At 44.9% G+C, this 144179-nt stretch overlaps 4 protein-coding genes, 1 long non-coding RNA gene and 2 pseudogenes across 11 annotated transcripts; 2 read left to right on the top strand and 5 right to left on the bottom strand.

Moving 5' to 3' along the window:
• On the bottom strand, nucleotides 8616-9521 carry FELCATV1R-PS66 (vomeronasal 1 receptor felCatV1R-ps66 pseudogene; annotated as a pseudogene).
• FELCATV1R-PS75 (vomeronasal 1 receptor felCatV1R-ps75 pseudogene) lies at nucleotides 29710-30902 on the bottom strand (annotated as a pseudogene).
• LOC105261215 lies at nucleotides 41309-85722 on the bottom strand. Of its 3 annotated transcripts, none has more exons than XR_006590795.1 (3): nucleotides 73476-74339; nucleotides 46435-46537; nucleotides 41309-41910 (listed from the first exon to the last, which is right to left on the bottom strand). XR_006590795.1 is itself a non-coding variant. In XM_045047142.1 (3 exons), the coding sequence occupies exons 1-3, from the start codon at nucleotides 85720-85722 to the stop codon at nucleotides 83229-83231; spliced, it is 423 nt and encodes a 140-aa protein (XP_044903077.1). In that variant the 3' UTR covers nucleotides 83055-83228. The 3 variants fall into 3 exon arrangements, 1 of the variants encoding a protein (XP_044903077.1); XM_045047142.1 differs by lacking the exons at nucleotides 41309-41910; nucleotides 46435-46537; nucleotides 73476-74339 and adding exons at nucleotides 83055-83247; nucleotides 84953-85072; nucleotides 85439-85722; XR_006590794.1 differs by lacking the exons at nucleotides 41309-41910; nucleotides 46435-46537; nucleotides 73476-74339 and adding exons at nucleotides 83062-83247; nucleotides 84953-85072; nucleotides 85381-85471.
• Nucleotides 48916-49860, bottom strand: FELCATV1R17 (vomeronasal 1 receptor felCatV1R17). The gene is given in 1 exon segment (NM_001167489.1): nucleotides 48916-49860. A coding segment is annotated over 1 exon segment (945 nt).
• On the top strand, nucleotides 85671-99743 carry ZNF331 (zinc finger protein 331). Of its 4 annotated transcripts, none has more exons than XM_011289605.4 (7): nucleotides 85671-85809; nucleotides 86788-86853; nucleotides 87719-87832; nucleotides 88487-88586; nucleotides 93639-93686; nucleotides 94883-95009; nucleotides 97891-99743. In XM_011289605.4, exons 5-7 carry the CDS (start codon nucleotides 93678-93680, stop codon nucleotides 99225-99227), a joined length of 1473 nt encoding a protein of 490 aa, XP_011287907.1. In that variant the 5' UTR covers nucleotides 85671-85809; nucleotides 86788-86853; nucleotides 87719-87832; nucleotides 88487-88586; nucleotides 93639-93677; the 3' UTR covers nucleotides 99228-99743. The 4 variants fall into 4 exon arrangements, with proteins under 4 accessions (XP_011287907.1, XP_011287906.1, XP_006940961.1 ...); XM_011289604.4 differs by having other exon boundaries at nucleotides 87719-87838; XM_006940899.5 differs by lacking the exon at nucleotides 87719-87832.
• On the bottom strand, nucleotides 91929-137239 carry LOC123382433. Of its 2 annotated transcripts, none has more exons than XR_006590798.1 (5): nucleotides 137054-137239; nucleotides 111613-111677; nucleotides 110668-111020; nucleotides 95293-95378; nucleotides 91929-93273 (listed from the first exon to the last, which is right to left on the bottom strand). It is a non-coding gene; the product is annotated as an uncharacterized LOC123382433 (long non-coding RNA). The 2 variants fall into 2 exon arrangements; XR_006590799.1 differs by having other exon boundaries at nucleotides 110668-111017.
• On the top strand, nucleotides 123830-126221 carry DPRX (divergent-paired related homeobox). Its single transcript, XM_023245884.2, has 2 exons — nucleotides 123830-124280; nucleotides 125374-126221. Exons 1-2 carry the CDS (start codon nucleotides 124161-124163, stop codon nucleotides 125761-125763), a joined length of 510 nt encoding a protein of 169 aa, XP_023101652.2. The 5' UTR covers nucleotides 123830-124160; the 3' UTR covers nucleotides 125764-126221.
• Nucleotides 137240-144179: the final 6940 nt, after the last annotated feature.

Raw genomic sequence — 144179 nt, 5'->3', positions numbered from 1 at the left:
GGGGCAGAGGGGGAGGGAGAGAGCATCCTAAGCAGCCTCCAAGCTGTCAGTGCTTGGAGCCAACAGGACACGGGGCTCGAACTCACAAACTGTAAGATCATGACCTGAGCTGAAACCAAGAGTCAGATGCTTAACCAACTGAACCACCCAGGTGCCCTGTTGAATTCGTTTTTGTGAAGGGTGTCAGGTCAGTTTCTAGATTCATTGTCCTTCACGCAGATATCCAGTTCTTTCAATACCATTTGCTCAAAAGACCATCTTTCCTCCACTGGTATTTTCTTTGCTTCATTGTGAAAGATGAGTTGACTGCATTTACGAGGGGTCTCTTTCTGGGTTCTCTATTCTGTTCCATTGATCTATCGGTCTATTCTTTTTTAAGTTTTTATTTTAGTTCCAGTTAGTTAACATACAGTGTTATGTTAGCTTCAGGTGTACAATATTCAACACTTCCATATATCCCTGGGTACTCATCACAATAAGTGCATTCCTCTACCAGGTTGTTCTTCCACTAACATAGCCTTGTGTTGATTACTCCAGCTTTATAAGTCTTGAAGCCACATAGTGTCAGGACTCCAACTTTGTTCTTCTCCTTCCATACTGCGTTGGCTATTCTGGGTCTCTTGTCTCCGCACCTGGGTGGCTCAGTCAGTTCAGCGGCCAACTTTAGCCCAGGTCATGATCTCACTGTTTGTGAGTTCAAGCCCCACGTTGGGCTCTGTGCTGACAGCTCAGAGCCTAGAGCCTGCTTCGGATTCTGTGTCTCCCTTCCTCTCTGCCCCTCCCCTGCTTGCACTCTCTGTTTCTCTCTCTCTCTCTCAAAAATAAAAATAAACATTAAAAAAATTTTTTTTAAAAATGTGAGTATACTTAATGCCACCTAATTGCAAATTTGACAGGCTTTAGAATGGGGATTTGTGGTTTCCAGTTCCACATATAAGGATCTTGAAAGTTGCCATTTCAGGGGCACCTGGGTGGCGCAGTCGGTTAAGCGTCCGACTTCAGCCAGGTCACGATCTCGCGGTCCGTGAGTTTGAGCCCCGCGTCAGGCTCTGGGCTGACGGCTCAGAGCCTGGAGCCTGTTCCCGATTCTGTGTCTCCCTCTCTCTCTCTGCCCCTCCCCCGTTCATGCTCTGTCTCTCTCTGTCCCAAAAATAAATAAACGTTGAAAAAAAAATTTTTTAAAAGAAAGTTGCCATTTCATTCTAACAAAAGGTAAAAAACTGAACAGATTAAAAATAACTCTTCTTGGACCCATAAAAGAAGGGAGGACATGGGGCAAACTGCTTTCCCCAAGACTGGATTGACAATTCCATATTTACATCATTTCTCTCTTCTCCCGTTGTACTAGAAGCAGCCAGGAGGAAACAGACTATTGTTTTGACACTTTGCTTACACCTTTCCTTGGCCAAAGATCCAATTCCATCGCTCACAAGGTCTACCCTGTACAAAACACCAGGACAGGAACACAATTCAGCCAAGTGCTTTCCATATTGTAACAGCAACACCTCTCCTCCAGCTTCCAATAAAGCGTTCCTCATGTCTGTCTGGGACCCCGCCAGAACTGCCTCTGCTGTCTGTATTTCCACTGAGGTGTTCTCAAGAAGACTAAGGTCCCCTCTACAGTCTCCCCTTCTCTTCTGAGCTGTCACCAGAATCGCCCTTCCTGGTCCTTTCGTGCTGATGCAGGCTTTTTCTACCCTGCTCTCCCACAGTCTTCCAGCCCCCATCCATCGTGCTGTTCCCATGCCACAGGTTTAGGGATGTTTCACAGGTGTACCCCAATTCTCATTACCAATTTTTGTCTTAGTCTATTTCAGCTGCTAAAACGGAATACCAGAGACTGGGTAGTTTATCAACAACATACTTTTTTTTTTTTTTTTTTTGTCATAGGGGTAGAGGCCGGGAAGTCCGAGATCAAGGCACCGGCAGATTCGGTGTCTGGTGAGAACCCATTTTCTGGTTTATAGACAGAATTTTCTGGCTAGGTACTCAAATGATGGAGGGGCAAGGGAGCTTCCCTAGGCTATTTTTATAAGGGTACTAACCCCACTCATGAGGTCTCTGCCCTCATGACCTACTCACCTCCTAAAGGCTTCACCTCTTCATGTCATCAAGGTGGGAGTTAGGTTTTACCATATAAAATCAGGTGGGACACAAATATTCAGACCAGAGCCGGGTACCAAAGAGAAAATAGATTTTTCCTTTACTACAGGAAGGTTCAAACACTGTAGATTTTTACTTAGTCCCAATAACCTTTAATTGGTAACCAAGACTTTCAATTTTGCCATGTTTTTTTTTTTAATTTTTTTTAACATTTATTTATTTTTGAGACAGAGAGAGAGAGAGCATGAACAGGGGAGGGTCAGAGGAAGAGGGAGACATAGAATCTGAAACAGGCTCCAGGCTCTGAGCTGTCAGCACAGAGCCTGACGCAGGGCTCGAACTCACAGACCGTGAGATCGTGACCTGAGCTGAAGTCGGACGCTTAACCGACTGAGCCACCCAGGCGCCCCAAGAGTTTATTTTTTTTTTAATGTCTACTTATTGTTGAGACAGAGAAAGAGCATGAACGAGGGAGGGTCAGAGAAAGGGAGACACAGAATCTGAAGCAGGCTCCAGGCTCTGAGCTGTCAGTACAGAGCCCGACGTGGGGCTCCAACTCACGGAGTGTGAGATCATGACCTGAGCCGAAGCCGGACGCTTAACCGACTGAGCCACCCAGGCGCCCCTGGAAGTCTTTTATTTTGTACAGCTCCTCAGCGCTCCTTTCTATTTGCTGGATGATGATGCCCAATTCACGTATCATAAAATAATATCTTTTAAATTGTGTTTGAATTGTTGAATTGTGTTTTTTTTTAATTAATTTTGAGAGAGAGAGAGCGCGTGTGCACGCGCACGAGCAAGGGAGGGACAGAAAGAGAGGGGCAGGGGAGAGAGCAAATCCCAAGCAGGCCCCATGCTGCCAGCACAGAGCCCGATGCAGGGCTTGAACTCATGAACCGTGAGATCATGACTTGAGCAGAAATCAAGAGACAGACACGGGACGCCTGGGTGGCTCAGTCAGTTAAGCGTCTGACTTCAGCTCAGGTCATGATCTCATGGTTTATGGGTTCCAGCCTCACATTGGGCTCTGTGCTGACAGCTCGGAACCTGGAGCCTGCTTCGGATTGTGTCTCCCTCTCTCTGCTCCTCCCCCACTCGTGTGCCATCTCAAAAACAAATAAACATGAAAAAAAGAGAGAGAGAAGCTTAAACCAACTGAGTCACCCAGGTGCCCCTGAATTTTGTTTTTTAACAGTACAGATGGCAGTAATAGGACCATAGGAAAGTTCTGACAGCTTTGGGGACAATGAGAAACACAGGCATGGGTCCCTGCAAACCCTCTGACCTCTCTCTCTTCCTGACCATTTTCGAGGGCTGTAGATAAATTCTCTTGGTTCTGAGCTCCTCCCTCTGCATCAAGCTCTCATTCTAATTGGCTTCCTAGTTCAGGAAAGGCGAACTTGAGTTAGCAAATTGTTTCACCCAGAACCCAAGCCCCCAAGGCTTGGTTCAGTCCACAGTGTCCCATTTGATTGGAATCCTGGTCCACAAATATTTGGCAGTGTCTAAGAGAAATGGAAGGATGAAAATCTATGACCCAAAGATTCCACTACTATTCCTACTACTATATACTGAATATAGATTCATACGTGTATCAATGTCTCACCAAAACACAAGTTCTAGGATTTACATACCAGCACTATTTCTAACAGCCACAAGCTGAAAACAACTCACTTGCCCATAAACGGTAGAATAATTACTTTTTTAATATTTATTTTTGGGAGAGCACAAGTCAGGGAGGGGCAGGGTGAGAGGGACAGAGGATCCAAAGCAGGCTCTGAACCGTCAGCCCAGAGGCTGATGTGGGGCTCAAACTCACAAACTGCAAGATCATGACCTGAGCCAAAGTCGGATGCTCAACCGACTGAGCCACCCAGGTGCCCCACAGAATAATTAAATCAATAGTTTAATGTTCACACAATGGAATACTACACAATAATGGCAATGCAAGGTCCATGCAATGGTATAGATAAATTCACAAACACCCATATTGAATAAAAAAAGATAAATAGAAAAGAGTTCATGCTGTACCATACCATTTATATAAAATGAAACACAGGAGAAACCGATCTGTGTTTTTAGAGGCTAGAATAGTGTTCACCCTTGGGGTGGTGACTGAGAAGGGTAACCAGGGACTTCTGAGTGTTAACAATTTTCTGTGTCTTTATCTGGGAGTTACATACAGAAGTATATGCAGATTCTGGAATTTCTTAAATTTGCTGCGTACTTAGGACCTGTGCGCAGGTCTTTGTTTTTTAATAGGTATCACAAATTCTAAAAAACGGGTCTGGGAGAAGTACCTGCGTGACTCAGTAGGTGGAGCATGTGACTCTTGATCTCAGAGTTGTGAGTTCAAGTCCCAGGTTGGATGTAGAAATTACTTAAAAATAAAATCTTAAAAAAAGAAAGAAAGAAAGAAATGTAGAAGAGTTAAGATAGAAAAACAAGACGGGGCGCCTAGGCAGCTGAGTCTGTTAAGTGTCCAATGTTGGCTCAGGTCACGATCTCACAACTCGTGAGTTCAAGCCCCGTGTTGAAGCCTAGAGCCTGCTTCGGATTCTGTGTCTCCCTCTCTCTCTGCCCCTCCCCCACTCACTCTCTGTCTCTCTCTGTCTCTCTCTTTCTCTCTCTCTCTCTCTCTCAAAAATAAATAAATTTTTTAAAAAAGATAGAAAAACAAGACAATAGACTAGATTCAATGTAGAGCACACAATAAGAAGGTAATTCTAAACCTATATATGTATATCCATTACCATAGGAAACACAGGAATTGCTCCTGTTAAAGTCAAACTTTTTAAAAATTATATGCAATTAGATTTTTTCATGGATATAAATTACAAGAATTAAACTAGAGAAATGGAAAATAGGTTCTACATAATTTTAAACAGTGAAACAATTAGCATAGATTTTAAGATTAAAGCATTTTGCCATTATTGAGATCAGTATTATTTTTAAATTCCTTACTGAATAATACTGCAATACTATTGAGTGATAGGAAACAATTATATGCATACGTATATGTGTGTATGTATATACGTGTGTATATACACATGATTACATTTATATGAATACCATGTATATATATTTATATATACATATACACAAAAACATATATATATACTAACAGAGTATATATGTATATATTTTCTCCCTTGTGATCTAATATATGGTAGGCATTTTGGTGCTCATGTGAGCTGAAAATATCTTTATTTTGTAGCACAAAGTTCAATATCTATAAGGTCAAATTAACCCTACTGCTTTTAAAAGTGTAGAATCCTAGATACTTTGCATCAGTTTCATAATGTAAAGAGAATTATATGAAAACATTTCCAAAATTAGAAATATCCATTTTTGAAATCTGCAAGCCACACACTCCCCATTTAATAAACAAAAAACAAAAAAACAGAGGGGTGCCTGGGTGGCTCAGTTGGTTAGGTGTCCGAATTCGGCTCAGGTCATGATCTCATGGTTCATGGTTTCGAGCCCCGCATTGGGCTCTGTGCTGACAGCTCGGAGCCTGGAGCCTGCTTCATATTCTGTGTTACCCTCTCTCTCTCCCCCTCCCCTGCTCCCACTCTGTCTCTCTCTCTCTCTCTCTCTAAAAAATAAATAAACATTAAAATTAATTTTTAAAAATTAAAAAATTCTAAAAAGAAAACAATAGATTCATGGGGTGCCTGTCAGTTAAGCATCTGATTCTTGACTTCAGCTCAGGTCATGATCTCACCATTTGTGAGGGCTCCATGAGTTCAAGCCCTGAGTTAGGCTCTACATTGATAGTGCACAGTCTGCTTAGGATTCTCTCTCTCCTGGGGCACCTGGGTGGCTCAGTCGGTTAAGTGTCCAACCTCGGCTCAGGTCACGATCTCACATTTCATGGGTTGGAACCTTGCATTGGGCTCTGTGCTGACAGCTCAGAGCCTGGAGCCTGCTTCAAATTCTGTGCCTCCCTCTTTCTCTGCCTCTCTCCTGCTCATAATCTGTCTCTCAAAAATAAATAAATGTTAAAAAATGTTTAAAAAAAGAAAAAGGATTTTCTCTCTCTCCTTCTCTCTCTGCCTCTCCCCTGCTCACGCGCACATGCCCTCCCTCTCCCTCTCAAAGAAACAAATAAACTATATATTAAAAAATAGTGCCTTGCCAGTATTTCTCACACCTGTCAAGGTCCTGAAAACCAAGGAAAGACTCAGAGAGTGTCATAGAGAAGACTGGGGAGACACAATGACAAAGTCTACTGTGATATTCCACACTGGACCTTGGAAGAGAAAAAAGACCAAATGCACCACGGTAACAACCAATGGTAACATTACAGGAGACTGGATAGAAGGCATTTGAGACATCTCTGTATTATCTTCACAACTTTTCTGCAAATCTAAAAGTAAATAAATAAATAAATTAGGGGGGCCCTGGGTGGCTCAGTCAGTTAAGTGTCTGACTTCGTCTTGGGTCATGATCTCATTGTTCATGAATTCGAGCCCCGCATCGGGTTCTGTGCTGACAGCTCAGAGCCTGGAGCCTGCTTTGGATTCTGTCTCCCTCTCTCTGCCCCTCCCCCACTCAGGCACTGTTCTCTCCCTCTCTCTCTCTCTCTCTCTCTCTTTCAAAAATAAATGAACCTAAAAAACTTTTTTAGTAAAAATAAATAAATAAATAAATACTTTTTTTTTTTTTTTTTTTAGAGTAAGCTCTGTGCCCAACGTGGGGCTTGAGCTCACGGCCCCAAGATCAAGAGGCACATGCTCTACCAACTAAGCCAGCCGAGCCCCTACAAATGTGAAATTATTAAAAAAAATTTTTTTAACGTTTATTTATTTTTGAGACAGAGAGAGACAGAGCATGAACAGGGGAGGATCAGAGAGAGAAGGAGACACAGAATCTGAAGCAGGCTCCAGGTTCCAAGCTGTCAGCACAGAGCCTGACGCAGGGCTCGAACTCACGGACCTCTAACTCACAGACCGTGAGATCATGACCTGAGCCAAAGCTGGACGCTTTACTGACTGAGCCACCCAGGCACCCCTAAAATTATTTTTTTTTATTTTTTTTATTTTTGGGACAGAGAGAGACAGAGCATGAACGGGGGAGGGGCAGAGAGAGAGGGAGACACAGAATCGGAAACAGGCTCCAGGCTCCGAGCCATCAGCCCAGAGCCTGACGCAGGGCTCGAACTCACGGACCGCGAGATCGTGACCTGGCTGAAGTCGGACGCTTAACCGACTGCGCCACCCAGGCGCCCCACCCCTAAAATTATTTTAAAATAGAACATTTACTTTAAAACTTTGCAGCTTATAATTACAGATAGCTACATTACAATATTTCCCATGTTTGAGACCATAGCCATTTTTTCCTTGAAGGTATTTTAATGCCCTTTGTGATTTCAAAAACAAAATTCATCCTTAACCAGACTCGTATCTTTTGCGTCCTCTGTTTCTTCAAGCTTAATAGAAAATTCCTCCACAAATGTGTTTCCTCGGGTTGAAAATTCAGGAGTCGATCTTGAAACCTTTTTCTTGTCAACACAGCCAATTGGCATCAAGGTTTTACAGGGCAATCTTCCTTCTACAGACCCTAGAAATGCCTTTATTTTCCCCATGTACCAAATCTCTATTTAATTGTTGCTTCCCACCTGCTGTTCTTTTAAACTTCAGCCATTAACATCTTTCTGTCTCTTCTTAGTGACCCTATTGCTCATTCTTCCATTGTTTACCTGAAAACATTTTCATATGCTAATCTACACCATAACCACGACTGTGTTTCTTTTTTTTTAAATTTTTTTTTAACGTTTATTTATTTTTGAGACAGAGAGAGACAGAGCATGAACGGGGGAGGGTCAGAGAGAGGGAGACACAGAATCGGAAACAGGCTCCAGGCTCTGAGCTGTCAGCACAGAGCCCGACGCGGGGCTCGAACTCATGGACCGCGAGATCATGACCTGAGCCGAAGTCGGCCGCTTAACCGACTGAGCCACCCAGGCGCCCCGCCACGACTGTGTTTCAAACCACCATTTACCTTAGGAGGTGAGGGACAAAATTTAAAACAAGGCTTTTAATTTCTGCAAGAGCTGAAATGTAACGTTTCTCCTGCGTCACACCCGGCCATTGGCATTAACATCCAGGCCTCTCTTCCTTCTGGATGGATCACCCCACGTGCAATTACTTTTTTAGGGAACTGTCCTTACAATTCCATGCCCAGTTAAGTTTTAGGAAAATTTAATACATCAGATTGAAACTGACACTCAAAAACATTTTCAGTATCTCACATACCTTCACGACTATTTTATCATTGCACGGACTCTGAATTTCTCCACAGCAGTTTTTGATAAACTGCACTTAGGTAAGTAAGTACATAACACTTTATTTACTACCACTACTAACATTTACTTCTTATTATTACGACAGAATCACAGTCTGTCTTATTTACTAGTCTATCTACGATGACACTGGTTTATAATTGTGCTTGAGGGTTTGGGTGAGAGGATTTCATCAATGACTAAACACAGCCCCAAACAAACCATTTTATATTTTTCTGATGAGATCAGGGAATTCTGTCTTTCTTCCACAGCAGAAAGAGCAGAGCCTGTACACAGTGGGATTACGGCTCATCAGAACAAAGGGACTGACAGTCGGGAATCCTGTGGTGATTGATATAGAGGTGGTCACCACCCACCAATTGGGATTATCACAAAGAGCCAGATAAACATAAAACACGAAGGAGAGGGTGTACAAAGATACAAAGGCGCTTACCAGAACAAGGATGGTGTGGATGGCTCTGGTCTCCGGGGAGGATCTTGGGGAGGCCTTGGTCCTATGAATGTGTTGGACCCGCTGCCTGTGCCTGTTCAGGATGAACACCATTGAGCCGCTGGCCCAGGACATGAGCCCCAAACATAAAACATCATGAAAGGCTAGCAATGCTGTATACATGGAGTCTGAGACTTTGTCGTGAAGCGGAGTAGGACAGAACATCATTGTGATGGTTTTGTTACTCCATCTGCCAGTCGCAAACACTGGAAAAATAAAATTTACCAGCATGTGGAGGACCCAGCAGAGGGTATTGAAGGACCCGATGTACTTCAGGGCTTTGGCTTTAAGCTCCGCCCACCTGGAGTTTCTGGGGCTGATGGTGATGGCCTGGAAGACACTCAGGAGACAAATGGTGCCAGTGGTCACACCCCTGGCCACTCTGTGAATGTATAAAACAAGTTTGCATCCAAAATAATTGAGGAAATGTCTTAACCCAAAAGCTGCCATTGTCCTTGGGATTCCTCTGGAGAGAAGGACCAAGGAGTTGGCTACAGTCAGGTGCCTGAGAATTAAATCGGTTGACCTTGGTTTGCGTCCACTGAAGGCAAGGGTCACAGAATGATATAAGAGCGAGAAATTTCCCCAAACTCCAACGACTATCTGGAACAGGAAGATCATTGCAAATTTCAAATCCGCGAAGGCCATTCTGTCGTTTTCCAAGAATTTGACATCAAAATGCACACGCAGAGCTTTTCTGTAAAAACATGAGTTGTGGGCTACATTTTTCACGGAAACAGAAATCCCCAAATCTCCATGACCAGTTATTCCTCCAAAAAATCCACGTCTGTAATGTATTGTCTTGTGGAGAGTTTTACCAAGTTTGATTTGTATCTTACCAGAGCACCTGCATGAGCCACTGTTATTAATGCTTCGCATAGCCTAATATTTAATACTCACAAATTTGTGAGCTAGAAACTAAAATTATTCTCCTTTTACAGACAAGGGGAATTTAGGTATGGGGAAGTTGTAGTGAGGGATCAAACCAAGGAAGCCCCATTACAGTGACACTGGTACTTAATATCATACCACACTCTCACAGCTACCTCATTTTGTTTTTTAATATTATGCCATCTATAATATTTCCACATTATTTTGTAGTTGTAGTTAAATACAGTCACATTTTAAATTTACTTTGTTTTAAGAGTGCCTGGGTGGCTCAGTCAGTTAAGCATCCAACATTTGATTTTGGCTCAGATCATAATCTTGTGGTTCATGAGACTGAGCTCTATGTTGGGCTCTGCACTGACGGTACGGACCCTGCTTGGAATTCTCTCTCTCCCTCTCTGCACCCCCCTTTTCAAAATAAATATATAAACATTAAAAAAATTGTTTTGTATAAACTTTGTTGTAATAATTTGCCATTTGGTTATGTATTTATTTTATATTCTAACACTTTTGAATGAAAATTCAGTACTCTTAATGAGAGTAGATGCATTGAATGATTTTCCACATTTTGATTAGATTTATTTATTTATTTTTAATGTTTATTTATTTATTTTTGAGAGAGAGAGAGACAATGCAAGAGCGAGGGAGGGGCAGAGAGACAGGGAGACAGAGGATCTGAAGCAGGCTCAGTGCTGAGAGTGCAGAGCCTGATGCAGGGCTCAAACTGATGAACAGTGAGATCATGACCTGAGCCAAAGTCGGATGCTAAACCAACTGAGCCACCCAGGCATCCCCTTTTTAAAAAAATATTGATTGATTGATTGGATTTATTGAACATGGAAAAATATAAAGACATTAAAAGGAAAAACTTCATTTTTTGTCAGGGACTAAGTGCAATGACAGTAATCACAGAAATTATTGCACAAAATTATAGTGTGCCCTAAATCATAGAACATGATATTACTGTAAGTAACAAAACATGTTAGGGTAGAAATTAATTTAATACTCATTAGAGTATAGGCAACTATAACTTTGTTACATTAGAAAAACTAATTGAAACTTTAACATTTGATTTGGGAAAGATATTAAAATGCAAAAAAAATTATGTGAAATGTGATTTGGGGTCATGAAATCTTTTGCATTCAATAAATTGAAATGGATGAGAGATGAGCAGAGAGAGCCTGGTAATAATATGGAATGGTTTTAAGCCAGAAAAAAATAACACAAGAAATATTTATGCTTTAAAATTGCTGAAGCCCCAATTGTTTTCCTGCTGTCTGAAACCTTCAACTCTGGCATTAAAGGACCTTTCTTAATTTCAGGTGACAAAATCATCTCATCTTGATCAAAAGACCACAGATAGTTTCAGTGGACACACATTTTGCCATCTCCATTAAGGACATCACACACAAATTACAGAGAAAATAATTCTGTTTTAGCCATTGCAATTCAGCCACGCTGCTTCTGCTGGGAATTGAGCAAATAAATTAGCTCCATCATACTTATTATGAAGGTATTCTGGGGGTGCCTGGGTGGCGCAGTCGGTTAAGCGTCCGAATTCAGCCAGGTCACGATCTCGCGGTCCGTGAGTTCGAGCCCCGCGTCGGGCTCTGGGCTGATGGCTCAGAGCCTGGAGCCTGTTTCCGATTCTGTGTCTCCCTCTCTCTCTGTCCCTCCCCCGTTCATGCTCTGTCTCTCTGTCCCAAAAATAAATAAACGTTGAAAAAAAAAAAAAAAAGAAGGTATTCTGAACAAGCCTCCCCAAAATGTGCTACTTTGGCATATGGATTAGTTGGAGCCAGAGTCTATAAAACCCAAAGACACAGAAGAGCTTTTACCTTCTCCTTAATGACCTGAAAGAATTTAGATAGGGAGCCTGGCCCAGTAAGGGAACTTTTGTCCGAGAGATCTTTTTTTCTGGAAAACCTATCTGTATGGCAGGGTGAACATCTGCTTACCGAACATCTGCTCTTGTCACTGTCCTGTCTATTACTCTCCTCCCTTTGGAGGCCCCAGGCTCCTATCTCATTCCTTGGCTCAGAGTGGTAAATAAACCTCCATTGCCTGACTTGTTCCCGGAGTCTCATATTCTTAGGGGGCCCGTGTCTGTAACTAAATTTGTTTTCCTTCCGGTGCCTGGGTGGCTCAGCCAGTTAAGCATCCGACTTTGGCTCAGGTCATGATTTCACAGTTTGTGAGTTCAAGCCCCACATCAGGCTCTCTGCTGTCAGCACAAGCCTGCTTTGGATCCTCTGACCTCCTCTCCCTCTGCCCCTCCCTCATTTTCTTGCTCTCTCTCTCTCTCTCTCTCGCTCCCCCACTCTGTCTCTCAAAATAAATAGACATTAAAAAAAAATTTCTCCTGTTAATCTGTCATGTTGATGTGATTATTAGATCAGCCAAAGAACCTAGAAGGGTAGAAGAAATTTTTTCCTCTCCTCCCGAACAATCATATGCACAGATTTTCCTGATGTAAGTATGGTCTTTTTGAAGTATTCTCTGTGAACTTTGCACATCATATTAATTATTAGATTAATTTCCAAATTACAGTCTTTGACTACATTAAAATAAAGATTTTTTTTTTGTAAGTAGGCTCCATGCCCACTGTGGAGCCCAATGTGGGGCTTGAACTCATGACCCTGAGATCAACACCTGAGCTGAGATCAAGAGTCAGATGCTTAACATACTGAGCCACCCAGGCACCCCCCAAAATGAGGATTTTAATGCCACTTGGTCAAATCCCAAGAACCACTTTCAGTGAGGATTTCATTAACTTACATCAGCAGCTGTCTGGGGTTGCTGTTATAGGACTTGCAGCCTCCAGTCTCCCCACAAATTCAGCCCATGCCTCAGGACTTACCTTCCTTCTAGTGGCTTTGGCACTGGCTCAGTTTTTAGCCCCAAAGAACTGCTTTTTGAGACATGAGCTCCTACGCAGATTTGTGATTCATCATCTTTCCTAGCAGATTCTGCCTCTCAGCCGGAAATTGGAAGTCCTCAACTGACTCCCTCCTGCTACAAGAAAGTGGGCTCCATGTGAAGGTCCTGGCAGCCAGTACATGCAGGAGTGGGGCAGCCAAACCCTGAGATATGTGTAGTGATCCTGAGACCTCCCCTCCCCGCAGCACTGCAATTACCACTTCACCTATAGTGGCAGCGATGGTTCCCACTTGGGGAGCTGAGAATAATTCTGAAAAACATTGTCCTGGTTTTCAGTTCCTGGAAACGATTACAAGTTTCTAGTAAGCATTTCTAATGAGACCATTGGAGAGTTTGAGAGAGGCTCCCCCTGTGTCATGATCCTTGGGGGCAGACAAAGGCTCACTTGAAGCGGACAGGATATGTTGAAGTCTGAAGCATGAGGAACTGGCAGAGAAATATATATATATATATATATATATATATATATATATATATATATATATATATATGTGTGTGTGTGTGTCTCATTGGAGTGCATACTTCCCTAGGGAAATAGTCTATCCAAAATATAATTCTTTATTAATCTGCAGACCCCTGAGTACCACCATTATCTAATTTTAGGCAGAGAAATAGAATCTCACAAAGCACCTGAGAAGGGTTTTCCATTTGGCATGTGCAAAAGGAAGAACATTATACCAATAACTGACTTGAAAAACAAAAACAAGGGGTGCCTGGGTGGCTCAGTCGGTTAAGCGTCCATGTCCGACTCCTGATTTTGACTCAGGTCATGATCTCATGGTTTGTGAGAGTGAGCCTCATGTCAGGCTCTGAGCTGACAGTGTGGAGCCTGCTTGGGATTCTCTCTCTCCTTCTCTCTCTCTGCCCCTCACCCCCTCTCAGAAATAATATAAATAAACATTAAAACAAAACCAAAAACATTTGCTTCATTTGGCCAATTCAATAAAAATTAACTAAATGAAATAAAAATTTTCTGGGAAAATATGCTTTGCCATTTTTAAGTAGAGATAGAACTTTTTTTTAATGTTTATTTATTTGTTTTTGAGAGAGAGGGAGAGAGCACAAGTAGGGGAGAGGCAGAGAAAGAGAGAGAGGGGGGAAACACAGAACACTAAGCAGGCTCCAGGCTCTGAGCTATCAGCACAGAGGCTCGAAACCACCGATCACGAGATCATGACCTGAGCCGAAGTAGGATTCGTAACCAACTGAGCCACCAAGGCTCCCTAGAGATAGAACTTCTAAATAATAAAATATCCATAGAGGAATGAGAGTTTATAAAGCAGTTTCTCACAAACAAACAAACAACAACAACAACAAAAAAGATAGGTTGTTTAACAGAAAGTTCTGCAACACATTTAAATATCAAGATGTTGCTATTTATTTAAGAGCATTGCAGAGGAATTAAATTTTCCAAACGAATTTTATAAATCAAATAGAATACCGATACTAATACGTCACAAAGTTTGTAGCAATACAGTACCACAAAAAGATTCTACATAGGACTACATAGAAACAAGTAAAATATAGCAAACATACTACTACTAATATAATATAAAGATAATATATGGTTTCCTAGGACTTCTATAACAAATTTCCACAAAATTTGGTGGCATAAAACAACAGAAATTTGATCTGGAGTCCAGAGGTTCAAAGCTTAAGTGGCCAGTGGACCACGCCTTTGTTTTGTTTTGTTTTGTTTTGTTTTGTTTTGTTTTGTTTTGTTTTGCCCATGCTTTATCTGAAGGCTCTAAGGGGGAATACTTTCTTGCCTCTTTCTAGCTTCTGTTGGCTGCCAGAAAACCTTGGAGTTCCTTGGCCGACAGCTCCACAACTCTAATCTTTGTATATGTTATCACATGACCTTCTTCCTTCTGTGGCTTTACTTAGCCTTCTTACGAGACACCAGTCATTGGACCTCTGTCTATCTGAATTCAGTATGACCTCATCTTACCTTGATTTCATCTGCAAAGACCCTATTTCTAAATAAGGTCACATTCACAGGTTGATGGGGATTGAACTTGAAATATTCCTGGGGACACAATTCAAACCACAACTGTGATTAAGTGCATTTTATGTACTGAATTCAGGAACGATTAAATATGAGACAATCTACTAATAAAATTCCTTGTATTTATAGATAGGACACATCTATAAATCTATACACATAAATCTATACACATCTATACACATTTTGTGTATTTATAGACACAAAAGCATCCCTTGGCAGAATTCAACAAGTGCTAAATTAAAACACTCAAAATTAGGAATTGATGGATCTTGGCTAACTTGACAAAACTAAACATTCATTGTTCTCATGAGAATGAATTAGGAAGATTCCCACTAAGGTCAGGAATAAGACTAAAACATACACAATTACTTTATAGTCAGTTGATATTGCATTGAAGGGTGAGCCAAGGACATGTTAAAGTGGCATAAGAACTGAAACAAAGAGGGGCGCCTAGGTGGCTCAGTCGGTTAAGCGACCCACTTCTGCTCAGGTCATTATCTCACTGTTTGTGAGTTCAAACCCCACCTCAGGATCTGCACTGACAATTCAGAACCTAGAGTTTGCTTTGACTTCTTTGTCTCCCTCTCTCTCTGCCCCTCCCCTGCTGGTGCTCTGTCTCCCTCTCTCAAAAATAAATAAACATTAAAAAAAATTTTTTTTAAAGAACTGAAATGAATATATAAAAGTCTGTTAGCAAAAGATATAATTGTATATTTGGAAACAAAAGGAATTGATAGCAAAAAAATAATTTGGTAAACTAATATATTATTGACATACAAAAAAACAGGTATCTACAAATGTACAAAAAATAATAATTTACAAGTTACAATTGAGATGGGAATTACAGTTATTTAAAGAATAAAATAACAAAATAAAATAAACTAGGAATAGAGGCACATGGCTGGTTCAGTCAGTAGAGTGTGAGACTCTTGATCTCACCCTGGGTGTAGAGCTTACTTAAAAATAAATAAATAGGGGTGCTTGGGTGGCTCAGTTGGTTAAGTGTCTGACTTTGGCTCAGGTCATGATCTTGTGGTTCATGAATTCGAGCCCCACATCAGGCTCTGTGCTGACAGTGTGGAGCCTGCTTGGGATTCTCTCTCTCCCTCTCTCTCTCTGCCCCTACCCCATTCATGTGTACTCTCTCTCTCTCCCTCTCTCTCTAAAAAAAAAAAAAAAAATATATATATATATACATTTATATATTATTATATATATTATACTATTATATATATTATATATATAGTGTTTACTCAATATGTTTTTAAAAATAATAATAAATAAATACAAATTAAACTAGGAGTAAATCTAACAAAATACTTTTAGTATATGTGACAAAAACCATAGAAAATTCCTGAAATAGATGCATGTAGACGTAAGCAAATAGGAAAATTACATCATGCTCTTGGGTAGAAAAACTCAATGTTATAAAAATCATCAGTTGTCCTTAAGCTGATTAAAAATGTAATTTTAGGGGCGCCTGGGTGGCGCAGTCAGTTAAGTGTCCGACTTCAGCCAGGTCACAATCTCGCGGTCCGTGAGTTCGAGCCCCGTGTCAGGCTCTGGGCTGATGGCTCAGAGCCTGGAGCCTGTTTCCGATTCTGTGTCTCCCTCTCTCTCTGCCCCTCCCCCATTCATGCTCTGTCTCTCTCTGTCCCAAAAATAAATAAATGTTGAAAAAAAAATTTTTTTAAAAATGTAATTTTACCTCAGTACAGATACCATCAGTTAGTTCTTAGAACTAGGCATGTTACTGCAAAACTCTTATGGATGAAAATACAAATAAGGATAGCCAAGAGAACTCTAAAAAAAAAAAAAAAAGAGGGGCACCTGGGTGACTCAGTTGGTTGAGTGTCCGACTCTTGATTTTGGCTTGAGTCATGATCTCAGGGTTATGGGTTTGAGCCCTGAGTTGGGCTCTGCACGGAGCATGGAGCCTGCTTAAGAGTCTCCCTCTGCCCCTCCTCCACTCGCACTCTCTAAAATTAAGCAAACAAACAAACAAACAAACAAACAAATAAAAAGAGGGTAGCTAGCCCTATAAGATTCTATGTTGATCATGAATAGACTAACAAATATTCAGAAATATAACAACATGCATAAGAGCCAAGAAACAACAAAACTACATTGTAGTTGGCATCATTAATATTTTTTTTTGCCTCAGAACTTGATGTTTCTTATCACAAAGAAAAATAAAATTCGATTTATTCTTCACATCCTGTAGCAAGACAAAGGCCCAATGACAGATAAACCTAACACAGCAAAAGAAAAAAGAAGTTTTTTATAAGGTAAATTATGACAAGTTTTGCCAGGATTTTAGTGTTTCTAGGAGTGGGCATGCCCCCAGACCTCTCTACTCCTGTACTGTCACTGTGTCATTCCCCTCGATTCTTGCTTTGGAAGTGGATAAAAAATGTTTTCTCTGATTCCTTCTTTTTTTTTTTTTTAAGTGTTCTTTTTTTTTTAAGTTTTTTAAGTTTATTTATTTTGAGAGGGGGAGGGGCAGAGAGAGGGAGAGAAAGAGAATCCCAAGTGACGCAGGGCTTGATCCCACAAACCCTGAGATCATGACCTGAGCTGAAATCAAGAGTCAGACGCTCAACCAACTGACTGAGTCACCCAGGCACCCTGCTTACTTCTTTGATAGACTCAAAGAAACCTACATGCACATGATCCTCAAATGATCAGTCAATGGTCTTCTGCTGAGGAAAGGCACACAATCTCATACTCCCGGAAGCACAATGTCTCTTGAGATAGGACACTTCTTCCTCAGGCCACAGGTTCTATCTCACGTGTGATCAGAGGCTTTCACAGGCTCTACATGACTCTTCAGACCAGCCCTACCACAGAGGCTGAGACTTGAAAATCTGACATCAGAAGGTGACTGATGAACACCAGTCATGGGTACACTCATCTCCTACAGGGATTCTGTTCTCCCTTAAGAATCCCTCCAGATCCACTCAAATACAATGAATTTTCCTGGAGATATGTACCTCTTGGAGATAGATTGGTAGGTTTGGACAGAAGCTTTCATCCTCCCTGGGACCCCTGCTCTTTCCACCCATCCTATCTAAAAGTATGATGTTCTAATCTTTCCCAAGAGCCCTCATCTCAAAGAATCTCTTTGTGTTGGTTTGAAACCTCAAGAGCTTCCTGGGTGGCATCTGAAACCAGACCCTGTGCACAGAGGGCAAGGATGGATGGAAGAGAAAGGCAGGCCACTCCAGTTTGGTAGGTGGCAGATATAATAAGCAAGTCAGAATTTGCATACAAGGTTTGTCTTGTGCACCATAAAGTGAGTAGGCCTCTGCCCCTACCCACCAGAATCATTCAAGCTTGGACAGAGCTTAATAGGATTCAGTCACATACACCATCCAGATGGTCTCAACAACACATTGCCTCCTCAAGGCTGCATCCTTGAAAATGGTTCCTAGTACAGCGGGTTGAACATACATTCCAAGGACAAGGGAAGGGGTGAGAAGCCTCTGGTCACTGAGGGCCAGCCAGCTCTCATGTCAACCAGTGGTCACATCTTTTCCATGACCTCCCCCAACACTCTGTGACCATGTAATTGATTTAGTAAAGTGGGAAGAGCAAAGTGCAAGAGGCACCTTATGCTGGGTCATGGGTCTGGGGTTCCCTTGCCTGACTTAGGTCTCTGATTTACCCAAATATTGATAAATATAGCTTCCTCTCTAGGTGGTGGTAAGACAGTAGGAGGCTCAGTTTACACAAGAAGTAGAAAATGGAATCAGTGATGCATGAAAGCATGGAATCCAGCTTAAACTCATCCATGAGGTACTAGGTCTCTTTGGAAAGGAAACAAAGAGTCCTCCATCATCTGAAGCACACTGTGGCCTTGGACAACTGGACACCGCTGATCTAATTCCATGCCTGCATCACAGAGCAACAGAGCAGACCCAAAGGATTCTTATGGGTGAGGTAGGGGACCAAAAGAGAAAATGATCCCACAGCCCCTGCCCTTCCGTCTGCTCATACAGATACTGCCACCATCCTGGCCCAGCACAATTGCCCCACCCTTCTCCAGGACTCCCTACGTCCCATCCCCTTCCTCCTGCCATGTCTTACCTACACTTTAGAATAACTTTCTAGTTATTGCACTGATGTTAATCCTCACATAACCCAAACATCACCTGCATAACCCTTAAGCCTTTAGAAACCTCAGGTCTGACCACACCAGATCCGAGGTCATGAAAGTCTGAAGTTTTTCCAGGAATTTTTGCCAGTTCCCATGGATTGGCAGGATCTCCACCATCCTTCATTTAGTTTTCCCTGAAAAACCTGTGAACCCAGGTACAGAATTCAGTCTCCCCTCTAATTATCTCACAAAAATAAAAGGCTTTTTTAAAAAGCCTCAGTGAGCCCTTGAACTTTATGCACTGTAAGATGGCACAAAGGGAAACATCAGCATACCCCGTAGAAAATGATTTCATACACTCTTACGGTGATTTTTTCTTCCTTCCAAAGTTGCTTCTGCACTGCCAAGCCAATGAGAACTCTCAGCTCTCCCCTTTCCACCTATGCAATGTCCCCCATGCTGACCACTCTGCTCTCCCAGACCCAATGTTTTAATTCATTGCCATTTTTACAGTGATCAATTTGCTTCTCCCAAATCATACCCGACCTACACACCCAAACTCATCCTGATTTGGAGACTGAGGGAAGCTTCTCTTAGCATAACATAATCTGTTGCGGGGGGCGGGGGGGGGGGGATATGTGTGAATACAAACACCATACGATCACTTTCGGAAACTAGAAAGAGTCCAAAATTTTAGCCAAATGGCAGGTGAACAAGTTAGTCTTCAAAGATTTCATGGATGTGGGTAGAAGACACAAGACTCCTAGATCAGAGACAAGGGCTTTATTATTCACAGTACCACAGGTAACATAAGCTTGATATGTGCATTGGTTCCCTTTGGCCCCCAAGCTTCAAACCGATCCAGCTTTTGCCTGGAAACATTACCTTCATTTTCCTGCATGACAAATAAATCTGTTCTATGACCCAAAAGGAGAAATCATCTATTTTCTAAGGCTGTTTTCTATATAGACACCTTTGGGAAAATAGGAATAAAATCTATCAACAACTCTGCCCACAAGACACACAGAAACTTGAAAATCCCATGAGTATCAGCTCCTTCTTTCAAAGCATCATTATTTTTTTAAGATTTATTTTTATTTTTAAGTAATCTTTACACCCAACATGGGACTCAAACCCACAACCCCAAGGTCAAGAGTCATATACTCTATCGACTGAGGCAACCTGGTACCCCACAGCTCCTTATTTCTGTATAGTTGACTTCTGGTAAATTTTCCCATGAGTATACCCCGCCATTGGACAGTGGCAAATCACAGAGAATAGGCTGATACCAAATTCATTAATCATTTGATTAAAGTTACTATCATCAGGGCCCCATGCAGTCAGATCAGGGAAGCCTGACCTCAGCAATGCACTCAAAGTCCCAGATTCAACCACCTGAAAAATTTCATAAGCCATCAGGACATGCTTTGGGGAGCCAGGTGGCTTTCTCCTTAAGTGTTTGCATTGACCTTTATATTGAAGCTGTATCAGGGATTTGTTCTAATCAAGTATGGTAAGGTGACAGAAATGGAAATGAATGCCTTTGAAAAAAGAGTTTAGGGGTGCCTGGGTGGCGCAGTCAGTTAAGCGTCCGACTTCAGCCAGGTCACGATCTCGCAGTCTGTGAGTTCGAGCCCCGCGTCAGGCTCTGGGCTGATGGCTCGGAGCCTGGAGCCTGTTTCCGATTCTGTCTCTCTCTCTCTCTCTCTCTCTGCCCCTCCCCCGTTCATGCTCTGTCTCTCTCTGTCCCAAAAATAAATAAAAAACGTTGAAAAAAAAATTAAAAAAAAAAAAAGAGTTTACTACTTACAGCTCCTGGGGAAAAGGAACATTTCACACCACAGAAGACCCACAGGGAAGTACCAGGCTGAAGGAGCAAAGGGAAAGCACCGCTCAGAGCATTTAGTGCGCTTTCTGTGGGAAGAAAGAAGAGAGGGAAATCAAACCACTTAAGATTGGCTAGTTTGAATAATTTCAGTGGACTCTGGACAGTAGGTGTGGTCCCCAGTCATTCAGTACCCGGCCCAGGGGTGATTTAGGGCAACGGTAAATATTGGTTTGGTATGTGAGAGTTGGTTAGGGCTATGGGCTCTGGAATGGCCGGTGGGTTTACACAGACGATTGTCACAATGTGAGGCAGTGGTTAGCTGTCTCTAGGCGTTAACTAGCACAGAGCGGGACAGTCTCTAGAATTAGGAAAGCCTCCAAGATGCCAAAGCATCATAAAGCACAGAAAATAATAATAATTTTTAAAACCTTGATTAATACATTTCACTTGGCCAGGGTTATTAATCCAAGTACACACTACTCTGGCCTGCAAGGAAGAAGTCTAGAACTATTTCTTCACTCATAATAACCATGATCGGTGAGTTGAGGCTGATTTGAATACCTTCCAGGGCCAGTATGTTGTTTCCTTAAATACTGGCAAAGTCTCTTATGACCACCCCTAAGGTTCATGTCAGCCTATGCTCAGGGGTGAGGGATGTCAATGAATGGTTTCCACATAAGAAGAAGAATCCCACGGATGTACACAGCATATGTACTTAACAAGTGGTTTTTTTTTTTTACTTTTTTTAATGTTTGTTTATTTTTGAGAGAGAGAGAGCAAGCAGGTGAGGGGCAAAGAGAGAGAGAAAGAGAGAGAGAAACAGAACCCAAAGCAGGCTCCAGGATCTGAGCTGTCAGCACAGAGCCTGACATGGGGCTTGAACTCACGAACTGTGAGATCATGACCTGAGTGAAGTCGGATGCTCAACCAACTGAGCCACCCAGGTGCCCCAACAAGTGTTGTTTTTAAGGCTGGGCCCTACCAGTGGATCCCATGTCAATCAGAATGCATGGGCTGAGAGCACCTAAAACATGCCATCCCTCTAGGCTGGCAAACCTTAGAACTCTGTGTTGTCCTGTAACTTTTACCCCTTCCATCCCTATCCTGGAAACAGTCAAGAAGAGAACATCTGCTCTTGAAGACGGCTACATTCAATCACCAAATGGCCAAGCCACGTTGTGTGGGCCAGGAGGAGGACATAATAGAGGTAGAATTAGACAGTTGACCCATTTTTAGATTTGGTGATAAAACGCATAACATGGTGGGAGTGCAAATGATCCAGAAAGGGTAAACAGTGACACGGCTTGCAGGGTCACAATGATGTGGCTGGAGTTGGCTAACTGACATGCTGGAGGCATTAGCAGTGTGAGGCATGATGGCCTGGAGTCATTCTGCCTGGAAGGGTTGGGAGCCTCCCCAGCCCTGAGACAAACAAGTCAACTTTCTCCCAGAACCACAGGTCTGGCACGCAGTGATGGCCTCTGCATCAGCACAGAGCTGAGCTCCATCATCGATCACATGATCAATCAGTGCTCAGTGATCAGTCCCTTATGACAACAAGCCCTTAACACGGGTTTCCAAGGGAGCAGCAGCTGAGATGTGTTCCCAGGTCCCAGCCCCACCACCGTAATCAGAAGATCTACAGTTTTCAACATGGAAGGTCAAGAGCTAGAACATAGGCAACAACCCCAAACCCTGACTTCTGACGACCGATCTTTGGGTGGAGCCACCATGCCCGCGTTGGGTTCTGCGTGGCTGGCACTGAGGCTGGGCAGCCACAGCACCCTAGGGAACACCATTAGGTGTCACTTTTCCCAAGCTGACACTAAACCCTTGGCCATGCAGTCAGGAATGCTCAGTGAACCAAAGGCCTCACAGAAGAAGGAAATTTGCTTCAGACACTTGAGAAGGTATTGCAGACAGGGAGTCTGGAGTTCTCTCTTGTCCAGCAAGGCAGAGGATGCAGGATTAAATATGAGAGAGGCTAGTGTCCAGGAAGAGACAAGAGCCAGGAATAGTGGTTTTGTCTCCATATTTATTGAGCTCACAAGATATTACCCACGTGATGAACGTGAAGAAAACAAGATCCTACACACATGAACATGGAGAAAACAATCAGAAAGTAATCTTTAACTTGTGTGTGTAAGAAGCAAGGCAAGTGGAGTTTGCAATCAAGGTACATTAGTGTATTGGCACCAGATGGACAGTAATTTCCTGCAGGGGATACAAGTTACTCATGATCCCATTACACTATCTCGAGAACTAGCTAACCTCAGGCATTTTTGCCCCATGGTGGTGGCTTCCACTGTAAGCTTTTTTCTAACCCATTTATGAAAGTAGACACTATTTCCTCACAAGAAGGCATAAAATTTCCACCAAAAATAGCTCCCAGTTTTTCCTTTAGACCTGAGATGTGCATGCGCCAGTGTATTTTCCCCTCTTGTATATACAATTTCTACATGACAAGCAAGGCTTCTGGGGCCTTTCAAAGAGCTTGCATTGACCCAACTCAAAGCTGGAGGGGTCTGGGGGTCTCAAGCCCTGGATGGGAAAGGATTCAGTCTGACAAGAGCCCCACAGGAAGAAAAGAACTGACCTTCAGGATCAGTACAACCAGTAATTATGTCCAAGTAGCTATGAATCTAAAACCCCAAGGCACTTCCAGGTGGCGCCTTCGCCAACTGGCCCCAGACGACAAAATCACCAAATTCTCTTCACCAGTGGAAGAACTGAGCATTGTAACTATGACCACACATTTCCAGGAAACCTCAACTGGAGAAAGGACTATGAATTTCAACCACCCTTACTGATAGAGCCCAACCCAGGCAGGGCTATGGAGACCACCCTTCTGACTTGTCAATGAACAAACACAGTACTATCCACACAGTGGAAAGTTTGGACATAGAAGGGTAGAGACACTCATGATATGACCTATCGTGCCTCCCTAATACTTTTCTACCTGCACTTCATCCAGATTGGCGTGATTCACTCTGGCACTAATGGGACCTGGAAGCCCAAACATACAACAGGTGGATTCCAGCTACTGACTGATGGAGAAACAGCAGGATGCTGAATTAGCCACAACTCACAAACTTCCATCGTTCAGTTCTCTTCCTTCCCTCACCGTGGACCCTGTCCAAACCCTATCAGCTGAGTTTGAGTGCTTTATAATTATTTTTTCTATGTAAATAGAGGCTAATGAGTTTAACACTTACTTGAGTCAGGGGCCAAGCAAGGTTACGCTATCCCCTGGGCATGTGAATGCAACAGGTCAGGAGAAGCTAATATGGGAGGAGACAGGGAAAAGGGGGAGGTTGTATTTATATTTTTAGTTTTTCCCCAGTTTTATTGAGACATAATTGACCTATGATATTATATAAGCTTCAGACACTTAATGATTTCTATCACAATGACTTCAGACAATGTAATGATTTCTATGTGCATAGGTAAATGATTACCTCAATAAGCTTAAGTAACATCCAGGTACTATTCTCTTTTCCCTTTTCACACTAAGGTCTGTGCTGCCTTCTCACTGTGGTACATTCCAGGGCTTGGGAACACAGCAGTTCCCCTCCCCCCCCCCCATTCCACGGGGGATACATTCCAAGACTTTAGATATATATCTTTAGAATGGTTAGTTGGAAACACCAATGATTGGTTGATATGCATATTTTATACTTCTTCACTAATCACTAAAGTAATGAATACTTCTTACAGAAAATGAGCAAACATAAGTGTAGAAGACTCTGGCAATTCTTCAAAGCTCTTGAACTAAAAAAGGATAATTTAATTATCTCTTCTTTTAAAAATGGTAGAATCCACCCATCAAACCATGCGATGAAGGTGCTTTTATCTGTTTATTTACAAAGATATCTCTTTCTTTTGTGTATACATCTTCTACTTAGCCTTCCTATCATTACTGGAGTCAATATTCCTCAATTACTCTTTACTACAAAATTCCATGTCATCTAACTTTCAACTTAATCGGCAGTGAGCAGGTCAAATATGTCCAATAATTCCTAATGCACATTAGTGGCTTCATGTTCTTTCTTTTACTTGTATTCCACTGAATATCCTTATCAGGTATTTTGTCAGATTCCATATTTCTTTTTTTTTATGTTTATTTATTTTTGAGAGATAGAGAGAGAGAGACATATCGTGAGTGGGGGAGTGGCTGAGACAGAAGGAGACACAGAATCCAAAGCAGGCTATAGGCTCCACACTGTCAGCACAGAGCCTGACTCAGGGCTCAAACTCATGAAAGGTGAAATCATGACCTGAGCCAAAGTCAGATGCTTAACCAACTGAGCCACCCGAGTGCCCCTAAGGTTCCATATTTCTGCTCATAACTTGAAGGCGGTGCACCCCAGTGGTCTGAAAATTAATAAGAAACCTGTTTTTAGGCAGAAAATCTTCTCCGGGAAGCAGAAGATCCAGAAAGACACAGGTGCTTCACCTCCAATTCCTCATCTGTCAGACCACAGCATTTCCTGCTTCTTCCCTGTCTGCCTCCAGGGATCCCAGAAAAGAAAGTACTGTTCACAAAGGCAACCAACTGAATGGGAGAGGATATTTGCAAATGACATATCAGATAAAGGGTTAGTACCCAAAATCTATAAAGAATTTATCAAACTCAAAAAACAAATAATCCAGTGAAGAAATGGGCAAAAGACATGAATAGACACTTCTCCAAAGAAGACATCCAGATGGCCAACCGACACATGAAAAAATGCTCAACATCACTCATCATCAGGGAAATACAAGTCAAAACCACATTGAGATACCACCTCATACCTGTCAGAATGGCTAATGTTAACAACTCAGCACACAAGAGATATTGGCAAGGATACCAAGAAAAAAAGATCTCTTTTGCACTGTTGGTGGGAATGGAAGCTGGTGCAGCCACTCTGGAAAACAGTATGGAGGTTCCTCAAAAAATTGAAAATAGCACTGCCCTATGACTCAGCAATTGCACTACTAGGTATTTATCCAAGGGATACAGTAATGCTGTTTTGAAGGGGCACATGCACCCCTACGTTTATAGCAGCACAATCAACAATAGCCAAAGTATGGAAAGAGCCGAAATGTCCATCGATGAATGAATGGATAAAGAAGATGTGGTATGTATATGCAATGGAGTGTTACTCGGCAATCACAAAGAATGAAATCTTGCATTTGCAACTATGTGGGTGGAACTAGATAGTATTATGCTAAGCAAAATTAGTCAGAGAAAGGCAAATATCATATGACTTCAGTCATATGAGGACTTTAGGACGCAGAACAGATGAACGCAAGGGAAGGGAGGCAAAAATAATATAAAAACAGGGAGGGAGACAAAACATAAGAGACTCTTAAGTATGGAGAACAGAGGGTTACTGAAGGGGTTGTGGGAGGGGGGATGGGCTAAATGGGTAAGGGGCATTAAGGAATCTACTCCTGAAATCACTGTTGCACAATATGCTAACTAACTTGGATGTAAATTAAAACAATAAAAAATTAAATTAAATTAAATTAAATTAAATTAAATTAAATTAAATTAAAAAGAAAGTACTGTTCACACACGCTCCAAAGGACTCTTCAGAGATATGAACCAGAAGGTTGTAATTGTTTTTGGTAATTGGCAACTAGGAAAAACTTTTTTTCAGAAATGTTCCCAGGTCTCCAAGTCTGCACTGTCACTGCCAGTACATGTGAAATGGTAATTGTGCGTCTAAGGGGAGGTGAGGACACAGGACCACAAACCCATAGCTTACAGTATGGCTGCCCCCCTAACCCCCTGCCCCCCCTCCACACAAACACACAAGCAAAGGCTGTTGCAACCTTCACACTCAGTCCACCAGCCTGGCAGCAGAAAGTATTCAAGTAAGGGTTTTCTCTTTCAGGCTGAAGAGCAGAGTCCCTAACGAAAGGAGGTATTTCAGAAGCCTGTGTAAGTGATCATGTCAGAAAAGGAATACTTCTGGGGTGGAGCCTGCTCCAGTACCAAAGCTATATGGGGATGAGGGAAATTCCTAAGGCATGGGTTGAGCTGGTAAAGAAAACTGGGAGCACTAGACCTACACCAATCCCTGATGATTCTTTTTCTTTTCTTTTTTTTTTAAGTAGGCTCTGCACCCAATGTGGGGCTTGAACTCACAACCCTGAGATCAAGAGTCACATGTTTTACCGACTGAGCCAGCCAGGTGCCCCAATCCTTGATGATTCTTAACATAACCTAATACAATCCTTACGGTGTTTTCTCGTGTTTAAGCCAAGTGATTATGGAATTTGATATTTTTTAAATTTTTTTTAACATTTATTTATTTTTGAGACAGAGAGAGAGCATGAACAGGGGACGGTCAGAGAAAGAGGGAGACACAGAATCTGAAACAGGCTCCAGGCTCTGAGCTGCCAGCACAGAGCCCGACGCGGGGCTCGAACCCACAGACTGTGAGATCATGACCTGAGCCGAAGTCGGTCACTCAACCGACTGAGCCACCCAGGCGCCCCTGGAGTTTGATTTTTAAGGTGTTTAAGGATTATAGTTCTTAAACCATCTTCTGTTCCATATACCTTATAGAAATCCAAGACTAAAATTTTAGGTTTATTAGAGGTGCATCTATAATGCACAAGGTACCATGCTTTTAACAAAAAGTAAGATGGGTCCATAGGAATCACCCAATCCTTGGCAGAAAAAGTATGTCTGAACAGCCGCTGCTGGAACAGAAATATATTTCTCTAACTTGGGTTATGACACAACTCAAGAGAATTAATCCTGCCCCACTGAAAACATCCATTTCCGATGATAATGGTGAGGACAGTTTTCCCTCTTGAGGTTAGGAAAACAGCATTTATTTATTTTTATTTTTTTAATATATATATTTTTTGTTTTTATTTATTTTTGAGACAGGGAGAGACAGAGCATGAATAGGGGAGGGTCAGAGAGAGGGAGACCCAGAATCTGAAACAGGCTCCAGGCTCTGAGCTGTCAGCACAGAGCCCGACGTGGGGCTCGAACTTGTGGACCGCGAGATCATGCCCTGAGCCGAAGTCAGCCCTTTAACCGACTGAGCCACCCAGGCGCCCCGGAAAACAGCATTTAAAGAAAGGTAATTTAGGATTTGTGTTTCAGACAGTGGTGGTTAGGCTCAAATGTGTCCTGTGATATTTTCTCTGGTTGAAAAATATTGTGACATCCCAAACTCAATGCACATTCCTCTTTGACTTTAATACCATGCACAAGTTTCACAAATCTCATTTCTAATATTTTCACTTAACTGAGGTTAGAAAAGTATGTGATCAGAAAATAGGTACGATTTTATTTCTATACATTTTATTATTTATTAAGCTTTCGTGACCCATAGTTGATGGCATGGCATAAATTGTTTAATTCGGTGATATTAGTGTTCAATTACTATAATACAGACACAGCACTCTCGTCCTGGTGTAAAAGCAAATGAGTCTTTCTGCAAACATCCTAACATTGAGCCAATTTTGCATTTATTAAACCCAAACTTGGTAATGGGGCAGATTCCTTTCGTATGATATTGCTATCTGTACTGCATATAAATTTTATTAGAATCTCTAAAGCCTTATTCTTTAAGATTTTATTTTTTTAAGAAATCTCTACCCCCAATTCATAACCCCAAGATTAAGCGTCACAGATGCTGCGCCAACCAGATACCCCTCTAAAGTTTCATTCTTAGCTGGTGTTGACTTATAGGATGAATCTTTATACATAAAGAAAAGGTTTTAGGGATGCCTGGGTGGCTCAGTCGGTTAAGCATCTGACTTCGGCTCAAGTCATGATCTCACGGTTTGGGAGTTTGAGCCCCACATCTGGCTCTATGCTGACAGCTCAGAGCCTGGAGCCTGCTTCAGATTCTGTGTCTCCCTCTCTCTCTGCCCCTCCCCCACTCACGCTCTGTCTCCCTCTCTCAAAAATAAACACACATTATGTCCATCAACTGATGAATGGATAAAGAAATTGTGGTTTATATACACAATGGAGTACTACGTGGCAATGAGAAAGAATGAAATATGGCCCTTTGTAGCAACGTGGATGGAACTGGAGAGTGTGATGCTAAGTGAAATAAGCCATACAGAGAAAGACAGATACCATATGTTTTCACTCTTATGTGGGTCCTGAGAAACTTAACAGAAACCCATGGCAGGGGAAGGAAAAAAAAAAAAAAGTTAGATGGGAGAGAGCCAAAGCATAAGAAACTCTTAAAAACTGAGAACAAACTGAGGGTTGATGGGGGGTGGGAGGGAGGGGAGGGGGGGTGATGGGTATTGAGGAGGGCACCTTTTGGGATGAGCACTGGGTGTTGTATGGAAACCAATTTGACAATAAATTTCATATATTGAAAAAAAATAAACACACATTAAAAAAAATTTTTTTTTTATGAAATACTACCAATCTAAGGTAAAATGTTGGGGCACCTGGCTGGCTCAGTGAGTTCGAGCCCCATGTTGGGGGCAGAGATTACTAAAAATAAATAAATAAAGCTAAAATGAATGAGTGAATGAATAAATAAATAAAGTAGGGATGCCCGGATGACTCCATTGGTTAGGCATGTGACTTTTTTTTTTTAATGTTTATTTTTGAGAGAGAGACACAGAATCTGAAGCAGGCTCCAGGCTCCAAGTTCTGAGCTGTCAGCACAGAGCCCGACCTGGGGCTCAAACCCATGAAACATGAGATCATGACCTGAGCTGAAGCTGGAAGCTTAACCAACTGAGCTGCCCAGGCGCCTCTAGGCAGCTGACTCTTGATATCAGCTCAGGTCATGATTGCACAGTTTGTGGGACTGAGCCCCATCTGGCTCTGCACTGATGGCACAAAGGCAGAGGGAAAAACAACAACAACAAGAAAAATACATGTTTCCGATAAGATGAGGGAATTTTTTTATTCTTATCCAGGCAAAGCTGGGCCTGGACACACTGGGGTCACAGTTCATCAGCATAAAGGGGCTGAGAGTAGGAAAACATACAGCAAAGAGAGCTGACATGGTCACCAGCAGCTGGCTGGGTTATTTATTTTAAACTTTTTTTTTTTTAACACTTATTTATTTTTGAGACAGAGAGAGACAGAGCACGAACAGGGAAGGGTCAGAGAGAGGGAGACACAGAATCCGAAACGGCTCCAGGCTCTGAGCTGTCAGCACAGAGCCCAACGCGGGGCTTGGACCCACGGACCGCGACATCATGACCTGAGCTGAATTCGGCCGCTTAACCAACTGAGCCACCCAGGCGCCCCTGGCTGGGTTATTGAAACAAGCCACACAAACTTGACAAATGGAGGAGAGTCTATGACAAAACACAAAGGTGTTCACCAGAACGAGGATGCTCTGGGTGGCTCTGGAACCAGCAGAGAATCTGGGAGAGACACTGGTTGCATGAATGTATCAGACTCTGCTTGTGCCTGTGCAGGATGGAGACCATGTAGCCCTTGGCCCAGAGCATGAGCCCCAGAGAGAAAACATCAGTGAGCGATAGCCACACCACAAACAGAGAGACTCTGATATTATCGTGAAAGACCCCACAACAGTATCCATAATTCCTTTTTCACGTTATGTTTGTGCTGATCCACTGGGCAGTCTCATAAAGCGGGAAAATGGTGTTTATCAGCACATCCGGCATCCAGCAGAGGGCGGTGGAGGGGCCGATGTACTTTGGAACTTTCCCTTTAAGCGCTGCCCACCTGGAGTTCTGGGGACTGATGGTGATGGCCGGAAAGACACTCAACAGGCAGGTGATCTCAATGGACACACCCCTGGCCACTCTCTGAACATAGAAGAGAAGGACACATCTAAAATCGTCAGCACACGGGGCACCTGGGTGGCTCAGTCGGTTAAGCGTCGGACTTCGGCTCAGGTCATGGTCCGTGAGTTCCAGCCCCGCGTCGGGCTCTGTGCTGACCGCTCAGTGCCTGAAGCCTGTTCCAGACTCTGTGTCTCCCTCTCTCTCTGACCCTCCCCCATTCATGCTCTGTCTCAAAAATAAATAAACGTTAAAAAAATTTTTTTTAAATCATTGGCGCACTGCATCCCCCCAAAATCTGCCATCATGTGGGGGACTCCTTTAGAGAGAATGACCAAGGCGTTGGCTACAGTCAGGCGCCTGGGAATCAAATCTGCACACTTCGCCACCAGTGAAAGAAAGGAGGAGGTAAGGGTGAAGAAGAGACGAGTTCCCCAGGATTCCGACCACAGTCTGTGATAAGATCACTCGGACTGCCAGATCCCTGGTGGCCTTCCTGCCAGTCCTCAGTGACTGATGCTTGCCTTCAAAGCCATTGGATCCTGTGTAGGAACTGGGGGCGGGAAGCACATCCAGAGTGTCAACTGAATCCCAACATTCTCCGTTTACTCTGTGGGTTCTAAGATATTTCTAACTTCATTTTTTCGGTCTTTTCTTAAGAGATTTTTCAAGAGTTAGGGGCACCTGGGTGGCTCAGAGGGTTTAGTGCGAGACTCCAGCTCAGGTCATGATTTCACAGTTCATGGGTTCAAGCCTCGCATCAGGTTCTGTGCTGACAGCTCAGAGCCTGGAGCCTGCCTCTGATTCTGTGTCTCCCTCTCTCCCTCTTTCTCTCTGCCCCTCCCCCACTTGCTCTCTGTGTGTCTCTCTCTCAAAAAATGAATAAACATTTTAGGGGTGCCTGGTGGCTCGGTCGGTAAAGCGTCCGACTTCGGCTCAGGTCATGATCTCACGGTCCGTGAGTTCAAGCCCCACGTCGGGCTCTGTGCTGACAGCTCGGAGCCTGGAGCCTGTTTCAGATTCTGTGTCTCCCTCTCTCTCTGCCCCTCCCCTGTTCGTGCTCTGTCTCTCTCTGTCTCAAAAATAAATAAACGTTAAAAAAAATTTTTTTTTAATGAATAAACATTTTAAAAATATAAAAATATATATTTCTTTCAGGGGGCACTTGGGTGGCTCAGTCAGTTAAGTGTCCAGCTTTGGCTCATATCATGATCTCATGGTTTGTGGGTTTGAGCCTTGTGTTGGGCTCTACACTGACAGCTCAGAGCCCGGAGTCTGCTTCAGATTCTGTGTCTCCCTCCCTCTCTCTCTCTCTCTCTCTCTGTCTCTCTCTCTGCTACTCCCCCACTTGTGTGCATGCACACGCTCTTTCTCTCTCAAAAATAAACATTTTGGGGGCGCCTGGGTGGCTCAGTCAGTTGAACATTCGACTTCAGCTCAGGTCATGATCTCACAGTTTGTGAGTTTGAGCCCCACGTCAGGCTCTGTGCTGACAGCTCGGAGCCTGGAGCCTGCTTCGAACTCTGTTTCTCTCTCTCTCTCTCTGTCTCTCTGTCTCTCTGCCCCTCACCTGCTTGATCTCTCTCTCTCTCAAAAATAAACTTAAAAGGGGGTGCCTGGGTGGCTTGGTCGGTTAAGCGTCTGACTTCGGCTCAGGTCATGATCTCACAGTCTGTGAGTTCAAGCCCCGCGTCAGGCTCTGTGCTGACAGCTCAGAGCCTGGAGCCTGTTTCAGATTCTGTGTCTCCCTCTCTCTCTGCCCCTCCCCTGTTCATGCTCTGTCTCTCTCTGTCTCAAAAATAAATAAATGTTAAAAAAAATTTTTTTTAATAAACTTAAAAAAACATTTTTTAAATGAAAAATAAATATATTTTCACTGGTATAAAAGTATACATCTATTTGTGGATGATGCTTTTTGTGTCTTTTGAACACACCACAGAGACATGCACACAGACTAAAATAAAAGCTATTGTTTATGAGTTGTGTGTTAAACTGAAAATTTGTTGTTGGGGCACCTGGGTGGCTAAGTTGGTTAAGTGTCCAACTTCAGCTCAGGTCATAAGCTCACGGCTCGTGAGTTCAAGCCCTGCATCGGGCTCTGTGCTGACAGTTCAGAGCCTCGAGCCTGTTTTCAGATTTGGTGTCATCTTCCCTCTCTGTCCCTCCTCAGCTCTCACTCCGTTTCTCTCGCTCTCTCTCTCAAAAATGAATAAATGTCAAAAAAAATTATTTTAAAAAGAAACAAAATTTCTTTTGCTGATCATTTAGGAGTTGTATTTTAGAATTTTGAGACACTCAAACATATATCGATATGAGTGTTACAAAGCAATAAGAGTATGTCTGTGACATGATTGTGGAATGAATGGAAATTTGCAGGACCGATGCCTGAACAATTTAGAACCTTCACCCGCAAAAAATGAGTATCTCCAAGTAAGTAAAGGCGAGAGCCTTCATTTCCCAAAGCAAACTGTAAGCAAAGACAGAAGAGAGGGGTCTTTGCAGATGAAATATGATGCTTTATGCAGAACTCTCAGTAAATCACTCCAGATCCATATTAACGACAAAGAAAAAACTTTACTAACCTTAAAACTGTATTGGCTTCAGAGTGGAGGGCTCTGCCAGAGAACTGAACCAAGAAGGTAAAGTTGGTGGTAATGGAACAAGCTGATGTCAGGTCCCTGACGCACCCTGGTCATGTCACTGCTGTGGTATTGTTGGAGGGGGAAAAAAACCAGTCAATTATACACCATGCCTCCAGCCCATATCAGTGTCTGCCTTTGTCGCCGGCTTTGGACCTCTATCGTCCCCTTGGTTCCAAACGGACCCCAAGTTCTCATGCTCCACCGGTGGCTCCTGCACCAGCCCCTGCGAATGCAAGGTATGAATGCGCCCCCTGCAGGAAGAGCCAGGTGTGCGAGGAGGCATCAGACAAGCGAACCTGATACGGAGGAGAGAGCCTGCTTCGGATGTAGAGAGTAACGTGTGCAAAGCAGGAGCTTTAAAACATTTTTTGCATATTACTCTGAGCTGTTTGCTACATTCTTGTTTCTATGAAATATGTGAATTATAATAAAAGTTGTTGACTTTTAAAAAAATTTTTTAATGCTTATTTTATTTTTGAGAGAGTGAGACAGGCAGAGTGTGAGTGGGGGAGGGCAGAGAAAGGGAGACAAAGAATCCCAAGCAGGCTCCAGGCTCTGAGCTGTCAGCACAGAGCCCGATGCAGAGCTTGAGCCCACGAGCCAAGAGATCATGACCTGAGCCAAAGTCAAGAGGCTCAACCGACTGAGCCACCCAGGTGCCCCTATAATTTACTGTTGTTTTTTTTTTTTTAATTTTTTTTTAACGTTTATTTTTATTTTTGAGACAGAGAGAGGCAGAGCATGAACAGGGGAGGGGCAGAGAGAGAGGGAGACACAGAATCGGAAACAGGCTCCAGGCTCTGAGCCATCAGCCCAGAGCCCGACGCGGTGCTCGAACTCACAGACCGCAAGATCGTGACCTGAGCTGAAGTCGGACGCTTAACCGACTGAGCCACCCAGGCGCCCCTATAATTTACTGTTTTTAATCAACAACGTTTAGGGGCACCTGGGTGGCTCAGTCGTTGAAAATCCGACTCTTGATTTCGGCTCACGTCGTGATCCCAGGGTCTCGGGATGGAGCCCCATGTCGGCTTACATGCTAACCATGGAGCCTGCTTGGGATTCTCTCTCTGCCCTTCCCCTGCTCACACTCTTTCTCTCTCTCAAAAATAAATAAAAAAAAAAAACTTAAAATATAAATTTAAAAAACCAAATTATCATCAGAATCCAGTCAGGAGAAAGCATCAGTTTTATGCAAATTTCGAGCCATCTATAGCTTCCAAGTCCCATAATCTCCAGTGTATTTAAACTGTTTCCTTAGCAATCTAGACAACAAGGTTCTCTCTTTCAGAAAATCCTGAATGATTTTAGACCACGAATTCCATCCTATTTATTTGTGCATTTCCTCATCCTGGTCCATACAGAGCCGATGGAACCTCTGGATGAAACCTATACATTAAATGTTCTTCCACATGGATATATCAGGACCCGAGCTCATCCCTAATCCTGGGTATCAACAGGTCGCTCTGTCACCAAGGGAACATTTCCAACAGCTAAAGGCCATTCCTTCACGGTGGGAATTGCTCAAGGCATAAAAGCAGCCAGGCTGCAGAGGGTTGAGAGAAAGCTCTGGGACACAGGGAGAAGGGTCTAAAGACCAAACCCTGACCCTCACGAGAAAAACAGGAAAAATAGAAGCTGAAAATAAGCCTGTCAGACAGGACCATCAGAGGCAGAGACATAAACGTTTCCATGTTCTAAAGCCACAATACTTCAGGGGCACCTGGGCGGCTCAGTTGGTTAAGCGGCTAACTCTTGGCTTCAGCTCACGTCATGATCTCGTGGTTCATGAGATTGAGTCCTGCATCGGGCTCTGTGCTAAGGGTTCAGATCCTGCTTGGGATTCTTTCCCTCTCTCTCTCTCTCTGCCCCTCCCCCATTCTCTCTCTTTCTCTCTCTCTCAAATATAAATGTAAAAAAAAAAAAAAAAATCCATGGTATTTCAGAAGAAGACAAGGACACCACCTGACCCGGGACTCAACATTTACCTGAGCACTTGCCTGTTGCCTTCTCTTCCTTCTCTGGGTTTCTTCTTTAAGTGAGATTATATGAAGGAGCGATGTGTGCATCTTGAGACTATGCCTTAAATGTGCCAGCCCAGCCCCTTCACCTGCTGCCACTACATCGCAGGCAGAGGGACCTTGAACTGCAAAAAAGTGCCTGGCTGGCTCAGTCGGTGGGGCATACGAGTCTGCATCTCAGGGGTCATGAGTTCGAGCTCATGCTGGAGGTGAAATTTATGTAAACAACAGCAACAACAACGACAAAAAACAAAAGGTGACCTTCTCCCAACCTTTGTTGCAGGTAAGAACCAGGGTTAATAAGCTCCCACATGGAGATCAGCACGTGACTCTCTCCTTTCCTGTGTTCACGTGGCCTCCCCTCCCACAACTCTGGCAACAGCATGGGGATGGTAGCTGCTCCAACCTGCTCCTTCCAAATTCACCTAGAGCAGACCCTTGTTACCTCCCCTTAAACCAAAGCCCGCACTCAACTCTCATAAGTGCACCTGGGAGCCCTCGTGATCAATCCCAGCCTCACCTTAGAATCACCTGGAGCACGTTATTAAAGTGACATGGAGGGGCGCCCGGGTGGCTCAGGTGGTTAAGCGTCCGACTTCGGCTCAGGTCGTGATCTCACGGCTCGTGGATCCGTGGTTCTCATCTTGTACAGACATGAGCAGCCAGTCCACCACGTTCACAGAACCAGCGTCTTCCCCAGATCCTCTGCTGAGGCCAGAGCCATCTGTAGACTCCTCGTGTCTGTTTTCATCCTCTCTTTTCTCTTTTCAGTTTATGTGATGCCTTTAGTCCATCCTTACTGGTGGCTGATGAAACGGCACTGCCCTCCTTGATCTCTGCTTCCCGACAGTTAGCACCTTTGTTCTCACGAACGAGGACAGCCAGGTATCCAGGCTCTGCTCTGCCTGCTGCACACAGAAGAGCCAGTGCCCCAATCTGGTGATCCAGCTCTAAATGTTAGATTTGTCTTTGCAAATGCAAAGTCCAGTCACTTATTCATTTGATTCTTTTTATAATGGTTTCGATGAGATATAATTCATGTGTAAAATCTTCCTTTGGGAAGTGTGCAATTCCATTGATATGTGTGTGTGTGACAAAAGAGTGCAATCATCACAATCTAGATTTTTTATTTTATGTTTATTTATTTTTGAGACAGAGCATGAGCAGGGGAGGGGCAGAGAGAGAGGGACACAGGATCCAAAGCAGACTCCATCCATGCTGTCCGTGCAAAGACCATCACAAGGCTTGAACCCACAACCTGTGAGATTTTGACCTGAGTTGAAGTCGGGTGCTCACCTGAATGAGCCACCCAGGTGCCCCCACAATCTTCCCCACAACCCCTGTTCCCTGCTACATCTCCCTAACCCAAATACTAGTACATTCTCTGCTTCTATTTTTGACATTCCATATACATGATAGTATACAATCTGTGCTCCTTGGGAACTGGCTTATTTACTTAGCATTATGTCTAAAAGATTCGTCTATGTTGTAGCGTATAATGGTGCCTCATTCTTTTTAAATTTCTGACGATGAGTCTATGAATACACTACATTTTATTTTCCCACGAATCTGTTCACAGATATTGGGTTGTTTCTACTTTTCAACAGTTAGGAATGTCATGAACTTGTTGCACAAATTTTTTTGTGTGTACCTATGTCGATTCATTCATCCGAGCTTTGAATCATATCAAATGTGTGCATACCATGGTAATGCTAGTTTGGGTAAAAACATATTGACTCTGCTGTGCTGATGGGGGGTCTCTGCAGGGTTATGGAGGAGCCAGCGCTACCCTCTGGCGGTGAGGCTAATGGGTGTTCATGGCGATGGCATCACTGACCTGGGGGTGGAAGTGTGATGGACATACCTCCACGTTATGACACTGCAGATATCACTGTCCTGCTGAACTCCTGTGGTCTCTCTTGGCCAGAAGATGCTCCGCTCATGCAGAGAATGGAGTTTCAGAAAACTGCCAAATCTGCTGAAATGTTTGCTAGTATTTTTATCATTTTGGAGGGAGAGTTGATTAAGTGTGGTCTCTCCCTGCAGTTCCCGTCCATATCTCCTCGCTGGATCCTGGAGTGGTTCAAGCACAGCCTTGCGCGGCCACAGGACGGTTTTGAGACTGAGTCTGCATTTACAGAGCTCAGAATTCAATAGGCATGGCAGGCACCGAACAGACCATTATAAAATACGCATGCATGGTTCCTTTCTCTTTATTTCAATGGGGAAGTTCTGGGTCTATGTTAAGGAACTTTTCAGGGAATTTGGAGGAGACCTGGGAAATACAACTTGGAAAAAAATGGACTGAATTTTGATATATTCAGAATGTTTCTTTTTTTCTTAAGATTTTGGTGGGGGGCATCTGCATGGCTCAGTGTGACTGTTGATTTTGACTCACATCATGGTCTCATGATTGTGGAATGGGGCCCCACCTCAGGCTCTGTGCTGAGCATGGAACCTGCTTGGGATTCCTCTCTCTCTCTCTCTCTCTCTCTCTCTCTCTCTCTCTCTCCCTCTGCCCCTCTCCCTGACTTGCACACTCTCTCTGTCACTAGAATAATTAAAAAAAAAAAACAGATATTTTAAATTTTTAAGTAATCTCCACACCCAACATGGGGCTTAAACTCACAACCATGAGATTAAGAGTTGCACACTCTTCCAACTGAGCCAGCCAGGTGCCCTTATTTTTTTTAAAGATTATTTTAGGGGCACCTAGGTGGCTCAGTCAGTTGAGCATCTGACTTTGACTCAGGTCATGATCACACATTTGTGGGTTTGAGCCCCGTGTCAGGTTCTGTGCTGACAGTTCAAAGACTGGAACCTGCTTTGGATTCTGTGTCTTCCTCCCTCTCTCTGCCCCTCCCCCACTCACACTATGTCTCTCTCTTTCTCTCAAAAATAAACATTAAAAAACATGTTTTTAAAAATAATATAAAATTTTTAAAAGATTTTACTTTTTTAGACTTTTTTCCAAGTTCATTTATTTTTTTTTTAATTTTTTTTTCAACGTTTATTTATTTTTGGGACAGAGAGAGACAGAGCATGAACGGGGGAGGGGCAGAGAGAGAGGGAGACACAGAATCGGAAACAGGCTCCAGGCTCTGAGCCATCAGCCCAGAGCCTGACGCGGGGCTCGAACTCATGGACCGTGAGATCATGACCTGGCTGAAGTCGGACGCTTAACCGACTGCGCCACCCAGGTGCCCCTGATTTTATTTCATTTTTTAAGTAATCTCTACAACCAACATGGGGCTTGAACTCACAACCTGAAATCAAGAGTCACATGCTCAACCAACTGAGCCAGGCAGGTGCTCCCATGTTTTCTATGTTTTCATATTAGTGTTTTCTATATTTTCAAGGGATAGTTCAGTTTCCTTCACTAAACACTATTTTTCAAAACAGGAAAAGAGGCACTGAATATATCTTATTTAATTAATATACCTTGATATTAAAGTTTTTGGGTTTTTTTTGTTTTTGGGGGGTTTTTTTTGTTTGGATCATTTTTTGGTTTTTGTGAGTTTTTCTTTTTTTTCTTTTGATATTAAAACTTTTAAAAGAACCAACAACTGATGAATTTGTGTTTAAAATGGATAACACAACTGCATGGATTTTTTTTGAAGAATAGAGGACTTGTGACTATACATTTTGCAGAGCATTTGTGACTGATGCACCATATTACAAATAGATGTTTGAATAGTCTCAGCAAACTACTTGATAATTGTTAACAGTTGTTCATATTTTATAATGCAGATGTATCCAGGCTCTTAGGTTCAGCATGATCCCAGTCAACAAGTACTAGTAAATTTCATGTCGATGCTCAGACATTAGAGCAGTCCCATAAGTCACAAACGAATCTCAAGAATTAATCTCTAGTATCACCACTTGTACTCAGGAATATACTGGGATTTGTAGCCATAAAATAAGATGATAAAATACAAAAGACGAATCTTAATAAAAACAGGGATGGGGGCGTACCTGGCTGGCTCAGTCGGTAGAGCATGTGACTCTTGATCTCAGGGTCGTGAGTTTGAGCCCCACGTTGGGCGTAGAGATTACTTAAAATCTGTTTTTTAATGTTTATTTATTTATTTTGAGAGAGAACAAGATAGAGAGCAACTGGGGGAGGGGCAGAGAGAGAGTGAGACAGAGAATCCCAAGCAGGCTCCATGCTGTCAGCACAGAGCCTAACGCAGGGCTCGATCCCATGAACCAAAAGATCATGACCTGAGCCAAAATCAGGAGTCGGTTACTTAACTGACGGAGCCACCCAGGCATCCCCCAAACTAAAATCTTTAAAAAATAATAATAATAATAAAGTTTCATGCAATACTGGATGTGTGTGCATGTATGTGTGACTGGGTACAATGACAATATAAATGACAATATAAGAGATCAATGGACGGTTTTATTTTTTTTAATGTTTATTTTTCAGAGAGAGAGAGAGAGAGAGAGTGCAAGCAGGGGAGGGGCAGAGAGAGAGGGAGACACAGAATGTGAAGCAGGCTCCAGGCTCTGAGCTGTCAGCACAGAGCCCGACGCAGGGCTCCAACCCACACTGTGAGATCATGACCTGAGCCGAAGTCAGACTCTTACCCAACTGAGCCATCAAGGCACTGCAGACAGTTTTAATAGCAAGAGTGTCACTAAGATGAGGGAACTGAAAAAGATGGACACAAAAAGGTTGAGGGACCGACCATATACAGCCACGCATTAAAAATGAAAGATAATCCTGATGGATTTGTCTCTGAAATGAAAAATAGGCCAGAAGGAAAAATAGGCTAGACACATATATGTGGAGACATGGTTTTTGAATATGTGACAGGTGTGGTATACAAAAGAAAGAAGGAAAAAGTAAATTGGGCTTTACCAAAATTAAATTAATTTATGCAGGGGTGCCTGGATGGCTCAGTCAGTTAAGCATCTGACTCTTGATTTTGGCTCATATCACGATCTCATGGTTCATGAGAGTGAGCCCCGTGCTGGGTGTGGAGCCTGTTTGCAATTCTCTCTCCCTCTGTTCCTCCCCCATTCATGTGTATGCACACATGTGCATGCATTCTCTCTCACAAAAAGAAAATATATATATATATATATATATATATATATATGCATTGAGGGATACTATCAAGGAAGTGTAAAGACAACCCATCTGGGAGAAAACATTGGTGAGTTATATAACTGATAAGGTTCTGGGGCGCCTGGGTGGCGCAGTTGGTTAAGCGTCCGACTTCAGCCAGGTCACGATCTCACGGTCCATGAGTTCGAGCCCCGCGTCGGGCTCTGGGCTGATGGCTCAGAGCCTGGAGCCTGTTTCCGATTCAGTGTCTCCCTCTCTCTCTGCCCCTCCCCCGTTCATGCTCTGTCTCTCTCTGTCCCAAAAATAAATAAACGTTGAAAAAAAAATAACTGATAAGGTTCTGATGTCCAAAATATATAAAGAACTCTTACAACTCAAAACAAGCAAACAACAACAACAACAAAACTTTAAGATAAGCAAAATAATTGAATAAATATTTGCGAAAATAGAAAAACCCATCCTAAAACTAATAAGGAATGTCAAGAGTCCCCAAATAACCAAAACAATCCTAAAAAAAAGAGCAAAGTTGGAGGATTTACACTTTCTGATTTCAAAACTTACCGCAAAGTTAGAGTAATCAAAACAGTGTATTGTGGACCACCTAATACACAGGCCATATGCTAGTGGAATAAAACAGAGAACCCAGAAATAACCCTTGTATATATGTCAGAATATTTTTGACAAGGGTGCTAGGACAGACTTTTTAACAAGTGGTGCCAGGAAAACCTGATATCCACACTCAGAAGAATGAAGTTGGATCCTTACTTTACACTAAACACAAAAAACTAATCCAAGAAGGATCAAATACCTAAACATAAAAGCTAAAACAATAAAGCTCTTACAAGGAAACATAATGAAAAAGTTACATGACCTTGGACATAGCAATTATCCCTTGGATTTGACAACAAAAGCACAGGCAGGGGCGCCTGGGTGGCTCAGTCGGTTAAGTGGCTGACTTCGGCTCAGGTCATGATCTCACGGTCCGTGAGTTCGAGCCCCGCGTTGGGCTCTGTGCTGACAGCTCAGAGCCTGGAGCCTGTTTCGGATTCTGTGTCTCCCTCTCTCTGACCCTCTGCCATTCATGCTCTGTCTCTCTCTGTCTCAAAAATAAATAAATGCTAAAAAAAAAATTAAAAAAAAAAGCACAGGCAGCAAAAGAAAAAAGAGAAACAGATAAAATACACTTTATCAAAAGTAAAAGCTTTTGTGCATCCTAGTACATTATTAAACGAGTACAAAGGCAACCCAAAGAATGGAAGAAAATATTTGCAGATCAGGTATCTGATGAAGAGTTAATAGCCAGAATACATAAATAACTCTTACAATTCAACAACAAGCCCAATTAAAAAAGAGTCGTAGGACTTGAACATACATTTCTCCGAAAAAGAGACACAAATGATGTTCAACATCATTAAACAACACATTAAAAAATATTCAACATCACTAATCATTACAGAAATGAAAATCAAAACCTCAATGGTACACCACTTCACACCCATTAGGATGATGATTACATAGAGAAAAAAAACAAACAAACAAACAAAAACAAGAAATACCAAGCATTGGTGAGGATATGAAGAAGTTGTAACTCTTGGGTATTCCCAGAACAAAGGCAAAATGGTGCAGTTGCTACGCTTTTCCTCAAAAAGTTAAACACATGGGGGCGCCTGGCTGGCTCAGTCAGAAGAGCCTGTGACTGTTGATCTCAGAGTTGTGAGTTCGAGCCCCACGTTGGGTGAAGAGATTGCTTAAAAAAATAAAATCTTGGGAAAAAAAAATATTAAACACATGATTACCATATGATCCAGAAATTCCACCCGTAGGTATATGCTCATGAGGACTGAAGTGAGGGACTCAAACAGATTTCAATACTCTTGTGTGATAATCACCTGGAAGTGTTATGTCGTTTTTTCATTACAGAGTTAATTTTTTTTTATTTTTTTAAATATTTATTTTTGAGAGAGAGAGAGAGAGAGGCAGAGAGAGAGAGAGAGAGACAGAGTGTGAGTAGGGGAGGGATAGAGAGAGAGGGAGACACAGAATCCGAAGCAGGCTCCAGGCTCTGAGCTGTCAGCACAGAGCCCAAGGCGGGGCTCGACTCCACGGACCATGAGATCATGACCTGAGCCAAAGTCTGATGTCCAGCCAACTGAGCCACCCAGGCACCCCTAATTTTGTAAATGTTTTAAATTCCTGCTTTGAGGGGTGCCTGGGTGGCGCAGTCAGTTAAGCGTCCGACTTCAGCCAGGTCACGATCTCGTGGTCCGTGAGTTCGAGCCCCACGTCGGGCTCTGGGCTGATGGCTCAGAGCCTGGAGCCTGTTTCCGATTCTGTGTCTCCCTCTCTCTCTGCCCCTCCCCCGTTCATGCTTTGTCTCTCTCTGTCCCAAAAATAAATAAACGTTGAAAAAAAATTTGAATAATATGGAAAGGAAATAAAGCATCGATGCATCACTATGAAATATGTTTACAAGAAATTGTTTTAGTTCATTGCTGACTTCATTTTGATTAAAAAGGTAATATTTGCCACCTATATTCACAGGTAAAAGGAGCTTGTAAACTGTCCTACAGTAAAATCCAGCTATTTCAGATCCAGGACAGAGTTTTCTCCGTATGTTATTAAGGAAGGGAGCATGTGAGTGAAAGATAGACCTTGGTCAATGATTCTCACCTCTGGAATGACTGAAATCTACATTTAAAAAAAATTTTTTTAATGGTTATTTATTTTTGAGAGAGAGAGACAGACAGAGGATGATCAGGGGAGGGACAGAGAGAGAAGGAGACACAGAATCCAAAGCAGGCTCCAGGCTTCGAGCTGTCAGCACAGAGCCCGACGCGGGGCTCGAACTCACAAACTGTGAGATCACAACCTGAGCTGAAGTCGGATGCTTAACCGACTGAGCCACCCAGGCACCCCTGAAATCTACATTTTGAAAAAATGTTTATTTATTTAATTTAGAGAGAGAAAGAGAGCATGAGCAGGGAGAGGTGCGGAGAGAGGGTGAGGGAGAGTGAGAGAGCGAGAAAGGGAGAGAATCCAAGCAGACTCCATGTTAACAGTACATGGAGCTGGATCTCACGACCCATGAGGTCATGACCTGAGCTGACATCAAGAGTCAGCTCTTCAACCGACGGAGACACCCAGGCACCCCTGGAACCTAAAAATTTAAGCTGAAGAGTTAATGACTGTAAAATCTACATTTTTCAGAATACCTCAAATATTTACACATAAAAGATTTTAAAATTACATCACCAAAAAATACATCTATGGAGTATTTATACATTATAGTGTAATTGGCAAAGTTGAAACAACCCAAACGTTTAACAACTAATTGTTGGATTAACAAACTGGGGCATATCAGGACGCGTGAGTGGCCCAGTCAGTTAGGCATCTGACTTCAGCTCAGGTCATGATCTCGCAGTTCGTGAGTTCGAGCCCCACATCGGGCTCTGTGCTGACAGCTCAGAGCCTGGAGCCTGCTTTGGATTCTGTGTCTCCCTCTCTCTCTCTGCCCCTCCCCCAGTCACTCTCTGTCTCTCAAATATGAATAAACATTAAAAAAAATTTTTAAATAAAAATTTTTTAAAAAACTGTGGGGGCGCCTGGGTGGCGCAGTCGGTTAAGCGTCCGACTTCAGCCAGGTCACGATCTCGCGGTCGGTGAGTTCAAGCCCCGCGTCGGACTCTGGGCTGATGGCTCAGAGCCTGGAGCCTGTTTCCGATTCTGTGTCTCCCTCTCTCTCTGCCCCTCCCCCGTTCATGCTCTGTCTCACTCTGTCCCAAAAATAAATAAATGTTGAAAAAAAATTTTTTAATAAAAAAAAATAAAAAAACTGTGGCATATCCATACAATGAAATGTCACTCAGGAATAAAAAGGAATGAACTATTAATCTACAGCACAGCATGGGTTAATATCAAAGGCATTATGCTGAGTGAAAGAAACCAGTTTCAAAAGGTTATATAATGCATGGTTCCAATTATATGATATTATGAAAAATGTAAAAATCTGACAGAAATTAGATTGGAGAATCCAGGTGTGAGCCTGGGGAAGATATGATTTCAGAGAGGCATGAGGAAATAATCTCTGGAGTGATGGCTAATCTCAGTACCTGATCACGCACAGGGCTTCTAAGAGGTGGGTGACATGAACGGGACCCAAGAGCAACCAATGACAGCTCTGTCTCCAGCATGGTCCACCTCCATCCTGGAAAATTCTGGGCTTGCAGGGTTCTAGCAGCGTCTGCTGCATGAGGCCTCTTTTGCTCAATATTCCCAGGGAGGGTATGACATCATATGGTCAACATGCCCAAGTTTGTGATTCTACCTCCATGACAATATTGGACGTGTGAGCCCCCCAAGGAAATGAAATCAAGTATGAGTCAGAATGAAATGAAGTACACTTTTTTAAATATCTCTCCCTTCTGATGATTCTACCCTAAATAAAGTCTAAGGGACATTAGGTTAAAAAAAGTAAGTGTAGTTGGGAATGCAAGCTGGTGCCGCCACTCTGGAAAACAGTATGGAGTTTCCTCAAAAAACTAAAAATAGAACTACCCTATGACCCAGCAATTGCACTACTAGGTATTTATCCAAGGGATACAGGTGTGCTGTTTCGAAGGGGCACATGCACCCCAATGTTTATAGCAGCACTATCAACAATAGCCAAAGTATGGAAAGAGCCCAAATGTCATCGATGGATGAATGGGTAAAGAAGGTGTGGTATAAATAAATGATGGAGTATTACTCGGCAATCAAAAAGAATGAAATCTTGCATTTGCAACTGTGTGGATGGAACTGGAGGGTATTATGCTAAGTGAAATTAGTCAGTCAAAGAAAGACAAAAATCATATGACTTCACTCATATGAGGACTTCAGGAGACAAAACAGATGAACAAAAGGGAAGGGACCCAAAAATAATACAAAAACAGGAAGTGGGACCAAACAGAAGAGATTCATAAATATGGAGAACAAACTGAGGGTTATGGGAGGGGTGGTGGGAGGAGGGATGGGCTAAATGGGTAAGGGGCATTAAGGAATCTACTCCTGAAATCATTGTTTCACTATATGCTAATTTGGATGTAAATTTTAGAAAAATAAAAAAATAAAATTGAAATGAATGAATGAATGAATGTAGGGGTACCTGGGTGGCTCAGTTGGTTAAGCGTCCAACTCTTGATTTTGGCTCAGGTCATGATATCCCAGTTCATGAGTTCAAGCCCCTCACTAGGCTCTGAACTGACAGCACAGAGCCTGCTTAGGATTCTCTCTCTCCTTCTCTCTCTGCTCCTCTCCTGATCTCTCTCTCAAAGAAATAAAAATTTAAAAAATAAATATCAACAAGTAAATTTTTAGGTTCCATCTGAAATGAGGTCATAGACTTTTGTAATGATCTTTACAATGTGCCATAAAAATGTTTTTGAAGACACTTATGTATCACAAAATCCCAAAATTCTCAGATGAAAGTTGAAGCTATAAATATCTGCTAAGACCAGAGAATAGAAACAAACACTATGAACTAGTTCTGTAAGGACCCTCTGGATCCCTTGCCTGTTCTCAGTCCTGATGCAATGATCCTGGCACTAATAGTAACTTTGGACTTGTGAAGGGAAGAATGAGCACTTTGTTAGGTTATTTTTTTGCCCTTTAGCAGAACTCAGTGTGCATGTTGAGGCCAATACAAACATGTGACATGGGCATACAAAATACTGCTTGTCTGACCTCATAAACTGGGGAATTCCTGATGCCCTCCAGGGATTTTTATCCCACAAAGCAAATTTAATAGGGCAAAAGGGAACATTAACTAGTTTTCTCAATGTACCTTATATCTCAATGATACAAATAAAAATGGAACAAATAAATGAGGGAGAAGAGACAAATATTTCTTGCAGAAGAATGCTAAATAGTATACATGGATATTCCTCTTTCCAAGAGGTGGAGATTAGTTCACCTGCTCTTTCCAAGAGGTGGAGATCAGTTCACCCGCTCCCACACCATTGTGTTTGGGCTAAACCTATCAACTCCCTTCCAATCAATACAGAATGGGAATGGACAGATAGAAATTTTATAGTGGAGAAACTGGAAAACACTACCAACACTTGATAACCAAGTGGTCGAGATCGACATAGCCGGTGATAAGTAAAGATTAATGATTAATGAATAATTCATTTCCAGTGATACGATGTGATGAGATGTTTTTTCTAAGTAAGTATTGTCTAATCAAAGAAAAACATCCGACAAAACAAATTTTAGAGGTATTCTAGATAGTACCTGAACAGTCCTCCACATACCTGTCAAGTTCATAAAATTCTAGGAGACTGAGAATCAGACAGAGAGCAGAGGAAGTTGGAGACACATGTCGGCTGAATGTAATGTGGTATTCCGGACTGGATCCTAGAAGAGAAAAAAAAAAAAAAAGACATTCGTGTTAAAACTGATGAAATAAGAATAAAGTCTACAATTCAATTTACAGTGCGTGCCAGGGCTGGTTTCTTAGTTTTCCAAAATGGACCGTGGAAACCATGGAAATGTAAGATGTTAATAACAGGAGAGACAGGGGGAGGGGAAGATGGGAATTCTATGTTCTTTGTTACTTTCCTGCAAATTTAGACAGATTACAAAGTAAAAAAATTACATTAAAATTGCAACCATTTATAAGTTAATTACAGATATTTACATTAAATTATGTTGGGGTGCCCGGGTGACTGGTTCGATTGAGCGTCTGACTTTGGCTCGGGTCATGATTTTGCAGTTCATGAGTTCGAGGGCCACGTCAGGCTCTGTGCTGACAGCTCTGAGCCTGGAGCCTGCTTCAGATTCTGTGTCTCCCTCTCTCTCTGCTGTTCCCCCACTCACACACACACACACTCTCTCTCTCTCAAAAACAAAAAATACATTAAATTATGTCTGAGTTGATATCTACTGTTTTCTTTTGAATGTGTCCATTTGCTCTGTTGGGTGATTTCAAAAGCGGGAAAGCTCATTAAGCAAAATGGATTCAATAGATTCACGTCTTTGGTCTCCAGATGGCTACTCTTCTGCTAATCCAAGCTTAATGAAGAGTTCCTCTATAAGCTTGTCTCCCCAACTTGGAAATGCAGGCACCCGCCTTGGAATCGACTTCTCATCAACCAGCCTGTTGGCACCAAGACCGATCCCAGAACAACTGACCTTCCAAAGACCCTGAATATTAATTCATTCTCATCACAGACATAAAATGTCTACTTAATGTTAGCCTTCTACCTCCACTCTTTTTACATCTCAGCTAACATATCATCCTGCATTGGCCTTTGTCTCCTCAGAATTTCAAGGTTCCACTGAAAATATTTTTAACATGCTCATCTTTCTCCACACACGTTTTCTTTTTTCTTTTTTTAATTTTTATTTACTTTTGAAAGAGAGCAAGAGACAGAGTGTGAGCAGGGGAGGGGAGGGGCAGAGAGAGAGGGAGACACAGAATGTGAAGCAGGCTCCAGGCTCTGAGCTGTCAGCATGGAGCCCAACATGGGGCTTGAGCCCATGAACCATGAGATCATGACCTGAGCTGAAGTCGGATGCTTAACTGACTGAGCCACCCAGGCGCCCCAACACACACGTTTTCTAATTTCAAACTACTACTGTTCTCTAAGAATGTGAGACACAATATTCACAACCTGGTTGTCATTGTCCTTAACAATGAAAACCTAATTTTACCTCCAGCTTCACCTCAGGACACTTGCATTACGTGACAGGGATGCGGAACCCTCTGCCCTGAATTCCTCGAAGGAACACCCCACAGGTATTCCTCTTACAGGCACAACTAGTCTTACGATCACATGGCCAGTAAATCCCAAGGAAATTTGATATGTCACATTAAAAATTATACATCCAGGGTGCCTGGCTGGCTCTGTCGGTTAAGCACCCGACTCTTGACTTTGGCTCAGGTCATGACCTCACGGTTCATTAGATTGATCCTGCTTGGAATTCTCGCTCTCCCTCTCTCTCTCTCTTTGTCCCTCCGCCATTCATGCTCTATCTCTCTCAAAATAAATAAATAAGCATTTTAAAAAATTATACACCCAAAGACATTTCCAGTAACTCCACGTTATTTCAGGACCGTTTTATTTATTGGACTCTGAATTTCTCCACGACCAGCATTAATAAAATGTTTATTAATAAAATAATTATTACATAGGATTTCGTTTACAATGGCTGTTATTTACTCCTTATTGTTGTAGCAGAATCTCTGTCTTATTCAAAACTATAAAATAAGACTGACTGGGGCGACTTGGTGGCTCACTTGGTTAAACATCCAACTCTTGGTTTGGGCTTGGGTCATGATCTCACAGTTTCGTGAGTTTGAGCCCTACATCAGACTCTGCACTGACAGTGCAGAACCTGCTTGGGATTCTCTCTCTCCCCTCTCTCTTTCTCTCCCTCCCCCACTTGCTCTGTCTCTTTTTCTCTCAAAATAAATAAACTTTAAAAAAAATTTTAATAAAATAAGACTATTTTACTGAAGATTTCTTGAAGGATGAGTATGACAAGTGGCTGAACACTGGGGTGCCTGGGTGGCTCAGTCAGTTTAGCATCTGACTTCAGATCAGGTCATGATCTCACGGTTCATGGGTTCAAGCCCCATGTTGGGCTCCGTGCTCACAGCTCAGAGCCTAGAGCCTGCTTCGCATTCTGTGTCTCACTTTCTCTCTCATGCTGTCTGTCTCTCTCTCTCAAAAACAAATGAACATTAAAAAAAAAAAAGATGTGGCTGAACACAGTGCAAACCAGACAATTTATATTTCTCTGATGAGATGAGGGAAGTGTGTATTTCTTCCCATACACACAGAGAAGAATCTGGATACACAGTGGTTGTGACTCAGGAGAATAAAGGGGCAGGCAGTTGGGAAACCTGAATTGATTAGGGCAGAGGTGGTCATCAGCCACCAGCAGGTCTTATAAAAAACAGAAAAATAAATGTAAATAATGGAGGAGAAGGTGTAAAAAGATACAAAGGTGCTCACCAGGACAAGGATGCTTTGAGTGGCTCTGATCTCAGGGGAGCAAGTAGGGGGCACTTTGGTTCTATGAATGTGTTGGACCTGATGCCTGTGCCTGTGCAGGATGGAAACCATGAACACACTGGTCCAAGTTATGAGCCCCAAGCACAAAACATCATGGACAGATATCAATAACATATACAGTAAGTCTGTGTGTTTGTCATGCAGTTTAGAAGTACAGTATCCCAAGTCCATAGTTCTTGAAGTGTTTCTGCTGTTCCATTTGTCAGTCACATACACAGGAACCATAATATGGAGTATTATGTTCAGAGTCCAACAGAGTATATTTGAGGGGCCAATGTATTGGGAAGCTTTCCCTTTAAGCATTGCCCACCTGGAGCTCCAGGGACTGATGGTGATGGCTTGGAAGACACTCAAGAGGCAGGTGGTGTCCATGGACATACCCCGGGCCACTCTGTGAACAAAGAAAACAACTTTGCATCCAAAGTCACTGAGAAAAGATTTCAGCTCAAAAGCTGTCATGGTCTCTGGGATTCCTCGAGAGAGAATGACCAAGGAGTTGATTAAAGTCAAGTGCCTGAGAATCAAGCCTGTGGACTTTGCCCCATATCCCCTGAGGTAATGGGACATAAAATGGTAGAAGAGCCAGAAGTTTCCCAGGATTCCAACAACTATCTGGAATAAGAAGATTAGAGCAAATTTCACATCTGTTGAGGCCATTCTGTCATTTTCCAGGGTTCAGAGTTTGCATTCACAAAGAGAAGACTCTACATGAAAACAGGAGTTGTGGGCTAATGGTTCGTGGAAAATAAATTTAAAATTCTCCACGTGCTACTACTTTTCTCTGAGAATTTCTTTCAAATGCACACATGTTCTTTGATTCAAAGATTTCCAAGTTCAGGGGCGCATGGGTGGCTCAGTCAGATAAGCGTGCAACTTCGGCTCAGGTCATGTTCTCGTGGTTCGTGAGTTCGAGCCCTGAGTCAGGCTCTGTGCTAACGGCTCAGAATCTGGAGGCTGCTTTGGATTCTGTGTCTCCCAATCTCTGCCCCTCTCCTTCTTGTGCTCTGTCTCTCTTCCTCTCAATATAAATAAACATTAAAAAACACTTAAAAAAAAAAAAAGAAAGGTTTCCAAGTTTAACATATTGCTTTATATAGTTCTCATTTACTCTTTTTTTTAATTTTTAAAAAACGTTTTTTATTTATTTTTGAGACAGAGGGAGAGTACGAGCAGGGGAGGGGCAGAGAGAGAGGGAGACACAGAATCAGAAGTGGTCTCCAGGCTCTGAGCTGACACAGGGCTCGAACTCACAGACCATGAGATCATGACCTGAGGTAAAGTCAGATGCTTAACCAACTGAGCCACCCAGGTGCTCCTAGTTACTCTTATTAATGCTTTACCTATGGTAAATTATTTAATACTTAGAGATGTATACGTTTTACAGACAAGGAGGCTTTAATTAAAATGAGGTTATATGACTCAGTGAAATATTACAATAGCCAGGGTGCAATAATCTTGGTGTTTACCATCATGCTATATACTCTCATAGTATCTGAGATACTGAGTACTGAGATCTGATATACCTGGTTGTATTTTTTTTTTAAGATTCTATTTTTAAGTAATCTCTACCCCAACATGGGCCTTGAACTCACAACCCTGAGATCAAGAATTGCATGCTGTACTTGGAAGCACTCTGGCACCCGTACCTGGTTGTATCTTTAAATAATACAGATACATGGGGGCACCTGGGCGGCTCAGTCGGTTAAGTGCCTGACTTCGGCTCAGGTCATGATCTCGCAGTCAGTGAGTTCGAGTCCCACATCAAGCCCTGTGCTGACAGCTCAGAGCCTGGAGCCTGCCTCAGATTCTGTGTCTCCCTCCCTCTCTGCTCCTCCCCCACTCACACTCTGTCTCTCTCTGTCCCTCAAAAATGAATAAATGTTACAAAAAATAATAAAATGAGGGGCGTCTGGGTGGCTTGGTCGGTTAAGCGTCTGACCTTGGCTCAGGTCATGATCTCACAGTCCGTGAGTTCGAGCCCCGCGTCGGGCTCTGGGCTGACAGCTCAGAGCCTGGAGCCTGTTTCAGATTCTGTGTGTCTCTCTCTCTCTGCCCCTCCCCTGTTCATGCTCTGTCTCTCTCTGTCTCAAAAATAAATAAACGTTAAAAAAAATATTTAAAAAATAAAATAAAATGCAATACAGATATATGCACACATACAGGGTAATCTTTGAAATTTACTTTAACTTAGGTTTGATTGTTACAATTCTTCATTTTTGCTAAAATGTTTGTTCCATTGACCAACATCACTTGTGAATGAAGATGAAAAGGTCTGAATAAAGACCTGAATAGTATCTATCCATGAGCAAAATGGATTTCCCAAATGTGGATCAATGTTAGTATAGCAACAGAAGTAATGATACAATTCCCCCCCCAACAACAGAAATTGTTGTGTAATATTTCACTTTGCCCTAAACTATGGGATTTGTAGATTTAAATAAAACATTTGGAGATAAAAACATTTAGAATAGGATCTATATTATTCCTCCTTAGAGAGCAGGCAGTGAGCTGTGATTTTTGAAAAAAAAAAAATAACAAAAACTACAAGACGAGAAAGATAGTAAGCTGCAAAACAAGCATGTGAAATGGAATTTCAAGACATGAAATCATGAGCATCAAATAGAAGAAATGAAGGATGAGTCTGAAAATGATGCCAGAACTTTGAAAACCACACAAAATATCAGAAGACACATTTAAGCTGAAAAGCGCTGAAGTCCTTCGTTTTCCTGCCCTCAAAATCCCTCACATGTGAGGGTCACCTTTTCCTGAAAGTCTCTCCTAAATTCACAAAGGAAAATTGTCCTTCCGTGATCACTAGTTTGCAAATATTTTCAGCAGAGATTTAGTTACTATCTCTATTAGATGCATCAAGTGTACATAGGAGAAAAACAATTATGATTCAGCACAAGCCATTCAGGCACATTATTTGCAGTGAGAGACACATGATGTGATTAACTCCATGAAACTCACTATCACATGCACAGTAACACTTGAAGGACATAACTACACATTATCGTGTAAATTTCTCTGTGGTTTCAGGAAGCAGCTTGAATAGCATATTAATTTCTGAGTCCCAGTCTTAAGGATCGTAAAGTTCAGACTTTGCTACACCTAACTCCAGCAAGCACGGTCAGGGAGGGATGTACATTAAAACTACATGAGGAGGGGCGCCTGGGTGGCTCAGTGGGTTGAGCTCAGGTCATGATCTCACGGTTTGTGAGTTTGATCCCCACGTCGGGCTCTATGCTGACAGCTCAGAGCATGGAGCCTGAGCTTTGGATTCTGTGTCTCCCTCTCTCGCTCGCTCGCACTCTGTCTCTGTCTCTCTCTCTAGAAAATAAATAAACATTAAAAAATTAAAACAAAAAACTACAGTTAGGGTCTGGGGGAGGACCTCAGCCCAAACCAGTTTCTACCCCAGAAGAACCCTTTTTCCTGCCATAAGGATCAATCCAGACACAGACCCTGATATATCTCACTCCCTCACAGTTTGAGTCACTCAGACTGACAGAGAAAATACTCACCCCATCTTTCCTGTCGCCAGGATGCAGGCTCAATGGGACAGTCATGCCACCCCCTGTGTGGCAGAGGGAGGCAGCCAGAGCTGATATGGGTATGATTCTGTGACCTCATCTCCCCACAGAACTGCAATTGTCATTTCACCTGCGTTTTCCATGACAATACACAATAAGGCAGGTAAGACTAATTTGTAAAAGCTTCCTCCCAGGGGCAGCTGGCTGGATAGCTCAGTTAGTGGAGCAGGTGACTCTTAATCTCAGGGTCACAAGTTCGAGCCCCAGGTTGGGTATAGAACAGATCCCAATTCCCAGGAACAATTATAAGTTTCCTAGCAAGGCTCTGCAAAGAGGCAGGTTTGGTGTCAGAGAGAAACTTTTCTCTTTCCCACAACACCTGGAGGCAGACGGGGGTCTCAGGTGGTGGAACTGGGAAATGTTCCCACCTGACAGGTGAGGGGCTGGCAATGATTCACATGTATTTCATCAGACCCTGTGCTGCCCTAAGAAGTTCATTGCGAGAAGGATTCCTCAAAAGAGTAATACAGAGAACATGTTATTAACTAGAGATGCTTTGCACAACTCAGTGCGATTATTTGAAAAGTCTAGTTGATGTGGGTATTTCTAGGAATAAATGTTTTATCAATATGGACACAAAAAGAGACACAAATTCTAAGCTGGGCAATGTCTATAGAATAAACAGTAATATTTATAAGAAAGGTTCCTCATGAAAACAGCACTAGGTCATATAGTTCATCAATAGCATCTCACTACTCTTAAATATTAACTAAACCAGGGGTGCCTGGGTGGCTCAGTTGGTTGAGTGTTTGACTTCAGCTCAGATCATGATCTCACGGTTAGTGAGTTCAAGCCCTACATTGGGCTACTGTGCTGATGGTTTCCTCCATCAGAATCCCTTTCCCCCACACATGGTCTGTTTCTCTCTGTCTCTCAAAAATAAACGTTAAAAAATATACATATATTCCATAAACCAATGTGACTTAGGCCATCCAAAAATACTGAAGAATGATACTTCCTAATAATTTTCCAAAATCTTACAAAGATAACCACACATGTTTCACAAATCTCATACATGCCTAGGAATCCAAAATTATGACACTCAATATTGCATATACTGCCATACAATATTACGGCATGATCAAGTGCAGCTTATATCTACGTTTATGGATTAAAAGACTCAATGTTGTTAAGATATCAGGTCTTCCCAAACTGATCTGTAGATTTATGAAATCCTCATCAAAATTCCACCAAATTACTTGTAGGTATCGACTAACTGATTCTAAAGTCTGTATATGGAGGTATAAGGTCCAGAAAAGCCAACCCAGTATTAAAGTAGAAGGGGGGCACTTGGGTGGCTTAGTCAGTTGAGTGTCCAACTTCAGCTCAGATCGTGATCTTGTGGTTTGTGAGTTCAAGCCCCACATCAAGCTGGTGGCTGTCAGTGTGGAGCCTGCTTTGGATCTTCTGTCCCCCTCTCTCTGCCCCTCTTCCGCTCATGCTCTCTCTCTCTCTCTCAAAAATAAATAAACATTAAAAAAATAATAAAGTAGAAGAAAAAAATCAGAAGGCTGAGGAAGCCCAATGTCAAGACTTAATATAAAGCCAAATTAATTAAGACAGTGTGTCACCCGTAAAAATAATAAGCAAACAGATAAGTGGAACAGAACAAAGAGCCCAGAAATAGACTTGCACAAAGGCAGTCAACTGCTCTCTCACAAAGGAGCAAAGGTAATTCAATGGGAAAAGGATAGTCTTTTCAGCAAACAGCACTGGAACACGTGGACATCCACATGCAAGGGAAAAAAAATCAATCTGGATACAGATCCTGCACCCTTCACAAAAGTTAGTTCAAAATTGAGACATAAATGTAAAACACAAAACTATAAAACCACTAGAAGATAATGGGAGAAAATCTAGATGACCTTAGGTTCTGTGATAACTTTTTTTTTTTAATATTTATTTATGTTTGAGAGAGAGAGAGAGAGAGCAGAGGAGCGGCAGAGAGAGAGAGAGACAGAGAGAGAGAGGAAGAATCCCAAGCAGGCTCCACACTGTCAGCACAGAGCCTGATGTGGGGCTCGATCCCACAAACCATGAGATCATGACCTGAGCTGAAATCAAGAGTCAGACACTTAACCAATTGAGCCACCCAGGTGCCCCTGTGACAACTTTTTAGATACAACACCAAAGGCATAATCCATGAAAGAAATAATTGTTACATCAGACTTCGTTAAAATTACAAACTTCTACTCCACGAAAGACACTGTCAAGGGAATGAGAAGACAAGCCAGGAAACATTTGGAAAAGACATATCTGATAAAGGACTGTTATCCAAAATATACAAAGAACTGGTTAAAATTCAACAGCAAGAAAGCAAACAACTTGATTTTTTTTTAAATTTTTTTTAACGTTTTATTTATTTTTGAGACAGGGAGAGACAGAGCATGAACAGGGGAGGGTCAGAGAGAGGGAGACACAGAATCCGAAACAGGCTCCAGGCTCTGAGCTGTCAGCACAGAGCCCGACGCGGGGCTCGAACTCACGGACCGCGAGATCATGACCTGAGCCGAAGTCGGCTGCCCAACCGACTGAGCCACCCAGGCGCCCCTTGATTTTTTTTTTTTTAATGGGCAAAAGATCTGTATAGACACCTCACCAAAGAAGACACACACTTAGCAAATAAGCAAATGAATAGATGCCCATTGTGGATCGCGAATTGAAACAGTGAGATACATTAGGTGTCTATTAGAGAGGGTATAATTCAAAAGTGATACCACCAAATACTAGCATGGAGGTGGGCAAGCAGGAACTTGCCTTCACTGTTGATGAGAACACAAAATCGTAGAGCCACACTGGAGGGTAGATGAGGGTTTCTTGCAAAATTAAATAGCCTCTCTCATGATCCTGAAATCTCACCCTAGGCACTTATCCAAATGAGGTGGACGTTTATGTCCACACACAGATTTCTGCACACAACTGTTTATAGCTGCTTTATTCATAGCTGCCAAAACTTGGAAAGAACAGAGACGCCCTTCAGGAGGTGAAATAAATAACTGTCATCCATGCAGACAAATTCTGTTTAATGCCAAAAAGAAATGAGCTACGGAGCCATGAAAAGAAATGCAAGAACCTTAAATAAATATTACTAAGTGAAAGAAGCCAATCTGAAAAGGCTGCACACCATATGATCCCAGCAACATGACATTCTGGAAAAGGCTAAACTATACAGTAAAGATACTAGTTGCCAGGCTTAGGGGGAGGAAGAACAGGAGGGGTGAATACATATGCATGAGGCTTTTTAGAACGGTGAAACTACTCTGTATGATGCTATAATGGTAGATACATGTCATTATACATTGGCCCAAACCCATAAAATGTGTCACACAAAGAGTAAAACCTAATGTAAATGATGGACTTTGGTTGATGATGATGTATCAATGTTGGTTCATTGTAACAAATGTATTGCTCTGATGCAGGTTGTTGATAGTGGGAGGCTGGGGGACGGCAGGGTCATGATCTCACGGTTCATGGGTTCGAGCCCCGCGTCAGGCTCTGTGCTGACAGCTCAGAGCCTGGAGCCTGCTTCAGATTCTGTGTCTCCCTCTCTCTCTGCCCCTCTCCTGCTCACGCTCTGTCTCTCTCTCAAAAATAAGTAAACATTAAAATAAATAAATAAAAATAAAATCCATTTGGAGGCACGTGGCTGGCTTAGTCCATAGAGCATGTGACTCTTGATCTCAGGGTTCTAAGTTCCAAACTCTATGTTGGGTGGAGAAATTACTTAAAAATAGGATCTTTAAGATAAACTAAATGTATTTTTTAGAAAGCATTATTGCTACATACATAAAAATCCAATATTCTTGCTATTGGCAGGTGCAATTGCTGACATAGCAAATCTATGTACAATGATGTAAAAACTGTTAGAACTAACAGGACGTATCCGCAAAATTCCTGGCTCCAAGATCAATCTGCCAAAATTGCACAGCCGGTTCCCACACTCAGAGGGCAGGAAGAAACCAAAGAAAGAGACCACTCTAGATGGGTGGGTGACAGGTTTAATAAGCAAGGGAACTTTCTTTTTATTTTTTTAATGTTTATATATGTTTGAGAGAGAGAGCGAGAGTGAGTGGGGGAGGGGCAGAGAGAGGAGGAGATGGAAAATCCAAAGCGGGCTCTGCGCTGACAGCACAAATAAAATCCAATAGATTTACACACTCAGGATCTCTGCTGTCCTCAATTTAGTCCTTCCTGCAAAATCTGCCAACCCAGACATCAAATTGAGTCCCCCTTTTAATTACCTCACAAAATAATCTATTTTTCACCCAAAGCAATCTATATATTCAATGCAATACCTATCGAAATAACACCAGCATTCTTCACAGACCTAGAACAATCCTAAAATTTGTATGGAACCAGAAAAGACCCTGAATAGCCAAAGCAGTCTCTTTTTTTAAAAAAATTTTTAACACTTATTTATTTTTGAGAGACAGAGAGAGACAGGGCATGAGCAGGAGATGGGCAGAGAGAGAGGAAGACACAGAATCTGAAGCAGGTTCCAGGCTCTGAGCTGGCTCAGCACAGAGCCCGACACAGGGCTTAAACTTACAAACTGCAAGATCATGACCTGAGCTAAAGTTGGACACTTAACTGACTGAGCCACCCAGGCACCCCATAGACAAAACAGTCTTGAAAAAGAAAACCAATCCCGGACTTCAAGCTATACTACAAAGCTGTGATCATCAAGACAGTATGGTACTGGCACAAAGACAGACACTTAGACCATTGCAACAGAATAGAGAACCCAGAAATAGACCCACAAACGTACGGCCAACTAATGTTTGACAAAGCAGGAAAGAATATCCAATGGAATAAAGACAGTCTCTTCAGCAAATGGTGCTGGAAAAACTGGACAGCGACATGCAGAAAAAATGAACCTGGACCACTTTCTTACACCATACACAAAAATAAACTCAAAACGGAGGAAAGACCTAAATGTAAGACAGGAAGCCATCAAAATCCTAGAGGAGAAAGCAGGAAAAACCTCTTTGATCTTGGCCGCAGAAACTTCTTACTCAACATGTCTCCAGAGTCAAGGGAAACAAAAGCAAAAATGAACTACTGGGGCCTCATCAAAATAAAAAGCTTCTGCACAGCAAAGGAAACAATCAGCAAAACTAAAAGGCAACCGACAGAATGGGAGAAGATATTTGCAAATGACATATCAGATAAAGGGTTAGTATCTAAAATCCATAAAGAACTTACCAAACTCAACACCAAAAAAGCAAATAATCCAGTGAAGAAATGGGCAAAAGACATGAATAGACACTTCTCCAAAGAAGACATCCAGATGGCCAACCGACACATGAAAAAATGCTCAACATCACTCATCATCAGGGAAATACAAATCAAAACCACAATGAGATACCACCTCACACCTGTCAGAATGGCTAACATTAACAACTCAGGAAACAACAGATGTTGGCGAGGATGCAGAGAAAGAGGATCTCTTTTGCATTGCTGGTGGGAATGAAAACTGGTGCAGCTACTCTGGAAAACAGTATGGAGGCTCCTCAAAAAATTAAAAATAGAACTACCCTACGACCCAGCAATTGCACTACTAGGCATTTATCCACAGGATACAGGTGTGCTGTTTCGAAGGGACACATGCACCCCCATGTTTATAGCAGCACTATCAACAATAGCCAAAGCATGGAAAGAGCCCAAATGTCCATCGATGGATGAATGGATAAAGAAGATGTGGTATATATAGACAATAGAGTATTACTCGGCAATCAAAGAGAATGAAATCTTGCCATTTGCAATACATGGATGGAACTGGATGGTATTAAGCTAAATGAAATTAGTCAATCAGAGAAAGACAAAAATCATATGACTTCACTCATATGAGGACTTTAAGAGACAAAACAGATGAACATAAGGGAAAGGAAACAAAAATAATATAAAAACAGGGAGGGGGACAAAACATAAGAGACTCATAAATATGGAGAACAAACAGAGGGTTACTGGAGGGGTTGTGGGAGGGGGGTGGGCTAAATGGGTAAGGGGCTTAAGGAATCTACTACTGAAATCATTGTTGCACCATGTGCTAACTTAGATGTAATTTAAACAATAAATAATTTTTTAATTAGGATTAAAGGGAAAAAATATATACTCTATTTTTTTAGGGGTGCCTAGGTGGTTCAGTAGGTTAAGTGTCCAACTCTTGATTTTAGCTCAAGTCATAATCTCACAGTTGGGAGATTGAGCCTGCATCAGGTTCTATGGTGACAGCAGGGAACCTGCTTGGGATTCTCCCTCTCTCTCCCTCCCTCTCTGCCCTTCCCCCCCAAAAAACAAATAAATAAACACAAAAGAAATAAGAGGGGTGCCTGGGTGGCTCAGTTGGTTGAGCGTCCAACTTTGACTCAGGTCATGATCTTACAGGTTCGTGATTTCGAGCCCCACGTTGGGCTCTGTGCTGACAGTTCAGAGCCTGGACCCTGTTTCGGATTCTGCATTTCCTTCTCTAATCCTCCACCCATGTGCTGTCTCTGTCTCTCAAAAATAAATAGACATTAAAAGAAAAAAGAATCTATGTTTTTAAAAAGCTTCAATGAGCCCTATGGCCTTTGTTAAAGATGCTGTTGAAGGTGACACATTGGGGGAGAAATGCCAGAACACCCTCTAGCAAACAATTTAATAAACTTACATAGTGATCATTTTTTTCCTATGATCCCTTCTGGTCCGTCCTGTCGCTAGGACTTTTGGCTCTTCCTTTCCACCTGTGCAATGTCCCACCTACTGATCACTCTTCCCTCTCCCCGGGCCCCTCCCTGCCCCAACATTTTACATCCTTTATCCTTTTTATATTAATCAATATGCTTTCCAAAATTTGCACCCACCTGCACACCTAAACCCAACCTCATTTAGAGACTAAGTGAGATTTCTCGGCATAATCCAACCTCTTAGGAAAACATAAAGTGTGTTCATGTGTATGTATGTATGTACATGTATACATGCATGTATGTATAGTCACACATAGGGTTACTTTCAGGAAGTATGAAAAGCCCAAGATTTTACCTGAATTACTGGCAGGTAAGTGTGCCTGCAACAGTCCATGGATGCATAAAGACACAAGACTCCTGAGTCAGAGGAAAGAATTTTATTACTCACGGCATAGCAAGTAACATGAGCTTAATATTTGCAATGGTTTCCTTTGCACCCACCCCCAGCCCCATCCCCAAGCCTCACACCTTCCCACCTCACCAAACTCACACCTCCCTTTGCCCCAAGACGTTATCTTCATTTTCCTGTGTGGCAAACAAATCCGTTCTCTCTTCCAGAAGGAGGTTTATATCTCCTTCCAAGGCTGTTTTCCATACAGACATCCTTAGGAGATCAGTCAGGAACAAAATCTGTCCATGATTTTGCCCACAAGACATGCAGACACTTGAAATCCCACTGACAGCCACTCCTCAATTCTGTACCGTCTCGGCTTCTAGCAGATTTTCCCATGAGCACAGCACTCCATTAAATTTCTGATTAATCACAGACAACAGAGGCTGAGACCAATTTCATTCATCAGTTGGTTAAGATTACTATCAATGGTTGGGGTACCTGGTTGCCTCGGTCGATGGAGCGCACAACTCTTGATCTTGGGGTTGTGGGTTCGAGTCCCATATTGGGTGTAGAGATGACAATAAACAAATAAATAAACAAATAAACAAATAAGTATATCAGTATCAGCAGGACTCCATGTACAGGACCAGGCTAACCTGAAATACTGATGTCACTAGTGCAGAGAAGGGTCTCAGACTCAATCAGCTGTTTAAATATCAGAAGCCATCTGGACATGCCTTGGGTAGTCAGAGTATCAATGGCCTAGAGAGTGTAAAGGGTGACAGAAATTTGTTTCAAGGGTCACAACGGTGTGGCTGGCCAGCTGACCGTCATGCCTCGAAGCAGGTCAGAGTTCCAATGGGGTGGTTGGAGCCTCCCCACCAGTGGGACAAACAGGTCAGCTGACCGTCATCCCTCGAAGCAGGTCAGAATTCCAATGTGGCTGGAGCCTCCCCACCAGTGGGACAAACAGGTCACCAGCAATCACAAGTGTTGCATGTAGTGACAGCCTCTGTATCAGAGACAGAATCGAGCTTGGTAATCAGCTTCACTGTGGTCACTCTCTCCACGGAACAGGCAATAGTAAATCCTTCCCTATCAATCATTACTTTACGGGGCACCTGGGTAACTCCGTCAGTTAAGTATCTGATTCTTGATTTTGGCTCTGGTCATGATCTCACAATTAGTGTGTTGAGGCCCCCATTGGGCTCTGTGCTGACAGCGTGGAGCCTGCTTGGGACTGTCTCTCTCTGTCCCTCTCTCTCTCTGCCCTTGCCCTGCTCTCTCTTCCTCCCTCTCAAAATAAAGAAACATTAAGAAAAATCCTTATCTTAAATGTAAATGAAATGTGCAGAACCACAGAGTGGCTGAATGCATGGAAAGCAAGATCTAACTGTATGCGGTCTACAAAAAAACCCACGTTAGATTGAAAGGCTCATGCAGACTGAAAGAGAAAGGATGGAAAAAGCTATCTCATGCAAATGGAAACCACAAGAGCAGGAGTGGCTATATTTATATCAGAGGAGGCTGATGTGAAGTCAAAAGCTATCTCTAAGGGCTCCTGGCTGGCTCAGTCAGTGAAGTGTACAACTCTTGATCTCGGAGTTGTGACTTCAAGCCCCACACTGGGTGTAGAGACTGATTAAAATAAATAACCTTTTTAACGTTTTTAAAAATTTTTTAAATGTTTTTATTTATTTTTGAGAAGACAGAGACAGAGCATGAGCGGGGGAAGGGTAGAGAGAGAGACACAGAATCTGAAGCAGGCTCCAGGCTCCAAGCCGTCAGCACAGAGTCCAACGCTGGTCTCAAACTCGAGCTGCGATATCATGACCTGAGCTGAAGTCGGATGCTTAACCGACTGAACCACCCAGGTGCCCCAGCATGGATTTATTTTAAAAGTACCTCTACGGACTCCGGAAATGTTGCCTTGTTTTGAAGACTGGTAGCAAGCAAGTTAATTTCCAAATTGCCATATACATGATTTTTTGTTTTTTGTTTTTTGTTTTTTTACAGTTGTATTTGTATTTCTTTTTTTTTTAAATCTGAAGTTTTTTATTGTCAAATTGGTTTCCATACAATACCCAGTGCTCATCCCAAAAGGTGCCCTCCTCAATACCCATCACCCACCCTCCCCTCCCTCCCACCCCCCATCAACCCTCAGTTTGTTCTCAGTTTTTAACAGTCTCTTATGCTTTGGCTCTCTCCCAATCTAACCTCTTTTTTTTTTTTCCCTTCCCCTCCCCCATGGGTTTCTGTTAAGTTTCTCAGGATCCACATAAGAGTGAAACCATATGGTATCTGTCTTTCTCTGTATGGCTTATTTCACTTAGCATCACACTCTCCAGTTCCATCCACATTGCTACAAAAGGCCATATTTCATTCTTTCTCATTGCCACGTAGTATTCCATTGTGTATGTAAACCACAATTTCTTTATCCATTCATCAGTTGATGGACATTTAGGCTCTTTCCATAATTTGGCTATTGTTGAGAGTGCTGCTATAAACATTGGGGTACAAGTGCCCCTATGCATCAGTACTCCTGTATCCCTTGGGTAAATTCCTAGCAGTGCTATTGCTGGGTCATAGGGTAGGTCTATTTTTAATTTTTTGAGGAACCTCCACACTGTTTTCCAGAGTGGCTGCACCAGTTTGCCTTCCCACCAACAGTGCAAGAGGGTTTCCATTTCTCCACATCCTCGCCAGCATCTATAGTCTCCTGATTTGTTCATTTTGGCCACTCTGACTGGCGTGAGGTGATATCTGAGTGTGGTTTTGATTTGTATTTCTCTGATGAGGAGCGACATTGAGCATCTTTTCATGTGCCTGTTGGCCATCCGGATGTCTTCTTTAGAGAAGTGTCTATTCATGTTTTCTGCCCATTTCTTCACTCGGTTATTTGTTTTTCAGGTGTGGAGTTTGGTGAGCTCTTTATAGATTTTGGATACTAGCCCTTTGTCCGATATATACATGATTTTTTGGATGAAGATTTCATTGCAGAATCTATACATATTTCCTTGCTGCATAGATTACAAATCCATATCCACGATCCACACAAATTGCAATAAACTAAACGAGAGGTGGTCAGAATTGAAATAAGGGCCAGAACCACCAGTCAGTCTCCACAGGCTTGGCATGCGCCTCAACGATTCTGCTGCTTGCTGGGTGGCTTGGTATCAGACCTGTTTCTACTGTAGAACTGCTTTTCCCGGCACGAGCTCCTATCTGGTCTCCTGACAGGTCTCGTTCCCTTTTACACTCTGCATCTCAGACTGGAAGAGAAAATGCTCAGCCAATTAATTCCTTCCTGCTGTCAGGGCCGTGGGCTCAGTGTGATGCTTGTAACAGCCAAAGCATGTTATAGTTCTGTGACATCACCCCCAACCCCTCACAAGTGCAATTATCTTCCCAACACTGTGACAGCACCCTTGGGGAGCGGAGAATATTTTTGAAAAACTTTGTCCCAGTTACCAATTATCAAGAATCTGGTAAACAACTACTAAGAGGCTGAGGAGTTTAGGAGACACTGTTTCTTTTCCATGATCCCTGGAGGGGGACAGGGTCTCACCTGAGAGCAGGAGATGCTGAGTCTGACACTCGAGGGACCCGCATTGCAGCACGCTTGCCTTCCTGTACTACCTGCTTCCCTGAGAGGTTCTTCCACCCCAAATCCAACTCTCTATCAGTCTTCAGGTTCCTGAGCTGCCCCACATTTTATGTTACGGGCAGGGAAATGCAATCACTCAAAGGATCCTCAAGAGATTTTCGATTTAGTAGTAGCAATGAGAAGAACATGATGTCAGTAACTAATAATGGAAATCACCGGGCTAATTTTCATCACCCAGAGCAAATAATCAGGAACCCTCGATAGTGTGAAATTTTTCCAGGAAAAGAAACTACTGATAATCGGCCCCAGTATAGATCGGGGGGGGGGGGGGGGTCTAAAGACAACAATATCTGCAGAAGCAAGGGAGAAGTTTATACAAGTATCCTGCCCAAATAAAAGCACCAGTATTAGACGGTTTAACATGGAGATTCTACCATTATTTTTATTTTTTTTAATGTTTTATTTTATTTTTGAGAGAGAATGCAAGTGAGGGAGGGGTAGAGAAAAGGGGGGACAGAGGATGTGAAGTGGGCTCTGAGCTGACAGCAGCCAGCCTGATGCAGGGCTAGAACTCACAGACCGTGAGATCACAGCCTGAACCAAAGTCTGATGCTCAACCAACTGAACCACCCAGGTGCTCCTACCATTGTTCTAAATATCAGGTAAGCCCATGCTACCTACGAAAGGAAGTAGAACTTGCAGATAATTTTAGGACATTTAATAGAACATGGATACATGCAGCGCCTGGGTGGCTCAGTTGGTTAAGTGTCTGACTTCAGCTCAGGTCATAATCTCACATTTCGTGAGTTTGAACCCCACGTTGGTCTCTGTGCTGACAGCTCAGAGCCTGGAGACTGCTTTGGATTCTGTGTCTTCCTCTCTCTCTCAAAGACAAAATAAACATTAAAAATTAAAAAAAAAAAAGAACATGGATACCAAAGCTTCTAAAATTGTACCAAAGAGAATACAACAGAAGAACCTCACATCTGCCTATAGATGCAAAAAAGTAAAATGAATACTAGCGAATATATTCCAACAGGCCACTAAAAAACAATAAATGACCAAGTGCAGTTTATCCCTGGGATCCAACAGTGATTGTAGTGATGTAGGTTATCATATATATAAAGATAAAAGTCCTAGGGAGCCTGGGTGGCTCAGTCAGTTAAGCATCCAACTCTTTTTTTTTTTTTTTTTACATTTATTTATTTTTGATAGAAAGAGACAGAGCACAAGTGGGGGAGGGGCAGAGAGGGGCAGTGGGGGAGCACAAGAGAGGGAGACACAGAATCCAAAGCAGGCTCCAGGCTCCGAGCTGTCAGCGCAGAGCCCGAGGCGGGGCTGGAACTCACAAACAGCAAGATCATGACCTAAGCTGAAGTCAGACCCTTAACCGACTGAGCCACCTAGGTGCCCCAGGCATCCAACTCTTGATCTCAGCTCAGGTCTTTATCTCGGGGTCGTGAGTTCAAGTCCCGCATTGGGCTCTATGCTGGGTATGAAGCCTCATTAAAAAAAAAAGAAGAAAGAAAGAAAGAAAAAGAAAAAAAAAAGATAAGACCTCTATTTGGCAGAATTTAACATGCATTAATGTTAAATGAAGACACTTAAAAATGAAGAATCAATGGACTTTTTCTAACCTGACAAAATAGTCTTCATCCTACTCATGGAAAGCACTAGAAAGCATCCTACTAAGGTCAGAAACAACACCAAGATTGCCTGTCCTGGCTGTCGAACATTGCACTGGAAATACAGCCAACACAAATTCGAGCACTGTAAGAATTCAAACACAGATGTGTGTGATTATTTGCAGGCGATATAATTATATACCTGGAGGGCGCCTGGGTGGCTCAGTCCGTTGAGCATCCACTTCGGCTCAGGTCATGATCTCACAGTCTGTGAGTTCAAGCCCCGCACCGGGCTCTGTGCTGACAGCTCAGAGCCTGGAAACTGCTTTGGACTCTGTGTCTCCCTCTCTCTCTGCCCCTCCCCCGCTCACACTATGTTTCTCTCTCTGTGTCAAAAATAAATAAAACATTTTTTTAGAAATTAAAAAAAATTTATATACCTGGAACCACAAAAGAACTGAGGGAAACTCCTATTACAAAAAAACAAAGAGGGGCTCCAGGTGGCTCAGTTGGTTGAGCATCTGACTTTGGCTCAGGCCATGAGTTCGAGCCCCACATCAGGTCTGTGCTGTCAGCACAGAACCTGCTTCAGATCCTTTGTCCCTGTCTATCTGCCCTCTCTTTCCACTCACCTCTCTCAAAAATAAATAAACTTTAGGGGTGCCTGGGTGGCTCAGTCGGTTAAGCGTCCGACTTCAGCTGAGGTCATGATCTCACGGTTCGTGGGTTCGAGCCCCGCATCGGGCTCTGTGCCGACAGCTCAGAGCCTGGAGCCTGTTTCAGATTCTGTGTCTCCTTCTCTCTCTGCCCCTCCCCTGTTCACACTCTGTCTCTGTCTCAAAAATAAATAAACATTAAAAAAAATTTTTTTCTAATGAATAAATAAACTTTAAAAAAAAAATACAGAGGGGATGCTTGGGTGGCTCAGTTGGTTAAGCGTCCAGCTCTTGACTTTAGCTCAGGTCATGATCCCACAGTTCATGGGTTCAAGCCCCACATCAAGTTTGGAATTCTCTCTCTCCCTCTGTCTCTCTAGGCCCCTCTCTGCTCACGCTCTATCTCAAAAATAAATAAACATTTAAAAAAATACACAGCGAGAGTATGACATTAGCACAGAGAAAACAATGGTCTTCATATAGACAATTATTTACAAGTTATGATTTAAAGGCAGGCTACAATCACAAAGGGATAGTGTAAAAATGAAAAACCTACAAATAACCTTCACCAGAATGACCAGTGGGTGATTCTCCAGAGGGGGTGGGGGGTCTAAGGAGATGTATGGTGTGTCCCCCTCTGTGAGGGGACAATGCTGGAGCTGAGACAAGATTAAAGAGCCTGATTCAGCCACGCTAAGAGGGAGTGGCTGGTGCCTCCAAATACACGATGAAGCTATCACCTGGTCTGCAGTGAGGAAGGACAAAGTGTGTTGGAACGACAGAAATATGTCCCATATGCCAGGAGTGTGTGTGGAAGGGAATTGTTGGGAGAAGGAAAGTGACAGGTAGTCATGGACCACGTTACGGAAAGCTGCCTTGGTCCAACATCTGAATTTCAAACTAAGAGCAGTCAGAGACCATGGGGGGAATTTAGTAGGGAGGTGATAATCCGCAGTTTGTAAGAGGTTTCTCTGGGACTGCAATGAAAGTGAGACTTAAGAGGGAAAAGAGATTCGCCAGCAAGTTGCTGATATAGACCAGGAAAAGTTTTAACAACTCTGATAATGGGGAAGGATATCCAAAGTAATTTCCTGTTGACTTGGATATGTGGGTGAGAGAAATGAGAGTGCCAAGGATGGTTAGTTTGGGATTAAATGGTTGTATGGTGTCCTTAATCCACACAAAGACCAGAGGAAGAAACCAAGGTGAAGGAGGAACATGATGTCCCATCTTGGGTATATTAAGGGATGAGATGCATTTCATCCCTCTAAGTAAAACCCTAGTAATGTATCACCATGTGGACAAGAATGAGCATCTCTCGGGGCACCTGGCTGTCTCAGTCTGAGAGGCATGTGACTCTTGATCTCGGGGTAGTGGGTTTGAGCCCTACGTTGGATATAGAGGTTACCTAAAAGTAAAATATTAAAAAAAAAAAAAAAAGAGGATCTTTCCACAACAAGGACTGTCATCCCAACGTATAGGTGGGGAGACTTCTATTCTTTCCTGTGTAGACTTCTGAGGTACCACCTACTAATTTCATTTGCGAGCACGAATTTTAATGTTTACTACATGTCAAGAGGTAAGGGTCTGGGGCGCCTGGGTGGCTCAGTCGGTTAAGCGTCTGACTTCAGCTCAGGTCACGATCTCGCGGTTCATGAGTTCGAGGCCCGTGTCGGGCTCTGGGCTGATGGCTCAGAGCCTGGAGCCTGCTTCCGATTCTGTGTCTCCCTCTCTCTCTGCCCCTCCCCCGTTCATGCTCTGTCTCTCTCTGTCCCAAAAATAAATAAACGTTAAAAAAAAATTAAAAAAAAAAGAGGTAAGGGTCTTACAAATATTAACTGACTCATCCTCATTAACAACTCTGTGAGGAAGCTACTGCTAATTCCCACTCTGCCACTGAGGGATCTGAGGCCTTCAAGAGGTTAAGAAACTTGTTGAGGTCACATGATCGTCAAGTCGGAAATCATGGGATGCCTGGGTGGCTCCCTCTCTCTCTGCCCCTCCCCTGCTCACTCTCTCTTTCTCTCTCTCTCTCTCTCTCTCAAAAATGAATAAACATTTAAAAGAGAGAGAGAAAAAGAAATGGAAATCAAACATCTGGATCCCCAATTCCATACTCTTAGCCTCAACCCGGGAACGTCTGTTTGCCATCACCCCTCACCCAAAGAGAACCCCCTCTGAACTTCATAGCATTCTCGGGGCCCACATCAGCAGCATATTCCATATTCCTTCCTTCTTTTTTAATTTTTATTTACTTTTGAGAGAGAGACAGAGCATGAGAGGGTGAGGAGCAGAGAGAGAGGGGACACAGCCCCGACGTGGGGCTCAAATTCACAAACAGTGAGATCATGACCTGAACTGAAGCCGAACGCTTAACCGACTAAGCCACCCAGGAGCCCTGATATTCTTTTCACTACAGTGAGATGAGGGCTTGTTTCTAGGCCGCCACCAAGATTCTCTGCCTCCTGCTTTCAGCCATGAACTGCCTGCTATTAAAGAGTCTGTCCTCTGGAACATAATCTTCCAGTGAGTTTTCTGCCCTGACACAATACAGCCCACTTCCCAGAGCATCCTTATTCCTTCCTGTACTGTCTACCAAAGCAACTCCAACATTTCTCCTTGACCTGAGAATTTGGCCGTTGTTTCTTCCGGGATTCTGAGAGACAGTCCAGCACCAAAACAGCCCCAACTTCTGGGGTCCTTGCTGGAGGGTTAAATCCAACGTACTGAGCAACAGAATAAATGAGATTTTGTTCATCCAGCCCTACATCCCTGCCCTCTTCATCAAACTTCCATAAATCGAATCCCCAGAGTATTCCCTTGGCCCCTGCCATACATTCCAGCTACTTACAACTCTTCATGTTCATTCCTCCCTTAGCATTCCTGGCATGTCCAGAGCCAAGATATACTGAGATTTAGGGCCAGATGGGTCTAATATCCAGGAGAGGAAGTGGGAGAAGCTCCGGAGGGGATACTTGCTGCTTCGTGCACAAAATCCTCTGCAGCATCTTCCAACACAGCAGCAGAGCCAGTCGCCCTTACTGGGAGAGAATGGGCCACCTCTACGCCCCAGAAGTTCCCTGGGATGTTGTAAAGTCAACATCTCCAGACGTTCCCATCCAGATGTCCCTACCCCAGTTTTCAGGACGCTAGGTTTTTCTGACCAGACCCCAATCGTAGCCTAACAGACTTATCATGGCAGAGCATTCAAGCATCTCTAGAGCTCGGCAATACTCACAATTACGTCTAAACCCTGCCATTGGACCATGCCTTCTCTTCCACTACAGATGACAACGAGGGCTTCTTTGTAGGCTACAACCAAGTCTCTCTGGCTCTTTTAGCCATTAGCTAGTTGCTATTAACTTTTAGTCTCTCATTTTCCTTACACAGGCCCTCAGTAAAAGTAACCAGGCAACTCAGCTGTCTTTCAAATATCTGAATCATCACACCTGGTCAGCACTAGTGAAATCCTTAGAAAAGGAGTTAGCTCTGTGCCCCACCTACTGACGAGAACAACGTCCTCTTTACCTGTCAGACAGTGGGGGAACCAGTCCCAAATTCCCATCTTTCCACCTGGCTTCTCAGGCTGCTCTCAAGCACAAGTTTTGCTAAGATGGTCCTCAGAGAAGTAGATGCCCAGATGAGATTAAACATTCAAGGGATTAAGGGGCATCTGGGTGGCTCAGTCAGTTAAGTGTCTGACTTAGGCTCCAGTCATGATCTCATGGTTCCTGAGTTCAAGTCCCACATCGGTCTCTGTGCTGCCAGTGGAGAGCTGCTTCAGATCCTCTGCCCCTCCCCTGCTCTCTCTCTCTCTCAAAAATAAATAAACTTAAAACACACACACACACACACATTCAAGGAACTTATTAGGGGAAATGACTGAAAAGAAATAGAGAAGGAGCCAGGCAGGGACAGAGTCTTCAGAAAGCAATGTAAGTCTGACTCCCCCTAGTGGACAGTGAAGGTTGAGGGAATTTTTGTAGACCTGTGTGCAGCATAAGCATGGTTCTACAGAGTGTCAGGGAGTTCTTCAGCCCACCAAAGACTTAAATCTTGGGAAAGGAAAAGAATTATTAGGATAATCAGGTGTCTGTTCACATTTAATTACATGCCTTCAGAGACAGGGCATAGACGATGTCTGCTCTTTTCTATAATTGGCAATACTAACAATATTTTTTTTAATTTTTTAATATTTATTTATTTTTGAGAGAGAGAGAGACAGAATGTGACGGGGGGGGGGGGGAGGGGGGAGGTGCGGGCAGAGAGAGAGAGAGAAGGAGACACAGAATCTGAAGCAGGCTCCAGGCTCTGAGCTGTCAGCACAGAGCCTGACATGGGGCTCAAACTCACAAGCCATGAGTTCATGACCTGAACCAAAGTTGGACACTCAACCGACTGAGCCATCCAGGCGCCCCACAACATTTCTGATTTAGCATTTTATGTGCATACTGTACAGCTTCAAAGTTATAACATATTGTGAAAACAAACAGCAAGTGGCCCACCCTTGTGTTGCAGCCATATACTGGTCAGGTGTCAGGAGCTAGTAAGGACCCAGGGAGTGGAGACCTCAGGGTCAGGTCATCTGCATTCTGTCCTGTTTTTACTGCTCTGCTCCCTCCCCCACAATCCCCCCACACTCCATTTGAATCCCAGGCCTTGCTCTCTCCCACAAGACCCCACTCTTCTAGTCCCAGTGGACTTCCTCAAGACTCTTACTTTCATGGACAAGAACACCCTCCCTGACCTCTTCTTGCTCTTTTGGACTGAGGCTAGGTGGCACAGGCATGGCTGTTGCACTGGCCCTCAAGGGTCCTCCAACTGCAGGGGTCCCATGTTAGGGGTCTCTAACTTCTGAATGGCCTCTGACTCTCCATGCTGCCTTTACCTGGAAACATGGATCAATGCCAGATCCATGGCACTTGACTGTTCTTCCGTTGGCCAGAAACTCAAGCACAACATCCTCCTCCACTGGGGTGAAGAAGAGTTCTTGGTAGATGAGTGATTAGGTAAACTTGTCTGGGCCCCATTACTATTTCAGACCAATCTGGTGTGTTTGTTTCATTTTGTCTTTTTTCCAAGAGCTTTTTTTTTTAATTTTTTTTTTAATGTTTATTTATTTTTGAGAGAGACAGAGACAGAATGTGAGTGGGTTAGGAGCAGAGAGAGAGGGAGACACAGAAGCAGAAGCAGGCTCCAGGCTCTTGAGCTGTCAGCACAGAGCCCGACGCGGGGCTCGAACACACGAGCCGTGAGATCATGACCTGAACCGAAGTCGGACGCTCAACCAACTGAGCCACCCAGGCGCCCCTCCAAGAGCTTTTTACATTAAATTTTTTTTTTAATTTTGTTTAAATCTAAGTTAATTAACATATAGTGTAATAATGTTTTCTGGAGCACCTGGGTGGCTCAGTCGGTTGAGTGTCCAACTTTGGCGCAGGTCATGATTTCATGGTCTGTGCATTCGAGCCTGTGTTGGGCTCTGTGCTGACAGCTCGCGGAGCCTGGAGCCTGCTTCTGTTTCTGTGTCTCCCTCTCTCTGCCCCTCCCCCACTCATGCTCTGTCTCTGTCTCTGAAAAATAAACATTAAAATTTTTTTTCATTAAAAAAAATAATGGTTTCAGTAGAATTCATTGATTCATCGCTTTCATACAACACCCGGTGCTCATCACAAGTGCCCTCCTTAGTACCCATCACCCATCTAGCCCATCCCCAACCCCCTCCCTCCACCAACCCTCAGTTTGTTCTCTACTGTTAAGAGTCTCTTGTAGTTTGTTCCCGTCTCCTCTTTCCCCCTCCATATGTCCATCTGTTTTGTTTCTTAAATTCCACATATGAGTGAAATCATATGATTTTTGTCTTTCTCTGACTTATTTCACTTAGCATAATACATTCTAGTTCCATCCATGTTGTCGCAAATGGCAAGATTCCATTTTTTTTTTTATCACCAAGTAATATTCCATTGTGCATACATATAACACATCTTCTATATCCTCCCATCAGGCAATGGACATTTGGGCTTTTTCCATAATTTAGCTATTATTGATAGTGCCGCTATAAACATTGGGGTGCACATGCCCCTTTGAATCTGGATTTTTGTATCCTTTGGATAAATACCTAGTAGTGCAATTTCTGGGTTGTAAGGTAGCTCTATTTTTAATTTTTTGAGGAACCATCATACTGTTCTCCAGAGTGGCTGCACCAGTTTGCATTCTGATGTGTTTGTTTTGTGTGTGTGTGTGTGTGTGTGTGTGTGTGTGTGTGTGTGTGTGCGTAAATGAGATGGTCTGTCGACTGCTAATTGCAAATTATCTGGCTACAGCATTCCCTTCTCTGTCCAAATTTTCATTTTCACCCCAAGTGTTTCCGGGTTCCATGTATCATGCTCTACCTCCTAAAGACATGACTCTCAGAGTCAGCTTGTCTAGAGAACCAATCACACACGATTCCAGCCATTCTGGATCTTAGGGGGAGTGGCATTTTTCAGGTGGGAAAGATGTCGTGAGATGGAACTAGAGGTCACCTTCCTAGATGTGTGGTCTTGAGTTAATCTATAAAGGATCAACATTTTCAAATGGAAGTTAGATCCTATAATTGCTATGCATAAAATTTTGCAAATAAGATGTTCAGTATATCACTTATAATAAAAATGGAATATACATCTGAAAACAGGGATTGATTAAATTATACTATTACACATGAAAAGTGAGATAAAATTGGCAGTCTACAAATGAAAAGGTAATTTATACATCGTGTATGTCAACTATACTTCAATTTTTAAAAAGGTAATTTACACAAACAAAAATTATTTATTTCCATATTAGAAAACAGCCTTTTTAAAGGTGACACAAAATTCAAGCATTAATGGAGTAATAAATTTGAATGCAACAATATTTTTAAATGGTTCATAAGACAGCCAAATTAAATTTAAAAGGCAAATGAAAAACTAGAAATTGTATCTACAACCACAGAGAAAAGCTTATTTCTTGAAACTACTAAAAAAAAAAAAAAAGGCAACAAATCAGAGAGAACTTAGCCTAATAAAAGTGGGCAAACTTTATGAATACATGAAAAGATGCTCAATCGTAGTCACAAATAGGGAAATGCAATTTAAAACTAATTTAAATACCTTTATATTCCAAATATTTTCAAACTATTTGATTATTTCTCTTTTTTTAAATGTTTATTTCTTTTTTAAGGGGGAGACAGAGAGCCAGTGGGGGAGGGGCAGACAGAAAGAGAGACACAATCTGAAGTAGGCTCCAGTCTCTGAGCGGACAGCACAGAGCCCGATGCGGGGCTCGAACCCACCAACCGTAAGATGACGGCCTGAGCTGAAGTCAGATTCTTAACCGACTGAGCCACGCAGGTGCCCCATATTTGATTGTTTCTCATTGAGAATATATTCATAAAGGATATTAGGGTTTTTGGACCAAATACGGCAGACCAGGGTTTGCTCCACACAAAACCAAGCAATTCTGACACTATCTACAGTTAGCATCAGATTCCGAGTATTAAGTATTCGGTCCTACATGACGGCCTCCCCAACCCCCATCTCTCACCCCATCTCCCCACATCCCCCCTCCCCCACTTCTGATGCCAGCCGCAAGCCACAGGCTGCCACCTGTGCTTCTGATTAACTGGCTACAGATTATAGGTGCCAACAACCTTCTTCTCAGGTTCAATTAATTTGCTAGAGCAGCTCAGAGAACACAGGGAAACACTTACCAGGTTTTTGAAGGACACGAATCAGCAGCCAGATGAAGAGCTACATAGGGCTAAGTTACTCAACAAAGGAGCTTCTGTCTTCGTGGAGTCTGGGCGCAGTTTAGTGGCACGTCGGGTGTTGAGGTTTCCCAAACGTGCAAAGTCTCCATAACAGGACCAGAAGCTGGGCTCTTGGATTTTTACAGTGGCTTTATTACATAGTCATGAATGACTCAGTCACCAGCTACTGGCTGATTCAACCGTCGGCCCCTCTCCCCTCCGCAGAGGTCAGGGGGTGGGACTAAAATTTCCAACCCTCTAATCACATGGTTGATCCTGCCGGCCACCAGCCTCTGCCCTTGGGTGGAGCCCAAAAGTCATCTTCATTAATAATGAGGCTGTCACTTCACTCCTAAGGCTCTGAAGCATTTTTAGAAACCGTGGGTGAAAACCAAGCAGATCTGTGAAATAAATTTTGGTCATCTGAATGACCAAATACATATTTCATATAAATCATTATATCGCAGGGAGAGAATTCTCAAGAGATGTTGAAGCCATCACTGTGTTACATCTAATTACCCAAAATGAGAAAAATTAGTCAACTGGACCTGAAATGGGATGTTTGTGGTGCAGGAAAACTGTGGAAAGAAATCGAGCTTTCTGAAAGATAGCATTTTGGAAGGAATCTGTTTTCCCTCCTCCTACCTTTCTGATATTGATGCAAAATAAACAAACCTTGTATTATTATTATTATTATTATTATTATTATTATTATTATTATCTTAAAGAAATAGGAAAAGAGTTTTATTCCAGCCCAAGTTGGGACAGCTGCCCAGGACACACAATCTTCACAAAGTAGAGTGCTCTGGGGAGAAAACATTTAGTGCAGGGCAATGTACGCTGTTTTGTACATGAAGAATTACAAATCATGATGACAGGGTGCCTGGGTGGCTCAGACAGTTAAGCATCTGTCTTTTGATTTCAGCTCTGGTCAAGATCTCATGGTTTGTGAGTTCAAGCCCCACATCGGGCTCACTGCTGTCAGCCTGGGGCCTGCTTCGGATCCTCTGTCTCCCTCTCTCTCTCTCTCTCTCTCTCTCTCTCTCTCTGCCCCTCCCCCACTCACACTCTCCCTCTCTCTCAAAAATAAATAAACATTTTTTTAAAAACTGGTTAATTTTTAAATAAATATTTAAAATTTTTTTAAAGAAAAAGGGGCACCTGGGTGGCTCAGTCGGTTGAGCATCTGACTTCGGCTCAGGTCATGATCTTGCAGTTCGTGGGTTCAAGCCCCACATTGGGCTCTGTGCTGACAGCTCAGAACCTGGAGGCTGCTTCAGACTCTGTATCTCCTTCCCTCTCTGCCCCTCCTCCACTCATGCTCTGTCTCTCTCTCTCTCTCTCTCTCTCTCTCTCTCAAAAATAAATATTTTAAAAAAACTTTTTTAACTGGTTAATTTTGTATCTTGGAACTATTAGACTAATTTGGGGCTTTTTTAAGTTTATTTATTTTGAAAGAGAGAGAAAGAGGGAGGGAGATAGAATCCCAAGCAGGCTTTTCACTGTCAGCACAGAGCCTAATGTGGGGTTCAAACACACAAACTGTGAGATCATGACCTGAGCTGCAGTCGGATGGTTAATTGAGTCACCCAGGCACCACTGGACTAATTTGTTTTATCAAAAAATAAAGCCTGAAGTAATCATTCTAAGCAGATAAATACATACATACATACATACATACATACATACATACATACATACATACATAAAAGTTGAAAAATTCCTTTATTTTATCACTGGGAATCCTAAAAAGACCTCCCCTTGGTGTGAAGAACAACATCATGAGAAACTACACCTGGCCAGGTCTCCAACTGCCCACCAAACACATGACCCTCTCCTCTGTCCCCATACTATCCCAGCACCTGGTATTAACCCACATCACAAAAGGTAATCCCTGAAGATTCCCTCCTACATGGAGGTGGGAAGGTGGGCTTCCTTCTGCCAGCACTCAGAATTCCCTATTCTCTGGATTGTCTACAACTCCTGGAATGTGGACATAGACAACCACAATAGAACAAGCTTTCAGCTTTTTTCTTTTTAAGTAATCTCCATACCCAATGGGTAGCTTGAACCCATGACCTCGAGATCAAGAATCACACACTCTACCCACAGAGCCAGCCAGGCGCCCAGCTTTGACATTTCTGTATGGGTCATATATGATCCCTGAGAAGGATGATCTAGGCTTCCTGCAGACAAGCTCAGTCCATGACTGAATCTTCCTCAAGACATCCTAGGTGCTATTTCTCAAACAGGGAAGCACTTTAGAATTACCTGGGGAGTTTTTTTAAAACATATACCAGAAATTCTGATGGAATTGCTCTATGTGGCTGGCATCAGGGATTTTGAGATATACTGTCCTAGATGACCATATAAAAAATCCTATGGACTTCAGTGCCTGTCAAATTCAGATATACCTTATAATATTTTCTCTGCGGGTTCCAATAAACATTTAAGTTTTAAAAAGTATTAGGATGTGCGACAGATGAATGGATAAAGAAGATGTGGTATATATATACAATGGAGTATTACTCAGCAATCAAAAAGAATGAAATCTTGCCATTTGCAACTATGTGGATAGAACTGGAGGGTATTATGCTAAGAGAAATTAGTCTACGTGCATAGAACTGGAGGGTATTATGCTAAAAGAAAGACAAATATCATATGACTTCATTCATATATGGAATTTAAGATACAAAACAGAACGTAAAGGGGGCGCCTGGGTGGCTCAGACGGTTAAGCATCCGACTTCGGCTCAGGTCATGATCTCGCAGTCTGTGGGTTCAAGCCCTGCGTCGGGCTCTGGGCTGACAGCTCAGAGTCTGGAGCCTGTTTCAGATTCTGTGTCTCCCTCTCTCTCTGACCCTCCCCCGTTCATGCTCTGTCTCTCCCAGTCTCAAAAATAAATAAACATTAAAAAAAAAAAACAACAGAACGTAAGGTAAGGAAAGCAAAAATAATATAAAAACAGGGACAGGGACAAAACATAAGAGACTCTTAAATACAGAGAACAAACTGAGGGTTGCTGGAAGGGTTGTGGGTGGGGGGGGATGGGCTAAATGGCTAAGGGGCATTAAGGAAGACACTTGTTGGGATGAGCACAGTGTATTATACATAGGGGATGAATCACTGGAATCTACTCCTAAAATCATTATTGCACTATATGCTAACTAATCTGGATGTAAATTTAAAGAAAAATTGATCTGGCAGGGCAAAAAAAAAAAAAATGTATTAGGATGTGGCTTTATTTTTTTTTTAACGTTTATTTATTTTTGAGACAGAGAGAGACAGAGCATGAACAGGGAGGGGCAGAGAGAGAGGGAGACACAGAATCTGAAACAGGCTCCAGGCTCTGAGCTGTCAGCACAGAGCCCAACGCGGGGCTCGAATTCACAGACCTTGAGATCATGACCTGAGCCGAAGTCGGACGCTTAACCGACCAAGCCACCCAGGCACCCCAGGATGTGGCTTTAGTAGCAGTTGTCAGATAGGAAAGAGTTTTGCTGTTAAGAATCAGGATTGGGGCACCTGGCTGGCTCAGGCAGTTGAGTGTCCGACTTCGGCTCAGGTCATGATCTCACAGTTCATGGGTTTGAGCCCCAGTCAGGCTCTGTGCTGACAGCTCGGGGCCTGGAGCCTGCTTCAGAGTCTGTCTGATTTTCCCTCTGGCCCTCCCCTGCTCACACTGTGTCTCACTGTTTCTCAAAAATAAATAACTATAAGAATTTTTTTTTTTAAAGAATCAGGATTGGGTATTATGCTAAGTGAAATACGCTAGACAGAGAAAGACAAATGCCATAGGATTTCATTTATACGTGGAGTGTAAAAATCAAAACAAAACAAAAAAAACAAATCCAGAGGTCAAACATGTGCTTGTCAGATGGGAGAAGAATAGGGAGAAGGTGAAATAAGTGAAGGGGATGAAAAGGTACAAACTTGAAGTTATAAGATAAATAAGTCAGTATAGGGAATATAGTCAATAATACTGTCATAACATTCTATGATGGCTAAATTTATCATGATGAGCATTGAGTAACATATTGTCAACCACTGTATTGTATACCTGAAATGTATGTAACATTGTATGTCCACTATACTTAAATAATGATTTTTTAAAAAAAGAATTGGGACCACTTCTCCATCAGTATGAATTATATGCTCCATCTGTTTTCATGCCTTTGTGTTTTCTTTACGTATTCTTGTCATCGTTTGAGAAGAGTTGATTATTTTAGAGATATTAACGTGTCAATACCTCACCCGATCTTTGAGAAAACTTGTGAAAGATTTTGAAAGAAGTAAGAAATTTTGAAACCTGTAAAAGATTTGGCAACCTGGTTTCCTTTCAGTAGAATTCTGGCATGCTAGGATTGATGTATATGGTACATTTTTCCCTCTGACAATTGAGGAACAATTGTCTGCCCCAAAGAACTATGAACTCATTAGTTTTTTCCACTGTGGAAATACTTTTACTTAATAACTTATAATAGTTCTCTACATAAACACATAAAATATGTGTTTAAGTACTGTTTCTTCTTGCGCTTTTGGTGTGTGTGTGCATATTTAAGTAAGTTCTTCACCCAATATGGAGCTCAAACTCACAACTCTGAGAAGAGCTACATACTCTATCAACTGAGCCAACCAGGCACAACCCTAAGAAATACTTTTTTTTTTAATTTTTTAACATTTATTTTTGAGAGAGAGCGCGCATGCGTGCGCTCACAAGTGTAGGAGGGGTAGAGAGAGAGAGGGAGACAGAATCTGAAGCAGGCTCCAGGCTTCGAGCTGTCAGCACACAACTCTATGTGAGGCTCAAACTCACAAACCAAGAGATCATGACTGGAGCCAGAGTTGGACCCTTAACTGACTGAGCCACCCAGGTGCCCGAGAAATACTCTTTTAAAAAAAAAATGTTTATTTATTTATTTTAAGAGAGAGAGAAAGAGCATGAGCTGGAGAGGCATAGAGAGAGAGGAAGAGAGAGAATGCCAAGCAGGCTCCGTGCTGTCAGCAGAGTGCCACACAGGGCTCAGTCCCATGAACTGTGAGATCATGACCTGAGCTGAAATCACCAGACACTTAACCAACTGAGCCACCCAGGAGCCTCAGAAATACCCTTATTCCACTTTAACACACACATAGTGAAACCACCTGGGCTCCTCCAGTCACCCTAATAGTCTTTAAGCTTTAGCAAACACCCTTAGCCCTTGTGATTAACTATCCTGTCTTTGAGTATCTATAGATCATGCATTCTTTCCTAGAAACAACAGAGCACCTCTGCACTTCATGAAACAGAATCCAAATCCACGAGCACTAGCACCTGGGCACTGAGGAACCAGACCCCCTTGCACAACCTCAGAACACGGAGATAACATCTGTAGCTGGCATCACTGAGTCTGCAGGTAATCAAGAAATGTTCCAGGGACCACTGCCCTCCCTTTACGGATCAACTGCCCCAAACTCTTTTAAAAATCCCTGGGCCAGGCAGAAACCTTCCTTGGTGTTGGCCCTGGGACAAATCTGTCCTCTCCCAGGGTGGCCGGCCTCCTGACTAAAGCTCAAATTCCTTTCCAATCAACACTCATCTCTTGGGCCTTCTGAGCCACAAGGACCTGAACTTGGGGCTCGGTAACAACAGAACATCTATCAAATGTGAGGTTACAGCAGGACAAAAGAAAATTTCAGTTAATTGCAAACAAGTAGACGCAATCCAACTTTATTTCAAGATACATGCATAGATTTATAGCTCACCTCCAGCACGTAATAAATAGACCAACACAATGAAGATAAAAAGGAACCACGGAATTAATGCCTATTTTTTAAGTTTTTTTTTTTAATTGATATTTTAAAGCAATGTTTTGGTGACGTCGATGCTCAAAGTCCCCTCCACCCACCCTCCCAGGCCCTTTGTCCCGGGTTGCTGCAGCTCCTCCCCGTGGAACCAGTGTGTACACCGCCCAGCGCCCCCTCTCGTCTCCACCCGCTAGCAAAAGCGGCTTCGGACTCCAACCGTTTCCAGCTCAGTAAGAGGAAAACATCTCGGCTTCCAGTGTGAGAGTCTACAGCACTCTAAGCGTTTACGCTAAATTGTTGGAAATACATACATAAAGCAGGAAGGAGTCAACCCTGCCCCGCACTACGCCTAAGTAGTCTAAATGAATCCAAACCCCGAGCACCACATTAGGTGGGGCCGATCCAGGAACGCCCGGGGGCGGGACACAGGAGCGGCCGAGGCCCCGCCCACCACCAGACTCCGCCCCCACCGGTCCTCGCTAGCTCCCAGCCCCGCCCCGCGCTCACCGCAGCCCCGCCCACCCCCAGACCCCGCCCCCACACCCGCTCCCTCGGGAGCCAGCACCCTCCTAGCCCCACCCACTCCCAGCCTCCATACCCGCTTCCCCGGATCCCAGGACACACCATGCCCAGCCCCGCCCCGGCCAGCCGAAGCCCCGCCCCACCCCCCCAGCACGGCCGTGGCGCATTTCCGGCAGACCCGGAAGCGGATCCGGATAAGCGGTGTCCCACTGTTGCGGGACAGTTTGTCTTTCCGGTTCAGGTTTGAACTCAGCGGCTGCTCTGTCCGCAGAAGTCCGCACGTGGGTGTGGGGTCGCTGGAAGGCTGCAACCCCCGCCGGTCCATGCAGTGGTGAATCCCGATGCCGCTGGAGGCGATCCGAATGCTGGGATCCGCTCTGTTCCCGGTTAAAATTGCTCGGAAGGAGATCTGCCTCTCTGCCTGTGGCATGTGGACACTACCGGCCTCGTCGTTTTCCTGCACAGTACCCCTCGCCGACCCTCCTCACGGACCCGATGCCGTGTGAAGTCCCCACTCGGTGCACGGATTCTTGCCCTTGCCGCGGGCTCCCGCCTCTCGACTGTCTGTCTGCCCCTTACGGGCAGCGCGGGTGGCCGGTTTCCTCCCTGAGCCTGGCATTCCGCAATCTTCACCCTGTCATGAGACCCCCACCTCCACAGCCCGCGGCATCGCGTGCTCCTGGGGCGGGGACCTGTCACTCCTCCCGGGACCTCCTCGTTGTTGTCCCCCCACCCATCCGCGGAGGTGACAGGCTCGTGTCCTGTAGTGTTTCTTTCCTCCCTGAGCTCATCCGGAACATGGTGTAGCTGGGGCGCAAGGGTGCAAGAGGGGTGGGGTTCCAAACAGACCAGGTTGGGCCATTCCTGCTGACAAAATCCAAAGGCAAAGAGAGGAGCGGTGGTGAAACACGAAAGGAGCCCAGGATTCGCTTCTCAAAGACTGTCCAAAGTGCTGAAAATACTTCCACGTTTATAAGGAAAATGTGGGGCAAAGGTGGGTGGGTGGATAGGTAGGCAGTGAAAGTCAAAGAGATCTTTGTCTTGGAGTCAATGATGAGTGGGGGCTCAGGGCAAACCCTACTGCTTGAAGAGGCAGCTATTGGTTCCCCTCAGGGCATGTTTTGCTTTCAGAGTCTTCCTCCTGAGCTGAGAGTCCAGCTGGAGAGAACCCAACGGGAAAGTTTGAGGTCAAAATGCAGGCGCCCGAGATCCTCTTTCTCAGTGGTGTGTGTGCAACCTGAGTGTTCCACTGGAAAGGGTTTTCCCCACCCAGGGGCCATTTTTGTTCCATTCCTGTATCCTCAAATTTCATATTTCAATATGATTCCTAATGTGTTCATTTTTTTTTCAAGTTTCAGCTTTTTTCCTTTTAAATAAATTGTATCATTCAGTTGAGGTCTCAATGCTTTTCTGATAATTATATATTGAAAATATTCATCAGGGGTGCCTGGGTGGCTCAGTCGGTTGAGCATCCGACTTCAGCTCCGGTCACGATCTCCCAGTTTGTGAGTTGGAGCCCCACATCAGGCTCTGTGCTGACAGCTCAGAGCCTGGAGCCTGCTTTAGATTCTGTGTCTCCCTCTCTGTCCACCCCTCCCCTGCTTGCGCTGTCTTCAAAATAAACATTTTTTTTAAGTAAAAAAAAAAAGAAAAACAGCAAAACAAAAAACCAGCAGATGCAGGAAAGATGTTGTGCCTCCCCCATAACTGTCTAAATTTACAGTGGAAAGGAGAGTCTGCAGGAGGAAGACAAGTATTAACAGAGGCCCCCCTTTACCAAAGGAACTCATCTGTATAATCAGCCTTGTCTTTCCAAACATCTCCTCTCACCTTGCTATTGAGTTTACACCCATACCCCTCTCCTTCGTTCCCTGTAAGCTTCATGGTACCTCACTGTCTTCTGAATTTCACATCTCTGTGGATTCCCATATGTACACTATTAAATCTAGTTTTCTCCTGTTAATTTGTGTCGTGTCAGTTAGATTTTTAAGTTCAGCTAGAAGGACCACAGGGCAGAAGGTCTTCCTCCCCAACCTTCTCAATTCTCTTATTAGTCAAACAGTCAAAATAGATCTGCTGTTTCAAGGTTTGTAATCATGTCATCTGTGAATAATAACTGTTCTAGCCTCCTGCTTCTAGTTTTGTTTCCTGCTTTACCCTTTTCCTCTGGGTCCTGGCTCAGGCATCCTGTGCAGGGGTGAACGGGCTGAGCACTGACTGGGCCCCTGGTCTCAGCCCCACTTTCATGAAAATGTTCCCAGTGTTAACTCCTGATCATAATGTTTGCTGAAATTTTCTTGCTGAAAAGTAATTTTTTAAATGTCATATTTGGCAGGATTTAACTATCAAGGATCTACAGCAGTGCTCAAATATGTTTTGTTTAAATCTGTTACAGGTGCCTGGGTGGCTCAGTCAGTTGAGCGTCCGACTTCAGCTCAGGTCATGATCTCATGGTCCGTGAGTTCTAGCCTCACATCAGGCCCTGTGCTGACAGCTCATAGCCTGGAGCCTGCTTCAGATTCTGTGCATTCCTCTCTCTCTGCCCCTCCCTTGCTCATGTTCTGTCTGTCTCTCAAAAAATAAACAAACATTAAAAACATTAAAAAATATGTTATTTTGATGTATTGCATTAATTGGTACTCTAATACGGAATCTTTTTTTTCATTAATGAAATAAAGTGAATTTGGCTAATATTAATTGCTAACTGGCTACATTTAAACAGCTAAAGTCATATTTGTACCTTTACATTATGTATTTAAAGGAGATCAAGTTAAAATTTTCTCGTTTCATTTTGTTCATATTTTTTTAGTAGCCTGATAAAATAATATGAACAAATTAATTTTTCTTCATTAAAAGAGATTCCAACACATTGGAACTATCTCTGGCTTAAAATGAAACAGAGTTTGGGGTGCCTGGGGGGCTCAGTTGGTTAAGTGTCCGACTTCCGCTCAGGTCATGATCTCACGGTCTGTGGTTTGAGCCGCACGTTGGGCTTTGTGCTGACAGCTCGGGGCCTGGAGCCTGCTTCAGATTCTGTGTTTCCCTCTCTCAAAAAATAAACGTTAAAAAAAAAAAACTTTTTTTTTTTTAACGTTTATTTATTTTTGAGACAGAGAGAGACAGAGCATGAATGGGGGAGGGTCAGAGAGAGAGGGAGACACAGAATCTGAAACAGGCTCCAGGCTCTGAGCTGTCAGCACAGAGCTCGATGCGGGGCTCGAACTCACAGACCGTGAGAACATTACCTGAGCTGAAATCAGACGCTTAACCGACTGAGCCACCCAGGCGCCCCCCCAAAAAAATCTTTTTTAAATAAAATGAAACAGACCTTATTAGATTCAGAGACCTCCAATGCCTTTTAATCTGTATATTGAAATTGGTTACTCAGATTGTTTTCTTCCTCAGTCAGGATGTGCAATATAACCTAGAAAGTAATACATGTCCCTTAAAATTATAGATTTTTTTAAAAATAGAAAATGCTTTGTTATTTTCCATTCTGCGCAGAAATAGGTAAGGCCTCCAGTCCATAGCCTCAGCAACAGTGTTTTTGCTCTTTCATATTATAGCCATTTTAAAGAGTGTAATAATTGCACTGTAGTTTTGATTTGGATTTTCCTAGTGCCTGATGATGTTGAGCATATTTGCTTATGAGCCATTCATATATCTTTGGTGACATGTCTATTCAAGGCTTTTCCCTATTTCTTTTTTTTTTTTTTTAATTTTTTAATGTTTATTTTTGAGAGAGAGCGAGGGAGACACAGAATCCAAAACAGGCTCCAGGCTCTGAGGTGTCAACACAGAGCCCAATGTGGGGCTTGAACTCACAAACTATGAGATCATGACCTGAGCCAAAGTTGGACACTTAACTGACTGAGCCACCCAGGGACCCCTCCTGGTTCTTTTTTAATTGGGTTGGTTTCTTCATGAGTTACGAAAGTTCTTTGCATATTGTTCGCCAGGAAATGTCTTTATTTCCCCCTGATTTTTTAATGATAGTTTTGCTGGATATAGTATTCCTCTTGGACCTTTTTAAATTATTATTCTCTCATTACTTTGAATATCTTATTCCACTGCCTTCACTTACTATTTCTGATGAAGTGCCAGGCATTAGTCATCACATTGTTGTTATCCTCTATACAATGAGTCTGTTCTGTTGCTGCTTCAGGATTTCCTCTTTGTCTTTTGCTTTCAACACTTAAACTGTGATGTGTCTCTTACAACTTCTGGATTTTGGGTTACAGTTCGAAAGGATCTCTCCTTATTTCCATGTTATGTACACATTTTTATCATGTTTATGACTTACTTTTTTACTTTTACATCTCTGATCCTCTTGTACTTTATCCTGATATATAATTTGAGCTATTGAATGAATTTGACCTTTTTCCAAATAACTACCCTGTCGTTGCAACACCATTTTTAAATAGTTCATTACTGATAAAGAAACAGTGCAGTATCTTGAATGGGAGCCATTCTAAGGACAAAAAGAATTATGGAGAACATTTCAGATTTTCTTTTGTTATATCACAGTTCTATCAACATCGTTATTTTGAAAGTATTTCCTTTAGGGGCACCAGGGTGGCTCAGTTGGTTAAGCCTCTGACTCCTGGTTTCGATTCAGGTGGCTTGTGAGTTCGAGCTTAAGTGAGGCTCTATGCTGACAGCACAGGAATTCTCTCTCTCTCTCTCTCTCTCTCTCTCTCTTTCTGCCTGTCTCCTGCTCACCCGCTTGCTCTCAAAACAAGTAAACTTTAAGAAAAATAATAAATATGGGCAACTGGGTGGCACAGTTGGTTAAGCTTCCGACTCTTGATCTTGACTCAGATCATGATCTCAGTTTGTGAGTTCAAGCCCCACATCGGGGTCTGCACTTATATTGCAGAGCCTGCTTGGGATTCTCTCTTTCTCTTTGACCTTCCCCGGCTTCTGCTCTCTCTCTCTCTCAAAATAAAAAAATAAACTTTAAAAAGAAAAAAAGAAAAATAATATAAAATATAAAAAAGCATTCCCTTTATGTTGTAGGTGACAATAAGTAATTATAAAGTTGGGATTTAATAAATTGAGAGAACAATGCTATAAGGTCAGATTTAATTTGAAAATTATGAACAGGAATACAAGAATTCTTTTCCTACCTCTGTTCACCAAAAGCACCTAAAAGCAGTGTCAGCCCAAGACTACAGAGTTTGTGTTCTCTAATGTCCTTTCCAAGCAACAGGAGTCCAGGCTTTTTGGAGAAGTGACTGATGCTGCATCTGGAATAGAGAAAGAATAAAATGAACCTACAAGAAAAAGCCAAAAGTAACTAACATCATCATCATTCAAGGTAGTTTTTAAAACAACTGATTCGGTTACAGAGTGGCGATTAAAGAGGCAAACGTGCTTTTACGATGGGACCAATACTAGAGTGGAACCACATAGTCCCACTGCATAAGGAAAGAAATGTCCCAGTTAACGGCTGTATAAGGAACGTCAGCATTAGCGGGGAAAAAACGTTGTTTTGAGCTTTTTGTTTTTGTTTTTCATAAGTCAAATAATGGTCTGAGGGAAAAGTCTCAATTACTCTTAAAATCAACCCCTTGGCAACGAGCGACATCACACAGACGACGAGCCATCCTTACGTAAGAGACCGAAATGCATGCTGGGAGCCCCGCCGCACCCCCATCCTTCCGCGAGTCCTTCCCCTGAACGACATTTCCCAGAAGTCTGTGAGGCACAGCGCTTCGGGCCGCGCAGAGTTGCATGCCGGGGAAGGGGGCCGCCGCGCTTCAAGCTCCGCGTATTCCCGGGCTGCTGGACTACATTTCCCAGAGGCCCGGCGCGCCGCCCCCTCTCTGAAGTCGGAACGCGGCGACGTGCCTGCTGGGAGAGGCTCGCTAGGTCTAGCATCGTCTCTGCTTCGCATCCCGCGGACGCGGTTCGGAGTTAACCTCGCGCCTTGCGCCCCCTCCCGCCCCCTCCCGACTTCCAGTGGGTCGTGGGGCCCCGAGCGGTGAGTGGGTGGCCTCCCGGGAGAGGAGCGGCGCGGGGGACGGCGTGGGAGGGCGGTGGGGAAGGCATCCCGGGCGCGGAGGCCCGACGCGGAGCCTGGGCCTGCGGGAGCTGCTGCGGGGAGAAGTGCGGGAGCGTCGGGGGGGGGGGTGCCAGGGGCCGGGTCCCCGGGGCCGCGGTGCGCGCCAGGGGGCAGGCCCCAGCTCGGAGGCTGTGACGCACTTTGCGGGAGTGGGGCGGGGGGGGGGGGGGGCGGCGGGACAGCGTTTGCGCAATTGGGCTCCGCAGGGGTTGAGGGGCCCGGCTGGAGCTGCGTGCCTGTCACGGGTGCTTTCGCGCCACGGCGGGGGCGGCAGGGGGTCGGATGGGCCACCGTGCCTGTCACGGGTGCCTTCGTGCGGCGGGTAGCAGGGAGGCGGAGGGGCGGGTCTGGAGTGTTACGGTGCCTTCGCGCAGCCGCGGGGGTGGCGGGGCCAAGGTGCGTGTCGTGACGGCATGTGCGGTGGCGAGGCTGGGATTAGTAGGGGACAGGGCAACCTGTAGCTTTGCTGTCGCTGCTCCAACCGGAGCACGTTCCAACCCGGGGTGGAGGGGGGAGGAAGGGCATTGGTCCCAGAGGGAGATGAGAGCCCGAACCCTGCCGCGAAAGTGACCGACAGGAAGGGCGCAGACGTAGCATGAGATGACTGTTTTAGAACGAAGTATTGACTTTACGGGCTACCAGAGTAACAGGACCGAAGGGCCTCGGGAATGAGGTTCCTTCTTTGGAGGGGAGAGGTCCCTGACTTGGGAGATGGGGCTGCTTCATATGTCAGAATCCCAGTTACTCCAGCCTGGTCCCCGGGAATCTCCGAAATACTCAGATCCCAGTTCCCTCTCATTCCTGATTGGTTTTAGATGGGCTGTGTGGGCTTGGAGGGTGTTTCCTGATAAGTTTGTGCTCCAGAAAGGCCATAGTGTCTCCTTCTCTTTCCCCCAGGCCAGCGGTCGTCCAGAAAAAGCATCCTGAGGAGGAAGACGGCTTGTTACACACCTTAAAGTCAAGGTTCAGATGAGTTACCCTTTTTATTCTGTCAATGACTTGTGCTTATAGGACTTCAGAATATCTGCTTTCCTTGGCCTGAAATGTTCTCCCGGATAGGGACTTAACCTCAGTCATTCTTGCCCAAGAGGTTTGATGGGGTCAGGCAGGTGTATGCACACAACACAGAACAGAGGACTGCAGTGGAGAGGTTCCCTGTGGTGCTTTATTTTAGAGGGTGCTTTGGTCAGGACGATCTGACTTGTAAGGTGGAATCAAGCACTAGACTTCGTCGGTCTTTAACCACAGGCCTGACTTCCAGAGCAAAATAAGAACAGAGAAGTTTTGAGGGTTTGGACCAGCGAATGACAAAGTTACCAGCTTTGTGATGCTTTTAAAAGTGGGGCTTGAACAAAGGTCTTTTCATCAAAGGCAGGGACTTTTTTTCCAGGAAGCAGTAAGTAGAGATTTGTTGTATTATCCCCATCTTTTTGGGGGTCTGGACAGCCTCCGTTTGTTTTCCTGGGTTTCACTTGCCTCTCTGTCTTAACTGTAAGAAGCAACGTAGTTTGACGTTGTGTGTGAGTTCTGGGTCTAGAGCAGGGTTTCGCAGACGTTTTCCGTGAAAGGTCACGTATTAAATAGTTCATGTTTTGCGGGCTACAGGTTGCATATTCTCCATGTTAATTTTTAAAATGGTTTGAGATTTGCAGAAAAATTGCAAAGATAGTATGAGAATGCCCAGGTCTCCCCCACCATTAACAACGTACGTTAGGGTGGGATATTAATTCACAGTTGATGAGCCAGGTTTGATATGTTATCATTAACTGAAATCTGTGCTTGATTCAGATTTCCTTAGTTTTTACGTAATGTTCTTCATCTGTTCCAGGATGCCATCCAGGAGATCCCATTACATTTCACTGTCATGTGCCCTTAAGCTCCTCTTGGCTGAGACAGTTTCTCAGACTTCCCTTGTTTCTGATGACCTTGACGGTTTTGAGAGGTACAGGTACTTGGTAGGATGCCCCGCTCTCGGAACCTGATGCTTTTCTCATGATTGGACTGGGTGTATGGTTTTGGGGGTGGAAGATCACATTGCTTTCATCTTGTCATGGCAAGAATACATCACGATTTATGATGGCTGAGTTTGAACTTGATCATCTGGTTGAGGTAGTTTGTCGGTTTTCTCCACTGTGAAGTTGTTCCTTTGTTTCCAAAGACCTTGTCTCCCTAAGTGACAGCCTTGTGTTTCAGGACCCCAGTTACTGGATCCCAGTGACTCTGACCCTGCCTCAGTGGTCAGGTCTTTCTCTCTTATCACCCCCTCACTTACTTGTAAGGACCCTTGCATTACGTTGGGCCCACCTGGCAAAATTCAGGGTACCTCCCTGTGTTGAGGTCAGGTGAGGAGCAACTCCCAAGTCCACCTGGGCCCTAGCTCCCCTCTGCTCTGTAATGTAACATATTCACGGGCTCCAGGGCAAGGATGTGGATGGACATCTTGGGGAGACCGTTTTCCTGCCTGTCACAGGCCTGTCCACCCAGCGTTCCCCTGATGACTGCAATATACCCACTCCCCCATGACTCTGGTCTTTCTCTTTGTTGATTTTTTTTTTAATTTGGGACTCTTATGTTTCTTATCATGGGATTAATTCAGGCCTGCCGCAAAAGCTTCAGTTCCCTAAGGAGCCCGTAAAGAAGAAACTCGAAATTACCCATAACTGTACCATCCAGAGCTAATTGCTGTTGATTTTTTGGTATGTATGTGCCCAGCCCTTCCCTCCCCGTCTGTGCATACATGTGTGGTTTTTGTCCTCAGAGTCCTGGATCCTGCTAAGTGATAACGTAAGTGAGCCATAGACTCTCCAGATGTTAGTTTATAGAGGCGTCCAAGTCAGCCGTGGGTCCCATTGTACCTGTGTGCATGTGGAGAGAAGTGTTCCAGTGATCCTCATCTTGCTTAGGAAAAAAAATCTCTCACATATTTACACCTTCAAGGATTAGAAAGGCATCATTTAAAATTAATCCCATGAACAAATTATGAACACAGACAGGCTTTCAAAATTAGATTTTGTAAGATTTGAATTTTCCTTTCACAGAACGTGACTATAAGTACTGACTTACTACAGATATGAGTTGTACTCTAACATTTGCACAGGCAGATACATGAGAAAGGTGTAAGGTGACAGAAATCTCCCCTGACAATGGAGTACAAGGTCCAGCCACGTGCTGTCAGTTTGACACCTTCTCAGGTTAGATTCTGAGCTGGATTTTCCATGCAGACTCCGGTCTGTCCCTCATTTTCTCCTTGTGTGTCTCAGAATGGTTTTTTGCTGATAATTTAAAAGAATTTCATTTCCCAAGAGGCTCGGAAAATTGTTAGCATGGATTATATAGAAACAGGTTTGAGAAGCACCTTTCAGTAGAAGAAAGGAAAAGGCACGCTTGAGTTTCTTTCATAAAAACAGTGTGATGTGACTGATTTTCAATCATAACTGCTAACTGGTATTAAGTAACTGTTAATATTATTGTGTTTTATATAGATTATCTTAATAGTTGCTGCAGTCCTACCTGCCCGATACTGTTTTTACCCCCGTCTTACCCGTGGGGGAACAGACAGTGGGAGGTTAGCAACTGTCAGAGCTCAGATTCACATCCTAAAAGACCACAGGGCCTTATTCTTAATTTCACCAAGACCTCTTCTCCCAAATTACACATATTTATTAAACCTGTTTTCTTCACTTAGTAACTTACCTTAAATTTTTTTCTTAAGGAATATAAGTCAATATCATTGTTGGTAAATGTATTATATGCCATTATAACAGACCATAATTTATTTCATCTGTCCTCTACCATGAGCTATTTCTATTTCTTTCTTTTATTTTTTTTTCCATCTTTTAAAACAGTTCTCTGGAAAATCTGAATAAAATTGATGGATTACATCTGTATCAATGTCCTGATTGTTACATTGTCCTGTAGTTTTGTGATGTGTTACCATTGGGGTCAGCTGGGTAAAGGGTACACGGGTTCCCTCTGTATTATTTCTTGCAACTGCATGTGAGTCGACAATTATCTCAAAACATTTTTAAAGCCGTCCCATTTTCAAAAAGTCCTCAACATTCTTGTACACATATTTGTACACCTCTTTCTGTTTCCTTGGGATAAGTGTTCCCAAAAGAGGAATTTTGCGTCAAAATCCTATCTTTGTTAAGTGCCTACAAGGGGCCTGGTCCTGTGGTGTGAGCACTGGGAACGAGCGATGACTGAGCACACCATTACCTGCACATTGCCCATAACCCGGCCCGAAAGGGAGACTGAATGGAAGCCCTGGGCAGCCTGCAGTCAGGGTGTGTGGAGACTCGTAGGTGACGTGCTCCGAAAGGTGCTGGGAAGGAGAGAATCATTCTCACGGTTGTCAGGTCGTGACCAGATAACTGAATGCACGGGCTGTGTGTGGAGTAAAATGGAATTTGCTACCCAAGTTTTAGACCTTACAGGTCATCTGTAATGACGTCTGATGCAAAGTGAAGACTGACAGGGTCAGGTGGTTTAGCATTTGTGCACAGGACACCGTGGCTGGAAGGCCAAGTTCAGAAGTCCAGTTCAGCCTTCCAGTGAGACAGCTGTCAATGTCTGCAGAGCACCCCTTGGAATTCTGGTCCTGTTTCTAGTCGGTGCCCCAGCATGTGTGGGCATGGGGATGCACCAAAGAGCTGGTTTACGTATTAGGAAGTGAAAGGAAATAAAAGTCAATGCGTAAAATAATGCAAAGATCATGTATTCTGAGCTTTTTTTCCCACCATGTCAAAAAGAGACTTTAAAAAAGAAGTTTCTCTGTTTGAGAGTCCAACGGCCATTTAATGATTTTTTTTAAAGTTTGTTTATTTTTGAGAGAGAGTGTGAGCAGGGGAGGGGAGGAGAGAGAGGGACACAGAATCTGAAGCAGGCTTCAGGCTCTGAGCTGTCAATACAGAGCCCAGTGTGGGGCTCGAACCCACGAACCGCACAAGCTCATAAGCTGAGCTGAAGTTGGACACTTAACCGACTGTGCCACCCAGGTGTCTGCCATTTAATGAACTTAAAAGAAATGCACACACGTATATACATCCAACCAACACCTGCTGTTACACACCAAGTGAGGTGTACTTAAGAAAATCAAGATCATGGGGTGCCTGGGTGGTTCAGTTGGTTAAGTGTCTGACTTCAGCTCAGGTCATAATCTCACGGTTTGTGGGTTTGAGCCCTGCATCGGGCTTTGTGCTGACAGCTCAGAGCCTGGAGCCTGCTTCGGATTCTGTCTCCCTCTCTCTCTCTGCCCCTCCTGCTCACGCTCTTGTGTCTCTCTCAAAAATAACCAAACATTAAGAAAAGAAGGAGAAAATCAAGATCAGACGGGGTTCAGGTCACCAGGACCACCAGCAGGTTCCGTGGTTCTGAGTGGACTCACATTCAACAGGCAGTCCTGCTCGTGGCCAGGGTTTATCCGGTGACCGGGCACACAGCACAGTCAGCCGAGGGACAGGCACATGGGACAATGTCGGGAGGAATCCAGGCACACACTTCCCAAGAGCACCTTCCCAGTGCAGTGATCCAGGACATGCTTAATCCCCCAGCTTGAGTGACAGCACATGTGAAGTGTCGTCCACCAGGAAAGCTCATCAGGGCCAGTCACAGAGGCACCGTCTGCCTGGTACATCCCAGAATTGCAGACCCCCAGAGGAAAGCAAGGGTTCCGTATAAACCACATGCTTTCTACAGTTTAAGAGCAGTGAGCTGCCTTGTCAGGGAGTGGCGGGGACCCTCCGGAAGTCCAGCCAAGGGCCAAGAAACTTCAAACCTGCTCTGTTAGCTCTTTTCTGCATAAGGGATGCATAACTTTCCAGGCTTTTTCTTTCTGTTTCTCTGTGTTTCCTGTTTCTATTGATGTGTTACGGTTATTCTGTGTCTGTGTGTATCTGTATACGCATACATATGTTCATATATAAAATACTGCAACTGTATTATTCTGTTTTGGTAGACTGATTTTTCTGCTGCCAATATCTCCGAAGTAGTCATGTCTTTTAAGGATTTCTCCCAACTTAGCATTTCATGAACATTTACTCTTTTACATCGTACTCGATGCAGTCAGCTTTTCTGGACTCAGTGCTGAACACGGTGGCCTTTCCTTCACTGTATCCACCTGCCGTGTCTTGACCAACCTCACCCCATCTAGAGGCCAGAACAGATTCGAGGGCACGGGATCCACGCAGGGTTACCTTCAGCCCTGACACCAACTCCAAGTTCAGGACTTTCCCGAAATGACTTTCAGGTTCAATAAATCAGGACTGGAAGCATTCCTAGGATTCACTGAGAACTGTTCTCATAGTTACAGTTAATTACAGGGGAAGGATGCAGATTAACAAGCTTCCAGTGTCCAGTGTCCTCTCCCCATGGAGTTAGGACTGGATTCCCTGTCACAGGGACGTAGGACAATATGCATAGAGTATTGCCAAACGCCCAGAGTTTTCACAGGCCTGGTTGGTTGACTGAATGATTGATCATCCAGGCATGATTGACTAATTGTCTCCATGCTAATCTCATTATCAGATCATGACCCAAAGCACCCACCCCGAATCACCTGGGTTGGACTTTGTTGTGTAGCCAGTTCCTGCCCTAAGACTAGTTGGGTATAACCAGAGGCACCAAAACAAAGACATTCTCATCAGGTGTGATGTAGGTCACCTCTTGGAAGTTGAGGGCAGGGGCACCTGGGTGGCTCAGTAGGTTGAGCACCCGACTCTTAATTTCACTCAGGTCATGATCCCAGGGTTGTGGGATCGAGCCCTGAGTTGGGCTCTGTGATGAGCATTGAGCTTGCTTAAGATACTTTCACTCTGCCCCCCTCCCCAGCTCTTGTCCTCTCTCACTGTTTAAAAAAAAAAAAAAAAAGTTGAGAGCAAAAGAGAAAGAAGAATGAGATCTTGCCATTTGTAACAAAATAGATGCACCTAAAGAGTACTAAGCGAACTAAGAGAAAGACAAAGACCATATGATTTCACTTATATGTGGAATCTAAATAAAACAAATGAACAAACTAAAACAGAAACAAACCCATAAATGCAGAACACCAACAAGCATGGTTGCTGGAAGGGAGGGGTGGGAGGGGCAGAATGGGTGAAGGGGAGGGGGGGGGAGGTCAGGCCTCCAGCCCTGGAGAGAGTCACAGGGATGAGAGGGACAGCATAGGGAACACAGCGGCATTGTAACAAGTGTAACAGGGCCGCTACACTTGTGTGCACAGCATGAGATACAGACTTGCGTATTCCTGACACTAACACAACACTGTCCGTGCGCTGCAGTTGAAAAAACGATGTTGAGGGCCGCCTGGCTGTCCCAGTCATTGGAGCGTGCGACTCTTGATCTGGGGGTCGTTGAGTTCATACCCACGCTGTGGGTAGAGATTACCTAAAAAAAAATAAAAATTTAAAAAGCAAAAGAGTTATCTTGAGAAATGACAGCTGAGAGTAGGTCTGACTTCAAGGCAAAACCATAACTACAGGCCGCTCTAATGTGTGTGTGCAGCTGGGTTTCCGGAGGTTTTGGGGAGAGTGATTTCCCTTTTTGCGCAGACTCCTCTGTATCCTCTCCGGACGTGTCATGTTGATACGTGCATATTGTGGGAGAGGAATGCGGGGGCGGGGCTTGGAAACAAAGACAGAGGAGCTGGAAGGTTGTATGTCGGCATTTGGGGACCAAGGTGCACTTGTTTTAATGCCTCTTTTTTTCTCGTATATCTCTGGCTTCTCTGGATTTTGTGTCTTTGGTAAAAGAAACCCCAAGAGGACTGATCAGTTCTTGATTCTAAAACTATGGCCCACGTAAGTATGTTTTTCTCTCTCCTTCTTGAAATGTGATGTTTAGGTCCTGTGGATATTTTTATGAGTTATCCTGAAGCCTCCTGCCCGACTGAGGCCCCTGTAATTGCCCCCCCTACCACCACCACCACCTCGGGTCTTCTGTTCTGGTGAACGACAATGCCATACAGCCCTGTGCCCCCGCATGGCTAATGCTCACTTCACCCCCAAGCCAGTGATTTCACTGTCTCCTGTGTGCTCACGTTTTTGTCAGGAGTAACGGGGGAGCAGCGAAGGAGGAAAGTCCCTTGAGAGAAATACTTGGGCCACGTCTGTGGTTTGAGGAGTTGGAGGTGGTGGTCCCATGTGACCACATGCAAAAACTAAAATTCTCCCCGTTCTCCACTGGTCTTTTTTCAGGCCGAGAAAAGGGAACGTTCACGTTGTCTGGTCAGTGTCAGTGTGTGGTGAGAGCTCGAGCTCCAGGAGGCTTTTGGGGTCGGATAGGGCTGTGCTTAGGGCCTGAGGGGCCGTGGTGTTACCAGGGGACCCAGGAGATGCATTGTGTTGTCGAGGAGACCTGCCAGACCCACACTCCCATCCACGTGATTCTGCACCAGTATCCTAAGTCAGGAACGGGGAAAAGGCAGGGGTGGTGGGTGGCGACGGGTGAGAAGGTCACCCAGTACAGAAGTCCCGGATGATCATCTACTCCCAGAATTGGGGAAAACCCCGGATGTCTGGTTGTACCTAGGTGTACAGCTGTAGTAAATTTAATCTGTTCCCACGAGGGAATAAGAAAATGCTGCTCATTACGTAGGAAGACTGCTTAAAGTCTTGGCAAATGATGAGCATGAGGCTTGAGAACATTCCGACACATGAGCCCTAGTTTCGAAGGTAAAAGAGCTCACATTTCGAGACAAAACCCTAGGCATTTTCCTTCCCTTGGAGGATAGAAAGGGTGCCCCAGGAAGCCACAGTTGCTGAGGTGTTATGGGGCAGGCACTCAGGAGGAGCCCCAGGATTGACAGGTTGGAGTAAGGAGGCATCCCACAGGCCGTGGGGTTTTCTCTTCAGCCTCCCGGCCTGCTGCGGTCACAGCCCCCACCGCGTCCTGTCCGTGTCCAGCCCGACCCAGCACAGAGCCCTTTCTGGCCTGTCTTTCTTCTTGAGCCTGTGCTCCCTCATCTCATCAGGGACGTGTGGGTTTGTGTTCTCAGGGTCTGGTGACGTTCTCAGATGTAGCCATCGACTTCTCGCAGGAGGAGTGGGCGTGCCTGGACTCCTCGCAGAGGGACCTGTACTGGGACGTGATGCTGGAGAACTACAGCAACCTGGTGTCCCTGGGTGAGCTGCCTGCCCCCCGGAGCGTCGGGACTGCCTTCCAAGGACCTAGCCGACTTCCTTCTTCTCCTTCCCAAGGAGTGTCCTGAGCTCAGCCGCATCTAAAATGGGCGTCATGCGCCCTCGTCTGCTCTGTCAGCGATCGTCCCACCTTTGGGGCATCCTGTCCTTAGTGACCAAAGTGAATTTAGATTCTGGAATATTTATTTCACAGCCATCTCCATATTACGGTAGTGTGTTACCGCCCAAACCACTGTGGATGGACTGTGCTACTCTGGGGACCCACCTCCTGGGAAAACCGCTCCGCACAGCAACTTCATCTTCGTGGTAAACCAGCGTCTGACATACAGGCAGACCGAGTGAACAGCATTCCTGTAAAACCAAAGCGAGCACTTTCCATTTGCTGCACGTTGTTACCTGCAGTGAGGCTGAAAGTTCCCATTCCTGAATCCTGAGTTAAACATAGGATGACCGTGTCCTGTAAACGTTTCAGGACATGTCTTGTTTTCCTGTTGGAAAACAGTAGCCATAGTGTTAGTGGCTGATACTGTGCCCACTGTGTACCCGGCGTTGTTGTGAGCACTGTGTGTACAAACACTTCATCTCGCCCCCACCAGCTTATGGTGTCGGCACAATTGCCGTATCTGATCTGTAGGCGAGAATACTTGGGCATAGGGTGACTAGGTCAGACAGGGAGGCAGAAGCAAGAATCGAACCCTAGAGTTGTGGCCCGGCTCCACACTGTCACCCCCTCCCCCGTTGTACTTGCCTCCAGGGGTAAGGCCCCTGGGAGTTTAAAATAAGATCTTCCTGTCTGGCTGTCTGTTTGTTCTTTGATCATTTCTCTTTTCTGAAGTCTGACCACTTTGACTTGCAGCTTGTCAGAAATTTCGCCAAGTCTCCATCAAAACATTTTTGAGCTTATGATTTGTTTAAGTCCCACATCACGTGCATTTCTTTTTTCGGAAGCAGGGCCTTTCATTTCTAAGCCAGATGTGACTTGCTGCTTTTGGGAGCAGGGGAGAGAGCCTGGGTTGAGAGGGGGGTATGCGTGCAGAGGACAGTGACAGCCGGTCCGCCTGGGACGTGCCATCGAGGCAGCGAGCAGGTGTGCCCCTGGGCATTTGGGAAGCTCGCTGCAAAGGCCCAAGGCCTGTGGGGAAGAAGTCACCATCAGGAACCTGATCTCCACCCCATCCCCCTCTACCCATTCTCCTCTACTTCACCCCACTTCTCGTGTCGTGGATGCTGCTGGTCTGCGGACCAGCCTCCAATAGCAGGGGCGTAGACGGCGTGATCCCATGCCCTTTGTCATTCATGCAGGTTGGCTGGATTCTTAGCTTTGAGGGCTTTTCTCCTTTTCCTTTTGTCTGATTTTCACTAATACCTCTTCCCGGGTGTGGTTATGTTCTAACATCACAAGACGTTGTCTGGTTATGGCTCTTTTTGTGCCTTTAGCTGTCACTGACACTCGGTGCCTAGACCCACTTTTGCAGAGGGATTCAAAATGGGGATCTTCTAGGGACGCCTGCGTGGCTCAGTCGGTTAAGCGTCCGACTCTTGGTTTTGGCTCAGGTCATGATCTCGCGGTTTGTGAGTTCGAGCCCCACGTCAGGCTTTGCATTGGTGGTGAGGGGCCTGCTTGGGATTCTCTCTTTCTCTCTCTTTCTCTCGCTCTTCTCTCTCTCCTCTCTCTGCCCCTCCCCCACTCACGCTGTCTGTCTCTCTCAAAATGAGCTTTAAAAAATACATTTTAGGGACACCTGCGTGGCTCAGTCGGTTAAGCGTCCGACTCTTGGTTTTGGCTCAGGTCATGATCTCGCGGTTCGTGAGTTTGAGCCCCACGTCAGGCTTTGCATTGGTGGTGAGGGGCCTGCTTGGGATTCTCTCTCTCTCTCTCTCTCTCTCTCCCTCTCTCTCTCTCTCCCCCCCCCTCCCCCTCTCCCTCTCCCCCCTTCTCTCTCCTCTCTCTGCCCCTCCCCCACTCACGCTTTCTGTCAGTCTCAAAATGAACTTTAAAAAATACATTTTAAAAAATGGTGATCTTTTATCACCACTTCTTTGTTTGTTCACTGCACTATTTTAAAGAGAAACTGCTCCATCTACTACTTGGTTATGTAATGACACCATTTGTACCTGATAAAGATTGTTCTTTAAAGAGAAAATTACCAGTTCCTACAGTAAAGGGCTGCCTTGTTAGCATGCTCCCAGTTGATCATTTAACACTTTGTAGCATCGTTGTGACCTCAGGAAGTTGAACATGTTCAGGATTTTGCAGCCCCTTGGAGTTAACGTCGTACGGATGGTCAGATCCTCCTGAACATTCCTTTATACGCTTTACCACGTTTCTTACAGTGAATCCTACACATTGTCTCTTTTATTGCCTTCGATGTTGGGTCTTTATGTCCAGAACTACTTTTCATTATATGACTGACACTACATAATTTCAGAATATTTTATACCCCGCTACCCAACTGTACATTCTTGTTTTTTACATTAGTGGTGTATTTGACTTTCCTGCATTTTCCAGGTATGTCATTACATTATCTGCAGATTTGTTCTTTATCATCTTTATTTTTGAGATCTGCCCCTCCGATTTCTTTCTGCCTAATTGCGTCAGCTCATAGGAAATAGTGGGGCGTCTAACAGACAGTTCCTTTTTCTTGTCTGACTTTAGCAGGAAGGTGTGCATCTCCAGTGTTTCCTCATTAAGTATTATGGTCCCAGGAGTGGACTCTATATTCTAACAAGAGCCCTTAGGGGATTCATGTTTGTTCTCCTAGAGAAGTTTTATTTCTCTTAGGCAAGGTTTTTGGTTTGTGGTTAGTTTTGTGTTTTCATTCTCCTTAGAAGGAAACAAATATGTTTATTTTTTTTCCCCCAGATTTGGAGTCACCATATGGGACCAAGAGTTTACCTATAGAAAAGGGCATTTACGAAATAAATTTATCCAGGTGGAACTCAAATGGAAAAAGTAAATCCCTGGGCCTTAACTGGATGTGTGAAGGTGAGTTTGAAAGATCACAGGGCCCTCAGCAGGGCTGTTTGAATCAAGTGATAACCAACCATGAGAAAGCGCCCACTTGTAGAGAAAATACCTCTGGTAGACCACACCAGAGACCTCATGCTAGGGAGAATTCCTATGAATGTAAGGAATGCGGGAAGGCCTTTAGTCGTGGCTACCAGCTCACTCAGCATCAGAAAATTCACACGGGGGAGAAACCCTACGAATGTAAAGAATGCAAAAAGGCCTTTCGTTGGGGCAATCAACTCACGCAACACCAGAAAATCCACACGGGGGAGAAACCCTATGAATGTAAGGACTGCGGCAAGGCCTTCCGCTGGGGCTCGAGCCTGGTCATTCATAAGAGGATCCACACGGGCGAGAAGCCCTACGAGTGTAAGGACTGCGGGAAGGCCTTTAGACGTGGTGACGAGCTCACCCAGCATCAGAGGTTTCACACGGGGGAGAAGGACTACGAGTGCAAAGACTGCGGGAAGACCTTCAGCCGTGTGTATAAACTGATCCAGCACAAGCGAATTCACAGCGGCGAGAAGCCCTACGAGTGTAAGGACTGTGGGAAGGCCTTCATCTGCGGCTCGAGCCTCGTCCAGCACAAGAGGATCCACACTGGCGAGAAGCCCTACGAGTGCCAGGAGTGCGGGAAGGCCTTCACGCGAGTCAACTACCTCACTCAGCATCAGAAGATCCACACCGGTGAGAAACCACACGAGTGCAAGGAGTGCGGGAAGGCCTTCCGCTGGGGCTCGAGCCTCGTGAAGCACGAGAGGATTCACACGGGTGAGAAGCCTTACAAGTGCACAGAATGTGGGAAGGCCTTTAACTGTGGCTACCACCTCACGCAGCACGAGCGGATCCACACGGGCGAGACGCCTTACAAATGTAGGGAGTGCGGGAAGGCCTTCATCTACGGGTCGAGCCTTGTGAAACATGAGAGGATTCACACAGGGGAGAAGCCCTACGAATGTAAAGAGTGCGGGAAGGCCTTCAGTCACGGCCATCAGCTTACGCAGCATCAGAAGATTCACACGAGTGAGAAGCCCTTTGAAGGTAAGGAGTGTGGGAAGGGGTGTCACCATGTGAACCATCTTCGAGAACATGAGAGAATTCACACTGCTGGAAAACCTCTTGAACACAAAGAACATGCAGAAACTTCCATCCCACATTCCTTCCTTCCACAACACAAGGAAAACCCATGATACGATTTAACACGAGAAAGCCTTCACCAGACACCCTTCTGCTCTCAGAACACCCTCTGACCTCAGAGGAGTCATGCTTGAGGCAGATTTGGAGAATGGAGAAATCACTTTTTCTTAGTGATCACCGTATACCCTGTGTAGACTTTTTTTTTTTTTTTTTTTCTCACTGAATTGGTTAGTGCAGTGAGTGGATAGAAGCCTCCTAGTACCACTCGATGTCTGTCTCATTTCAGACTTGTTCTGGGGAATAACTCCGCCAATGTAACATATGCGGGAGAGCCTCCCGCCATGGTACACTCCCTCCCCGTTATCGTCACCATCCCACTGCTTTACTCCCTGTGATTCACTGGGGAAGTGACCTGGTACCCCCTGTGCGTTATGTGTGGAATGGGGATAATTACACCTAATCCTGCTGTTGTGGTGACTGCGTCTGGTACTTGTAAACTCTTTGAAAGTGTATCTGGAATATCACATAAGCTCAATAAATATTAGCTGTTGTTGTTCTTACCATCATTACCATGGGCGTTGCTCTTAGTGAATTCTTACAGGAAGACCCCCTTCCCTGTGGGTACAGTGGGTTTAGAAAAGACTCAGACTTCTAGAAGAAAATAACAGTAATCTAGAGATTACTGCCACGGCCTTGGGGTGGACAGTGTTTCTTGGTACACAAAAGATGCTCATTGTGAAATAAAAAGTTTACATGTTGGATCTTGTTGAAAGTTGTTCGTCAGGCGAAACCATGAAGCCAGCAAAAACAGCAGGAAGAAGGCACTTCCTGTCCATGCACCTGGTAAAGGACTCACCAGAAAACCAAATCCCCCAAGTCAGTAACAAATTGGTGGGAAAGGCGGGGAGGGAGACTTAAATAAGCGCTTGACAGAGATCATCAAATGGCCGGTGAGCCAGTGAAATGGGTTCGACGTCTTTTCTCACCAAGGAAATAAGAACACTACCTGTGATTTCACCGGATCGCTAGAATAGCTACTATTAGAATCACGTGTGAGCCTGGCACTTTGTTGGATCGTCACACGTGACCTGTTCTGGAAGGAATATGGGACCAGCATGTGAGATCTTGGGGGTCCCACAGCAGGAGCAAGGAGGTGGTGCTCAAGGGGGGTGGTGAGTGGACTTGCCCTGGGGGGAGGCGCTGGGACCCTCCATCCAGTCCTGGGAGAATGAAGGGAGCAGTTAGAGTCAGGAGTCCTAGGGAGAAGGGAAAGGTCATCTTGTGGAAAGGACCAGAGCCCACAGGAGTGAGTTTGAGAAGCTGGGGGAGGAATGGCTAGTGCTCAGAGAGGTCCTGGGAGACTGAAGCCTTCAAGAGCTAGAAGACTTGAATGCCTGTGGGTCTGGCCTTGGTACGGGGGGTGGTAGTGTGGTTAGAGCACAGAGGAGCGTCCTACAAGGGCAACAGAGGATGCAGATTCTGGGGTCAACGTAGGGCTTAATGTTTGGTTTACCTCCGGGTTGGGGTGTAGTATTCACAGAATACAGGTGTCTGCAGACTACAGGTGTGGGTGGGTGCTGTCCTGCATGAAGGGAAGTGGGGGCAGGGATAGAGCGAGGCCACCCAGGCACCCCCACAGTTTCAACTTCAGAAATCTTCAAACTCTGCTTTGGACTGTCAAGAGTGTGGTCTCCCAGTGGTTGCCACCTTGGCATCAGAGTAGTTCTGACAAGTTCATTCTTGCCACCCATGAAAGCATCAATGCATAATCCTTGCTTCAGGCTCAGTTTTTGGGAGAATAGGGTTTAAGGCATCTTGATGCAGCTCTGTCACATCACTACTCATTTGCTTCTGGTGCATATCCAAAACTGAAATTTCTACTGAAGGTTTTTTTTTTTTTAATTTTTAATGTTTATTTATTAGAGAGGGTAAGCAGGGGAGGAGCTGAGAGAGGGAGACACAGAATCCAAAGCAGGCTCCAGGCTTTGAGCTGTCAGCACAGAGACTGACATGGGGCTTGAACTCGAACCGTAAGATCATGACCTGAGCCGAAGTCATACACTTAACTGACTGAGCCACCCAGGCACCCCTCTACTGAAGGTTTACTGACTTATCATCTGTGTTCTCCATCAGAGTGTGAGTTCTTGAATCCTGTGACCTTTCGCTTGCTTACCTCTGAATCCTGACCCTTTTTTAAAAAACAGTTTTTTTAATGTTTATTTTTGAGAGAGAAAGAGAGCACGAGCAGGGGAGAGTTAGAGAGAAAAAGGGAAACACAGAAACCGAAGCAGGCTCCAGGCTCCGAGCAGTCAGCACAGAGCCTGACTCAGGGCCCAAAACCCATGGACTGTGAGATCATGACCTCAGCCGAAGTCGGATGCTTAACCAACTGAGCCACCCAGGTGCCCCTGAATCCTGACCCTTTTGAAGAGTAGGCACCATGTACATTGTAGGCAGTCAAGAAATGTCTGTTGAACATCTGAATTTTATTGAGCCTCAATAACACATTAATCAATGATCCCCTTCTCAAATATATAAGCATAAGACACACTTTATCATTAAGGATATGTCTAAAGAGCTGTTGCAAGGATTCACAAGATCTTGACAGGGGGTGGAATGATACAAAGTGCTGAAAGAAAAGGCTGCAAACCAAGAATTCTTTATCCGTCAAAACTGTCCTTTAAAAACTAGACAGAAGTGAGGACATTCCCAGATAGAAGACCAAGGAGTTGCTTGTTAACAGACCTGCCCTACAGGAAATGCCAAAGGAGCGCCTGGGGTGACTCGGTCAAGCATCCGACTTCTGTTCAGGTCATGATCTCACGGTTCATGGGTTCTAGCCCCACATCGGGCTCTGTGCTGATAGCTTGGAGCCTGGAGCCTGCTTCAGATTCTGTGTCTCTCTCTCTGCCTCTCCCCCACTCATGTTCTGTATCTCAAAAATAAACATTAAGATTTTTGAAAAATGCTAAAGGGAGTCCTTCAGGTTGACATGAAATGGCACACGGCAGTAATTTGAAGGCATGTAAAGAAACCGTAACTACACAGGTAAATATTTGTAATCCCTCTGATTTCCTGCGTGATATAAAGGATAAATGCATCAGAAATGATGTCTGTGTTAATGGGCACAAAAGTAAACCTGTAACTGACAGTGATAGGAGCACGGTGTCTCTGTTACTGAATCTAAGTTGGCATCAGCTCAAACTAGATTGTTACAAATTTAGAATGTCGGCTAAAATCCCCATTGTAACCATTAAGAAAATATCTTTATATACATAAAAAGAGGGGCGCCTGGATGGTTCAGTCGGTTAAGCGTCCGACTTCGGCTCAGGTCATGATCTCACAGTTCGTGGGTTCAAGCCCCACATCGGGCTCTGTGCTGACAGCGTGGAGTCTGTTTGGGAGTCTCTCTCCACCCTGTCCCCTACTCTCTCACTCTCTCTCTCTCTCTCTCTCTCTCTCTCTCTCTCTCCCTCTCTCAAACATTTAAAAATATTAAAAACACAAAAAACAAAAAGGAAACTAGGGGCGCCTGAGTGGCTCAGTTGGTTTAGCGTCCTACTCTTGACTTTGGCTCAGGTCATGATCTCACAGCTCATGAGTTCGAGCCCCGCGTCGGGCTCTGTGCTGACAGCTCAGAGCCTGGAACCTGCTTTGGATTCTGTGTCTTCCTCTCTCTCTGCCCATCCCCCACTTACACTCTGTCACTCTCTCTCAAAAAAAAAAAAAAAAAACACATTAAAACATTAAAAAAAAACCTCACCGTATTAACTTCGCTGTTCATTTTCTTGACTTCCATCCTCACAACGGTCATATTCTTCACTCTACTGCTTACCCCACAGACAATCCTGACTTGGCTCTTACCAACATCTTCAGCATCCACAATCTCAATTTCAAGTATTCCCTTCAGCACAGCGGTCTTGACTTTTAGTTCCACCCAAATGTACCCACGTATCCACCATCACTTCCCATGCCGCCCCGCCTCTGGCAATGCAATTCTCTTCAGTTCACAACTTTCCCTCACCAACCCTACCACGTAAGAGTATGACCGAAAATGTAAAGAAAAATGGTCACTTACACAAGCTGATAAGTCAACTATGCCTCAATAAAGCGGGTGGGAAAATTAAAATGATCAGTTCTCTTGGATATTATGAAATGATGTACCTCACCTGATACTACTCTTAGAGTCTCCATTGCCTGATGTTAACACAGCTATGCCAGCTTCCTGTTACCACTTGCACGATGTGTCTATTCTCTTCCTTTTTTTTTTTTAATGTTTTTGTTAAATTTTTTCTTAATGTTTATTTCACTCTGAGAGAGACAGAGAGAGAGAGAGAGACAAAGTGCAGACAGGGGAGGGGCAGAGAGAGGGGAACACAGAATCTGAAGCAGGCTCCAGGCTCTGAGCTGTCAGCACAGAGCCCAACGCGGGGCTCAAACTCACGAACTGTGAGATCATGACCTGAGCCGAAGTCACTTAACCGACTGAACCACACAGGCAACCCTGATGTTTATTTTTGAGAAGGAGAGAGAGCGCGAGCAGGGGAGGGGCAGAGAGAGAGGGAGACGCGGAGTCTGAAGCAGGGTCCAGGCTCTGAGCTGTCAGCACAGAGCACAAAGGGGGGGCTCCAACCCATGAACCATGAGGTCATGACCTGAACCAAAATCGGACGCTTAACCGACTAAACCACCTAGGTGCCCCTAAGAGCCTGTCACTCTTGATCACAGGGTTGTAGGTTGAAGCCTCACACTGGGTGGAGATTACTTAAAAAAAAAAAAATTATTTTTTTAATGTTTAGGGAGAGAGAACAGGGGAGAGGGGCAGAGGGAGAGGGAGAGAAAGAGAATCTTAAGCAGGCTCCACTCTCAGCACGGAGCCTGACTTGGGGCTCAATCCCAAGACCCTTGCTTGGATCATGACCTGAGCCTAAATCAAGAGTAAGACACTCAACCGACTGAGCCAACCGGGGGCCCCCCAAAGAAATATTATTCAGCCTTTAAAAGACTGAATTTTGGTACATGCTGCAACACAGATGAATCTGGAAGACATTATGGTAACTGAGATATGCCGATCACAAAGACAGATGTATGATTCCACTTCTATGAAGTACTCGGAGTCCTCAAATTCATGGAGACAGAAAGTAGAATGCGCTGGCCATGGGATAGAGGGAGGGGGAGGAGGAGGTGTTTAATGGGGGCAGAGTTTCATCTTGCAAGATGAAGAGTTACGCAACATACAAATAAAATATGGTTTGGGCGCCTGGGTGGCTCAATCGGTTAAGCATCCAACTTTAGCTCAGGTCATGATCTCAGCTCGTGGGTTCGAGCCCACGTTGAGCTCTGTGTTGACAGCTCAGAGCCTGGAGCCTGTTTCAGGTTCTGTGTCTCCCTCTCTCTCTGCCCTTCCCCCACTCATGCTCTGTCTCTGTCTCAAATAAATAAACATTAAAAAAAATGTTTTTATCATACAGACGGGTCACTCAGATAAAATTTATCTCTGCTAATAATCTTTACTCTGGAAACACTCTCCAATTTAGATTCTTCTATGTAATTAAAGGAGGGGCAAAAGTTCCTCTTGAGGCTTCAGGGTCTTGACTGCTTTCAACTTAAAGTAACCTGCATGCCAACAGTGCCTATTCTGGGGGTACCTTTCCTCAACCCCTTCAATATCTAAGATTTTTTTTTAACGTTATTTATTTGGAGAGAAAACATGAGCAGGGGCAGAGAGAGAGAGAGGGAGAGAGAGAATCCCAAGCAGGCTCCACACTGTCAGCGCAGAGCTCAACACAGGGCTCGATCCCACAAACCATTAGACCATGACCTGAGCTGAAACCAAGAGTCGGACACTTAACCAACTGAGCCATCCAGGTGCCTTTATTTCTAAGATTTTTAAATATTTGAATCCATTTGATCACCAAGGACCCAGAGAAGTAGGAGCTGTATAACACGGGACCCCACTCACAGCCCTTCCTCCCCCCATCTTCTTAGGCCCCTTGACTTGCGAGTCTGCACATGCCTGGGACAGTCGGGTGCAGGGGATCCCCAAGCTGAGCTGGGACCCAACCAGAAGCAGGGGAACTCTGATATCTGTTAATCCACACAGGCATGGCATTTAACAAGCAAGCATCATGCACTCGCCCCGCCTAGCACATGGGGATGGGAGAAGATACAGATGACTATGAATTCATCCTGTTCTTCAAGGAGCTCAGCTGGCTGGGCCAGCGGAGCAAGCAGCCACGAGAGGCAACGTGATGCAAGACAGAAGAAGCACCGTTCCTTCACGGGAGAGTCCCAGGTGAGGGAAGGGGCCTGGTGCAGGACTGACAGAACAGGTTACAACATGCATCAAACACCGGACGTGCTGAAACGCCGGGTACGATCCACCAATAATGGGACTGAAATGCAGTACTCTTTCACTAACTTTCAAAAAGTCATCCACCCAAGATGGAGCGAAGTGGCTTAAGCTCTTGAGCAGACTTTTGGTTGGTTGTGTGGAAACCAACTCAGACCCCCAGGGTTGACATTAAGATTATCTTAAAGCTTTTTTTTTTTTTTCTTAAAGGTTTATATAAGTATTTTTGAGTGAGAACCCAAGCGGGGCAAAGGGAAAGACAGAGGGAGACAGAGAATCCCAAGCAGGCTCCGCGCTGCTCAAACTCACGAGCCAGAGCCGAAACCAAGAGTCCAACGCCTAACCAACGGAGCCACCCAGGCATCCTGAATATGAAGATTATTTTATTTTATTTTTTAATTTTTTTTAACGTTTATTTACCTTTGAGACAGAGAGAGACAGAGCATGAACGGGGGAGGGGCAGAGAGAGAGACACACACACAGAATCCAAAGCAGGCTCCAGGCTCTGAGCCATCAACCCAGAGCCCGATATGGGGCTCGAACTCACAGACTGCGAGATCGTGACCTGAGCTGAAGTCGGACGCTCAACGACTGAGCCACCCAGGCGCCCTGAAGATTATTTTAAAGGGAAGTCATTTGAGACCCAACCGATGCACAAAGGAGCCTTCTTGGCTCTTCCCTTATGTGACTCAAAGCAGAATATTCTACAGTATAAGGATGCAACAAACTCCCTCTTCAGGGAAGGGCTGTTCCCAAGCAGAAGGAAAGTAAACTTACTATTCTAATTCCCTGACGATGGAAAGACCGCTCACACCTGCACAGGCAAACACTATCACAAAGTTTCTTATCTCCTGTTTGTTCTCTTAAAAACCTATTCACCTAGGGGCGTCTGGGTGGCTCAGTGGGTTAAGCCTCTGACTTTGGCTCAGGTCATGATCTCACGGTTCCATTAGTGAGTTCGAGACTCGCATTGGGTTCTGTGCTGATAGCTCAGAGCCTGAAGCCTGTTTCGGATTCCGTGTCTCACTCTATTTCTCTCTGCCGCTCCTCTGCTCATGCGCTGTCTCTCTCTCTCTCAAAAATTAAAAAAAAAAAAAATGCGCGAGTGACCTTCGGATGGGGCATTCTATTCGATGGCACTTTTACCGTCTGGGGTCTTCTGACTTTGTATGGGTGCACCTGCCCGACTTTTGTTCTCCCCTGCGGCCCAATTCAAGCTCTTTAATGGGATGTCTTAAGGACCCCCAGGCCGTATCCTGGAAAGCGTTCTCTCGTGTTCCGGAAGGTGGCGCTGTAGCTCCAGCTGCGGTCTCTCCCGGCCGACGCGCGGTCCGATCTCCGAGCGCGCTCCGGGTCCGCGGTACCGGCTGCTGCGCGCTCGTAGGCGCTCAGAGCTGGGAGAGGTTTGGGATTGGCGCGAAGTCTCTCCCTTCCAAGGCCCCAGAAATCTGTATCTGCCGTCTCTCCCAGGATCCCTCCTCCCCTGGTAGGGGAGGTCCCACCGTGCGCCGCGGCGTCCTGCGCTCCGAATGGCCGGGCGCCCCCCGTGCCGCTCTCCTTTCCCCGCGCGCGAGGGCGCTGCCGCCGAGTCCCTCCCGGAAGCCTGCGCTCTTGCAGATTCTCGCTGCTGGCGAGACTCCTGCCCTGGTCTGCACTCTCCTGGCTTCCCCGACACTTGCTGGCTCCGCAGGTGCCCGTCACCTCGTGCGCTGGTGCGCAGGCCTCCTTCCGGATCGCGCAGCACCCACGGGGGCGCCTCCGTTCCTGGACGGGTGTCTAACCCGTTGTTAAGGGGGGTAAAAAGGAGGCTTTTCCTTCGCTGCCGTGATGCCGAGGTCACTCCCTCTTCTGTGTCCGTCTTTTGCTCATTTTTGTACCGATTTATCTCTTTTCGTAGTGATTTACAAGAACTCTTCATATGCCGTTGCCTGTATCTTTCCCCACGCTGTGGACTGCCTTTCCCCTTCGTCAATGGTGTTTCGCTTTTTTAAAGAACAGTGGTCCTTAATATTAATATAATTTAATTTGTGTATCTTCCCTATTAAGAATTTTTTGGCCTTTTTAATAAATCTTAGCTTACTCCTAGATCACAAAAAAATATGTCCTTTTATGTTGTCTTCTAAAACCCTACTGTTGTGCCTTCTGATTTTAGGTCTGTAAATCATTTGTATTTGCTTTTTGTGTATGAGGAAAGAGAGAGTCAAGCTCCATTTGTTATGCCATAAAGTGTGGCAACGGGTGATTTTATTTGTTGTGTTGATCTGGGGTTTTTTTGAATGTTTGTTTATTTTTAGGGGGAAGATCTCCCACTTCTGCCTGTTTCTTGGCGTCTCTTCCTCATCCTGTTTTTCAGAACGATACTGCCTTAATCTGGATTCCCCAAATCAGAGCCTGGTACAAGGACGTGAGTTCAAGATGCTTATTTGGAAAACGATCCCCCAAAGCAAGAGGGACGTAGTAGGGAGAGTAAGATAGGGGAAGGCAGGGGACCCAACATAAGGGTAAGTTATTGAAATCCATGGTGTGAGCAATGAGGGGGGCCTTCATCCCTTCTGAAGAGCATATATGATGCCTCATAGAATACCCTGCCAAAAGACGGGAGGTTGGGGCATTTATGTAGCAAATTTAACCCCTCTCCCTCACTGACTTGGGGGTTTTCCTCAGAGGAATTGACTTTCTGCAATTCTGAGCCATTATTTTCTTTCTTCTTTTTTCTTTTTTTAAGTTTATTTTGAGAGAGGGCATGAGCAGGGGAGGGGCCGGGAAAGAAGGACAATCCCAAGCAGGCTCAGCACTGTCAGCACAGAGCCCAGTGCAGGGCTCAAATTCACGAACTGTGAGATCATGACCTGAGCTGAAATCAAGAGACAGATGTTTAACTGGTGAAGCCAGAAGCTTCATGGGTCATTATTTTCTATGGGGTGAACAGCGTCAGAAAAGGCTCTAGGGACAAATACAGAAGGATGAGTGGCCCATGGCTGAGATAAGACTATGGCAGAGTAAGGGGAGTCTGTGTTTGTACGAGACCATTGAAGCCCAGACTGACTTTAGAGGTGCACCAAAGAGATAGGAGGTTGACTTCTGCCAAGGCACAACCCTCGCACCTTCTCAGATATACTCCCTTCCACATGGAGTCCACCCAGTGGTTGAGTCTTCAAGGATCCTGCCACCATCTACAAAATTCTGACTTCAGTATGACAGTGGAACCAGCCATAGTCCCCACTGTACCTCGGACCCAAGACCACTTCTATTACTCATCTCTCCTTCTGCCCGACACCTTCTGGATTCCTGTGGTGGTCAGCACCATATCTTGTCTAAGTCATTTGTCCAGTAGGGCAACTGGGGACTTCGTTTCTAAGTCCCCAGGTCTGAATTGTGGGCTGCTAGGAAGGCATTAGCAGCTGGTCTGTAATCCACTCTTCCTATCCTGACTTATGAACATTCTAATCAGACCTCCTCCCTGAGGTATTAGAGGAAACCAAACTAGACTCCTTATCTATGAAATACTTTTAATAGGATATACCTGGTCTTTCTAGCTGGCTTATAGTAAACAAACCTGGGATTTATGGGTTTACAGGGCGGGGGCCATTGGAAAACATGTCTGCTATTTACTCAGAGTGTGTGTGGGGGGAGAGAAACTCATTGATCAAAGGAACAAACACCTTTGTGGCCCCAATATACATCATTTAAATAAGGACTTCGAATCTTAATTCAGGACCAAGTGTCATTCTGATGTGACAAGGAAGGGCCTGAGAAGCTGTGTTGGCTGCCTTAGACTTTCCCCGTGTTTGCCTGTGTCTTGCAATTATCTGTATCCTTGGAATTATTGATGAAGTTTGATGTGGGTATTGAAAATCTCTGATCACGAGTCTTTCACCGTCCCTGAGGGTTATCTCAGTGACTTTGCTTTTATTGGGTTGCAAGTTCCTTTCACCCATGACTGTAGGGCACACCTCTGGGTCCCAGACACATGTGTTCGTGACCTCATTAGGTAGCAGGGACCCTAGTCCCTGGTCTGGTAGTCATCATGGTGGGCTATCCATGCCTGTGAACGAACTCATTTCTCTGCCCACTGGTTAATCAGCACAGAAAGCCCAAAGTAACCAGGCAGGGACTGGTTTCTGATTCCTGATGAAAGTGTTGCCCTTCTGAAAATGAAGACACCTCATCCAACAGGTTCTAAGGTTGGGGGGTCAGGAAGCACAAATTCTTCGAGTCCCGAGAAATGGGAGTGACAAAAGCCGACTCTTCTTTTCACCCCTTGATGGCTAGACTTGTGCATTCTGATAGGGACACGGCACCTTATATTGACTGTTGTTGGTTTAATGCACATACTGCATGTTGCAGGACAGCACCCCACCCCCACAGGCTGTTATCCCTTAGCTGGCACCTGAGCAGAGCTGTTTCCAGGCCATTCCATCACCCCATTGTGGCAGCTCGCTCTGTATATAATGCAACATATGACATCAACAGTGGTTTCCATAGTCATGCACATACTGACGAGCCATTTCAGCACAAAATGAATCCCCCAGTCTGAGGTGGTGTTTTGTAAGATCCTGTTATCAGGGCTCATTATCAAACACAGGTCTGAGGAAGGAGACTCCAACATACCCACTAGGTAGAGCATCCTCTCTATCTGGTTGTTGAGGGACTTCTCGCTGATGAGTGCTCCCTGGAGGTCATTAACACGAGACACAACGTTCTACATGTGTTGTGTGTCTCTTCATAGGTCATTGACCTACCTCGTCCACAGACCACTTAGACTTCCATCTTTCAGCCTTCTTCCCTTCCCTGACCAATAAGCTGGTCCATGTTCCACTTCCCACAAGTGCATATCTAACCCGATCTCAGGCCACGTCTCTGTCCGTACAAAGTGGGAAGCTGTGGGCACCTCTCGCAGCTCTGGCCGCTGGGCTAATTCCCTTTCACCACGACCACAGGGCCACCTCTGAGAAGCGCTGAGGTGTCAGTGGGCATCCATGGGGGCACGTGACCCACCTGTGAGCCAGGCTGGAGTTTCGCTCTCTCTCAGCTGCTCATAGGAAATCCCGTGAGACCATAGTATGAGGCCAAGAAGAGGCACCAATATAACTGGGTTTGAAACACCGGGACCTGATGTCAATTCTTCTTGTGTAACTTACCTGGGTGTTCTGGACCTTCTCAGCTCGATTCCTCAACGTGCCTCTTCCAAGGTACAAGTAATGGCTGCCACACCATCCAATACGGGACCCGATCTGCCAAGGGTCTAACCGCACCAAAAGCATGATGGGCATTTCTGGCTGTGTGGCCCCTTGATGTCTCACATTCAGAGGCGTTCAGGATTGACTAGGGTTCAGCCGCGATTCATCCCAGGAGTGAGGGGTTCTGCCGCAGAAGGGATGGCCATGCTCCAGAACCCTAGAATCCCTCTGTGAACATTCTGTAACCGATGCTTGCCAAACATTCCTTGGAGTGTCGTCACTACCACAGATACCACTACACGTGGCTGGACCTGCTGGAACAGGAGCAAGGACCCTGTACCACCAGCCTGGACAGACTGCAGGACCTAGTCTTACTCTGGGTCCACCCAAAACCAGCAGCCTTTACGTCACCCTAGAAATGAGTTGGGCGAGACTTTCCTAACAGAGTCATCTTAAGTGGTCTTTTGGGTACCAATTATTTGGGGAAGATTAGAACCTAGAACATGCATCAGGATATATCCTTCTCTTAGGGTGCCTGGGTGGCTCGGTTGGTTGAGCATCTGACTCCCGATTTTGGCTCAGATCATGATCCCATGGTTCGTGAGTTTGAGCCCCATGCCAGGCTCTGTGCTGACAGCTCAGAGCCTGGAGCCTACTTCGGATTCTGTGTCTCCCTTTCTCTCTCTCTGCCCGCCCCCCCACCCCTCGCGCGCTCTCTCTCAAAAATAAAATAAACATTAAAAATATGAATTTCTGTATGTTTGTTTTTAGTAGGCTCCCATGGAGCCCAACATGGGCCTTGAACTCAAGGCCCTGAAATCAAGACCTGAGCTGAGATCAAGAGTCAGATGCTGAACCAACTGAGCCACCCAGGTGCTCCAAATTTCCGCATGTTTATTAACTTACCAGTAGAGTGCCCCTCCAGGACAGGGGAGCCTCCATGAGGATGATGGCTCTTCGAGATACTTGACCTAAGGAGATGAATCAATTACTCAAAAGTGCATGGATGAGTTAATTGACTACTTGAATTAGCTTAGAACATTCCAGTACTTTAGATGCATTCCCCCATAAATGTGATGCAATCTCCTTAAACTATAAACTCATGTGGGTTTGTCTGTGTGTTCTGTGTCTCTGGTGTCTACAGCAGTAACTCGTAGTCAGCCAATTAATATACGTTGAATAAATGGGTGAATTCAATGAGGAACAAAAAAGACCCTGGTTTCAAAGATACTACAGTCCAGTAAATGAGCCAGGCAATGAAGAGATATAAAATTTAACATCAAGGGGCACCTGAGTGGCTCAGTCCCTTAAGCATTGACCTCGGCTCAGGTCATGATCTCATGGTCTGTGAGTTCGAGCCCCGCGTAGGGCTCTGTGCTGACAGCTCAGAGCCTGGAGCCTGCTTTGGATTCTATGTCTCCCTCTCTCTCTGCCCCTCCCCCGCTCATGCTCTGTCTCCCTCTTTCAAAAATAGATAAACATTTTAAGAACTTAAAAATTTAGCGTCAAGAAATAATAAATATGCTAAAGAAAAATAAGACCGTACAAAGGAATGAAGACTGATGGGTGCTTTTTAAGATAGGATGCTTAGGGAGAGCATTTATTTGTTTTGATTGGGGATGGAGGGGGTGTTGTGCTTATTTTTCCTTCTTTTTTCTTTTTTTTAAATGTTTATTTTTGAGACAGAGGAGACAGAGCATGAACAGGGGAGGGGCAGAGAGAGAGGGAGACACAGAATCCAAAGCAGGCTCCAGGCTCCAGAGCTGTCAGCACAGAGCCCGGTGCAGGGCTCTAACTCACAAACTGCGAGATCATGACCTGAGCTGAAGTCAGACGCTCAACCGACTGAGCCACCCAGGGGCCCCGCTTATTTTTATTTAGAGGAGGTGATATCTTAGCAGAGATTTGGATGAAGTGAGAGAAGCCATGTGACTATGCGATGGACGAAAATTACAGGGTTCAGTCTATAGAAAGAAGTAATAAGAGGGGGGTAGAGAGCCTCACCAAGGAAGTACGGTGGTTGATACGGTCTAAGGCAGAGTTTCTCAACCTTGTTGCTACTGACCTTTACCTTTGGAGACTGGTGATTCTTTGTTGTGGGGGCTTTGTTGTTGTGTGCAATGTGAGATGTTTAGCATGAATCCTTAGCCTCTAACCCACTAGATGGCAGTAGAATCCTCCTCTCCCAGGTGGAGGCTGAGCTAAACAATTTCCAACCCTACCAGTGCTCAGGAACCACTTGAGGATTGCATGCAAATCCTTATGCTGAGGCCCCACCTGCAGAGATTTGAGTTGATTGACCTGACCCTGGGGTGGAGCCCCGGGCATTTTTAAAAACTCTAGCCTAGGATGACAATATACAGCAGCCGTGGTTGAAAAACACTACCAACTCAAATTCATTAATGTCTTCCTGTCTCTCCCTGAAGCTGCAGGCTTATCCCTGAGGTATGCTTTTTCAGACTCAGGTGGAATTTCTGAAACCATTTAATTTTAAAAGTTTAGACCCTCTGCTCCTCCCAGGTGACAGGCAGCCAAATCTTGTGTGTTGCCAGTGGTGTCTCTGAGATGTGTGACTTTCACACAACGGTGAAGGTCAGAGTAAATGGATTTGAGCGTATTGGGCGTCTGGTCACCAGGTCTGCTTTTAACTCTGGTAAGGTGGATATTGTCGCCATCAATGACCCCTTCACTGACCTCAACTGCATGGTGCACGTGTTGCAATGACCCCACCCAAGGCAAGCTCAGTGGCACAGTCAAGCCCTGTCATCAACGGAAAGCCCATGTCCATCTTCCAGGATCAAGAGTATCACATGGGGTGAACCCTGTGCTGAATAAGTTGTGGAGTCAGCCAGTGTCCTCACTGCCCTGGAGAAGGCTGGGGCTCACTTGAAGAGTGGAACTAAGAGGGTCATTATCTCTGCCCCATTTGCTGACACGCCTCATGCTTTGTAATGGGTGTGAACCATGAGAATGAGGACAGCTCCCTGAAGGTCGTCAGCAAGGCCTCCCTTACCACCAACTACTTGGCCCCTCCAGGCCAAGGTCATCCATGACAACTGTGGCATCGTGGAAGGACTCACGACCACAGTCCCTGCCATCACAGCCAGCCGGAAGACCATGGACAGCCCCTCTGGGAAGCTGGGGCATAATGAGGGAGGGGCTGCCCAGAATAACATCCCTGCTTCTGCAGGGACTGTCAAGGCTGTTGGCAGACTCATCCCTGGGCTGAATGGGAAGCTCGCTCATGACCTTCTGTGTCCCCACAGCCAGCGTGGGTCCTTCTGAAGCTGTTCAGTATGGTGACATCAACAGGGTGGTGAAGTCAGCATCAGAGGGTCCCCTAAGGGGCATCCTGGGCAGCACAGAGCAGGGTGTCTCCTGCGTCTTCAGTAGGGACACCTGGTCTTCCACCTCTGTTGCCAGTTCTGGCACCACATTAGGCTCATTGCCTAGGACGATAGTAAATGTGACTGCAGTGTGGCCTCCAAGGCACAAAAGCCCTGGACCTCCAGCCCCAGCAAGAGCTCAAAAGGAAGAGAGAGGCCCTCAGCTGCCCCAATTCAGTCACCGACACAGAGAATCTCCCATCCTTGATACTGTCTGTCCCAGACGCCCTGGAGCAGGGGAGAGTCGTAGGGAGAGCTACCCGGTCGTGTGCTGTTAATGCAGTACACGGTACCCAGCCGAAGTAAATAAATAAAATATAAAATATACAATAAGATACAAAATTAAATGAATAAAGTATAAAAGTAAAACAACAAACTTGTAGGGGCACCTGGGTGGCTCAGTTGGTTAAGCACCTCACTGAGGCTTGGGTCATGGTCTCACAGCTCATGGGTTCAAGCCCTGCATTGGGCTTTGTGCTGACAGCTCAGAGCCTGGAGCCTGCTTCAGATTCTGTGTCTCCCTCTCTCTCTGCCCCTCCCCCTCTTGTGCTCTGTCTCTCAAAAAAAATAATAAATATAAAAGACAAGGGTCGCCTGGGTGGCTCAGTCAGCTAAGCGTCGACTCTTGATTTCAGCTCAGGTCGTGATCACACAGTTCGTGAGTTCGAGCCCCACATCGGGCTTGGTGCTGACAGTGCTGAGCCTGATTGGGATTCTCACTCTCTCCCCACTCTCTCTGCCCCTCCCTCATACTCTGTGTGTCTCTCAAAATAAGTAAACTTAAAATATATACATATATATATATGAGTATATAAAATATAAAATTAAATTTAAAATAAAAACAAAATAAAATATAAAATACAATAAAATTTTAAATATGAAGTAAAATAAAGAAAACATAAAGTGTAGTGAAACCTCTAAAAAGGTATGCGCTACCTCAATAAAGATTTGGAATATAAAGATTATCTTTTCTTTTTTTTTTTTTAAACATTTTTTTAAGTAATTTCTACACCCAACTTGGGACTTAAACTGATGACCCCAAGATCAAGAGCTGCACGCTCTTCCCACTGAGCCAGGCAGGCACCCCCTTTCTTAAAAAAAAAAAAAAAAACAGGGGCACCTGCGTGGCTCAGTTCGTTGATAATCAACTTCAGCTCAGGTCATGATCTCATGGTCCAAGAGTTCAAGCCCCGCGTCAGGCTCTGTGCTGACAGCTCAGAGCCTGGAGCCTGCTTCGGATTCTGTGTCTCCCTCCCTCTCTGCTCCTCCCCTGCTCACACTCTGTCTCTCTCTCAAAAATAAAGATTTAAAAAAAAAATCTTTAAAAAATTTAAAAAAATAAATAATAAAAAATAATAATAATAAAATAAAAGCAATCTGTACCCCCAACGTAGGGCTCAAACTCACGACCCCAAGATCACGAGTTGCACGCTCCACTGACTGGACCAGCCAAGCACCCCCAAAATTAACCATTTTAAAGTCACCAACTCAGCAGTATTTAGTACACACACAATGTCATACAACCACCACCTGTATCTAGCTTCGAAACGCTTTCATTAACCCCCAAATAATCCCTGTGCTCATTACACACTTACTCTCCATTCTCTCTGCTGCCAGCCCATCCATCCATCAACAGATGAATAAGCCAATTATGGTACATCCATGCACTGGAGTCTAATTCAGCCACAGATACAAGAGTTCTAAAAACAACATGCTCAGTGAATACTAAGACGTGAGAGGTCATGTAGTGTATGATCCCATTATGTGAAATATCCCTAATAGGCAAATCCATAAAAAGAAAGCAGAACGGAGGCCCTTTTCAAAGTGGTTTCTGACACTACGAGATGAAACTATGGCTTATAAATTGTTGGTGTGTTGGATTCACCCCTGAAGATGTATTCGTTGCCTCTCGGGTACATTATTTGTTACTCCAGTTCATCAGAGATGATGCTGATTATCGGATGATGATGTGATTATTTCTCATTATCCGATCATCATGTCTCATTAGGCGGATTTTTTTTTTTTTTTTTTTTTTTTAAACTGCTGAAATGATAGGAAAGTTGGCTGGATGCTTTCCGGTCCAGAATACAAAACCCAAGACAAAAGGCAGGCAGAAATCTAGTTACAAGATGTAGGCTTACTAGAAGTACTGTTTCTAAAGTATCTTCATTTAGCCTCTTTCTTTCAGTATGTTTGTTTCTTTCTACGCAACGATCCCTTGAAGTCGGGGTTTTCTTTGCTCACTTGCGGGCGCTCTGGCTCCCCCAATTGGACTTAGGGGCAATAGCACCTCGCTGGTCAAAATACTGCCTCTGACACTTACTGGTTACCGGACATTGGCCAGGTCGATTAAACTTGCCTTTTGTCTGTTTCCTCATCTATAAAATGAGAGCAAGTGGATTAAATAACTAGGATATGCAGGTGCTTAGAAGGATGTCAGGCACAGACTAACCACTAAAGAACACCTAAGTGCTCCCCAAGCAACCAGAGACACCCTCCCAGACCCCATCACGGAGGTACCGTCACCTGGGAACTCGTGAGGTACGATAATCCTCAAGCCCCAGTCCAGCCTTGTTGAACCAGAAACACTGGGTGCTGGTCCCAGCAACCCCTGTTTTAGCAAATGCTCCAGGCGACCCCTCAGAGACACTGATCTACGGCACAGCCCGGTTCCTCTGTGAAATGCAGACTCAGGCTCCAGTTTGGCAGAATCTGCATTTTCTTCTAGTTCCCCAGAGATGTGATGGACACATAGCATGAGGACGTTTCAAGTGTACGACTAGTTTCAACGCGACCGCGGCCAGAGTGGCATTTAAGACGTCCGTCCCATCACATCACCTACATTTCTTTTGTGGTGCGAACCCGTAAGATCCACCCCCTCAGCATCAAGTCTATAATACAGTATTAGGAGCTCTCATCACCATGCTGTGCATTACCAGAACCTGTTAGTCTTAGAGCTGGAAGTCCAAACCCTTGGATCACTATGTATTGATTCTGCTTAGTAAGCTCTCGGGTGATGCTGCTGCTGGGGTGTGGACACATCAGACAGATGGCACAGGACTGGGGGGCTCAAGGACCCAGGGATCGGATTAATGGATGGAGAGGGAAAGATATTAAGAGGTGGAGGGGTGGGACCAGGGTGTGGCTGTCGAGGGAGGTATTTAAGTCAAGATGCCTCATTTGCCAGCTCTTGTCACAGGAGCAGAGCATGGAAACCCATCTAGATCTCAGGATGTCAGACCCAGGGGTCCCTCCTAAAGGTAAGCCAGAGGGATGTGAACTGAAAGATAATGTGTGACGGAGTCAGCTGAGAAGAATGGTGGAGGTGAGGCTATCTGGAGGTGAGGCTATCGGAGGACAAAACCAATCAGAGGGAAACCCAGTTCACTGTTTTTTTTTTTTTAATGTTTATTTATTTGGGGGGGGGGGGGGAAGAGAGCACAGAGGATAGACGTCCTAAGCTGGCTCTGCCCTGACAGCAAAGAGCCTAACACAGGATTTGAACTCACGAATCGTGAGATCATGACCTGAGCCAAAGTCGGACGCTCAGCCGATTGAGCCACCCAGGCTTCCCACCGCCCCCCAATTCTGCCTTTGAATTCCAAATCTTCCCCTGGTTACCTATGACATAATGCCTCTCATCCTTCAGAAATAGAGCCTCTGATCCCCACTGGGATGATTAAGTGACACAATGGGAGCTTAGCCAAGAAATCTGGAAATCAGGGCTTGTGCTAAACCACTTTCAGGCACAATCAACCATTAAAATCTTTTTTAAAAATGTTTTTAATGTTTTTGAGACAGAGAGAGACAGCATGAACAGGGGAGGGTCAGAGAAGGGGAGACACAGAATCTGAACCAGGCTACAGGCTCTGAGCTGTCAGCACAGAGCCCGACGCGAGGCTCAAACTCACAAACCACGAGATCACCACCTGAGCCGAAGTCGGATGCTTAGCCAACTGAGCCACTAGGCGCCCCAAACATTAAATCTTTTAAAGTGGCTACAACCTGGCATGCCAGGCTGGCTCAGCCAGTAGAGTGTGCAACTCTTGATCTCAGGGTTTTGAGTTCTGGCCCCACGTTTGGTGTAGAGATGTCTTCTTTAAAAAATAATAAAGTAGTAACAGCTAGAAGTCTCCATTTTAAAGATAACATTGATGGGGCACCTGGATGATCTCACGGTTTGTGGGTTTGACCCCGCGTCGGGCTCTGTGCTGACAGCTCAGAGCCTGGAGCCTGCTTCGGATTCTGCCTCCCTCTCTCTCTGCCCCTCCCCTGCTCACACTCGGTCTCTCTCTCTCAAAAATAAACATTTAAAAATAAATAAAAATAAAATAAAAAGTTAATGTTGCAGGGGATGATATGCTTGCTCCAAGTTCACAGAACAAAAACAGGAGCCCTAGAACCCTGTCATGAACGCTGGAGCCCAGTTCAATAAACTACACGTGTTGGCCACTGGTTCTCCAAGAATGGAGCACAGCACAGCCTCAAACCCATCATTTAATCTCCCCGTGCCTCAGTTTCCCCATCTGTACCAACCACGTGGGGAAAAGTCAGAATCGAGTCAGCTGGTATTCACAAAGCACCCAGAAAAAGTGTCTGGCATGCTGCGAGGGTAAGGATGTTTGTTTTCGAGGAATAATGGACACATAACATCGTGTGAGTTTAAGGTGTGCAACGTGTTGATACGTTTATGTATTTCAATACGATTAGCACCACAATGTTAGCTGACACCTCTATCACAACCCATAATTATCATTTTCTTTTCTGTGGCGACAACATTTAAGATCTGGTCACTCAGTGGGGCGCCTGCCTGACTCAGTCCGGTAAGCGTCCGACTCTTGGTTTCGGCTCAAGTCTTCATCTCAGGGTCATAAGATTGAGCTCTGCGTTGGGCTCCGCACTGGGCAGGCAGGTGCTTAAGATTCTCTGTCCCTCTACCGCTCAGGTTCGCACTCGCGCTCTCTCTCCCAAAACAAAAGATCTAGTCACTTAGCCATTTGTAAGTGTCTAATATAGTCCTGTTGACTCTAATCACTGTGCTGGGTATTCAATCTACAGAGCCCTTACTCATCTACTTGTCGCAAAAGTTTGCAACCTGTAACATCTCCCCAACCCACCCACCACTACCACCACCTGCACCGCCCACCCCCGTGCCTGGCAACCACCATGGTATGCTGTTTCTACAAGTTCATCTTTTATGGATTCCACATATACGTGGTACCATACGGTACCTGTCTTTTCTCGGATGTATTTCACTTAACATAACACCCTCAAGGTCCATCCATGTTGTTGCAAATGGCGGGAATGAATAATATTCCATTCTGTCATATCCCTTTCATGCTTCTGACCCTCCCCCACCCCCCATCTTCTTTATCCATTTACCTTCTTCCACTTTGTTTTATTCTGTTAAGGAAACTTTGAATAGCATTTCTTGATTGTAAGGTAGTCAAATGTAGCTTTGCTTCTTTCATGGTTTACTCATGTGTCGCATGTCGAAATCCTTCCCTGCACAGAGGTCATAAAGATAAGTCTTCAGAAAGTGTCCTCAAATGGTTTTAAGCTGTGACTTTCTCACTGAAGCCCCTCGAGTCTTCCGTCTTCTCTCAGTAATTTGTAGGTATCTTGGGAGTTTGGGGCTGCTTTTGTGAATGTCGTCTTTCGCTTTTCCAATTTTGTTTCCAGCTGAACATGGCTGGTACAGAGAAATGTTATAGGTCTTCTAACTAGAAAAACTGCTTAACTCTCAATAGCTCTAAAAGCCCTTACCTGTGGAATTCTGTTGGCTTTTCTAGTAAATAAGATTACCTACAGAGAATCCGTTTTATCTCTTCCCTTCTGATCTTACATATTTTTTTTTCTTTCCTTATAATGGAACTAGATTACACTGTCACGGTGCTTATAGATGTCCCTTTCATGTTCCTGACTCCACAGAAATGCACATGTTTTTCCATTCAGTACAGTGTTTGCTAGAGGGATTTCATATATAACTTTCACAGAGCGTGGCAAGATGGCTTTGCGCCCTGATTTGCCAAGATCTTCTTTTTGGGGGTTACAAAGATCAACTTTATTGATGTGCAATTTATGATTAAAGTCTATCCATTTTTACGTGCACACTTAAAAGTAAGTTTTGACAAGTGTACATGCCTATGAACCGCCACCCCAGTGGAAACACAGAAGATCTCCATCACCCTAAAACAGTTCACATCCTATTGTGGTCATCATCCCCCAACCCCGTCCCCACACACAACACAGGGACCACTAGCCTCAGGCACCATGTGATTTGCTTTCTTGCCCTACAGATTATCTTCGCTTGCCTAGTATTGCCTATAAATCAACATACAGAGTATGTGCTCTTCTGTGCGTGCCCCTGCCTTTGCCCAGCATGTTTTTGGGATACGTTTGTGTTGTATGAGTGGCTCATTCTGTTTTAGTGAAGTACTATTCCATTGTATGAATACAACACAATTTGGCTATCCATTACTTGCTGTATGATGAATACTGTTGGGTTATCCCAAATTTTTGGCTACTATGAATAAAACTGGTAGGAACATTCACATACAAGCCTTCATGTGGTGTTTTTACCAGGAACAGAATTGTTAGGTCATTGAATTCTTTGTATATTCTGGATATGAATTTGACACATGTATTATCAATATTTTCTTCCATTATGTACTCACCTCTTTTCTTTTTAACATTTACTGTTGAGAGACAGAGCATGAGCAAGGGAGGGGCAGACAGAAAAGGAGACACAGAATCCGAAGCAGGCTCCAGGCTCTGAGCTGTCAGCACAGAGCCCGACATGAGGCTCACAAACCATGAGATCGTGACCTGAGCCGAAGTCAGAGGCTTAACCGAGCCACCCAGGTGCCCCGTCGTCTATTTTCTCAACGCAGTCTTTTGAAGAGCAAACTTTTTCATCTTTGTAAACCCCAGTTCGATTTTTACTTTTATACTCTGTGCTGTTGACACCTTTGTCTGACCCAAGGTCTCAAAGATTTTCTCTGATGTTTTCTTCCAGAAGTTTTAGAGTTAGGCTTTATATTTATGTCTGAAATCTACCCGTAGCTCATTTTTTGCATATGGTTCAAGATAAAGGTTGAAGTTCATTTTTTTTCCTGTAAGGATATCCAGTTGACCGAATACCATTTGATTTCTTCTTTGTCCCATGTTTGATTCAGAAATGTGTTTAATCTCAGACACTGGAGGAGAGATGTTACAGTTATTTTTGTTACACATTTCTATCTTAACTCCTATGTTCAGAGAACATATTTTGTATGATTTAAATCATTTAAAATTTTTTCAGACTTGGTTTGGGGCCCAGCATATGCTCTATCCGGATGAATGTTCCATATGTACTGGAAAGAATACTTAATTTCTGCCATTGTTGGGTGTAGAGTCCTATAAATATAAATAATCAAGTTGGCTCCTAAGATTTTTACTTTTAACAGCTTTATTGAGATATAGTTGGCATATAATAAACTTCACATATTTAACCTGTACAGTCTGATAAGCTCTGATAAATATCCTATCCTTTGAGATAAAACATACTTACTCTTGATGTATTTATTTAAAATAGCAATGTTGGGTTCAGTCAACGTATTTTAAGGACTTTTGAAACTATTTTCATAAGTGAACTTGGCCTATATTCATCTTTTCCTTTTTTCTGTTCTTTATTTCTTTATCTTGTCTTATTGTGCTTAACAAGTATGGAGTCAAGGCCACAATGACCTGAGGACATCAGGTGGATGACTTTGAAAGGGATCCGAGGAAACGGAGGATAAATAGATATATGCATTGTGTTGATTGCGGAGATAATTTCATGAGCGTGTCAGTATACGTACATCAAAATTTACTGAGACTGCACACTTTAAATACGTAGTTTAGTATACGTCAACTCTATCTCAATAAAATTGTTAGAGTTCAGTCCGGGGTCTCGTGAGGTTGTAATCAAGCTGTCAACAAGGAATGCAGTCATCTAAGACTTCACTGAGCCTGGAGGACTGATCCACTTCCAAGAGGGCTCGTTCACAAAGCTGTTGGCTAAAGGCCTCAGCTCCTCACTGACTTTCCTCTGGAGACCTCAGATCCTTGCCAAGAGGTCCTTGCCGTAGGGATGTTCCATATGGCTTCCCCTGGAACAAGTGATCCAAAAGAGAGAAAGTGTCCAAGACAGAAGGCACAGAGACTTTCATAAGCTCAGAAGTGACATCTCATGGTATTTTCTGTAAGCTGACCAAGTCGGGTACCATGTTGGATGGGAAGTACACAAAGGTGTTAACACCAGGAGGTGAGGACCATGTTGAAAGCACCATGTGCATGGGAGAATGACATCGATATACTGTGAGAGATTCGGTGCGTTCCTTGAAGCCTCATGATATGTTAAGTCCTGCATTTCAGACATGACCTAATTGAATCCTCAGTAGCCTTGTGAGAGAGGGACTTTAGTCATCTCCAACTACACTTGAAACTTCTGAACCCTGAAGGAGCAAACACACGTGTTAAAGGTCAGTGCCATGCTGGGACTCAAAGCTGGCACTCCTGGAGACTCTGTCTCATTGTCTGTCACTGGATGCCCTGATCCCAAATCTATTGTCTCATGGAAATATCAGTCCAGATGCCTGAGAACCAGTGACCCCTACAATTGTCTATTCTTCTGATAACCTGTTGAGCTCAAGGAACCCAGAAGCGCTAGATGCTACAGGAACCAGATGACCCCCACACTCTGTCCACCTCCCTGACAGGACCCTGTATGACCTGTTCCCTGAAACACTGATTTCTCAACACCTCTCCATTCATCTTCTCTATGCAATACTCATCTCTTCATCGCTCCTCGGGGATTCTGTTCCCTCTGTCTGCATTTCCCTTCCTGCAAGGAAGTACATGGCTCACTCCCTCACCTCATCCAGACAGACCTTCGCTCACTGGTCATTAAAACTAACCCCCCCACACACACACACACACAAATTACTTATCCCCTGTTCTGAATTTTGCTTCTCTATAGAGTACTTAGCACTACATAAAGTACTGTGTATTTTAACACTTTTAGTTTGTGTATATCTGTGTCTTCACTAATGTAATCCATGAAAGTAACCATGTTTTATTATTATTAATCGACTATTTTTGGAGCAGTATTAGTTTCACAGCAAAATTGAGCAGAAGGTACAGAGATTGCCCTTATACCTGTCCGCCCCTCCCTCCCCCACACACACAATCTATGAGTCAACACACAAGGGACCCTTTTTTTTAATTGCTATTTTAGAGAGAGAGAAAACGTGAACAGGGGAGTGGGCAGAGGGAGAGAGAGAGAATCCCAAGCAGTCTCCACACTGAGTTCAATCCTAGGACCCTGAGATCATGACCTGAGCCAAATCAAGAGTTGGATGCTCAACTGACTGAGCCACCCAGGAGCCACAATATCTTTATTTAAATAACCCTCTCCAGGGGCACCTCACTGGCTCAGTCAGTAGAGCATGCAACTCTTGACCTCAGGGTTGTAACTTCAAGCTGCACATTTGGTGTAGAGATTACTTAAAAACAAAATCCTTGGTGCACCTGGGTGGCTTAGTCAGTGAAGCGTCCAACTTGGGCTCAGGTCGTGATCTCGCAGTTTGTGAGTTCGAGCCCTGCGTCAGGCTCTGTGCTGACAGCTCAGAGCCTGGAGCCTGCTTTGGATTCTGCGTCTCCCTCTCTCTGCCCCTCCCCTGCTCACACCTCTCCCTCCCTCTCTCTCTGTCTCTCAAAAGTAAACGTTAACAACAACAACAACAAAATCTTTTTAAATATATATAGTGCTTTCCTATGCTGAGTATATGGAAGACCAGCTGTGACAAAATGAAGCTTAGGAAACAGAACCAGAAAGTCATTCACGCCATGCATACATATCTGGGACTCTCAGTCACCTGACTGAGAGCCAAGCCTGACCTCTGTGCACAGGGAGGAGGAGTTCCGGTGTTTGAGGAAGGGAAGTGCCTTACACCTGTGTCTTAGAGTTGTCGAAACACTTCATCTGTACCTTTGTCTCCTTCCCTCCCAGGAAAGCACCAGAAGCATTCCCATAGGAAACGAACAATGTTCACTGAGGACCAACTGGAAGCCTTGGAATTCTTGTTCAGTCAGAACCCTTACCCCCCACCCAGCCTGCAGAAGGAGATGGCCTTGAAACTGGGGATCCACCCGACAGTACTCCAGGTTGGAGAATAAAGCCTCACCTTGCCAAGCCACCTCCCCGGAATACCCTAAATTCAGAGACCCTAGGATAATTCCTGAAGCTTAATACCACTCTGGTCTCCAAGATTCCAAAGACCCAGACTCTTACCCCCAAACCCTCCCTCCCAACCCCTAGAGCAAGGATCTGCAAATCTTTTCTCTGTAGAGGGCCAGGCAGGAAATAGTTTAGACTCTGTGGGCTGTGTCACGTCTGCCAAAATTATTCAGCTCTGCAGGGACAGCGTGAAAGCAGCCATCAACAATAAGTAAATGAATGGGTGTGCCTGCATTCCCACAAAATTTTGTAGACACACATTCGAAGTTCATATAATTTTCACAGGTCACAAATATTCTTATTGTGCTTTTTTTTCCCTCTCTTTCTCTCAACCATTTAAAGATGTGACACCTGTTCTTAGGGGCACCTGGCTGGCTCAGTCAGAAGAGCATGCAACTCTTGATCTAGGGATGGTGAGTTCAAGCCCTAAGATGGGTGTAGGGACTACTTAAATGAATAAATAAAAACTTAAAAAAAAAACCACAAACAACACTGTTCTTAGTTTATGGACCATACAAAAACACAGTTGCAGGTAAAAATTGGCCCATGAGCCTCAGTGTGCTGACATCAGTCTCTCCTGCTCTGGGTGTTTTGATCCCTGCCTCACTTTTTTTTTTTTTTATTCATTATTGAGAGACAGAGCATGAGCATGAGCATAGGAGGGGCAGAGAGAGGGGGAGACATAGAATCCGAAGCAGGCTCCAGGTTCCGAGCTGTCAGCACAGAGCCTGACGCGGGGTTCGAACCCACAAGCAGTGAGATCGTGTCCTGAGCCGAAGTCGGATGCCCAACCGACTGAGCCACCCAGGTGCCCCCCTTGCCTCACTTTCTGTCCCCACCACCTCTCATTCCTGCTCCCTTTCACATATGTCGGGAGAGTTTACAGCTATAGGATCTGAGAAGCAGAGTTGCACAACTAGCTGGGCTCACCTAGCACTGTCCATGGTATCAGGTAAAATGAAAACATGTGGACTCTCCTTTGGATTCACCAACCGGTTGCTCCTCTCTTTTCCTCCTTAGGTTTGGTTCAAGAACCACAGAGCAAAACTCAAGAAAGCCCAATACAAGCACATGCAGCAAAAACCAGAACCTGAACAAGAGCAGGTAGCTGGGGTGGACCTCAAGACCAGCTCTTCCAAGAGAAACATGGCTACATCTCCAGGATTCTCTCATGGTGCCTACCCTGCATCCCTGGTTTACACAGATCATCCAATACCTTCCTTCCAACTCCGCATATGCCCCAATTTGAAGGCTCTCCCAGACCATTCCACTGGCCACAAAATAGTCCACTTTGGCTGCTGTCAAGATCCTAATATCTACTCCCTTTGTCCCATTTTGGAATCACAGATTCTTTCTGCAAGTTTCACTGCTAATCCCTTTGGTTCTACATCACCACAAAGAGCCTTATGAGAGAAGCCAGACACAAAACATTACATATTGTCATTTGCAACGATGCCCAAACAAGGGACAGATATGAGATCTACACAACCTGGATGCATTTCAAAACCATGATGCTCCATGAAAAGAAAAAAAAAGACACAAAAATGCCCGTGTGGTGGAATTAAGCAGAAAGAGGCAGTAAAACTTACTGGGGATGGTGATGTTTCATGTCTTCATTAGGATGGAGCCTACCTGGATGTATAAAGTCATCAGAAGACACAGAAGTGTGATACTATGTACATCACAAAAAACAATCTTGACAGCATGGAGACATCAGCTAATGCCATGATGGTCATCATTTTGCAATACGTAAACGTAACAAATCAACATCTTCGTGTACACCTTAAACTTGCACAATGTTATGTATCAATTGTATCTCAGTAAAGCTGGAGGAAAAAATGTTTTCGTTATATCTCAATAAAGATATACATATATACATAATGGGACTACTAAGGACAGTTATCTTTTTTCCTGCTTCTTCTGTCTTGATTTTGTGATTGTCTTTTCTTCATCATTGTTCCGCTAATAAGATTTAGCCAATGTCAGTAAGTGGGAAGTTGGTTATTTTTCTTTCTAGTTTTCCTTTTTATTTATTTTTTTTTGGTCACCTCCCCAGCCATTATTTTATGTCCTGAACACCCAAATATCTCCAGTCCCCCAATCCTCTCCAATTTTTCTCTTCTTTTCTTTTTTTTCTTTTTTGCTTCTCCCTCTACTAAGACAATGGAAACACCACAAGCCCTTCCAAGGAAATTCTCAGGCCTTCTTCCTTCCTAACCACTCTCTCCCTGTGCTTGTAGCATCTGTGAATGAGCCAAAGACGATCCCATTAACCGTGTGCTTTGTCAGGAACACGTAAGATTCTGAGCCTGTGGGATTATGCACTTGTTACCTGTCAGACCTGGCCTTGGTGCTCCCATGCAGGAAGATGCCCATAAGGCTGTGCACCTGTCTTACAAAGGTGTCCTCAGGTTGTGCAGGGGCAGCGTTGGGGTTCTGGCATCTCTGGTCCATCCTGAGCTTCAGAACCTGGGTGGCCTCAGAGCGGGCCAGTAGCCAAGCCAACTGCTTTGCACTTTCCAGTGTGCACTCCTCACCAACTAGCACCTTACAGACAGATGTCATGCTGGGGGCGGGGGGCGGGGCTTTAAGAGGATTGCAGTCTCTCTCCCTCTCATTCTCTTCCGGCCAGAGGCAACCACTCCAGCGTGTGCTGTGGTCCGAGGGGATACACAGCCTCCCCTGCTAAGCCATCGACGACACTCCTGACCCCAGAAGGCTGCTTTGACTTTCGCCTGGTCGTACACTTCACGTGATTGAATCATCCTGCGGGAACCCTTCTGTGTGGCTTCCTTCACTCAAGTGCCGTCGATGAAACTCATGCACATTGTGGACAGCACGCTGTTGAACCCAAGAAATCCTGGTGTAACACAGTGGTTCTCAACCAGGGGCAGGTGCCGCGCACCTGGTGACATCTGGCAGCACCTGGAGACACTTTTGGCTGACGCTGGAGGGGGGAGGAGGGTGCCACTGGCACGTACCCAAGTGCATCCTGAGCAGCTCAGCTTGTGGGTCAGACCCCTCCAGGAAGAGTTATCCGGCCCCAAGTGACAATAGTGCCAGGTTGAGAAGCTCTGGGACAGCCTGGCAGACTGAATCTGGACAGGAGCCAGAACATATCTGAGAGCTCATAACCGGGAAACGAAACTGTGTAGCCATCAGCCCAGAAGGGCTGGATCAGATTAATGACCGAGCGCTCCCCTAATCTTTGCCCGGACCCTCACCTTCACCTTTGGACCAACCAGACAAAGCCAAACATGTCCCCCCTACCCAACCACAAAGGGTGTCCCTGCTTCCTGTGTCAACCAGTCTCCAATCAGGGCACTTTTTTCTTTTATAAAGCTGTCAGCTCCCTGGTTTGACAAACTCAGTCGATTATCGACAGGGGTGGTCTCACTACAGCAAGAATAAATATTTGCCACTCTAGAAAACAGTGTGGAAGTTCCTCAAAAAATTGAAAATAGAACTACACTATGACCCAGCAAGTGCACTACTAGGTATTTATCCAGAGGATACAGGAGTGCTGATTTGAAAGGACACATACACCCCAATGGTTATAGCAGAGCTATCGACAATAGCCAAAGTATGGAAAGAGCCCAAATGTCCATTGATGGATGAATGGATAAAGAAGATGTGGTCTATATATACAATGGAGCATTACTCGGCAACCAAAAAGAATGAAATCTTGCCATTTGCAACAACCTGGATGGAACTGGAGGGTATTATGCTAAGCAAAAAAAGTCAGTCAGAGAAAGACATATCACATGACCTCACTCATACATGGAATTTGAGAAACTTAACCGATGAACATATGGGGAAGGGAAGAAAAATGAGATAAAAACAGAGAGGGAGGCAAGGGCACCGGGGTGGCTCAGTCGGTTAAACCTCCGACTTCGGCTCAGGTCATAATCTCACGGTTTGTGGGTTCAAGCCCTGCATCGGGCTCTGCACTGACAGCTCAGAGCCTGGAGCCTGCTTCAGATCCTGTGTCTCCCTCTCTCTGCCCCTCCCCTGCTCGTGCTCTCTCTCAAAAATAAATAAACATTAAAAAAAAAAAAGGGGGGGCATCTGGGTGGCTCAGTTGGTTGAGTGACCAATTTTGGCTCAGATCATGATCTCACAGTACCTGAGTTCGAGCCCCGCATTAGGCTCTGTGCTGACAGCTCAGAGCCTGGAACCTGCTTCAGATTCTGTGTCTCCCCCTCTCTCTCTCTGCCCCTCCCCTGCTCATGTTCTGTGTCTCTCTCTCTCTCAATAATAAATAAACATTTGGGGCGCCTGGGTGGCGCAGTCGGTTAAGCGTCCGACTTCAGCCAGGTCACGATCTCGCGGTCCGTGAGTTTGAGCCCCGCGTCGGGCTCTGGGCTGATGGCTCGGAGCCTGGAGCCTGTTTCCGATTCTGTGTCTCCCTCTCTCTCTGCCCCTCCCCCGTTCATGCTCTGTCTCTCTCTGTCCCAAAAATAAATAAACGTTGAAAAAAAAAACTAAAAAATAAATAAATAAACATTTAAAAAAATTTTAATGTTTATTCATTTTTTGAGAGAGAGAGAGAGAGAGAGAGAGAGAGAGAGAGAGACAGAGTGTAAGTGAGGGAGGGGCAGAGAGAGAGGGAGACACAGAATCCAAAGCAGGCTCCAGACTCTGAGCTGTCAGCACAGAGCCCGACGTGGGGCTCGAACCCATGAACTGAGAGATCATGACCTGAGCAGAAGTGGGACACCCAACCGACTCAGGCGCCCCAAACATTAAAAGATTTAAAAAAAAAAAAAAAACAGAGAAAGGGGCAAACCATAAGAGACTCTTAAATACAGAGAACAAACTGAGGGTTGATGGGGGGAGGGGAAAAGGGGTGATGGGCATTAAGGAGGGTACTGGTTGGGATGAGCACTGGGTATTGTATGTAAATGATGAATCTCTGGGTTCTACTACTGAGGCCAACACTACACTGTATGTTAACTAACCTGAGAATTAAAAGAATAAATATTTGAATATTTACTCATTCTCATTTGGGAGTGATCTTCAATGATTTCTACAAACCTGATACCGAGGCCATATTTAAATTTCTCAAAACAGGGGCACCTGGCTGGCTCAGTCAGTAGAGCATGTGATGCTTGTTCTCAGGGTCGTAAGTTCAAGCCCCCACACTGGGTGCAGAGATCACTTAAAAAAAAGTCTTTAATTTCTCAAAATACCTTGTCAACGCTGGTTGTTGGAATCAGCATCCCAGCAACAACCACACAGCAGAGGCTACCGAGGTTACCTAATTCCTCCACCCCTCCCACAGTTATCAGAGAGATAATGGTCTGCTTGTAAGAATATTTCCTCATCCATTATCACAAACAAAATAGTGATAGCTGAGGAAGTAGACTCAATCTTTTCTTGGTCAGAATAAAGAACTCAAGGGTGCTTGGGTGGCTCAGTCAGAGGACCACGAGATTCTTCATCTCTAGGTCGTGAGTTCGGGCCCCAAGTTGGGTGTAGCTATTAAATAAATAAACTTAAAAAAAAAAAAAGAAGAACTCTATGTCCTTGTTTATTCCAACAATAACAAAAAATGAGTCTACTTATTCTTTTGGGGGTAATTTTTTTTTCAGTTTCCCATCGGTTTTTAAACTTTTATGATTTTTTTTAATGTTTATTTTTGAGAGAGAGAGACAGAGCATGAGCAGGAGAGGGGCAGAGAGAGAGGGAGACACGGAATCTGAAGCAGGCTCCAGACTGTCAGCACAAAGCTCAACGTGGGGCTCGATCATGACCTGAGCCGAAGTCGGACACTTAACTGACTGAGCTACCTGGGTGCCCCATCTATTTATTTTTTGAGAGACAGAGACAGCAAGCCAGGGGGGAGGGGCAGAGAGAGAAGGAGAGAGAAATCCCAAGCAGGCTCTGAGCTTTCAGCACAGAGGGCCTAATGTGGGGCTCCAACTCACGAACCATGAGATCATGACCTGAGCCAAGACCAAGAGTTGGTCGCTTAACCGACTGTGCCCCACCGACCATGGATTTTTTATTAAGTTTAATTCCCCTCTTCTTTCTAATGTTCATTTTTGAGAGAGAGACACACAGAGAGCCGGAGTGGGGGAGGGGTGGAGAGAAACGGAGACAGAATCTGAAGCAGGCTCCAGCCTCTGAACTGTCAGCACAGAGCCTGACACGGGCCTCGAACCCACAAACTGCGAGATCATGACCTGAGCCGAAGTGGGACGCTTTACCCACTGAGCAACCCAGGCACCCCTGGATTTTTTAATATGCCCTTAAGAGTACAGAGCATCCATTGATTGCCTGGGACGTCACTCCAGAGTGCAAGTTTTACATGATCAGGAACTTCCTTGTGCTTGTGCCCCATCCCAGTTTGCAGAACAGACCCCTTCACCAAGTTTTCCAAAACGTTCATGAAAGAAAGAAACAAGAGGAGAGGGAGACTGGTTGATTCGTCCAACGCCTTTCTAGAGCCTTGGGATAAGAAGCCTCACTTAGATCTAAGCCCCTCCCACCACGTACCAGCCCAGCGTGGCCCAAACCTGCCGACAGGACTAGAAGCACCTGGGGAACTTGCAAAGCCCAGGTTGCAGGAATGGAGGGCGTGTGGTCCCCAGAAGCGGACGAAAGTCTACCCAGGACTGTATTTAAACAAGGCTCAAAGCGCAAGAGAGACACTAAAGCCTGAATGGTCCGGAGGGGTGCACCTCTTGAGAAGAGTTGGAGAATCCCCAGAGCAAGTTCCCAGGGTGAGCCGCAGGGGAGGGCTGGGGCAGCGGGTGCTGGAGGCCAAGGGCTGGAGCCCACCCGGGTGCGTGCCAGACTGGGAACCCCAGGTTGGGGGTGGGGGGAAGGGGTTCCATTCCCAGCCCCAGGGGTGGGGATACTCGGAGACCCTGAAGCTGGGTTTGCATCCTGCCTTCTCCCCTGGCCACCGATGAATGGGGGAGACTGTCTCCACTGTGGGGACCTGCTTGCCCTATTACCGTGTGTGCTCGGAGGGCATCTGCACCACCCCAGCTGGAATCCCCGTTCATCTCCACTCATTGTTTGCCTGTGGCTGAACTTCCCCCAAAACGGAACCACAACATGTGAGCGTGTGTGTGTGCGCGCGCGCGAGACTTCTTCCGTGCACGACTTCACTGCTGAGATCCATTCATGTTCAAGTGAGCACAGTATTTAACATCTTTTAAAAAGAGACTTCGGTAGGGGCACCTGGCCGGCTCAGTCAGTCGAGCATGTGACTCGCGTGGATCTCACGGTCCTGAGGTGGAGCCCCATGTTGGACGTAGAGTTTAAGAAAAAATTAAGGGGCGCCTGGGTGGCTCAGTTGGTTGAGCATCCAGAGCCTGGAGCCTGCTTTGGATTCTGTGTCTCCCCCTCTCTCTTCCCCTCCCATGCTCGTGCTCTGTCTCTCTCTGTCTCAAAATTAAATATTAAGAAAAAAAATTTTTTTTAATTAAAATCTTTATTTTTTTTTTAATTTTTTTTTAACGTTTATTTATTTTTTTGAGACAGAGACAGAGCATGAACAGGGGAGGAGCAGAGAGAGAGGGAGATACAGAATCCGAAATAGGCTCCAGGCTCTGAGCTGTCAGCACAGAGCCTGACGCGGGGCTCAAACTCACGGACCGTGAGATCATGACCTGAGCTGAAGTTGGACGCTTAACCAACCAAGCCACCCAGGTGCCCCAATTAAAATCTTTAAAAAGTAAAGTAAAATAGAGCCCTTGATAAACCTAATACCAAGTAATATTCAAATTTCCCTGATGGTCCCCCAAAGCACCTTCTTTTTTTTTTTTTTTTTTTAATTTTTTTTTTTTTCCCAACGTTTATTTATTTTTGGGACAGAGAGAGACAGAGCATGAACGGGGGAGGGGCAGAGAGAGAGGGAGACACAGAATCGGAAACAGGCTCCAGGCTCTGAGCCATCAGCCCAGAGCCTGACACGGGGCTCGAACTCACTGACCGCGAGATCGTGACCTGACTGAAGTCAGACGCTTAACCGACTGCGCCACCCAGGCGCCCCCTTTTTTTTTTTTAATGTTTATTTATTTTTGAGACAGACAGAGAGAGACAGAGCATGAACGGGGGAGGGTCAGAGAGAGAGCGAGACACAGAATCCGAGGCAGACTCCAGGCTCTGGGCTGTCAGCACAGAGCCCGACACGGGGCTTGAACTCACCGACAGTGAAATCATGACCTGAGCTGAAGTCAGCCGCTTAACCGACTGAGCCACCCAGGCGCCCCCCAAAGCACCTTCTTAAAGCTGTGGTTGAAGTCAACATCCAAGTACTATTGTGTCAGGGCTTACAAACACATGCAAACATATTCAATCGTTCCTTCCACAATTACTGAATAGATAGCTTCTGCGTGTAAGAAGCTAATAGAATGGTGAATCACTAATAAAATAGTGTAACTGGCGAGGCAATAGGATTCATACAGGAATTAAATCTGTCACAAAGTAAGCTTTCAAGGAATATTCTAGAAAAGAAAAGGAAGGAAGTCAAGAATGGCTTCCTAGTGTCCTCAGAATGGAGCCCTTTTTTTTACATCCAATCCTGCTCCGTCCCTTTCTACCACCTTCTTTTTTTTTTAATTGTTTAAACTTTATTTATTGATTTATTGAGAGAGAGAGAGCAGGGGGAGGGGCAGAGAGAGACAGAATCCCAACCAGGCTCCACACTGTCAGTGCAGAGCCCGACACCCGGTGACTTGGGGCTCCACCATCTCATGAACTGTGAGATCAGGACCTGAGCTGAAATCCAGATGCTTAGCCGACTGAGCCGCCCCGGCGTCCCCCCTTCTACCACCTTCTATCCATACACCAAACAGGCACACATGTTTTCACTGAGTTTCACAATTCCACCAAAGCTCCGTCCAGCCTGAACAGCCCCATCCAGTCTTTTCCTATTGCCCCGAATTCTCTCCTTCACCCACCATCCCCTCCTTCCCATCCTCTCGATAGGAACAGCGGCTCCTGAGGGACCTTCCTTCATTCTGTGTAGACGGCCTCCCCATTTCCAGACCTAACCCTCACTTCCCGGACAGCACCTGCCACCAGCAATTATTTCCACAGCTGTTCCCTGGGCCATTTGTCTCTCCCAAGAAGACTGTGAGTCCGCAGGCTCAGAGAGCGAGCCTGTGGGTTCTGGGGGCGTCTCCATGCTAAACCACAGAGCTGTGCTTCACGAAAGAATCGGGGGTCCTGGAGGAGTACTGAGTAGCTAGGAGGGGGCATGCCTCAGCTGAGGACTGCACTCAGGGGTGAGGCCGCCAAGAGGGGCTCTTGTTGGAGCAGGTGGAGAGCAGAAATTCCCAGAGCCAAGCTGCCAGGGTGAGCGGGACTGAGGGGGACTCAGGATGGACAGAAGTCTGAGGGTTAAGCTAAACCAAGTAGGCATGGACCGTGAACCTGGGGCTGGGAGACTCAGTCCTGGGTACCTGAGCTTCCCAAGAGACAAGTACATACTTACAGTGAGCAGTCCCTGTGTCTGTATCCGGCACCCCACAGATAGGGTTTAAGCCCTCTTTCCCTGACTTCTCACCTGATAAACGGGAATAAGGATCCCCACGGGGAGGACTGACTTTGAACAGCTTTCTTTGGGCCAACACTGGAAGGATAACGCGGAGTCTCAGGGAGAAGCTGTTATTAACATCCCCACGCTAAGAAGGGAGCTGGAGGTCAGGAAAGCGACATTTATTCATGGACACGAAACTGGGGGGTGCTGATCTTTGGGCTCTGTCCACGCTGCCCCTTAAAAGAAGCCACAAAGTGAACAGCCCCTCTGTCCCACAGGCCTTTCTTATGTCATCCAGTCCTTGAGGACATTTCCCCCACCGTGATGTCCATCGTGAGGGCTCCACTGACACCACGGATTCTATGGATCCCAGGGCAACACCAGCAAAGCCCTCGCATCCTTCCAGTGAGTAGAGCTGTCCTGGTCACTGTTCTCCCCTCTCCTGTCAGGTGGGGCTCAAACCTCTAACCCTGAAAGTGTTGAGCATAAGTTGGTAACATAGAGCCAGGGAGTAAATAAGCTTTCTCTTCCACATGCCATGTCTGTTCCATATTCTTGTCCCCTTCCTCCTCCTCCTATCTCTCCTCCCTCACCTGTTCCCCCTACCCTCCTCTGCCTCCCGTTAACCTTCCCCCAGACTCTACCCTAATCTCCATGCTGACCCCACCCTCCTCTCCATTTTTACCCTCACCTCCAGCTTCCTCTACCCACCCCCACCCCTGTCCCTCCCTCCACTGCCCTTAACCCTCCCCCAGACTCTACCCTAATCTCCATGCCTCCCCTCCCCTCCTCCCCATTCTAACCCTCCCCTCCAGCACCTTCTACCCACCCCCAACCCTGTCCCTCCCCCTGCTGCCCTTAACCCTCCCCCAGACTCTACCCTAATCTCCTTGCCTACTCCACCCTCAACTTTCTGTCCCTTCCAGCCTCCTCTCTACCCCCCACCCCTGCCCTCCCTCATCCTCCCTACTCACCCTCCTCCTCTTCTAAACCTTTACAAGCTGTAAAAACCAGTCTTTACTCACTGGCCACACAACAGGCCAAGAGAATATGCCAACCTATGGTCTAGAAACTGGGTGACCCACAGTTGGTTTGCACCTAAGTGGTTTTCCAGATGGCTAAAACCAAGAAGCACCCCCCCCCCCATCCCCCGCAAATCTGGAGGAGTTGATTATCCCATCTAGAAGACTTGAAGACACTTATCTTCCAGAAGGCCGGGCTAACAAAGTGTAAATGAGATCGGAAAGGAAGGAATAATCTTGTTATGTAACTTCTCCACCTCAGCTTCCTAATCTGAAAAACAGGAATGGTGGCAAGCCTATGACTTTGCTGCAGGATGTGGGAAGGGGGCAGGATGGCACCTAGACAGGGTGAGGAGTCCAAGCCCACTAGGCAGTAAGTAAGCCTCTTCCCCTGTTGGAATAATTGGTGGCAAACAGGGTGTATGGTTTGGGCAAGGGTCTACCCCACTCCAGGGCACCCAGAGGAAAGAAAAGGGCTAGAGCTGAGGCAAACACCCCATTTGTGTCCATAGGGTCTCCTAGTCTCTGACCCCAGGAGGAAGGGAAGACCAACCAAGGATCTGGTACGGCTGCTGTTTCTTGGTTGGCTGTTTTCTCTCCTTCCTAAGACTCAATACTTAACAAATTTCCAACTTAAGGAACTGTCTGTATTTCTCCCTAGCTTTAAAGAGGTCTAATTGACAAATTACAATTGTGCATATTTAAGGTGTACGACATGATGCTTTGATACACGTATACATTGTGAAATGATTGCCACAACCAAGCTCATTAATCCATCCATCTGGGGCGCCCAGGTGGCTCAGAGGGTGAAGCATCCAACTCTTGATTTTGGCTCAGGTCACAATCTTGTGGTTCGTGGGATCAAGCCCCACATCAGGCTCTGTGCTGACAGCACAGAGCCTGCTTAGGACTCTCTCCCTCTCTCTGCCCTTCCCCTCCACACATGTGTGTGCAGCTCTCTCTCAAAAATAAAGAAACAAAAAGCCACCCATCATCTCACATAGTTTCCATTTCGATCTATTTTTTGCAAATCTCAATTATACAATAACTACAGTCAGCAGGCTGTACATTAGATCCCCAGAACTTATGCATCCTACAAATAAGTCTGTACCCTTTAACCAGCATCTGCCCCTTTTTCCCACCCCACCCCCACCCCTGGCAACCACCATTGTCTCTGGTTCCACAAACTTGACACTTTTAGATTCCACATATAAGCAAGATCATACAGTATGTCTTTCTCTGATTTATCTTAGCATAATGCCCTCCAGGCTTATCCATGTTTTCACAAATGGCAAGATTTCCATCTTTCTGGTGGGTGAATAATATATTTTTTCAATTTTTTAATGTTTTTTTTTATTTTTTATTTTTTTTACCATTTATTTATTTTTGAGACAGAGACAGAGCATGAACAGGGGAGGGTCAGAGAAAGAGGGAGACACAGAATCTGAAACAGGCTCCAGGCTCTGAGCTGTCAGCACAGAGCCCAACGCGGGGATTGAACCCACAGACCGTGAGATCATGACCTGAGCGGAAGTCGGACGCTTAACCGACTGAGCCACCCAGGCGCCCCTTGTGGCTGAACACTATTTAAAAAACTCATGATCACACAACTATGGGCTGGAGAGGCTTCTTCAGCCAGCCCGGATGTTTATTCCTATTAATGTGCCCAGAAACACCACTACAAGAACCCACAGGGCTCCTGCATCAATCACATCCCATTAGTCCCCAAGTCAGGATCTTTCTGCCCAGGCCCAAACAATGTCCCTAACCATACAGCCTCTCAGGGAAAGGGCTGTGGCTGGCACTCTAGACTTCCAACAAGTCCCCAACCACACCTCGACCTCCCTGAGCCCAGCCGGGGCTGTGTACCTCCCCGTGGCCCATCCCCTTCCCATGTCTCCCTTCTGGGACCTGAGTAACAACAGGAGTTAGGAACGAGGCCCCTAACTGGACCCAGAGAAACAGATGGAAACTCTGATTTATGTGAAACCAGCTTCTGCCCTGGGAAAAACAGGCGCTGTCCTGAGGACGCTTTTCATGTTCACTCACCCTGATTCCCCAAATTTGGTGTAAGGACCAAAGAGCCGGGGCAGGAAAGCCTGCCACATCATGGCCAGGAGGACATGCTAGCACGGTGTCTGATGTCTGTCCCTACATCTCTGAGGTCCCCGTGCCTTACCTGCAAAGCAAGGCTCTCCGCAGGCTCTGCGTCCCCACCCCGACGTCCGCAGAGCCAGGGGCCCCCTGTCCTCAACACCCCTGTCCGTCCGGCATCCCGTCGCCCCTCCACAACCTCCGACGCCAGCTTCCTCGACGGTCCGCTCGCCTGCCCAGTGCCAGCCTCTTCAACCGGCTCCACGCCACTCGCGCCCGCATCCTGGGAATGGACGCCTCAAGTATGTCCCGGCGAACCAATCCCCGGCGCTGGTCCCGCCCATCTCCACCCCTACACACGCCCCCCCCCCCCCCCGACGTGTGGCCTGTCTCCACGCCCCCCCGACGCCCCCCGTGCGTCTCCCCGCCCCGGATGCCGGGACGCCAGCCACGCTGAGCGCACGTTTCCAGTGCAGGGCTGCTAAGCGCCCCCAGCGGCATCTTGTCTGTGACCCCAGTGGCAGTGGCGAAGCAAACATTCTCTGCAGTAGTACGGTGCCCCCTCCCCCCTCGCCCCCGTGACGCCCCGCGATGCTCCCCTTGCCAAGTCCCTGCTTCTCCTCTGCTCCAGGCCTGCGCCCCCAGGCCCCCGAGTCTCCGGGCCCCCACTCCCCGGATGCACCAACTCCAGGGCAGCCCGTCTCAGGCCCCTGGAACCTGGAACTTGGCGAGAGGTCAGAACCTGTGCGATTGGATTTGGCACAATTCGATTTCTTCCGCTAACGTGGTGTTAGGTCTGTACATCTGGATGGAGTATCTTTGCTCTGCCGCACTGCCCAGGGGAGGCTTGCGCTCTGCCCTCGCGGGCCTCTCCAAACAAACCCCGCTAAGGGAGGGTGTCACCATGCACCTCTGCCTCGGCGCCCCCTCCCTGCCCGGAGCTCTGCGTCCTGCAGCTCTCCATCCAACCACGAATTCCAGAACCCCTAGGATGCCCTAGACCTCGAGAACCAGTGGGGTCAGAGCTCCAACCACCACTAGCCCGGGCAGAAGGTACCCCCTCCTGTTTACTCCCCCTCTTTTTGCCTGCCACCACGTGTGTCTTCATCCTTCGTTTGTTCTAACTCAACACGGCCTTGCCTCCAGGGCCTCGCTCCCCAGAAGGGTCGGTTGAGTGAGGTCAGTGAGCTGTGGTGGACTATTCCCCGGGTTGTCTGTAACTGAGGAAGGCCGGCGTTTAACAGTTCACCTAAATCACCCCGTCCACCAGACCCTCTCTGGGACCCCAGAGTGTGGTTCTGCACAGTGTGCTAGGGCATCGCTTAGGTACCCGGACACCCAGGAACTCAGGTGGGGGTCTCCCCATACTGTTTGCTCCCCGAAATGCCCACCTAGTCCTGATTCTATGTCTGTTGTTTTATTATTTTCTTGTGCATTTTTAAAAAAATTTTTTTAATGCTCATTTATTTTTGAAAGAGACAGAGCGTGAGCGAGGGAGAGGCAGAGAAAGAGGGAGACACGGAATCTGAAGCAGGTTCCAGGCTCTGAGCTATCACCACAGGTCCCGACTCGGGGCTCGAACTCATGAACCGGGAGATCATGACCTGAGCTGAAGTCAGACGCTCAACCAACTGAGCCACCCAGGCGCCCCATTTTCTTCTGCATTTTAATCCCCACCCTCTCTCTTATTTTCCTCCCCACTGCAGACAACTCTTCCAGTTTCCAAGAACTACTCGTATGAGCACTTTTACTCATTTTTAGTACTTGTTTTCTAAGATGCTATCACGGGAGCATAAGTTTAGTAATTTTGAGAGACAGAGAGTGAGTGAATGGGGCAGGGGTGAAGGGCGGGGGGGGGGGGGGGGGGGAGAGAGAGAGAATCCAAAGGAGTCTCCATGCTGTCAGCACAGAGCCAGACTTGGGGCTTGATCTCCTGAATGGTGAGATCATGACCTGAGCAGAAACCAAGAGTCAAACGCTTAACTGACTAAGCCACCCAGGTGCCCTGGGAGCATAGGTTTGTAATGCGCATAACTGAAATGGTGTTTTAGGCCCCATTGTGTTTATTGTTCCTATACCCAGTTTATAAAACTGTAACGGAGTGTCCCTTTGCTTCCTGGGAGGGTTTATACGGAGCTCCCCCGGCTCTCATCTCATTGAGCAGGATGGAAATTTCTTCCCCTATCCATTTCCAGGACACTGGTTGCTTGCTTGTGTTTTAAACAAACCTGCAATTAATTTGAGAAAGTCCTTCTAGGGGCGCCTGACCAGGTCAGTCGATAGAGTGTGCAACTTCGATCTTGGAGTCATGAGTTCAAGCCCCATGACGGGTGTAGAGGTTACTTAAAAATAAAATTAAAAAAAAAAAAAAAAGTCCTTCTAATTGCTCTCCAGCAGGCTACCCCAGTCTATAACCTCTATCCCTGACCAATCCACACCATTTACCAGCTTTTGATCATTGTTTCCTTTCTGAAGGGCATACAGACAGGTCCCTTCCTTCATGGTGTTCATTTTTTTCTTTAATTTTTTTTAAATGTTTATTTTTCAGAGAGAGAGGCAGAGTGCGAGTGGGGAAGGGGCAGAGGGAGAGGAAGACACAGAATCCCAAGCAGGCTCCAGGCTCCAAGCCGTCAGCACAGAGCCCAATGCGTGACTTGACCTCATGAACTGTGAGATCATGACCTGAGCCGAAGTCAGATGCTCAACTGAGTCACCCAGGCACCCCATCCTTCTTGGTTTTCAAAATGTCCTTATTCCATATACATTTTAGAATAGTTGAGAATTTCTTGCATATTATTCTCTCTCTTTATCTCTCTCTCTCTCTCTCTTTTTTTTTTTTTTTTTTAATTTATTTTGAGAGAGAGAGAATGTGAATCCCAAGTAGGCTCCTTGCTGTCAGCAGAGAACCTGACCTGGGGCTCAAACTCACAGACCTCAAAACTATGACCTGAGCTGGAATCAAGAGTCGGACGCTTAACCATCTGAACCACCCAGTGCCCCTTTATTATTGTTTTGTATGATTTTTGGGCAAAACTTTAGCTAGTCCCCTCTGACCCACCTCAAGAAAGCCCAGTTAGCATTCTGATCAGAACTGTTTAGAGTTTACAAATGAATTTGGAAAAAGCTGCTTCTCATTAGACTTTTCCATTCATGGCTTTGTTATATCTCCCTGTATATTCAAATATTTAATGCCCCCCCATAACAGTTTACCATTTTATGCAGAATAACCTTGAAGATTATTTGCAGATTTGTTCTTAGAGTCTTAAACCTTTTTTTTTCCCTAGTTACTGGTGAATAGGTCTCTCTCTCTCTCTCTCTCTCTCTCTCTCTCTCTCTCTCTCTCTCTTTTCTAAGTAATCTCTATGCCCAACTTGGGGCTCAAACTCACTACCCTGAGATTAAGAGTCCCATGCTGTACTGACTGAGCCAGACAGGCACCCCTACTGAGGTGTGACTACATTATTTTCTTTGACTAATCTAGGATTAATTTTGCCCCATTCACGCATAAGCATGTTTTAAAATTTATTGTTACATCATATATATTTTATAAAGTCAAAAAAATTTTTTTAAGTTGATTTATGTAGGGGTGCCTGGATGGCTCTGTCAGTTGGACCTCCTGCTTCGGCTCAGGTCATGATCTCGCGATTTGTGAGTTTGAGCCCCGCCTCGGGCTCTGTGCTGACAGCTCAGAACCTGGAGCCTGCTTCGGACTCTGTGTCTCCCTCTCTCGCTGCTCTTCCCTGCACGTGCTCTCTGTCTCAAAAAAAAAATAAATAAATAAACACTTAAAAAAATTAAAAGAAAAAAAAAGAGTTGGACGCTTAAGTAATATAAAGTCAAATTTTTATCATCCTTATGTAAGTATGCATTTTATTAAGACTCCGTTTTCTTCTGGTTTTGTGGATGTGGGTAGTTTCTGAGCTGCTAGCTCCCCGGCACCACCCCCCCTCACCCCTGTTCTGTCAGCCCAGCAAAGGACAGTCTCTGCAATAGATTCTGATTTCAGGGAAGGGTTTCTGTGTCCTCTGAGGATTTTGTTTAATTCTGTTTGTTCTTCAGGACCCTAATGCTTTCCCTCTGCTTTTTTCTCCCTCCCAGACTTAGTCTGCAAAGAGTCGGGTTGCCCTTTGTTCCCTCCTTCTCCCCCGGATGCAGAGTCCTGAAGGAGCCACCCGGATGTGCATTCACAGGTAAGAACCCAGAACACAGGGAAGGGACTTGTCTGCTGGGGAACCTCCTGCATTTTCATAATCAGGATGGACTTTTCCTTTTATCTCTTCCGTGCAATTTTTTCCTGGACCAGACTTGCTCACTGCACAGGCCCAGAAGGAACATTTAGAGATTTGGATGCATTCTCTTTTTTCTTCTTAGCTCTACGTTTTGAAGTTTGGCCATTGTCTGCCTTCTAATTAACCCAACTTCCAAATGTGCCACATAGCATCGTACATCAGAGCCACCATGCCGTCTCTTACGTCCCAGGACTTATTTTTGAAGTTTGAGCATTTTGACCATCTCCATCCAGTTCTTTCCCCACCCACCACTTCTGTTAACTGCAAATCTGTTCTCTGTATCTATGTGTTCAGGGTTTTTTTTAAGATGCCACCTGTACATAAAATCATATGCTATTCATCTTTGACTTCTTTCATTTGGCCTAAGTGCCTCCAGGTTCGCCTAGGTTGTTGCAAATGGACACATGGACAGTTTATAGCTGAAAAACATACCGTTACGGGTAGAGACCACATTTTCTTTATCCGTTTGTCCATCGATGGTCACGCAGGCCGTGTCTGTGTCTTGCCTAACGTAAGTAATGCTGTAGCGAAAACGGGGCTGCAGATCATGTTACGAGACAGTCCCGGATAGATTCCCCAAAGTGGGTTTGCTGGACTGTGTGGTACTTTTATCTTTCACTTTCCGAGGTGAAACACCATACTGTTTTCCGGAGCGGCTACACCAGTGTGCATTCCCAAAAGCAGCGTGGGCGGGTTCCCCTTTCTCCGCGTCCTTGCCAACATCTGCTGTTGCCTGACTTGTTACTGTTAGGCATTCGGACAGGTGTGAGGTGGTATCTCATCGTGGTTTTGATTTGCGCTTCCCTGATGATGAGTGATGTTGAGCATCTTCTCATGTGTCTGTTGGCCACCTGAATGTTTTCCGGGAAAAATACCTGTTTCAGTCCTTGTAATCAGACTGTGTCCTGTTTCTTCCTTTTTTTTTTTTTTCTTTCTTTTTTCTGCTATTGAGTTGTAGGAGTTCTTTGTTTTGTTTTGTTTTGTTTTCAATGTGTATTTATTTTTGAAAGATAGAGACAGAGCGTGAGTAGGGAAGGGGTAGAGAGAGAGGGAGACAGAATTTGAAGCAGGCTCCAGGCTCTGAGCTGTCAGCACAGAGGCCCACACGGGGCTCAAATTCATGAACCGTGAGATCATGACCTGAGCCGAAGTTGGATGCTTAACCAACTGAGCCACCCGGTTGCTCCAAGTTATAAGAGTTCTATATATACTTTGGGAATATTTGCCCCCATTTGGTCCATTGCCTTCTCATTTTGTTGATGGTTTCCTTTGCTGCTGCTTTTTAAGTTGATGTAGTTTCACTTGTTCATTATTGCCTTTCCTCTTGGTGTCAGATCCAAAAAATTCATTGACAAGCCAATGTCAAGGAGCTGACCCCCTGGTTTCCTCTAGGAGTTTTATGGTTTCAGGGCATTATTCCATTTTGAGTTGATTTTTGCATATGGTAGACAATAGGAGCCCAGTTTCATTCTCGTGCACGTGGCTGTGCAGTTTCCCCAACACCCAAATGTGGGCTTTGAAACAAATGATGCTAGGATGTCTGATTAGCCTTGAAAGAATAAAATTGGGCCAATCCTTTACACACCACACATGAGATATACATTCCAAATAGATCAGGGATCTAAATGTAAAAAAAGAAAACCACAAATGTGCAAAAGAAAATGGGTGAATTCCTGTATTTACTGGAGGTAGGCTGAAGTTCTCTCTCTCTCTCTCTCTCTCTTCTTTTATTTTTAATGTTTTTTAATGTTTATTTTTGAGAGAGTGAGAGCAGGGGAGGGGCAGAGAGAGAGGGAGACACAGAATCCAAAGCAGGCTCCATCCAGACTCTGAGCTGTCAGCACAGCTCAAAACCGACTGTGCCACCCAGGTGCCCCAAGGAAGTTTTCTAAGTATGACTCAAAATCAACAAGCCATAAAAGCTTCATTAAAAAGGAAGGGAATTGAGGGACGCCTGGCTGGTGCAGTCGGTTAAGTGTCCAACTTGGGCTCAGGTCATGATCTCATGGTTTGTGGGTTCGAGCCCCGCATTGGGCTCTGTGCTGGTAGGAACCTGGAGCCTGCTTCAGATTCTATGTCTCCCTCTCTCTGTCCCCTCCCCCGCTTGTGCTCTGTCTCTCTCTGTCTCTCAAAAAATTAATAAATGCTGGAAAAAATTTAGAAAAAAAAAAAGGAAATTGTGACACATATTATAACAGGAGTGAAGCTGGAGGAAAGACTCAGTGAAATAAGCCTTTAGATCAAGGACGTGATGATTCTACTTCTGTGAGGTACTCGGGTTGTCACATTCCTGGTGACCGATGGTGGAATGGTGGGCGCCAGGGGTTGGGGGGAGGGGAAATGGGGGCTGCTGTTTAATGGGGACAGAGATTTAATTTTGCACGATGAAAAGAGGTCTGGAATTTGGTTGCACAATAATGTGAGGGACCGAACTAACATACTGAACCATACACTTAAAAATGGCTGCGATGGTTTTATGTAGCTTTTGCCACAACTAAAAATAAGTAAATTTTTAAAAACCTTACATGCCTGGGGTGCCTGGGTGGCTGAGTCGGTTAAGCGTCCAGCTTCGGCTCAGGTCATGGTCTCATGGATCGAGGGTTTGTGCCCTGGGTTAGGCTCTGTGTTGACAGCTCAGAGCCTGGAGCCTGCTTCGGATTCTGTGTCTCCCCCTCTCTCTCAAAAATAAACATTAAAAAAAAAATGTTTTTTTTTAAAAAAGAAGGAGAAACAGACTGAAATCTGCTAGGAACAGGGTCACTCCCCACAACCTTCTATGACCGGGTTTATTATATTTCGACATTACAGATAAGAACACTGGAGATTCAGAAAATCTGGAGCAAAACCCAACTTTATTTGCAAATTGACCACCCCAGTATGCAGACAGTTTCTTCTTATGGGAAAATTAACATGGCAGATTGG

Source organism: Felis catus, chromosome E2 (genome assembly GCF_018350175.1).
Source record: "Felis catus isolate Fca126 chromosome E2, F.catus_Fca126_mat1.0, whole genome shotgun sequence".
NCBI lineage: Eukaryota > Metazoa > Chordata > Mammalia > Carnivora > Felidae > Felis > Felis catus.
This window is presented reverse-complemented; position numbering and strand designations above follow the sequence as displayed.

Coding starts and splice junctions, on each gene's coding strand:
- LOC105261215 (XM_045047142.1), bottom strand. CDS start 85,722: ATGCGAAGCAGAGACGATGCTAGACCTAGCGAGCCTCTCCCAGCAGGC. Junction 85,073..85,438: donor CATGCATTTCGGTCTCTTAC/GTAAGGATGGCT, acceptor TCTCTATTCCAG/ATGCAGCATCAGTCACTTCT.
- ZNF331 (XM_011289606.4), top strand. Junction 95,010..97,890: donor CAGCAACCTGGTGTCCCTGG/GTGAGCTGCCTG, acceptor TTTTTCCCCCAG/ATTTGGAGTCACCATATGGG.
- DPRX (XM_023245884.2), top strand. CDS start 124,161: ATGTTCACTGAGGACCAACTGGAAGCCTTGGAATTCTTGTTCAGTCAG. Junction 124,281..125,373: donor TCCACCCGACAGTACTCCAG/GTTGGAGAATAA, acceptor TTTCCTCCTTAG/GTTTGGTTCAAGAACCACAG.